Source organism: Tamandua tetradactyla, chromosome 26, assembly GCF_023851605.1.
Source record: "Tamandua tetradactyla isolate mTamTet1 chromosome 26, mTamTet1.pri, whole genome shotgun sequence".
Taxonomy (NCBI): Eukaryota; Metazoa; Chordata; class Mammalia; order Pilosa; family Myrmecophagidae; genus Tamandua; species Tamandua tetradactyla.
In genome coordinates, this window is record NC_135352.1 from 36,859,407 (window position 1) to 36,986,490 (window position 127,084).

Genomic DNA, 127,084 nt, shown 5'->3' on the forward strand with positions numbered 1-127,084 from the left:
GTTGGGGTTGAAAGAAAAAAAAAAAAAAACCCAGAGGCTTTTTGAGTTGGACAGCACAAAATATTGGAAAAGGGATGGACCCCAAGAAAAGGGAACACATAGAGCCTGGAGATACATGGTGCCACATACTAACTCAAACTCTTGATCAACAAACTCAAGGAGTGGGGGTCTGGCTCTGAAAAAAGTTTTTTTTCTTTTTTGTACTTCTTAACAGCTTAATAGATAGAACTGTAAGCACTCTCAGGCTCCAGCACTGACCCAGGCAAGAATGAAACTAAGGCATGTTTGAGAGACAAAGTAACTAGTCAGATGAAAGGGGTTAATTTCCAAAAGGGTGTATCATCCCCAAGAAAAGGGGGACAAGGGGTCAAGTGGAATCCTACCTTTTAGGAATTCAGACTACAGGGACTGGAAAACAGAAGCAGTCAAAGCCCACCTACTACCTCACTTCCGTCTCAACCAAATCCCTGGCAGGAAGAGTCTGCTGAAATTAAAGGCACTGCATCACTTTAAACTGGTGGGGAGCTGTGGCAGACAAATGTCACATACTGGACACAATTTAAAAAGCACAGAATCTAAAATCTTCATGGGAAAGTCTGACATGCTGCTGGGTCTCACCTTCAAGGAAAACTGATTCTGGCTACTCTCTCCTCCTGAGACCTGGGACTGTCTGGCATGGGAAAATCAGACTGGCATCTATAATATCTAAGGAGACACCCCTCAAAAGAAAAAAAGACCCTATATAGTCATGGAAAGAAATAGAAAACATAACTAAAAAATTCTGATCAGTTAAAACAAAACATACGCTAGAGGTCTAGAATAAGTTGAACAGACTGTCAAAGAACAGATAGAGAACAAAGGCTTTCAGCAAGAAAACCCTAGCTAAAAGACAGAAAACAATCTCCAGAACATACTAATTAAGGAAATTAAATGCCTAGATGATGGCAAAATATTAACAAGTCATACTAGGAAAACAGAAGATATGGCCCAGTCAATGGAACAAACCAACACTTCAAATGAGATACAGGAGATGAAAGAACTAATTCAGGATGTCTCATCAAAAATCAAATCAATGAGCTGAGGGAGGGCATAAAGAAGACACTGGACAGATGAAAAGAAGAAATCAAAAGTTTGAAAAAAATCACAGAACTTATAGGAATGAAAGACATAATAGAAGAGCTGGAAAAAAAGACAATGAAAACCTAAAACAATAGATTTGAAGAGGCAGAAGAAATGATTAGTGAACTAGATGACTGGACATCTGAAATCTAACACACAGAAGAAAATGGAGGGAAAATAATGGAAAAATAGGAGCAGGGTCTCAGGGAATTGAATTACAACATGAAGTGCATGAATATACATGTTGTTGATGTCCCAGGAGGAGAAAAGAAGGGAAAAGGAGGAGAAAGACTAATGGAGAAAATAATCACTGAAAATTTCCCATCTCTTATCAAAGACATAAAATTACAGATACAGGAAGTACAGTGTAGCCAAAGCAGAATAGAACCAAATAGAGATACTCCAAGACAATTACTTATCAAATTGTCAAATGTCAAAGAAGAATTTTACAAGCAGCAAGAGAAAAGCAATACATCACATAGAAGAGAAGCCTGGTAAGACTATGTGTGGATTTCTCAGCAAAAACCATGGAGGCAAGAAGGCAATGGTATGATATATTTAGGATACTAAAAGAGAAAACTGCCAAGCAAGAATTCTATATGCAGCAAAGTTGTCCTTCAAACATGAATGGGAGATTAAACTATTTTCAGGCTAACAATAACTTAGAGAATTTGTGACCAAGAGACTGGCTCTGCAAAAAAAATACTAAAAGGTGCACTAGAGGCAGATAAGAGAAAGAGGTCTGGAGAAGAGTGTAGAATTGAAGCTCAGCAGTAAAGGAAAAAGAGAAAAATTAGATATGACATATAAAATTCAGAAGACAAAATGGCAGAGGAAAGTACTGCCTTTACAGTAATAACATTAAATGTTAATGGATTACACTCCCCAATCAAAAGACATAGACTGGCAGAATAGATTTAAAAACAGGAACCATCTATATACTGTCTATAGGAGACTCATTTTTGACCCCAGGGCAAAAATAGGTTGAAAGTGAAAGGTTGGGAAAAGATATTTCATGCAAACAACAATCAAAAAAGAGTAAGAGTAGCTATACTAATATATGACAAATTAGACTTCAAATATAAAACAATTAAAAGAGATAAAGAAGGACACTATTTATTAATAACAGGAACAATTCAACAAGAAGACATAACAATCATAAATACTTATGCACTAAGCCAGAGTGCTCCAAAGTACAAGAGGCAAACACTGAAAACATTGAAAGATGAAAAAAGAACTTCTTCCATAATAGTTGGAGACTTCAATTTCCTGCTCTCATCAATGGATAGAATAGCCATACAAAGGATCAATACAGAAACAGAGAATTTGAATAATACAATAAATGAAGTAGACAACAGACATTTACAGAACATTACACCACACAACAGTAACATACACCTTTTTCTCAAGCACACATGGATTATACTCATTGATAGACCATATGCTGGGTCACAAACCAAGTCTAATAAATTTTAAAAGATTGAAATCATACAAAACACTTTCTCAGATCATAACGGAATGTAGTTGGAAATCAACAACAGGCAGAAAGACAGAAAACTCACAAACACACTCTAAAACAACCAGTGGGGCAAGGAAGAAATTACAAGAGAAATCAGTAAATATATCTGGAGTCAAATAAAATGAAAACACAACTTATCAAAATTTATGGGATGCAGCAAAGGCAGTGCTAAGAGGGAATTTTTTTGTCCAAAATGCCTGCATTAAAAAAGGAGAAAGAGCAAAAACTGAGGAATTAACTGTTCACTTGGAAGAACCAGAGAAAGAACAGCAAACTATTCCCAAAGCAAACAAAAAGAAAGAAATATTACAGATTAGAGCAGAAATAAATGAAATTGAGAACATGAAAACAAATAAGAAAATCAAAACCAGAAGATGGTTCTTTGGGAAAATCAATAAAATCGATGACCCCCTAGCTAGGTTGACCAAAAAAAAAATAGAGTGAGAGAGAAGATGCAAATAAATAGGAGATATAACCACTGATCTTGCAGAAATAAAGGAGTTAATGGCAGGATACTATGAGCAACTATATGCTAATAAACTAGAAAACACAGATGAAATGGACAACTTCCTAGTAAGGCATGAACAACAATACTGATTTGAGAAGAAACAGATGACCTCAATAAACCAATCACAATAAGGAGATTGAACCAGTCATCAGGAAGCTCCCAACAAAGTAAAGTCCAGGATCAGATGGCTTCATATGTGAAATCTACCAAGCATTCAAGAAAGAATTAGAACCAATCCTGCTCAAACTCTTCAAAAAAATTGGAAAGGAGGGAAGGCTACCTAACTCATTCAAAAAGCCAACATCACCCTAATACCAAAGCCAGATAAAGATACTAGAAAAATAGAAAATTACAGACCAATCTCTCTAGTGAATATACAGGCAAAAATCTTCAACAAAATGCTTACAAATCGAATCCAGTAGCACATTAAAATAATTATATCCCACGACCAACTAGAATTAATTCCAGGTATCATGGATGGTTCAATATAAGAAAATCAATTAATGTAATAAACCATTGCAATAACAAATCGAAGCAGAAAAAACACGTGATCAACTTGATTGGTGCAGAAAAGGCATCTGAAAAATTCAACATCATTTCTTGATGAAGACACTTCAGATGATAGGAATAGAAGGGAACTAATATGATAATGGAAATACATGAAAAACCTACAGCTAACATCATTCTCAATGGGGAAAGATTGAAAGCTTTTCCTTTAAGATCAGGAACAAGACAAGGATGCCCACTGTCACCATTGTTATTCAACATTGTGCTGGAAGTTCTAGCCAGAGCAACTAGACAAGAAAAACAAATGAAAGACATCCAAACTGGAAAGGAAGAAGTAAAACTATCACTGTTTGCAGATTATATACCACATGTCAAAAATCCCAAAAAATCTACAGCAAAGCTACTAGAGCTAAAAATGAGTATAGCAAAATGGCCAGGCACTAGATCAATACTCCCAAATCAGTCATGTTTCTATACAATAGTAATGAGCAAACTAAGGAGGAAATCAAGAAAAAAATCCATTTACAACAGCAACCAAAAAAAGCAAAAATATTTAGGAATAAATTTAACTAACAATACAGAAGACCTATACATAGAAAACTACAAGAAACTGCTAAAAGAAATCATGGAAGACCTAAATAAATGGAAAGGCATGCCATGTTCATGGACTGGAAGACTAAATATAGTTAAGATGCCAATTTTACACAAATTTATTTTAAATTCAATTCAATACCAATTAAAATCCAAAAAAATTACTTTGTAGAAATAGAAAAGCCAATTACTAAATTTGTTTGGAAAGGAAGGGTGTCCCAAATGGCTAAAAATATCTTGAGAAATAAAAATGATGTGGGAGAGCTCACGCTACCTGACATTAAAACATTATGAAGCTACAATGGTCAAAACAGCATGGTACTAGCATGCTATTCCATTCACCGATGGAATCGAATAGAGTATTCAGCTATAGACCCTCTCATTTCTGGATAACTGATCTTTGATAAGGCAGTCAAGCCAACTCACCTGGGACAGAGTTAGTCTCTTTAGTAAATGGTGCTGGGAGAACTGAATATCCATATGCAAAAGAACGAAAGAAGATCCATATCTCACACCTTATACAAAAATTAACTCAAAATGGGTCAAAGACCTACATGTTAGAGCTAAGGCCATAAAAACTTTAGAAGAAAATGTAGGGAAATGTCTTATAAAACTTTTAATAGGAAGCATTTCCCAGACCTTACACCCAAAGCACAAACATTTAAGAAAGATAAAGATAAATGGGAATTCCTCAAAATTAAACATTTTCATGCATCAAAGAACTTTGCAAAGAAAGTAAAAAGGCAGCCGATGCAATGGGAGACAATATTTGGAAACCATTTATCAGATAAGCATTTAGTATACAGAATATACAGAGATTCTTCAACTCAACAACAAGAAAAATAACTCAATTTAAAAAATAGGCAAAACAGATGAATAGACCCTTCTTAGAAGAGGAAATACAAATGGCTAAGAGGCACACAAAAAGATGCTCAACTTCACTGGCTATTAGGGAAATGCAAATCAAAACCACAATGAGATATCATCTGACACCCACTAGAACGGCCATTATCAAAAAAACAGAAAACAACTGCTGGAGAGAATGTGTAGAAAGAGACACATTTATCCACTGTTGGTGGGAATGTAAATGGTACAACCACTCTGGAAGGCAGTTTAGTGGTTCCTCAGGAAGCTAAGTATAATATTGCCATATGATCTGGCAATACCATTGTTAGGTATCTACTCAGAGGACATAAGGGGAAGGACACAAACGGACATTTGCACACCAATGTTTATAGCAGAATTATGTATGATTATAAAGATATAGAGACTAAATGTCCATCAATGAACAAGTGGCTAAACAAGCTGTGGTTTATATATACAATGGAATATTACATAGCTCTAAGACAATCAAGTCATGAAGCATGTAATGTGGATGAACCTTAAGGACATTATGTTGAGTGAAATTAGCCAGAAAGAATAGGACAGAAAAAACGTCTCACTAATATGAACATTCATGAGTGAACTTGGAGAACTGAAGTGAAAAACACATGTTCTCAGGAGATAGAAATAGGGTAAAAATTGGGCAATTTGTGCTGAAGGAATACAGATTGTGCAACAGGGCTGATTGTAAAAATTCAGCAAAGGATAGGACAATTTACTACATGACTGCAGCACAATAATATAAGTACACAAAACGAAGTTGAATGTATGATATAGGGAGAAAGGCTGGGAGCACTTATGAACCCAGAAGGAAAGATAGAAGATGAAGACAGAGACTATATAATTTAAGAATGCCTAGAGTGACAATAATGATCTAATGTATAAATTAAAAAATGTTCTTGCAAGAGAGAGAATAATGAATTTCAATACTGCAGGATGTTGAAAATAGATGGTATATAGGAAGAACTACAATCAATGCAAGCTAGGGTCTATACTCAACAGTAACATTGTAATGTGCTTCTGTTACACCAAATGAAGGCCTTACACCAAAACTAAATATCAACAGGTGGCAGGCATGGGAAGAGGTACGGATTCTTTGTGGACGAAAAGGAAATGTCTTCACATACAGTATGGTGGTGATGGCATGTCTATACACTTAGGTTGGATTGTATGATAGGTGAATAAAACTGTTAAAAACTAACAAGAGAAACAAGTGCTAGAGAAAATACAGATAGAGATGTACCTATTCACTGTTGGTAGGGAAACTGAGAGATGCAGCCCCTTGGAGGGTAGTGTGGTGGTTCCACAGGAGGCTCAGGTTTGCCATATGAACCTGAAATTCCATTACTCAGTATAAACCTGGAGGAACGGAGTGTGGGGACAGGAATGGACATTCGCACACTAGTGCTTATGGTGGCAGAGTTCCCGATCCACAATGAATGGAGGTGGCTAAGGGCACAACTGAGGAATGGAAGGGGGAAATGTGGTATACACATGCAACAGACTGAGTGGCTGCAAGAGGGAATGAAGACGTGAGGCATACAACTAGGTGAATGAACCTTATGGACTGTATATTGAATGACATATCAAGAACAAAAAAGACAAATATTATCATGCCTCACTCATATGGATTAACTATAAAAACTTGGTGAACTACAGTCAAGAGTATGGGTTATTAGGTTGGGGCCTATTGTAAGGAGTCCTAGATTGTAAACTCTTAGAGCAGTCACATATATTCAGGTGTAACTGTTATTTCTAAATTCTGAGACACTGAGCTGTTTGCATATAACATGGTCATTCCCAGAAACTTTGGGTATTTATGCAACACCTGACACTCAAGAGTTAGACCTTTGAAGCATTCCCCTATACAGGAACTATTTAAAAAGTTGAAAATGAGATCTGAGTTCGACTAGAGATATAAATGAAACTGATCTGGATAGGACCCAGAATACAGGATAAAGTATGATATAGTCCATATTTTAAAACTTCAACTTTTATGTGAGACCAAAGGGAGAGACGTTTATTTGGTGCAAAATTTATATTTTGGGTAGTATATTACCTAATTTAACTTGTATGGTCAGTTTAGCTGAACATGGAACATGGAAATGGACTCTTGAATAGGACGTAAAATCTTTTTGGTTTGTACAGGTTAGTGTGATACCCCGATATATCACAGAGTAATTTGGGTAGTGAATAAAAAAAGTACTTGCAAGTCCCCTTAGGTGAATGGGGAGAGGAGGAAACATTCAACTTCTCCATTTGGGGAGTCCCTGATATTCTAGCAAGCAGTGGGGACAACCAAATCAATAGGCTGAACCCTCGATCTCAGGGTTCGCCCCGATGAAACTTCTTCCTGCAAAGGAGAAGCTAAGCCTACTTATTAATTATGCCTGAGTCACCACCAGAGAACCTCTTTTGTTGCTCAGAAATGGCCTCACTCTATAAGCAAAATCAGCAGTTGAACTCACTGCCCTCCTCCAGCCATGGGGACATGACTCCTAGGGGTGTAACTCTCTCTGGCAATGTGGGACAGAATTCCCTGAATCAGCTGGGACCCAGCATCATGGGATTGAAAAAGCCTTTTTGACCAAGATAGGAAAGAGAGAAATGAGACAAAATAAAGTTTCAGTGGGTAAGAGATTTTAACGAGTTGAGAGATTATTCTGGAGGTTATTCATATGCATTATATAGGTATCCCTTTTTAGATTATGGTGTATTGGAGTAGCTGGAGGGAAATACTAAAACTGTTGAGCTGTGTGTTTCAGTAGCCTTGATTCTTGAAGATGACTGTATCACAATATAATTTTCACAATGCTAACTGTGATTGTGAAAACCTTGAGTCTGATGCTCTTTTGTCCAGTGTATGGACAGACGAGTTAAAAAAATAAGGATAAGGGATGAACAAGTAATGGGATGGGGGGAGATGGATAAAGGATAAAAGACCGGATAGATTAAACTTTGGTAGTCAATGGTAGGGGTAAGGTGTACGAAATGTTTTGAGTTTTTTCTTTTTTATATCTTTTTCTTGAGTGATGCAAATGTTCTAGGAATGATCATGGTGATGAATACACAGCTATGTGATACTGTGAGCCACTGATTGTACACCATGTGTGCCAGCTTGAATCTTTTGTGTACCCCAGAAAAGTCAAGTTCTTTAAATCTCATTTAATATTGCTGGGTAGTTTTTTTTTATTATTTCCATGGAGATGTGACCCACCCAACTGTAGTGGCAACTTTTGATTAGATGGTTTCCATGAAGATGTCTCCACTCATTCAAGGTGAAGTCGCTTACTGGAGCTCTTTAAGAGGGAACCATTTTGGAAAAAGCTTTAGAGTCACCAGAACCAACAGAATGGACAGAACCCTGGGGAAGGCATTGAAGATTCCTAGAGAGAAAGCTAGCGGACATCACCATGTGCCTTTGCAGCTGAGAAACCCTGAACATCATCAGCTTTCTTCGATGAATGTATCTTTCCTTGTATGCCTTAACTTGGACATTTTCACAGCTTTAGAACTGTAAACTTGCAACTTAATAAATTCCTTTTTAAAAGTTGTTCCATTTCTGGTATACTGCATTCCAGCAGCTTTCAAACTAGAACACCATGTATGTACAGGATTGTATGAGAAGATTTCTCAACAAAAATTAAAAAATAAAAAATAAAATAAAAAAGATTCCAGTGGTAAGCATTCCTTCTGAGAACTTACATCTTTTTTATATAAGTAAGAGGAAAAAGTAGAATTTCCACAACTCAGTATAGGTTCAGTACTGTCCTACAAGTCAGATGTATAGCACCAGTAAGCCAAACCAGTTAATGTGCCCACGAGGCTGGGTAGGGGCTAGGAACACACTGGACTTTCAAGAGGAGTCACCTGTATATTTTGACTCATTTCCAAAGGAACAGATTAACATATACCTTGAGATCTGTAAAGTCAGGTCTATCTTATAATCCTGTAGTATTATTTTAGGGCGAAGCAATTACATATCAATCCTGCCGAGTAGGCACCTATCATTTGGAACTCTTACTATCAAAAACCTATGAAATATAGATCATAGACAATTGGAATAAAAGCTGTATTTGCCATGATGGGGCAGTTCAATTCAGCTACAAAGAAAAAAGGAAAAACATTCACCTAATGTTACCAGGAGCTCAAGAGAGACAACACTTACTTACAAAGGAGTGTGTTCATTTCAACAGTCCACATGTTTTGGTCACATCAGAAACATGACTTCATTCTTCAGTATTTACTGGGCCTTTGTATGTGCAAAGCACTATGCTAGGCACTGAGGAATATGCAAAGAAAAATCCAACACAGTGTCCTCAAAGACCCTACTCTAACACAGGGGCATACAGTATCTGGAGAAGCCATTTTAGGTGTAACTAACCTCCTCTCACCTGCCCAATGCCTCCCCCCACCACACACACATACTCAGAAAAAAAGGGAAAACATTTCTGAAGTTTACTAGACTTGGTTTCTTCAATGCATTTTTTTTTAGTTTAACAGCTTCCCACAAGAAGCACAAATCTGAAAGTCTTTTAAAATGCAAATTTTCACTTATAAACAAAATTCTGTTCCGTTAGAAAAAAATGCCGAGTATTTATTGCAATTAAGAACATCAAACATATCTTCTCATGAAATTTTCTTTAGGAATCTGTTATTTGTAAAGTAAACAATTTCCCAAATTGCATTAAAAACATGCAACAAGTTTGTGAAACAGATCTCTTTAAACCACTGGCAGTCACATATAATGTACATATAGGCTCTCTGCTAAAAGTAAGAAAAGCTTTTGAAATAGATGGATGTTCATTTACTACCAAAGCTCACAGCTTATGGTTTTTCCCCCATAAACCCAAATAAAATAATACCTCTGTTAAACCATATGCCAAAGTTCTAAAACTTTAGATCTCTATACTTCAATAGAAGACAACAGTGAAAAATGTTCATTATAACCTTTTAGCCCATCTCAGTACTGCTAATAGGCTGGTCATACTCAGACTATTCTGTAATTATGGGAAAGCAAATCCAAAACCATTCACTTTCCTATCATTTTCTAGGAAATTTCTGAAGATGTCTGTTTTTTTCCTTAAGCATAAAGAAACCTAATTTTCTCAACAGGGGAATAAAAAACACTGATACAGCTTCTTATCTAGGTTAAACTGCTTGAGAAAAGGGTTATTTTAAAAGGTATTTTAAAATTCATTCATTTTGAAGTGCAACACTTTATTGTCCTGCAATCCTTACTCTCTTTTTCCAGAATCATCTGTAATAAGCTCAGACAATTCTAATCATACTTAGATGTTTACAAATCCGAAGCCTTTCCTGGTGGAGACTTTATAAGATTTAAGACATTGGCATTAAGACAGATTATATGGTTATCAAACTAAACACAAGTCAATTTTTTAAAATGTATAGTTATGGTAAACGAATAAAGCTATGCACACCCAATATGAGTTCCTGAGAGGGAGATTTCTTATTCCCATGTTGGAGCATTCTTATCCTGAGCAGTTTCTCTTAGTTAAGCAAAAACTAAACAAAAGGAAAAATGATTTCTCCGTTGTGTTAGCTGGGCCTCTCTACTCTTCTTCACCAGACTCCAAAAAAGAGGGTTTTTAAATAAACAAGATAAATTGTAACTTAAGTAAATTTCCACACTCATATCTACCAAACTAACAGATCCGCTCAGCATAGAGGTATAATGAACTATTAAGCTGCTGTCTAGGTCTGACTGAGACGGCAGGCTTATTATACATGCTTTCTTACTGAGAACATAACCAATTTTTAAGCTGTGATATCCTCAGATTTTAAGTTTCCATGTCTAATATTTGCATTAACTAACTAAGGCTAAACTTCCTTGATGTAATAGCTAACTGAAAGTCAGATCAATATAAGTTATGGGTTAGTCTTTCAATCATCTTCCTGTCTTCACATTAATAAGGTACTATCCTGTTCAGTGTCTTTGCTGAACAGATAGAACAAATTTTATAGAACTGTGTGATAACCACTTAAGTTATCTAATCCAACTATGCCATTTTAAAGATAAAGAAACTGAGACCTTGAAAGGTTTAATAAAAAAGCTGGGAGGCAAACTCAGACTAATATTTATAACACACCACTGACCTTCCTACTCATACACACAATCTTTTACATGAACTGTACGACTACATACAATTGTTTTTAAAATTAATATTGTAATTAAATGCTGATGTATTTAATATGAGGTAAATATAACAAAATGTTAGCTATTAAACTGCTCTAACATAGTAGCCCTTTTTGGTTACTGCTGATTGTGTAACTACAGTGTTTGGTCTTACATTTAAGATTAACTGATTTGCAGTTCTACCCTTGAGGATACTTATTTGCCCACTGCTGAAAAAAATTATGCTAACCAGGACCATACATTCAATCATGTATTATTATGTATTTAATCTCTAAATTATTTTTAGATACATGTAGATTTTCTTACAGTTTCAATGTAAATAAAATGGACTTATGCAGAGAATAAAATGAGGTATTATCTCTACGTAAGTTGTTGGCAGCTTGACAATTAGTCACTTCCATACAGGATGAGAAATCTCCTCAAGGAGTGGTAGAAAAGGGTGTCCAGGGTAATGAAAAAATAATGAAAATTATAAGTGAAATCTGATTAGATTGTAATCTGAGGTACAGGATAGATAGAGAATAAACTTGGAGAGTCAGAAATCTGAGTTCAAGTTTTAGCTCCATTCCTGGCTAGCTATTTGACGTTGAGCAATTCACTAAACTTCTGAGTTTCAGTTTCTTCATCTGCAAATAGTGATAATAACACTTGCAGTATTTACCTCATTAGATTATTGAGGATCACATACAATAAAATACATGAGAGTTCTGTGTAAATGGAAAAGTAGAACACAAATATTGGTTATTGTTATTACCCCAATAATTATTAAATTGTGAACCTACAAAAAGTTTTAAATAATTACCACTCTGTAGCAATAGGCATGCTCACTAGAATAAACTTGACTCAGGGTAAATCATGCGAACATTTTCAACTTTCAATGGCAATGATAAAAGTTACACAAACATATACAAAGGAACATTTTAAGAGAAAGAACTGAAAGACAAACAATTGACTTGAGAGACTTAAAAATGAGTTAAAATGACTTACAGCATATAAAGAGGTATTTAGTCTTTAAGTGAAGAATGTTACTAAGTTATCATTAAGAAAAAGAATTGTAGGCATTCCTAAGATTAATAGAAAAAAATTCTGTCACTTTTGGCTATTATGTAAACCGAACTTCTAACAAATAACCTTATTAATTTTTCCAGTGGTCAGATACACCCCAAAAGAGACAGAAGAGAATGTCTGCTTCTAAATCACATCCAATCTGAACTTGCATGAATGGAAGGCATAAAATGCTGAGTTCCTGTAACTTTACAGGCACCTGAAAGTTTGAACCACTCTTCCTGCTCACTTTATATTCTATAAAGAATAATGGAAATATAGGGAATAATCAAATATGTATTTATTACAAATCCTTATTATTATGAAGTTGTCTTATTCTATAATACTCCACTTTGGTGGCCTTTCGTTTTTGCTTCGTTTGTAAATTTAAGTTTAAATAGCCCATTAACCTTTCCCTTTAAATATGCCTTTTGATGTTAATTCTTATAACACCAAAACTTAAAAAGCATAATAAAATAACAATAAAAGCAAATGGAAATGCAAGGGAAGAGACAGATGAAATACAATTCATTAAGTATAAAAATATTTTGCTTCAAATTCAGAATAATTTAATAACTCTTCGTTATTTCATATGTATCTGGAAATGGGACAGATACATGTCCTGATCCTGTCACAAGAGGTAGAATTCCAGCATTTGGTACAACGTTCCAAGATAGAGTTAAGGTGACATTCCTGTTTCCTCTGTAGAAAGACAGAATAAACAGAATTCAGCAGAAACATTTGTAATTCAATGAAAACATTTTAATCCGAGCACTGAGACAGCAAATACTTTATAACCAGCTATTCCTAATAGGAATCTTCTTCTGCAAACATAATTATTTTCTCCTATCATTCAAAATCTAAGAACAAGCAGGTATCTCATAAAGACCTAACTAAACTCACAACGATCAGCAAAAAGTTTAAATAAGTAAAACACAGAGAATGTAAAAAAAAAGGAATCAGAAGACAATCTGAAACCTTATCCTACCATTATCTAGATGGGCAAATACGAACAAATCAAAATCTCTCATGGTCTCAAGTTTTTCATCTGCAAAAACAGGTTTGGTCATGATGGCTTTCTCGTGGTATATAAGAGCCAAAAATGACCTGAGAGATAAATTATTCTAATTCCCTCAGAGGAAACTGAGGTTCCGAGAAGCTGAGTTAAGAAAACCAATACTACAACCTCAGTATCAACCCCATGGCCAATGAGCTACTTTCTTGTTATGGTTTTCCTGGAAAGCTCCTCCTGAGTTCAGAAAGGAGCCCTTTATTTTGACAATCACAGCCCTATTCCCATATGGGCATTCCTATGCTCCCATGCACTTGAGAATAGAAGCTAACGTCTGTTAGTTTGACTACTACATTTCACGTACTGCAAGAGACCCAAGCATTTATCTTAGATCCCAGTTTGTGTGGCAATCTTTCTATCCAATCTTCCAGTTCAGACCTGTAAAAATCTTTTTTCTCTCACAATCTTCTTTTTTACCCTCTAGTATTTTTACTTTAAGGTAGAAATACACTGCATCTTTCCCTCCCTCTTCACATCTCATTAACTGTAAAAAACAAAAGATGTAGAAGAATTGCTTACTTGAGACCATTTCCATCATCAAAGAAAAAATATTTTGTTTTCATATCTTTCAACAGTAGCTTCGGATTATCACCTCTCAGAACAATCTTGTCCCAAAGGACAACTTGGTTCAGAGCCTACAAAATGAAAATTAATTAGTTAACTCATCAGAAATAGCATCTTATCACTTCAAATTAAAAGTCCTGACAAGCATATAGTTGACTTCTTAGGACTTCATAGCTTAACAAAGGTTCTAAACTTGTATGTTCTCCAAGAAGTGAAGCCTTGGGGAAACATAAGGATTAAAATCCCTGAGAGGTAGGTATTCTTTTAATATACTTTTCTCTGTAAAATTCCTGAGCCCCTCCAGCTCAGCGTGCACCTTAGTAGCACCAGGGAAAAAGAGAGAACTAATGAATCACTGTTCCATCACACTGTTAATGTATGTCACTGCTGCCAGACTAGTTCATGAAAATTCATGAATCCCTAAGGATTTAACCTTATAAAGGAAAAACAAAACAAAAAATTATAAAGGAATCACTAAAGACATGAAATCTTGTTAAGACCTTTCTCCCCCTTAAGTGTTAGATATATAGGAACATCATTGCTTTATTGTGGCACAATTCTAGATGCTTTACTGTGCAATTTTTTTAAACCACGACGCTGAACTATTATAGACATGTTCTATTTATATTAAAAGAATGTCTATTTATGCAAAATTATGAGAAAGCTAGGGGCATGAAATGGAGAGAAAACACATTTTTAATCTCTACTAAATTCCAAGGAATTTGTTCTTATTAGTTGGTGAGATCAATCACCTCAGAGTATGGTTGACTACATTAACTAAAAAGAAATGTGGAGCAGTTACTTCTAATGAAGGGTTCAAGCCTATTCCTTAAAGCTTCTTTCTAACATTAAACAGAAACATCAAGATGGGAGAACATCAAGATGGGAGTCAAAGATACACCAAAATGAAATGATTTTTTATGTAGATATATTCATTCAGCAAAGGAATAATCTGTGAAATTCCAAATTGCATTACCTTACTAGCCATGCTTGAATAAGCTAGAATTATGAATATAATTTAGGTATACCTGACAAAGAAGGTGACAAATTTATCTGGATAATTTTTCAGACTTATACAATATGTGTGTTACAATTGTTACTCCTATTTCAGCTTCTATGTTAAACATTTTATTGAGTCTCAAGAGCAAAGATCAAAACTTATTATTCATTCCAGAGGTGCATGGGTAGTTCAGTGGTAGAATTCACACCTGCTGTGCAGAAGACCCAGTTCGATTCCAGACCCATGGACTCCAAAAAAAAAAAAAAAATCAACAAATGGTGCTGTAAGAACAGGATATTCACATGGAAAAGAATGAAATGTGATACCTACCACACAGTATACAAAAAAAAAATAGAAAACCTTATTCTTTCCAGTATTATTAGTGCCTAACAAATACCAAACATAAAATACATGTTCAAATCAAATGTATAATAATTTTAAGTGCTAAAAATTCGAGCTAATGAATTAAACCATTAAATAGATAAAAGAAATTAATTTATCTCTTGAAAATGAATACAGTTCAAATAAAAGGCAGAACAAAGACCCAACTTTAACCACAAACTACCTCCTGACTACACTGATGACAAGCATAAGCGTAACACAGAGAAAATCAACATGTAAGTACACTTTATTATCACATATTTCACATTCACATTTTGATTCACCTATCAGAAGTATTCACTTTATACTCTTAGCAACAATTATGTATTTAGAATTTTAGTACACAGACTGTGACATCACATAAAGAGTAAAATACTATGTTTATGCTTTTTAAATATATTTTAAATGGCACATTTATATCTGCCTCCAAGCCTTCCTAAGTTAGGCAAATAAGGTCAGTTCATTTGTGTTATCTGTTCTAAAGTATCTACATTCTAGAAAGTTATCTCCAATGAGATTACGATGTTTAATATTTCCTATCTCAGTTCAAAAAAAGCAACTAGTAACTCAACAGTAGAAAGCATCAAAAACAAAGACAATTAAATAACAGATACTAAAGTAGGACCTAAGATTTCCATTTTAGCAATATTTATAAAAATAGCTCAACTAGCACCCTACCTACAAAAAAGATATAAATCAGACTGGACTAATAGTTTTAATCATAAACTAGTAAGTTTTAATAGGTTTTCATCTAATAGTTTAATAGCTTTTAATCATAAAACTTATAGTTCTAATCATAAATATAATTTATTATTAAAAAGACTATTTTCAGTACTTAAAATGGTGAATCCCATACAACCTCATCACAAAGGAAAGCATTTTCTCAGTAGACATTGATTACTGGTAGATATATGGCTTACAAAGACTACCAAAACCAGCTAATTCCATGTATTAAAACATACACATCTATTTTTGAGGATATTAAAATAATCTGAGATGACTCAAAAAACAGTAATCTTCACAGCTTTTGATTAAATCTCTGGATAATGAGTTTTAAACACAAGTCAGACACTGTATGGATTCAAATACTTGCCATCTATCTCTCTAATCCTAGCTGTGCAGAAAGGCTATTTTAGCTTAAAATGTCCTAAAGCTGAAGTTGCTATTTCCTAGGCAACTATGTTCAGCAATATCCTTTCTGATCTTTCCACTGGAAGTGGTCTCTGAGGGTTTTGTGATTATTATTATCTAAGTTTTTATTTTCCTCTTTTAATTACATTCACATATATAATTCAGTGCTGTTAATTACACTCCCAAGAATGTTTCATCTAAACTTTACAATCAACTTCTATAGAAATTCTGTACAAATTAATCATCGCTCCCCATTCTCTACCCCATTCTATCCCCTGGTAACCTATTATTCTAGATTTTAACTCTATGAGTTTGCTTACAATAATTAGTTCATATTAGTGAGATCATAGTATTTGTCCTTTGGTGTCTGGCTTATTTCACTCAGCATGCCTTCAAGCTTCATTCATGTTGTTGTATATCTCGGAACTTCATTCCTTTTTACAGTTCAATAATAAATACTCCATCATCCATATATACATTTCGTTTAACCATTCATTGGCTGATAGACAACTTGGGTTGCTTCTATCTTTTGGCAATTGTGAATGATGCCACCATGAATATTTGGTGGCAAATATCTTTTCAAGTCCCCGCTTTCAATTCTTCTAGGTGTGTGGTCTACACACACACACACTTAGTAGAGGGACTGTGAAGTCATATAATAATTCTATATTTAGCCTCCTGAGGAACTGTTCAAACTGTCTCCCACAGCTGCTTCACCATTTTACATTGCCAAAAGCAATGAATAAGAGTTCCTATTTCTCCACATCCTCTCCGACACCTGTGGTTTTCTATTTTTTTTTAATAACAGCCATTCTAGTAGGTGTGAAATGTATCTCAATGTGGTTTAAATTTGTATTTCCCTAATAGCTAGTGATCTTATCATCTTTTCATGAGTATTTTAGCCAGGTGTATATATCCTCTTTGGAGAACTGTCTATTCAAGTCTTTTGCTCATTTTTTAATTCAGTTGTCTTTTTATTGTTGAGGTCTCTGAGGATTTTTGATGAGAAAATATTTTAAGCATAAACCAAAATACTTATCTTTATTTATAAATTATGTATATAGTATAAGGTATTTACTTATATACCTATTATCATTAATTAATATCATCATTAATGCAATGAATGCAAGTTTGTATTTCAAATAGTCTTCTTGACTAATGTTGAATTTTCTCAGCCAACTTCTTATCAGATCTTCTGGGTTGTCTTTTTGTTTTTATAATCTTTTCATATGACTGAGCAACTCAAAAGCGGAACAGAAGCGTCAATTCTGCAGTTTTCCTGTTGTTTGCATGTGCTTGAACTATTAGCATTACCTTCAATCAGCAATTTCTTTGCAGGAATCTTCTGCTGCCATCTGTCTATTTAGTGATCAAGAGTTTATTTAAAACTTGATCAAATAATTTACTTAATATTGCAATTCTTTGCAAAATGTTGAAAGTGAATGAATGAATGAAGGTAGATCAACCTCTTATCTACAGAATTCCCTTTCTTCTCCAGAATATTTACATGTAGTAGGAGGCATGTACCCGTGTCATAGGGAATAAGCCAAGCATTAATGTAAGTCTATACAGCAAGTAACGGTAAGGTTTAACTTTTTTCCCTTTTGTTTTTAAATTAAAAAACCTATATATAGAAAGTCTGAAGGTTTTTTCCTTATATGCCTATGGATTACCCTGCATACACCCTATTCTGGAGACCACAATACGAGCAAACTATATAACAGACAGAAAAACAGATAAACTTTTTTTATTAGAGCAATCTCTCCAAGGGCTCATGATTTTTACCAGGCTTCTCAGGCCTGATAAAAATTTTGAGTATACAAAATTTACATTCTTTCATACAGAATGAGATTTTGAATAGCTATTAAAACAGTTCTAAACAGGGCGGGTCACAGTGGCTCAGCAAGCAGAGTTCTCGCCTGCCATGGCACAGACCCAGGTTCGATTCCTGGTGCCTACCCATGCAAAAAAAAAAAAAGAAACACTTCTTCTAAACATATATACTTACATTAGTTTTTGTTGAATATTCTGCTGATAAATAAAGAAACAACTGCTTAACATTCCAATCAAATATATTCTCGAGATGTAAACAAATTAAGGAACATATAAATCATAAAGCAGGGAACAACTTTGAACAGAACTTGGATTAATTATCCATAGCAATACTAATACTAAACAGAAAAAGGAGAGGTGGCCCCCAAACATACTAAGTCGCTTATTGTATGTTAATTAAAGGGAATAAACTAATTTAATAAAAGTCTCTAGAAGAAAATATAAGATACAAACCATTCCAAATCCAAACAAATATCAGCTTGATATTATTAATATTCTCTTCTGTTCCTTCAAGCATTACTACCTGAAATACTGCACATAAGAAAATGACAAAGAAAGACAACATTTCATTTCCTATAATATCAGGAGAATAAAAGAAGCTGTAAGACCAACGCATTGAGTCTAAAGGAAAGAGAACTTAATATTTAAAACATATGGGATTTCTCCTGGAGATCTAAAGTATACCCAATCTTACAATTTAAATTTACCAATATGCAAACCTAATCAAGGCTCAAATAATTAAACCACATATAATAAAAAAATTCTACATGCTGATTTCGGTCATAAAAACTTATGTCAAAATGTTTCAATACATGAAGCCCTTTGGTAAGGACATGCAACTGAATACAAACTTGGCCACGTTTCGCTTCCCCAGGAGAAAAAATCCCACCAGAATTAACCAGAAGAATGGTGCCACTATTGAGAAGTGAACTGAGTTAATATTTGGCTTTTTAGCTTACAAGCGAATTGTTGTAATTTTATTATATGCATTTACTTACTGACAGCAACACATTACAACCAATTTTTAGATAGCTGTAGCCAGTAAGAATCACTGGCCTGGAATTTAGAGGTTTAGACAGTTCTCTACAAGCACAGGTACAATTTGTTTTAGCAGCGGCATTAAGATCTAAATAAACTATAAATGATGAGACAGAATATATATAGATGAGATATCAGGAAATTTGACTTACATTCACCAGGTACAAAAAGTTACTATTTTCACATAGACCCAAATTCCCCGTTACCTAGAGTACATTAAAAAAAAAAAAATTATAAAGACTCAAAAGCAGACATACAAAGTTTAGTATATGAGTTTTCTGATAGCACACTTTATTTCCTGAAAAACTGCCTATGGAACCAATTTCTGATCTACTTATAATTCATTTCTAAAAAATCAAGTTAAAAATATCTCTATGGTAGCAAAGAGGTACATAAACTGCTTCAACCATTCAGACCTGATCCAGTCTCCTTAACCTCCAGGGTCTTAAAAAGGTAGGTGAGATCAGGCTACCACCGGCAAAATATTAATCTAAGACCCTAAAAGAAAATTATATTGGCCAAAATGATCAGTTGTCAAAAGGGAGAAATTCAAGATAAAGAAAAAATATTTAAATCATCTGTTTTGAAGTAACTATTTTACCTGCTCACATTTACCTGACCCATATTATACAAGTCTTTATAAAAAGAACTATAATGGCAAACTGCTGATACGGTTTGCCAATAATCATTCTGTTAATGGCCTTCCAAAGCACAACAGATGCAATTCACCTTTTCAGCATGTTTCTCTGTGCTACCATAAAATACGGATATGTTCTTTAGGAGTGTACATGAAATATTCTTTCTAGATAGACTGAGCCCTGGTAACATTTTTACATCTTCAATCCAAATAATCTATTTTTTCTTTCCAAAACCCACTTTCAAACTCTTTTTTGTAATTCTGGATCAATTTAATGATTCCTTCAAAAATGTAAATACTAACTCATGAATCTACAAAGAAGTTTTCCTAAGGTGTGATCAAAGAGGCATTAAATGACTTGAGTAATAAAATAGGCACAGAAATATTCAAGGCGTGGTAGGTTCAGTAGAATAGTCATAATATCCTCAAAATCACTAAACATTGGTCTCATTAAATAACTATAGAAATGGCAATGAAATATTTTCTTAAAGGATATCAGCAGTTATATCAAACGTAATGAAACCCAGATCACTTCGTTCTCTAGGTCCAGTGAAGTCTTCTACGTTTTTTCTAGGAGTAAAGATAAACATTTTACCACCTTTCAAGCATAACAATATTAAAAATTCACAAGCCCATAAATCCTTAAAGTGAAAGACAGTATTTAGTCATGTGCACATGTATAGCAGCAATCCTATGAAGAAACATATAAAAAAAAAATCAAGGAAACCTACAAGCTTCGTGAAAATAAGGTAAACACTGTAACCCAATATAAAAATAGGTCTCTTCCATACACTTCAAGAGAATGCTTTTCAAGACCCAGGGGAGATAAAAACTGCTTTAAAAGAAAAATAAACCGTAAATACTTGATGTAAAGCAATCTGGTAGGATGGGTAGAATAAAGCTCCATATATATACAATGTGGTGTGGAAAATGAAAAGAAAATGTTTAACAACCCTATTTATCGGCTGCTTACTGCGCAGCAGCCGGCCCACTAAGGATTTTTCACAATTATCTCAATGTTCGTAACTAGCCCGTGAGTTAGGTAGTACATCCACTTTAAACAAGATGAAATTAAGGTTCCAAATAGCAAGAACCCTGCCCAAAACACGAGCAGCTGGCATTCGCTGGGAGCTCGCAGTGCGCGACGAGGGGCAGCGCTGCCACGGCTCTGGGAACCGTGTTTAACCAACTGCAATACAGGGGGGGAAAGAGGGGGTGGGGGAACGGGGTAGTTGCAAGAAAACGGGCTTCTCGTTAAGAAATAAAAGCGAGAGAAGGCTGAAGAACCTGCTAGAAGATGGGCTCGAATAGAAGGAAGTGAACAGCAGGGGGAAAAAAAGGGGGGACTGAAGAAGAAAGAAAAGTATCAAAAGTAAAAAAAAAAGAACAGGAGCGAAATGACACTGACATTACGAAATTCTATATTCGTGTGTGCGGCCTTTTCCCAGATTTATTCAAACTTAAAAAAAAAAACAACGAAAACCACCCACCCACCCAGCCCTCTCCCGCTAGGACGCGGAACTGAGCGCAGCCGAACGGCACGTCTCGCCCACTTCCGAGCTGCCGGGGCGCCTTCGCAGCCCGCCGAGAGCGGAGAGGCAGAGCCTGAGGGAAACCTCGAACCCGGCCACGCCCGGGCATTCGCAGCGCTGAGGCGTGGAGCCGTCGGCCGGGCTCCTCCGCGCCCGGCAGCCCCCAGCGCGCCTCCCCGGCCCCGGGCGCCCAGCGGCCTCGCGCGCCTCCCCGGCCGGCTCTGCGGTCGTGGTGCTCCCTCATTGGCCGGGGCCGGCGGGGGCGAGAGCGCACCGCGGAGGAAGCGGCGGCGCCGGCCTGAGGGACGCGCTCCGGTCCGACCCGGGAGCCAGTCCGGGACGGGGCGGCGGAGGGCGAGCGCCCCGGCTGAGGGGGGAAGGACGGCGCCCACCCCCGCGCGGCCAGGGGCCCCCTCCCGGCCGGCCGGGCCTCGGCGGCACTCACAGCATGATCCGCGAGACGTGCAGCCGCACCGGGACGCTCCGGTCCTTGAAGGCGGTGGTGATGAAGCAGCCGAAGGTGAGCGCCGCCATCACGCTCAGCGAGAAGGCGAACAGCGAGTTCGCCCGCGAGAGCACCGTGTTCATCGCGCCCGTCTCCCGCGAGCCCCGGCCCTCCTCGCACACCCGGGTTCCCTCCCGTTCCGGCCCCGGCCGCGCTCCGGGAGATCCGTGCCCGCCGGCGCCGCGCGTGGTCCGAGAGCGCGCGCCGCCGCGGCCCCGCCTCCTGCCCGCTCCGCCGTCGGGAGCGCGCGCGCACCCGCCTCGCGGGACTCACCCACCGGGCGGGCGGGACCGCGCCTAAACGGGCAAACCCGGCTGCCGATCCGCCCCTTCTCGCGCGCCTCTCGCCTCCACCAATCAGCGCTGAGCAGGGGAGGGGCGGGGCTTGGTCACGGAAGGCCCGCCCTCCCGTTGGTTCTCACCCTCGCCCATCCCCGGGCTTGGAGAAAAGGGGTACTGGTCGACCGCTCTGTTTTAGTTCTGCTGCCAGGTGCTTCGGAATTGCGGCTTCTTGGTTATGTTCCGTTAATTTCCAATTAAAGCCGGAAGCAAAGGAAGATGGTTCAGAGTCTGTCGTGTGTTGTATTTGGAAGCAACACTTTACAAAAACGCCTCTTTCCCTTTGTCAAACATGGTTAAATTGGGGGTTTATGCTTTCCTGTGGGGGGGGGGAGGGGTGAGAAGAGAGGGAGGGAAAGGGGACACCCGGGTCCCGAAAAGCAGGCCTGTGCATCAGCCTTCAGCCTTTACTTTCCACCTCCAACGTTAGTTCCAGCCCTAGAAATACTTTGCCCTGTACTGACAGCTAAAGCTGCTTTCAAAGAAAAAGGTTGATATTGTCAGTTCTAAATATTTGCATTTTAACGGGGATTTCCGATTAACAAAAGAATAAATAACCTCACTGGGTTCTTAATGGCTATAGAATTGCTATATAGCAGAGTGTATAATAATTTAAACTAAACAAGCTAGCAATAAATAGTGGAATTAATTAGTAAATTCCCAGTACCCTGAAGGGCTTGTAGTATTCAGAAGGCGCCAATCCCTGACTTAGATATACACGCTGTCAACACCTTTGTTCTTTTCACAGCTGGGAATTTTTGTAATTATAAAAATGGGATTCAGAGAGTCTAGTAATCTGCTAAAATTATTTTTGTTAAATTGTGCATCCAGAAATCAAAAGAGGTTGAGAACACCTGGCCTAGAATATCATAATTGCAAACCACAACATGATGATCTAACACTGACATTGGCTCCTGTTGTCTCTGGTTGAGCCCCTGCTTCTTTTCAACATCTGTTATCATTTGATTAATTTTCATATGGCAATGCAGTTAAGATTATAACGAAGTGCGTACAGTGTGCCAGGTATAGTTCTAGACCTTGAGGATGCAGCATTCAAGTGACCAAGTCCCTGCCCGAATAGAGCCAACTATGAAAAATGGGAAAATTATAAACCTAGGGGGGGGATCTTTAGTTGAGTTTAAAACATCTTTCTATCTTCTAGGCAGCACTTATGGTGCTGTAAGAGATACAGAGATGTGTACGAATTACTTGCAAGCCTTATGAAGTTTATAATCTAGTCAAATTAATAAGATAAAAACAGAAATGTGAAATGATAAATACCAAGGAAAGATAGAGAACGCCTTGGGTTTCAAAGTTGATGTGGGACAAAGGCAGTCCATGTAGAAGATTTAACACAGTGCCTCTGTAATTCATATCAGCTGTTATTCTTACCGACTGACTTAGAGGAAGGGTGCTTATTGCTACAGGTACTGATATCCAGGAAGAATTTTGCAAAAGATATTGAACTTCCAAGTATAGTTATGTCTAAGCAATACCCTGTTAGTCTGGTCCAGCTAAAGAGTGTGTGCATAGGATTAGGCAAATAAGGCTAGAAAGTTTTCAGGGGCTTATTGTGGAAAACTAGGCTAAGAAGTTGAAGCTTTATATCACAGGATTTGATGTATTAGACAAGAGTAGATTCACTAAACTGGCAGCCAATTATAAGTTCTATGTGGAAGGTAAGTGACTGAGGATGGTGATAGTGACATTGGAAAAAGAAAGACTGATGAGAAGGACATTTTTGAGACAGAATCTATGATTTGGCAATTCCTTAGGTAGGAGTGGAATCTGCAAAATATAGAGTGAAAGTGGATTGTTAAGGCACAAATGAAACTAATATTATTGTTATGACACCATGGTTTAGAACTTGAGTAACTGGGAGTGACAAAAAAAAAAGGTAGACCTACAAATGAGGCAGGTTAGAGATGGGATAGGGGATTCTCTTTGTCTATTGTATTTTCTTTTCCTAATTTTTCTTTGGATTTTCCAGATATTTAATTATATCGTCTCCATTAGTGAAGACTTTACCTTTTCCTTCCCAATTATTATACTTCTAATTGTTTTCTCTTGTTTATACTATTAAACCAGTCCTTAGACAAAGTTTAAACACAACATATCAGAAACTTCAGAATACAGCTAAAACAGTTAACAATAAAATTAAAATTAAAATATGTCATATACTCAATCCCCAAATCTAGTAAACCAAACTAGTGGAGTTTAAAAAAATTGATACTGTTATAGTGATGATGGCACCTGGTATCCTTGTCTTCTTCCTGACCTTTGCAGAAACATACCTTTCATTTCTCCATCGAGTGAGATGCTGGCTTTGGGATGGAGAGCTGTGTGTGTGTGTATGTGTGTGTAAATGTGCATATGTGTATATCATTAGGCGATATATATTTCATATTGATATTTAGGAAATATCCTATTTTATTAAGCTTTTAAAAAAACCATGAATGAGTGTTGAATTATTTTCAAGTGCATTTTCTTTACCTTTGGAGGCGATCATATGATTTTTCTCCCTAGCTGTATTAATATGATGGGTTATAGAAATGGGTTCCCTAAAATTGAATTATTATGCATTCCTGGAATAAACTCCACTGGGTAGTGATGAATTATTTTTTAATACACTCTTGAGTTCTCTTTGCTAATACATTATTTAGGTTTTTGTCATCAGTATTCATATCGAAATTGATCTGTGGTTTTCATTTTTGGTTGCAAAATTATACAAATGACTAATTAATAAGTTTTCCTTATTTTTCTATGTGCTGGAATAGTTTAAGTAGCATTGGGATTATTTGATCTTTAAAAAGTTCGTAGTATTACCCTGTTCTTCTGAGTTTTTTGTTTGTTTGTTTGTTTGTTTGTTTTACATGGGCAGACCACAGGAATCAAACCCAGGTCTCTGGCATGACAGGCAATAATTCTGCCTGCCACTATTGCACGGCCCTGTTCTTCTGTTTTAATAGTTATTAATTAATTCTAATTATGTATATTTGTGCTTTCTCCCTTTTTCCTTCATTATCTTAGTTAAATTTGTTTCCATTATTAAATCTTTTCAAAGAGCTAGCTTTTACATTTACTAATTTATTTTACTGTTCTTTGTTTTCTAATTCATTATTTTTTCCGATAACATTATCAATTTTTTTAAACTCCACTAGTTTGGTTTACTAGATTTGGGAATTGAGTATTTGACATATTTCAATTTTAATTCTATTGTTAACTGTTTTAGCTGTATTATGAAGTTTCTGATATGTTGTGTTTAAATTTTGTATTTCTCCCTTGTCTAAGGAGTGGTTTAATAGTATACCTGTATAAGTGTAGTGAGGGTATCAGGTTTTTTTTTATTGTTTAATATGTTTTTATTTCATGTAGGCAGAACATACCGTTTATATTATTTCTATTCTTTGGATTATTGAAATTTTCTTTGGGGCCTAAGATATCACTTTTCAGGAATATTCAGTGTGATACTTGGATATACAGGATAAACAGGGAGTGGTCTATTGGGGAAGGCATGCATAGATATGTTTCTAAAGGGTAGGAAGGGCTCTAGAAAAGGGCAAAGTTTCAATCTTCTTATCTGAAAATAATTATTCTCCTATGACATGCAAGCCATAAAAAGAGAATTGTGAAACATTTTATGAGGCGATACCTCAAATAATCCTGTGTGCATAGACAGCTGAGCTGTGTAAAAAGATGATAAACTAAAGAGGCCTTCCCATCAAATATGTTGTTGCTAGGGATATCTAAAGTGTTTTAAGTATGAAGCCACCTGAGGAAGTTGCTGCAATGGAGCATGTTATGGATGTAGCACCTTGAGGACTTCAATTTGAAAATATTTTTCAAAAAGCAGCTATAAATGACACTTTACATCACGAGGGGTCAAGATCATGTTTGAACATTTTTCTTTCTCCTTTAGTTCCCAGAACAAAGCCTTGCACATAATAGATGCTCAAAAAAATTCATAGACAATGATATTTTTGAATAAATTTCCATGGAAAGAATACATGTCATGTACAGATTTAACAAACGTTTAAGTGTAATAGAAGCTGTGGTGGTCTAGAACTGTATATACCTTAGGAAATCGTATTCTTAAAGCTAATCCATTCCTGTGGGTGTAAACCTGTTGTAAGTAGGACCATCTGAGGAGGTTTCTTCAGTTAAGGTATGGCCCAGTGAGGACCTTAATCCTCTTATTGTGGTCCTTTATAAATGGGATGAGGAGTGAGAGAGAGAGCGAGAGTGAGAGAGAAAGAGACGTGGAAGGAAGAGGCTGGAAGCAACAAAACCTAGAAGAGAAGGAAGAAATCAGCAGATGATGCCATGTGTCTTGCTATATGGAAGAGGAGTCAAGGATCACTGGCTGCCAGGAAGAAAGCATCACCTTGATTATGCCTTGATTTGGACATTTTTCTCAGCCTCAAAACTGTAAGCTTAAAATTCCCATTGTTAAAAGCCAACCCATTTCATGGTTTCTGCTTTGAGCAGCCTAGTAAACTAAACAGAAACTAAATTGGATATATAGACCAAGGACAGATTGTAGAAGACTTGAATGCCAGACTGACAAATTTGAACATTAATTCAAAACACAACAAGAAACCTTTGAGGGTTGTGGATCAGTTGAGTGTTATGACCATGTAGGTGCTAGGTAGATACGTAATTTCTTAGCAAGGGATAAGACTGCCAACTGGGACCAGATAAGAGATCATTGTAGTAGTTTAGTTTAGTAGTGGGTTGAGTAGGTGAATTAATGTCATAACAGTACAAATGAAAGTGAAGGGTCAGATGTATTTACAGGTCCACCATGATTGCATCCGTATCCTCCTGGGGGAGGTCGAACTAACATGACTTGACTCAAAGCCTTCAACCCTTTAATCATGTGGTTGATCTTTCTGATATGGCCAGCCCTCCACCCTAAAACTGTAAATGTAGCTGGCCGGACCCTATCATCTCACTAGCATGACCAACCAGGGGCCACCATGAATAACAAAAGTATTTCTATTATGGGAAATGCTAAAGATGTAGAGATTACCTTCACAGAAACTGGGGACAAGGCCAGCCAAGTTCTTATTATGCTTTATTCACCCTCCAATAAAATTCCTGGCCACTGGGTCTCTAATGAGTTTCTTTGGTAGACAACACTTCACATGTTTTTTTCATGATCCATTGTTAAAGGGAATAACACCTTCCAGTGACTCCACTGGGAAAGGAATCTTGGAAGCTTGGTTTCTTCCAGACACAGCCCATGTACCTTTCCTTGTACTGATTTTCCTTTGTATTCTTTCATTGGAATAAATCTAGCTATGAGCATGACTATATGCCGAGTCTAGCGAATAACTGAACCTGAAGGTGCTCTTGGGGACCCCCAACACAAGGACAGCCTTCTATGTGAGGAATTTCATATTCAGAATGTCTTAAAGATTTCTTCCAGAACCTTGGGAAACTTAGCCCCGTTCTAATTCTGTAAGGGGCAGTGAATGTGTGTGTGTGTGTGTGTGTGTGTGCGCGCGTGTGCACACGTGTGTTTAATCCATATTCTGTGTGAACTCAATCTCCTGCTCAGGGTGCTGTTCTGTTCACACATTTGATCTGTTATATCTTGCTTCTGTTCTACCTGATCCTTAGATTCCTTGCCGCCTTCCCTCTAGTTCCCCTTGCCTGTGCCAGATCTTGCTTGTCATATTAGTCCATTTGGCTGCATTTCTCTAGATTCTTGTCCTGGAGTTACCCATTCAGCCTTAATTCGGTGTCTTCTGCTTCTACACATGTCCACAGCACTGGATAAGCAACGCTTTCACTGCTGGTTCTTAACCACTGAGCCATGCAGTGGCTTCATCAGCACCTGACCTCCCTGTGAGGGGAATGAATCAGGCAAAATCCATTATGATAATCAAGTCTATTCTTTGTATGAACCTATTTTCGTGTCTGTGCTCCTTATTTATGTGTGTAAAGCTGGAAAGAATCTAAAATCAATATGTAACAGAACATTAGGAAATCCTATATGTACTTTTTCATAACTAAGAATACCTAAAAAGTAAAAAATCTATATGCAACCCTTATTTTGCCTTGGTAACATAAAAATTTAATAAGGATGTATATGAATTCTGCATATCTTTTTTTGCAAGATCTATTCTGAAAAAATTTGTTGCAAAAGAGTTTATTAGATTTTAGCTTCTAGATACTGGAAAATGTTCCTTTTTTTTCACTATTACATTTCTGTGAATTCTTATACTGGAATGAAATAAAAAGTACCATTCAACAGTTGTGAATACTACTAAAACTGAAATTGTTGCAGCACAAATTTTGCTGCTGCAGTTCAATCATATGTCATATTGTATGAGTCAGTCCATAAAGCCTTTGATATTCAAGGAGCAGATGGGGAAGAAAAGGATTGCAGCCTGGCATAAGGTTGTTAATAGATGCTGAGAAACTGACTGTGTCATGCACGTTGATTTTACCGTATAGATAGGTAACACCCAATGCCCCAAGAGTAATGCAAGGATACTTGTGATTCAGGCAACAATCAGCCTTAAAGGTCTGAGTTATACATGAGCTCTTCAGGTGTCTTTCTACATATACATTGCTCATTTGTATAAGATACATCTCACGTCTATCAGATGGTAGTTTTTATAATCACCAAGTGATTACACAAAGATGCATAGAAGAGAACAATCAGTAGAATATTTCTTCCTTATTTTCTCATAAAAAGAAAAAGTAGAGACGAACCTTTAGTCAATCCACCAACTGTGTTTCCTCACTTTCTAGTGTCATTGAGCCTTTGGATACAGATGTAGAATTGGCAGAGAGAGACATACATGACTTACGCTTCCCTTTGGTTCAACAGCTTAAGATGAACTTTTTAAATCATACCTTGAAGAGCTTTACATTCAATATTTCTGGGTATCCTATATATTCTATATTTATATATATTTTAGGATATATAGTATATATAGTTTATATTATAATGCTCAATAAATATTACCTGTTCCTATTATGGTCATTATTTATGCTTTTCCCCCAAGGCTTACCTTTTGCTTTTCATCCCTGCCCTCCACTCCAATTCACTCTATATATCCAGCCTGTCAGCCCATGGGACCAACATGTACCAAAAAGGGCATTAATCATCCAAATCAATGATTCTTGTATCTAAAATCTGAAATCGCCATTTATACTGTCTACCAGAAAACAAAAATTTGTGATATGGGTTAGCTGCTTTGTTGTGAGCAGGGTGAGGAGGGCAGTATTCGATAAAAAATGAATTGGGAATAAAATAGTAGTTTTGAAACAGATCATACTAAACATTCATCCAATACAAATGATATTACACATGATTAATGTCATGATCTGCCAATTCAGAAAAGTAAAAAGGCTATGCTTTTCGTGACTTCAATACAATTACGATATATACAATCTTGCTAATTTGTTATAAATTATATTCATCTTATTCATCTGTAGGTTTTAAATAGTAATTGCACTTGCAATGTAGTTAAATATTATTTTTAATTAACCATCAGGTAGATTGCAAATCCATTCCAAATGCCAGACCAGATATTCCTGTGCTCACCAATGTAAAGTGTCAGAACCAAAATTTTCTAAAACAGTGGTTCCCAAATGTTAGCCTATGAATTGCCTACAAAAGAATCACCCAAAGATATATTAAAATATAGTTTTCTGGACCCCATTGTATCACAGTTTCTGAGAGCAGGGTCCTACAGAACAGTCTACCTCCCCAAATTATTCTGTCTGCCAGGGTACTAGCTTTATAAGAGCTGAGATTAGGCTTAAACTCATGGGCACCAACATTTGGAGTTAGGTGACTCCTCACCGTATTTAGTCATGCCTCCTGGTTTTCGTGAAACCTAGGATTTCATAGGAAAGAGCTTGAATCCAGCCCTGATTGTGGTTTAGACAGAGTATGAAGAATAGTGTGCAGTGGTACAGAACATGCTGATGAAAGTCATGGTGTAATGAGAGAACACGTGGAAACTGAGAGGGAGGAAATCACTCTAAGTGATGTAGGACAGCTTAATTCACTGCCACCGCTCCGCGTCCCAGCTTCAGAGGTAGGCAGAAGCTATGAGGACAGCCAGGCGTATTCAGAAAATCACAGGAACAAAATAAACCACCACCACCAAAAAACCTCTGTTGCTAGGGGTTCAAGCCACTCTTGACACCATGATAGAGACCCCCTACAGTGAAGTAAAATTTCCCTGGATTTCTCATGCTCCTGGAGAAAAAGCCCGTGTCTCCTGCGACATGGAAGCGTATTGATATACAAATGAGTAATGCGTACTTTAACTTTCACCGGAGGTTTTATTCTGCACATACCGTGAAAATTAGACCTCTACCCATCTGCAGTTAATTGCTCTGATTGAAAGGATATTAAAACTTCTCTTATACTCCAGAAGACCAGATGGTTACAGGGAGACAAGGGCCCTAGGTTAAAACCCCAATTGACCAGGAAGACTGGAGGGCTTTCTCCTAAGTACTTCCATTTCAAAAGCAGTGGAGCCCAGATCTTAGGAACATGATAGGTTGTAAAAGTGTAAGACACCATAGGGGTTTATCTAGTCCTTGGAAAGTTGGATCTACATTCCAGAAATGTCAGGGCAAAACACAGGATACTTTCTATCCTGCCTCAAAGGAGCAAAGGTGATGTTTTTTTCTTTTATTTTTCTCCTTTCAGAAAAGGAGAGAGCCAGCTGTCTTTCTCATGTATACAGGAGGAGAAAATCCATTGTACCTCATCTACAGAGTATCCATAGGAGACTTTTCCATCTGGCTTTCATTGCTTTGCCCCAGGGGTAATGTCTGGGAAAAGAGGTCCAACATGCTTATTATTTACTGTATAGTAGTAATAAGGAAGCTGTCTCTGATCCAGGACACCTCATGAGTTCATTCAGAATAAATTAATGAAGATGAATATTAAAAAAGAACACCGTCCCACTCCTACCTTGCTTTTCCAAAAATGGTCCATGAGAAAGATAAAAGTGTTCTCCTACCTGATAATGATAGTACAGTACTGAATACAGGTGACCCAGGTCTGGAATTAGATGGGCTGAACCTCAGGCGGCGGGTGCAGATGGAGAGAGAGAAGATGCAAAGGGTGTCGGGAGCAATGGGGCAGCAGTGCTGTTCTGTGGGTGCTGTGACTGCAGCAGAGAGCAGCTCTAACCCTGTGCCCCCGCCCAGTCCTGGCACATTCAAAGGGCAAACAGAGCTTCAGCATAGAGAATTCCAGGCAGTGTTTGAATTCCACACCGGACTTCAATTCTGGGATTTGAATTCAGTGTTGGAATTCTTTGGGATTTCTAGAAAGATGCCAGAAATGGGATAGACTGAGGACCTTTGTTATACTGATGAGAGCTATCTTTAGGATCAAGCTCTTAAAGGTAATAAATGCATACGAGCCACGTGCTAGTGAAATCCAGAGGATCTTCTTGCTATTTGCTGCTAGCAGGAAAATCTATTACATTTTATACCAGGATAGGAAGAAAGAAAAGGAATGGACTGGTGGAAAGCTCAGAAGCAACTGTAATCTTAAAAGAAAGGAGCAGAAGAGGAAGCAGGCTGGATGCTGCAAATGTTAGAATAGCTGATCTTTCATGGATAGCCAGGCAAATGTGCTCTACTAGAGTTCTACATAAATTCAATACTCAGCGTCTTTGTGGGACACGGAAAATAATAGGTGTGATCAAAGTGTGCTCATCAATGTAAAATTATAGAATATGTGTACAAAACATTCCCCAAACATTCAAAATACACTGGCATGAACAAGGATAGGTGTACTTTCTAACTTATATGCTATTTATAGTCTTTTGAGGTGAAGTTTTTAGCTGCTTCATATTGTGAGTCATTTCACTGCTCCCTTATAATGTATTTTCAGATGTTGACTTGATAAACCACTACTATTTTTAGTAGTGCTATTTGTAGTAGAAATATCTGTCCATGTCTGTCATGCTGCCTAAGTAAAACCAAAATATTTGATGATTTCAAATGATTGAAAGCAACCTTTTAGATCATTTACAAGAATGGTTAAATTGGCACTTTGATTTGTAATCTGCATTCAGCCCACACAATGCTTTTGTTCAGATGATTTGTTTGGAGAATTAAATAAGATAATACATTTGAAAATGATTTAGAAACTATAACGTATTTATAAAAGTAAGCTAATAGAAATATTATTCTTAAATAGAGTAGTTTATTATTAGACTGGTCAAAATAAAACAACGATTTTTCACTTAAGCCAGTTAAAGAGGAAGAGTCTGTTTTATGGACGATGAAACGCTGGTTTGATGTTTCTATTGTTTCTTTTCTTTTTCTGTCTGATTTAGGATGGTTTTGCCAGAGGGCTTTTGTCTCTATAGAAGACTGATTTAATGCAGACTTGTTCATTATCAGTTTTATTGCAGCCTAACACAGTAATTTTTGATGGCAGGAGGAGAACCTGTTATAAGGCAAGTTGAAAGCAACCAAATTTTCTGTGCGTATTGGAAGGAATCAAATAGATTCCAACTAGAAACTCTATTAGCTATTCAGAAGGCTGCTGTGGAACCTACTGAAACAACTAATGCCAGTCAGCCTACTTCTGAGAATTTATATGCTGATAGATTAACTCCAGAAGCAAAGAAATCAGGAAACCGTGTAACCCTACTGAGCTCGCTGACTGTGTGTGGTGCCCAAACTCGTGCAATGAAAAGATTCTTCAGTGTCTGATTTATCTGGGTAGGGGAAGTTATTTGAAGACTTCGTGGAATTGTAAAAGCACCGTTCCATCAGTACCATCAGTCATTTTTAAATCTAACACACTATAAATACATCTCTTAAGCAGCAATGCTAAGCATGATCAATGCTCAAATGATCCATTTTGTTTTGTTGAAAGTCTTTTTAATATCTGACTTTACCAAGATGTGGGTTAACAGCTGATCCATTACCAGGAATATTAGCACAGATGCTCAAATAATCATTATTCATGATGAACATTCTAAATAAGCATCTGCAATTCTTTGGTTCCTAGATTTTTCTATTACTCAGGGTCAATACATATTTACTCAGTGAAGGATAGAATACATTGAACATGGCGTTAGTAAAGTTTAACTTTGAATGACGTGTTTTAAATTTCCATTATGATGGACATCTGTCATTCACACCTACCTAAAACCTTTGCAAGGACTCGACCTCCCCAAACATCCACAAACTGTATTTCCCAGGCTTCTATGCTGCTGCAGTACCATTGTGTGACTTAGGTTTCACCAATCGGATGTGCTTCATCTGATTTGGGAAATCTGATTTGATTTGGAAAAAGCTACTTGAGGAAACAAGGAAGTGACATCCCTTTTGGAACCATGTTTCTGAGTTTAAGGGTGAGTTTGATTCTAGAACCATAGCAGAGGGGAAATGGTTTGGGTGGTCACTGGTGGCAGCAGCACCCTCTGGATGGTGATAGAAGCAGCTCTGGGGTGAGAGGAAGCAGCCACTGTCACCGAGCAGTCTCTGATCTCACTCTGGGAGCCAGTCCTAGAACAGCCTAGCCTCACTTAACCTCTATTTCTAGGGATTCTGCGGACTTTCTAATATCCCTGAATAATCCCTTATGCTTAAAACCAGACTGGATAGTCTCTGCAATCAGGCACATTATTAACTTATATGTTCATTATAGTACATCAGGTGGCTAAGTGAAAAAGTTGCAAACACTTTTTTTTTTTTTTTTTAGGTTACTAGAAACCTACTCCGAAAAATAATCTTTCTGGAGCTATTTACTATTTATTCTCTTTAATCCCCCAGTCATTCACAAATCCTAACTTTGTGTCACACCTATTTGAAAACATTTTGTGGCATTAGAATTATCAGTATAAGTCCATTTTCTGGACTGTCGAGCCACTATTGATTTCTAAGCCTGTGCTGATACATTATAATGAGAGTGAATCATGTTTTCTTACATTTGGTAATTCAGTTTACAAAATTTAAGGGCAGGCCACAAGGTACCAGATGGCAATGAATTGCAATTATTTTTGAGGAAAACATCAGGATATGTAGAACTGGACTAAGGAATCATAACTGTCTGACTGTGCTTTTTCAGGTGTACTGATTGCACCTTTTTTTGAGGACAATTCCCTGAAATGAAGCCCAAGCATTATACCAGTATATACCAGTCCACATGACCCTCGTTTGCTTTGATTAAAGCCTTTCAGTAGCCTCCCTTTTAACTTATGTGTGACACATCCGGGCAGGTCACAGTACGTACTTTGCACGGACTAGTCCATGGACTAGTGTGAGGTGCAAGTGAAATTACTTGGAATTAACCACCAACACCAAAATATACTTGGGAACTTAAGAAAACCTATTGCTCTTTGAGACCCACTCCAGCAGGAATGGTTGAAATGCATTTACATAATTTTACTTCACACTGTATTGTCACAAATGGTTGTTTTTAGCATTTGGATTGCTGGAAGGTATAATTGGTAGCATTATTTCTTTAGGTTCTTTTGGTGAATTTTGGTAATTTATGGACAAGAATCATTGTGTGTGTGTGTGTGTGTGTGAGATATGTGTGTTTGCATGTATATTTCAGGGACATTGAAACAATGACTAACACTAATAATATATCACAACAATTTAAAGTGATTATTAAAGGTGAAATAATTACTACAGTAAAAGCACAATATATTTACCATTAATTATAACAATAAATAAATAAAGATATCTCTATGAATCAGTTATTCAGGAGCAATCTTAAAAAAACTAAAGAAATGGATTAAAGAGGTCCTGATATATAGGTGCATGGTTACTGAAAAGCATATGGGTTGAAGAAAATTTAAATGATAATCACCCTACAAGGCCATCTCACACAATTGTACATGACCAATAACATTTATCTGATTAGCAAACTTCATCAGGCATTTGTTGATGCAAAAAGAGTTTAGCACTCCACTCAGACTAAATACATCTTGACCCAACTGGGCAGTAATTGATAAAGTGGTTATCATGAGATAAAGCTGTGTAAGCAAAAAAAAAAAAACCCACAAGACTTTATATATAAAAATTTTTCTAAAATGGAAGGTTGTGGAATATTTATTCCAGTTAAGCTGCCATTGAATAAAGCTGCCTCCTATTGAACTCTGGCCTAATTATGGTAATTCTGTCAGTTTATGAGGATGCATTTTTACATCTACATACAGATTTAAAAGGAAGAAATGGGCTGGCAATTAATAATGATATTTATGACTTGTAAATGATCAGTAAGTATCATTTTTACTAGTCAATCGTAGTCCCAAGAGTTTAAAAGCTATTCTTGATCATCTCTACTTTCTATAAATAATATTAATTTTTCTTTGTCATTAGGAGAACTGTGCTTCAAGTTTTGAAATAAGTTACTGTTAATGTTTGAGCCTTTTGTACCCTGTTTATTTTAAGATAAAAGATATAAGAATGTAAGTTTTATTAAGACAAAATAGTCTTATTGCTTTCCCAGTTAATGCATAGAAGGCCTTCAATAAATGATTTATAATTGAATAATGAACATAATAGAGATTGAAAGAAGGAATTAGGCCAGAATCCTTCCCTAATAATAAATGGCAATTTTATTAAAGACTTTTCTTTTCCTTGCCGTGTGCATTTGTTTTTAGTGCTGCTCAATCTAGCAACAGAAACTCAAGTCTAAGGAATCATCGCACTTTTTGCGTCTACTGTAATTAATAGACTCCACCATGAACTAAGACTTATTTTAGTGCATGTACTGGGAAAAAAAGAAAAACCAGACATGTCATTAATACTAGCTTTTTTTTTTTCTTAAGAATTTAGGCAAAACCATTTTAATGAGTTTTGTGGGTTTATTGAATGTTATGTTAGACTTTAACTTCATCCCTTCATTCTTCTGCTTGCAGAATATACTGTTAAAAATTCAAATTAGTATTGATTGTAATTCCTCTTCTATTATTCTGCCAATTTTTTGAGAGCTCCTAGATACTCATCATCTCACATGGACTTGAGAAAAATACTTCTAAAGTACTGGTCCTTTTTCCGAGATACGAGGACACAGTTGGTACTCTCTTCAAATCTTAATCTATATCCTCTTTCTCCCCTCTGCCCCAATTTAGTAGCGAATCTGGTTGATGACCGTGGGTTGAAAACACGCTCAGCGCTGCTTCTCTCTCTCCGTTCCGCGTCTCAGGAGCTGGCTTCTTGCCACCAGGCGGCGCTGTCCGCCGTTCCTCGGGGGCTCCGCTTCCCTGTCCTAAGGAGCAGCCCGCCCCAGGAGCCCTTGCTGCAGCTGGGGACAGACTGCTTCCTAATTCTGATGAAGCTCATGTGATTTCGGTGAGTGTGTGTGTGTGTGTGTGTGTGTGTGTGTGTGTGTGTGTGTGTGTGTGTGTGTGTGTGTGTTGGCGGTGGCGGCGGTGCATGGTCTGGGAATAGCACCCAAGTCACCACATGGAAGGCGTGGGTTCTACCACGGAACCACTGTGCACCCTCATTTGATTCTAATGGTAAATGTCACCTCGCCTCTACTGGTGATAAAGGTAATGCTTTAACCCCATCTTCCCTGCTATTTGTCTTCTGTCTATAGGAGGTATAAAAGGTGTATTTATTGGACCCCTCAAAACGCCGTCATTTTATTACACTGGCAAGGATCACTGAGAAATAAGTTCTTATAAGTAGCAGAGCCCAGCCTTGGGTCACCGTCTGTGGGCGGTGCACGCTGACCTCAGTCCCAGGGTCAGCTTATCCTGAGGGCATAGTAGACCCAGTGCTCAAGGCCCTCAGTTCTTTTAGGAACCCATGAAAATGTTTTGATTTCTTATAAACACTGAAGGAAAGAAATGGATACAACCATTGAATTATATTTGCCTTTATACCAATGCGGGCGCAGTTGTAAAATTTTTGATATTTTTGATTTTAAAGTTTTTCATTTTGTATAGAAGTGGCCCATAAAGGCAAAAGTGGCACCCAGAAATCCATAAGGCACCCCTGCTTGGCAGTTTATAGAAGCTTTTATTAGTCTGTTGAGTTGTTTACAGTGATGCAGTTGGCTTTTAGCTGCTGTGACCTAATTTGGCATGTGGATTTGACCTTGATGGGGTGCATGCAGTTTATGGCCTCTGCTCTGTCCACAGGTAAGTGGCTGCTCCTCACAAAGGTGGGCTTGCCAGTGTGGGAGGCTCGAAGCAGACAGATCTTGGGCTCCATCTTTCTGAAGCAAAGACTTGAGCACGGGTGCGGTTGCTGTGGCTCCCCATTGAGGTATAGCTGCTGCACGTTTTCTGGGTGTGCGATCTTGTGGGGTAAGATTTGGAACACATATTCATCATAGGGAGAGAGAGTTTTTAATATATAGATATTAGGAGGTAGGATGTGTCTGTTGCTTTTAGAACACAAGGTAGGTCATTCCTTTGCTCCCATAGGATACTGGTAAGGGTCTAGATTTAAAATCGAGACGCTCCAAACTCGACATGCAGGTTCAAGCGAGTCTGTGGGAAAATAACCCTGAACTTCCGTGGTTTATCTCTGGAGACAAATATAAAAAGTACTCAAAGGACCCATGGATAAACTTCCAGGCAACATATTGGACTTGAAGTCTAGAACCAGGCTGCTGGCCAAATCTGCACAACCCAGATCAAGGAACTATTCTAAGAAGATTTTAGAATTCGAAGTGGAAGAAAGATGGAGTTTGGAAGAACTCCTATAGGCATCCCCAGGTCTCTCCGGGAACAAGCATTAATAATCCCCAAAGAGCTTCAGTTACAAGAATATATGGAGGGTGAGTTTCCAGTTGGAAAAAAAAATGTGTGGAACTGGGTGGACACCTTCTCTAAGAGCGTTTATTATAATCAATGATAACAAGTTTCTTATGTCTAAACAAGTCCATAGGAAACACAGGGCCAACAGCCTTGGAGGCACAAGGCTGAAAATGTCTGCTTCCACAATACTGTGGAGGCCTTAGTACCATACAGAGTGAACCTGTAAAGCTGTGGAGTGCCAAAAATACTAAGTTCAAAAGGGAACTGGAAAGTAATATGTTTTACTGCATGGAAAAGAAAGTACCTCATTACCTGGTGACTGGAACTATCTTCATTGTGCATTTCATATCTTTCAAAAATGTTACCCTCTGAAGTGGGCTTTTCTCTCCAAATATGGACAGGTTCATAGGAATAAAACTAAGCTTACACTGAAAAATTTCTTCAAGTTCACTGTTGCAGGTTTTTTATAATTGGCATCTTTTTGATGAACAATCTGGTAAATGTAAAACCTAGATGTTTTTCTATCCACCCTTCTCTGATCAGATACCACTGAGTCTCAGCCATGGCTGCTGGCAACACTAATATTAGGTTCTAAGAATGTAATTGTTTCTGGGACAATTGCCAGAAACCGAGTATTGGCCTGTTTTCTACATTTGTTGGGTATGGGGCCAGAGATATAATAATCTTGTATGTCCTACTATCATTTTGAACTATTTAGTAAGTGAGAGCCTCGGAGACCTGGCACTGAGCGAATACGAGTGCTCATGCCCTGAAGTGGTTATGGTCAGTCAAGTGTGACCTCTGCTGGCACTGCCGGCAGGAACCCAGTGTTACCGAGTTACCCGTGATCCATCATAATCCATCTGACCAAGGCTGAGCAGAAGAAATGAGGAAACTTGTGTTTGGGTCTAATTTAACTTAAAATACATATTCATATTCATATATATATTTTAGAGAACCCGTGAGTTTACAGAACAATAATACATAAAATACAGGATTCTCATACACCACCCCACCACCACCGAGCATTGCTGTGGAACATTTGTTACAGTTGATGAAAGCACATTTTCATAGTTGGACGACTAACTATAGCCCAGCCCATGGTGTCACTGTTTGTGTAGTGCAGTTCCATGGATTTTTTTTAAAAAATTTAATCCTGTTACCTTAAATACAATCTAATCATATATGTGATTATTATATATATATATATATATCATTTAATTGTGTTCATATATATGGTAACTCCATTCACAACGTTGTGCTGCTGTCACTACCATTCACGCTTGAACATTTCCACCATTCCAGATAGGAAACTTGTATATTTTAAGCCTGAACTGCCCGCTCCCTATTTCCACCCCATCCCGTGGCAACCTATATTCTAAATTCTGACTTTATGAGTTTACTTACTCGAATTGCTTCAAATTGGTGAGATCAAATAATATTTGTACTGTATCTGGTTTGTTTCAGTCAACATGATATCTTCAAGGTTCATCCATGCTGTTGTGTGAGTCAGGGTTTCCTTCCTCTTTATGGCTGAATAATATTCCGTTGTAGGAACAAACCACCTTCTACTCATCCATTCATAGGATAATGGACCCTTGCATTGCTTTTGTCTTTTGGAAATTGTGAATAATGCCGCTGTGAACACTGGTGTGCCTCTTAATGTTATTTTGACTCTGGACTCACAAGAGCAAGTAAATTTGACTTTGTTAAATTTGGCCTTTAGACTTTGAAATTTCAGGGATTAAATTAGTTTTTTTTTAAATTGTGAAGTTTGACAATGCATTGATAAATGCATAAAACAAATGTCTAGTTTAACAAGTTATAAAGTGACCATCCACGTTCAAAAAATAGAACCTTGCCCCTTCCTTTCTTGATTATACTTTTTTTTATAAATTAAAAAAAAATTAACTAACACAACATTTAGAAATCATTCCATTCTACATATGCAATCAGTAATTCTTAATATCATCACATAGATGTGTGATCATCATTTCTTAGTACATTTGCATCGATTTAGGAAAAGAACTAGCAAAACAACAGAAAAAGATATAGCATGATAATATAGAGAAAAAAATAAAAATAATAAAAATAAAAAATAAAAAATATATAAAAAAGGAAAAAAAAACACAAACAAACAAACAAAAAACTATAGCTCAGCTGCAGCTTCATTCAGTGATTTAACATAATTACATTACAATTAGATAGTATTGTGCTGTCCATTTTTGAGTTTTTGTATCTAGTTCTGTTGCACAGTCTGTAACCCTTCAGCTCCAATTACCCATTGTCTTACCCTGTTTCTAACTCCTGATAGTCTCTGTTACCAATGACAAATTCCAAGTTTATTCTCTAATGTCGGTTCACATCAGTGGGACCACACAGTATTTGTCCTTTAGTTTTTGGCTAGTCTCACTCAGCATAATGTTCTCTAGGTCCTCCATGTTATTACATGCTTCATAAGTTTATTCTGTCTTAAAGCTGCATAATATTCCATCATATGTATATACCACAGTTTTTTTAGCCACTCGTCTGTTGATGGACATTTTGGCTGTTTCCATCTCTTTGCAATTGTAAATAATGCTGCTATAAACATTGGCGTGCAAATGTCCATTTGTGTCTTTGCCCTTAAGTCCTTTGAGTAGATACCTAGCAATGGTATTGCTGGGTCGTATGGCAATTCTATACTCAGTTTTTTGAGGAACCGCCAAACTGCCTTCCACAGTGGTTGCACCATTTGACATTCCCACCAACAGTGGATAAGTGTGCCTCTTTCTCCGCATCCTCTCCAGCACTTGTCATTTTCTGTTTTGTTGATAATGGCCATTCTGGTGGGTGTGAGATGATATCTCATTGTGGTTTTGATTTGCATTTCTCTAATGGCCAGGGACATTGAGCATCTCTTCATGTGTCTTTTGGCCATTTGTATTTCCTCTTCTGAGAGGCATCTGTTCAAGTCTTTTTCCCATTTTGTAATTGGGTTGGCTGTCTTTTTGTTGTTGAGTTGAACAATCTCTTTATAAATTCTGGATACTAGACCTCTATCTGATATGTCGTTTCGAAATATTGTCTCCCATTGTGTAGGCTGTCTTTCTACTTTCTTTTTTTTTTTTTTTTTTTTTTTTTTTTTTTTTTTTTAAGGAAAGACAGAGAGAAGGAAGGAAGGATAGAAGGAAGGAAGGAAGGAAGAAAGGGAAACATCTTTAAACATTTTCTTGTTTTATTGTATTTTGTTTTTCCGTTTTTTGTTACATGGGCTGGGGCCGGGAATCGAACCGAGGTCCTCCGGCATAGCAGGCAAGCACTTTGCCCGCTGAGCCACCGCGGCCCGCCACTTTCTACTTTCTTGATGAAGTTCTTTGATGCACAAAAGTGTTTAATTTTAAGGAGCTCCCATTTATTTATTTCTTTCTTCAGTGCTCTTGCTTTAGGTTTAAGGTCCATAAAACCGCCTCCAATTGTAAGATTCATAAGATATCTTCCTACATTTTCCTCTAACTGTTTTATGGTCTTAGACCTAATGTTTAGATCTTTGATACATTTTGAGTTAAATTTTGTGTAAGGTTGAGATACGGGTGCTCTTTCATTATTTTGCATATGGATATCCAGTTCTCTAGGCACCATTTATTGAAGAGACTGTTCTGTCCCAGGTGAGTTGGCTTGACTGCCTTATCAAAGATCAAATGTCCATAGATGAGAGGGTCTATATCTGAGCACTCTATTCGATTCCATTGGTCGATATATCTATCTTTATGCCAATACCATGCTGTTTTGACCACTGTGGCTTCATAATATGCCTTAAAGTCAGGCAGTGCAAGACCTCCAGCTTCGTTTTTTTTCCTCAAGATACTTTTAGCAATTCGGGGCACCCTGCCCTTCCAGATAAATTTGCTTATTGGTTTTTCTATTTCCGAAAAATAAGTTGTTGGGATTTTGATTGGTATTGCATTGAATCTGTAAATCAATTTAGGTAGGATTGACATCTTAACTATATTTAGTCTTCCAATCCATGAACACGGTATGCCCTTCCATCTATTTAGGTCTTCCGTGATTTCTTTTAGCAGTTTTTTGTAGTTTTCTTTATATAGGTTTTTTGTCTCTTTAGTTAAATTTATTCCTAGGTATTTTATTCTTTTAGTTGCAATTATAAATGGGATTCATTTCTTGATTTTCCCCTCCGCTTGTTCATTACTAGTGTATAGAAATGCTACAGATTTTTGAATGTTGATCTTGTAACCTGCTACTTTGCTGTACTCATTTATTAGCTCTAGTAGTTTTGTTGTGGTTTTTTCCGGGTTTTCGATGTATAGTATCATATCATCTGCAAACAGTGATAGTTTTACTTCTTCCTTTCCAATTTTGATGCCTTGTATTTCTTTTTCTTGTCTAATTGCTCTGGCTAGAACCTCCAACACGATGTTGAATAATAGTGGTGATAAATGGACATCCTTGTCTTGTTCCTGATCTTAGAGGGAAAGTTTTCAATTTTTCCCCATTGAGGATGATATTAGCTGTGGGTTTTTCATATATTCCCTCTATCATTTTAAGGAAGTTCCCTTGTATTCCTATCTTTTGAAGTGTTTTCAACAGGAAAGGATGTTGAATCTTGTCAGATGCCTTCTCTGCATCAATTGAGATGATCATGTGATTTTTCTGCTTTGATTTGTTGATATGGTGTATTACATTAATTGATTTTCTTATGTTGAACCATCCTTGCATACCTGGGATGAATCCTACTTGGTTAGGATGTATAATTCTTTTAATGTGTTGCTGGATTCGATTTGCTAGAATTTTGTTGAGGACTTTTGCATCTATATTCATTAGAGAGATTGGTTTGTAGTTTTCTTTTTTTGTAATATCTTTGCCTGGTTTTGGTATGAGGGTGATGTTGGCTTCATAGAATGAATTAGGTAGCTTTCCCTCCACTTTGTTTTTTTTTGAGGAGTTTGAGCAGAGTTGGTACTAATTCTTTCTGGAATGTTTGGTAGAATTCACATGTGAAGCCGTCTGGTCCTGGACTTTTCTTTTTGGGAAGCTTTTGAATGACTGATTCAATTTCTTTACTTGTGACTGGTTTGTTGAGGTCGTCTATTTCTTCTTGAGTCAAAGTTGGTTGTTCATGCCTTTCCAGGAACCCGTCCATTTCATCTAAATTGTTATATTTATTAGCATAAAGTTGTTCATAGTATCCTGTTATTACCTCCTTTATTTCTGTGAGGTCAGTGGTTATGTCTCCTCTTCCATTTCTGATCTTATTTATTTGCATCCTCTCTCTTCTTCTTTTTGTCAATCTTGCTAAGGGCCCATCAATCTTATTGATTTTCTCATAGAACCAACTTCTGGTCTTATTGATTTTCTCTATTGTTTTCATGTTCTCAATTTCATTTATTTCTGCTTTAATCTTTGTTATTTCTTTCCTTTTGCTTGCTTTGGGATTAGTTTGCTGTTCTTTCTCCAGTTCTTCCAAGTGGACAGTTAATTCCTGAATTTTTGCCTTTTCTTCTTTTCTGATATAGGCATTTAGGGCAATAAATTTCCCTCTTAGCACTGCCTTTGCTGTGTCCCATAGGTTTTGATTTGTTGTGTTTTCGTTTTCATTCACCTTGAGATATTTACTAATTTCTCTTGCAATTTCTTCCTTGACCCACTCGTTGTTTAAGAGTGTGTTGTTGAGCCTCCACGTATTTGTGAATTTTCTGGCACTCTGCCTATTATTGATTTCCAACTTCATTCCTTTATGATCCGAGAAATTGTTGTGTATGATTTCAATCTTTTTAAATTTGTTCAGACTTGCTTTGTGACCCAGCATATGGTCTATCTTTGAGAATGATCCATGAGTACTTGAGAAAAAGGTGTATCCTGCTGTTGTGGGATGTAATGTCCTATAAATATCTGTTAAGTCTAGCTCATTTATTGTAATAGTCAAATTCTCTATTTCTTTACTGATCCTCTGTCTAGATGTTCTGTCCATTGATGAGAGTGGCAAATTGAAGTCTCCAACTATTATGGTAGATGTGCCTATTTCCCTTTTCAGTGATTGCAGTGTATTCCTCATGTATTTGGGGGCATTCTGGTTCGGTGCATAAATATTTATGATTGTTATGTCTTCTTGTTTAATTGTTGCTTTTATTAGTAGATAGTATCCTTCTTTGTCTCTTTTAACTGTTTTACATTTGAAGTCTAATTTGTTGGATATTAGTATAGCTACTCCTGCTCTTTTCTGGTTGTTATTTGCATGAAATATCTTTTCCCGACCTTTCACTTTCAACCTATGTTTATCTTTGGGTCTGAGATGTGTTTCCTGTAGACAGCATATAGAAGGATCCTGTTTTTTAATCCATTCTGCCAGTCTATGTCTTTTGATTGGGGGATTCAGTCCATTAATATTTAGTGTTATTACTGTTTGGATAATATTTTCCTCTACCATTTTGCCTTTTGTATTATATATATCATATCTGATTTTCCTTCTTTTCTACACTCTTCTCCATACCTCTCTCTTCTGTCTTTTTGTATCTGACTCTAGTGCTCCCTTTAGTATTTCTTGCAGAGCTGGTCTCTTGGTCACAAATTCTCTCAGTGAGTTTTTGTCTGAAAATGTTTTGATTTCTCCCTCATTTTTGAAGGACAATTTTGCTGGATATAGAAGTCTTGGTTGGCAGTTTTTCTCTTTTAGTAATTTAAATATATCATCCCACTGTCTTCTAGCTTCCATGGTTTCTGCTGAGAAATCTACACATAGTCTTATTGGGCTTCCCTTGTATGTGATGGATTGTTTTTCTCTTGCTGCTTTCAAGATCCTCTCTTTCTCTTTGACCTCTGACATTCTAACTAGTAAGTGTCTTGGAGAATGCCTATTTGGGTCTATTCTCTTTGGGGTGCGCTGCACTTCTTGGATCTGTAATTTTAGGTCTTTTATAAGAGTTGGGAAATTTTCAGTGATAATTTCTTACATTAGTTTTTCTCCTCCTTTTCCCTTCTCTTCTCCTTCTGGGACACCCACAACACGTATATTTGTGCGCTTCATATTATCATTCAGTTCCCTGATCCCCTGCTCAAATTTTTCCATTCTTTTCCCTATAGTTTCTGTTTCTTTTTGGAATTCAGATGTTCCATCCTCCAGTTCACTAATTCTAGCCTCTGTCTCTTTAAATCTACCATTGTAGGTTTCCATTGTTTTTTCCATCTTTTCTACTTTGTCCTTCAATCCCATAAGTTCTATGATTTGTTTTTTCAGACTTTCCATTTCTTCTTTTTGTTCAGCCCATGCTTTCTTCATGTCCTCCCTCAATTTATTGATTTGGTTTTTGAAGAGGTTTTCCATTTCTGTTCGTATATTCAGCATTAGTTGTCTCAACTCCTGTATCTCATTTGAGCTATTGGTTTGTTCCTTTGACTGGGCCTGTCTTCAGTTTTCCTGGTGTAATCTGTTATTTTTTGCTGGTGTCTGGACATTTAATCAGATTTTCCTGGGTGTGGGACCCAGCAGGTTGAAAGGCTTTCCTGTGAAGTCTCTGGGCTCTGTTTTTCTTATCCTGCCCAGTATGTGGTGCTCGTCTGTCTGCGGGTCCCACCAGTAAAAGATGCTGTGGCTCCTTTAACTTTGGAAGACTCTCACTGTGGGGGAGGGTCTCCAGCCGAAGCGGCTTGGGGGAGTGCCGATCCAAATCTCCCAGCCGGCCCGGGAAGCCGCGCATGGAGGGGGGGCGCTGGCCGCCGTGGCTTGGGGGAGTGCCGATCCAAATATCCCAGCCGGCCCGGGAAACCTCGCATGGTGGGGGGTGCTGGCTGCCGCGGCTTGGGGGAGTGCCGATCCAAATCTCCTAGCCAGCCTGGGAAGCCGCGAGTGGGGGGGGGGGGCGCCGGCTGCCGTGGCTTGGGGGTGTGCCGATCCAAAGTTCCCAGCCGGCCCGGGAAGCCGCGTGGGTGGGGGCGCCGGCCTCCGTGGCTTGAGGGACCGCCAATCCAAATCTCCCAACCGGCCCAGGAAGGAGGGAGGGAGGGGCTCCGGCTGCCAGCCGCCACGGCCCGGGGAAGCGCACGCCTCTCGGGGACCTCACCGCAGCGAATTCTCTTAGCCAGTTCAGCCATTCCAGAATGGGGTACACTGTGTTTCTGTTCTCTGTCGTGGCTCCGGGAGCTGTTCTGTACTGTTTCTATTTCTTTAGTAGCTGTTCTGGAGGAGGAACTAAGACCCGTGCATCTTACTAAGCTGCCATATCTCCTGATTATACTTTTATCACACATGTATGCATCTTGAAACACAATGGTTTGGTTTTGCCTTTATATGAAGTTTGCGTAAGTGAAATTATAGGCTACTTCTTTGGGCAGGAATCACTTCCTCCACATCACGTGTGTGAGATTCATAAATGTTGTGGGTAGCTGTAGTTTGTTTTCATAACCAACTAAGTACCTAGGCCTGGCTCGCTGCTGATTTGGCTGAGCTGAGAGCAGATGGCGCTCAGCGGCTCACTGTGTGGCTGTGCAGCCTTCGCGTCAGCAGTGCAAACTGAAAATGGATGTGGTTGCTCCACTCTGTGGGCAGATAATAGTCCCACTCTCATAATTCTGACCAGTACTTTCCTTGATGAGCCTTGTCATATTTTCATTGATTCTTGAGCTGTGGCCTAAATGGCTTAGTTGTTGTTTCTGCACTTGGAAAACTGCAGACTAGCATATTAAATATACTCCTCTTTGGGATCCCAAACTTGGAAACAACTCATAGCTGCCAAAAGACCCATCTGGGTCAATCGTACACAAGCCCATTCTTCTGATGAGACCATCCAGAACCAACTGCCAACTGACTCTGTACCTTCCAGCTAGCAAACATTTCTATCTGGATCTATCATCATACCGAACATGACAATATATCCACTATAATAGAGGCTACCATTGCATCATACTCTTAACTCCCATCAGAAGTTGACTGTATTGTCTCCCAGTGAGAGAGGCTGCACTGAGCCCCCACTCACTCCTGACAAATTGACTACAATTTGTAGAGGGAACTTTGACCCTCTCCTGGGACTGTTGGTGGCTCCACTACTAACTTGCTTTTCCAGTTCAATCAGCTAACCATTTTGACCCTTGAAACTAATATGTGCCATGTGTTCAACTTTCAGGACAACTTCCAGTTTGACAATTGTGTCCTTTTTTATCAACTGTGGGAGGATAGTCAAGGTATTCGAAGAACCTTGCACATTCCCTACCATTTATAGACATCTAGTGTTATTGAGCATTGGAAGACTGTTTTGGTTTGCTGAAGCTGCTGGAAGCAATGTACCAGAAATGGGTTGGCGTTTTCAATGGGGGTTTCTTAGGGTACAAATATACAGTTCTTACGCCATGAAAATGTCCAAATTAAACCATCAATAGTAAGAAACCTGAGGAAAGCCTGCTGGCATCTGGGCTTCCTTTGTGACATGGGAAGAGCATGGTGATGTTTGCTGGCCCTTCTCTCCTGGTTCCTGTTTCAGTGGCTGTCTCCGCATGACTCTGGGTCTTCCTTTTTCACATAGCCTCTCTCAGGGCATTTTCTTTTTCTCTAAGCTCTCTCCAAAATGTCTCGGCTTGTTGTCCTCTCATAAAGGACCCCAATAAGGTGTCCTGGTTCACATCTGGGTCACCTCCATGGAAACAGCCTAAGCGTAAGGTCCTACCCACAATAGATCTGCACCCACAGGGATGAATTAGAAGAATAGAGGCTTTTCTAGGGTACATAACAGATTCAGACCAGCACACCATACAAATGGCTCACAATTTGATCACCATTCCCCTTAACCTTGTGGAGCGGTTTATTGGAACCAACAAGGAATGGCCTCAACTCCTGCACCTCCTCCCTATCAATACCTCCAGATACATTCTCCACTCAGTCCCATAGCCATCACTTAGTTTTTCCATGACATGGACAAATGCCACCTGGCTGCAATTTGAACAAACCAGACAGACAGGTTGGATTGACTGCCCCTAGGCAGTCTCTCCAATAACAAGGACTAGGCTCAATTCTATAAATTGAATAGGGAACTCAAAAATGTATCAGCTGGTCCAGAGACCATGTTGTTTGCCTGCCATTGGCCAGTGTAGGTATTCACTTAGAGTGGCCTGACACTTGTAAACAGTGCTTTCTTTCCAGGGGCACCATGTGCATCCTTGGAATTGCACATCGTGTGTGGAAGGCAGGCATTAACTCGCCTACTTTCCTAAAACAAGGTGGCTTGCATCTTACAGGTGATTTAGAAAATACTACCAATAGATCACCTAGCCCTAAGATGACAGTGAAATCTCTCCAAACAGGGCTACCCTCGATTACTTGGAGGACCTCCCCAGAAGGATAACAGACTCATTCTTTATATATACTCTGAGCACAGCTCTTCCCACAGTAAGTGTCCTCCAATTAGAAAAGATGGCACAAAATCTGTCCTTAACTTTAACTGAAATAATCAATGAAGCCACTTCTGCCCTGGATGGCAGACCCTGATGGTTTGTGAGGGTTGTTCAGTTGGTTGGGTCCAGGACCCTGGCTGCCGTTTATCCTCATCCTTGAAGTTTTGTTAATAGTAGTCTTAATTAAATGCTATTAGAGAAAATGTATTTGGCCCCATCCTCTGTCAATCCTGTTGATCACAGTGGCTGACAGAGTGGCACACTTATGGGAAAATCTGCCAGAAGCCAAATTGGTGTAGAAATGGCGGGCGGATATTGTTGGGAGAGCATTCTCCATGGGTCCCTCGTGTTTGTGACTCTTCTTAGGAGCAGAAACATGTGCTGCCTTTTTTCCCCTAGATTGTCTCTTCATGCTGTTTGTACAGCAGATAGCTTTGGGGAGAGAGAGTGAATATCTCCCTCTGAGCCAAAGATCAGGCAGACAGACTGCCTCTAAAAAATGATCTCATTTCCTAAAGTTTGGAGTTCCTCAGTGGTACCAGAAACCCATTACAAGTGCACCATACACCTGGGGCTCACTACACTGCCCCTGTGGGGCTTGGAAGGCACAAAGAACCGATACAAACATGGTGCTTGTGCTGTCTGCTGTCCCATGAATAATAAAGCCACTTACCTCTGACCCAGAAAGCTGTCTGTTCTGTTAGCAGCCATGAAACCATGGCAGGTTAGCTTATTAGCCTGCAAGGAGGGTAAAAATCTCAGATGCCCCACAGTTCTTCGCACAGAGGATGTTTTTAGAATTCATATGTTTGGGAGTCATTGGAATTCTTTAATTTGTGGATTGGTATCTTTTATTGATTTTTTAAAAATTCTCAACCATTGTCTTTCCAAATTGTGCTTCTGTCCCATTCCTTCTTTCCAGTCTTTCTAAGAGCCCAATTAAATGTGTTAGATTTTCTAATGTACCTTTTATTTCTTCTTTCCCATCCTGGATAGTTTCCTCTGCCTTATCTTTGGATAAGTGACACCCTTTCTTTTTATTTTTAATTTTTAAACTTTTTTATTGTATAGTATAACATATATACAAAGCAAAGAAATAAAAAAGCAATAGTTTTCAAAGCACTGTGCAAAAAGTGGTTGCAGGACAGATCCCAGAGTTTGTTATGGGCTACCATATGATCCTCTCAGATTTTTCCTTCTAGCTGCTCCATAATATAGGAGACTAGAGGGCTTAAATATTTACACCCTTTCTTTTATATCTAATCTGTTAGGGAACCTATCTATTGAGCTATTAATTTAACATATTAAGTTTCTTATTTCTAGGATTTCTATTTATTTTTCACTTTAAAATCTGTGATATCCTGTTTCTAAAAATTGCTGAGATGTTACTATTTACCTTCATTTCCATGAGCTTAGTAAAATATTTTATATGTATCCCATTTTGGGAAATGCCACTATCTGGAATACCTATAGGTATGTTTCTGTTGTTTATTATTTGTGCTGGTCCTCATTTGTGTTGATATATCTTTTTTTCATATCTCATTATTTTCGAATGAGTGCTAGACATGTTTAGACAAATTTGTATAGAAGTATTTTAAGCTCTAGAATATTGTCTCTGGAGAGCTTTTGTTTTCTTTGAGGCTCTTGGACTTAGAAACCTTAAATCACGTTAATCTGATTTCAGGAACTGAACATTTCTAGACCATGTATAGTGTATGTATTTCTGGTTCCTTCTTACTCCTAGAGTCCAGCCTTTTGGTATGAACTCTAAGTTTCCAACACTTTACCATAACCTGTATTCTTGGTAAGTCTTGGACTTCCATTTTTACCCTCATTGCCACAAGAAACTATTAGAAGTATTTTGTTTTACTTTCCTAGACTGCTCAAACAAATACCATGAAATGGATCAGGTTAAACAATGGCAATTTATTTGCTGATGGTTTTGAGGCTAAAAGAATGCCTGAATCAAGATGTCATCAAGCCGTCTTCCTGAAGACAGTGGCATTCTGGGGTTGGCTGCTGGTGATCTTTGGTCCTTAGCTCTCCTGACACATGGCAGCCTCTCTTGGCCCCTCGGGCTCTTATGGGTTCTGTTGAGTTTTCGCTTCTGACTGAGCCATGTGGCTTTCTGTGTGTGTGTGTGTGTGTGCGAATTTCATCCTCTTGTAAAGGACTCCAGTAATCGGATTAAGATCCATCCTGGTTGAGGTGAGACACACCTTTCTAATTGAAGTAACCTCATCAAAACATCCTACTTACAAAAGGTTCACACCCACAGGAAAGGATTAAATGCAATGACATGTTTTTCTGGGGGTATATACAGCTCCAAATCACCACAGATTTCTTTACCTCTCTACCCTCTCTTAATGATAGGCTAATGTTCCTAGGACAAAAATGGCCCCTAATGCTCCTGTATCTGGAATTTTCCCTTATCCTGGATTCTTGGTCCAGACATTCTCACGTTCTTCATAGCTCTCATACTACTAGGGGCATAGTTTTAATATGTCATCCAGATTTATTTTATTTTCAATGATAGTTTTATATCTTAATTGACTACATTACCAGAAGCCTGGATTTATTTTGTCTGTATAATATTTATTTACTGATTAATTTACATAAAGTAAATACACAGGTCTTAAATATACAATTGATGAGGTATTATTTTCATATACACGCACACCCGCGTAGCCACCATCCAAATAAAAATAAATGACATTTCGATCTTCCTGTGCAGTTTTCTCTTTCCCATTTCCAGTCATCCTCCTCCCTCCAGAAATCAGGTTTTTTTAAAGTTTCTGTCACCATATATCTGTATTGTTGATCTTGAACTTCATCCAAAATAAATCACATGAAATATACTCTTTTGCTCAGTGTAAGCTTTTAAGATTCAGCCAGGTTTATTACTTTCTGTTGTTCAAGTGTATTATTTGTATAAATATAGCACAATTTGTTTATCCATTCTCTTATTAATGGACATTTGAGTTGTTTCCAGTTTGGATATATATGTCCATTGTGAACACCCTCCAGATTCATTATCTGCATTTTAATTTCTTCTGGGAAAGGGTAGACACTCTTGTAAATCTGAGGCATCTCTGTGTTATGGGAATTTCTTACACCGAGCTGTACCCTCCAACTTAGCATCAGTCAGGTCTAGTTGCCTTTTGGGGGGTGGGCTATTTATTTATTTAACACATTATTGTGATATACTTAGTATGTGCTAGCCACTGTTCCAAACACTTTTAAATATTAGCTTACTTAATAATCACAACCTATTAAGGTAGTTGTTACTAGCACTTTCATTTCACAAATGAATCAGCAGAGGCACAGGCAAAGTTAATTAGCTTGCCCAAGTTCACAGAACTAGCAGATAAGAAAGCAATATTCAAACCCAGACAGTCCAGCATCAGAGGCAGTGCTGCCTCTCCACAGTCTTTCATATGTGGTAGAGAATATAGCTAACATCCCCTCAGATAACCTTACAGTACTTAACTAGACCCATTAAATATGCTGAAGATATTTTTATAATAAATCATTGGTACAAAAAAATGGGTAAAATAAAATGAACCTGCTTGGATAGCAAGATGTTAAAAATAATAGATACTGGGTGAGCCACGGTGGCTCAGCAGACAGAGTTCTTGCCTGCCATGCCAGAGACCTGGGTTCAATTCCTGGTGCCTGCCTATGCAAAAAAAATAATAATAATAAAAAGAAAAAATAATAATAGATACTCACCCAAGGAAGGGAAAAAATACAGTTTAAATGCCTGTTATCCCCAAGTGATGCCTCAATAGTATTCACTTATTCTGATATGATCTTTCATTTTTTCCATGTAGGAGCTGCCCAGCCATTTGACAGACACATGAGAACATGAAAGGAGTTCTTATCCTACCTCTTAGGGAGCCCGCCTTCCCTGCCACTAAAAAACAAAACAAAGCAAAATAAAAACACTGGTTTCATGAACCTCAATGGAATGCATACTCATTGTTGATGATGCTACATCATCTACAAAATATTTACAAACCCACCAATGCATTTGGTGACATGACAGGCCAAGGCCAGAGCGGGGAGCTGTCCCAATGAGAGTTCTTGGAAAGTCTCACCAGGCCAAGCGTGAGGCAGTTATCATGAAAAAAAGATGCCAGGTGTAACTGGAAAGAGAAGTGAGGCTTGAGAATGTTTCATGTACCAAGTGAGAAAGACAAGGAGAGAATATACAGGTTAAACTAGCGCTGGGATTGGCGGTCAAATGCAGGCTGCTCTTGACTTTTTATTGATTTTACACTCTGGGCATTCGACAAAGAGGAAAACAAATCGCAAAGCTGAGAGAAAATCTACTGCTAAAAATTGGTGATGTATTTGTTCCAAGTGCAGACAGAGTCAGCTGATAATGAGTTTAACATAGGGAGAGAAGGACTTTATCTGCCTTGTGCATTTCACTGTTAGATCTGCGGCGCCCAGCAGTGCCTCTCCTGTGGTAAGTGCTCAAGAAATATGTGTTGAATGAAGACACTTTGACTTGGTGAGGCAGAGGGGGTGGGTTGCAATTATTAGCAAGTAATCATTACTGGGGGTGGGCTCATAAAGTCCACACATGATGGGGCTCAGAAGATTGAGGGGTTGCATTAAAAGGGAAATTAAACAAAATTCAGGGCAAACTGTCACAAACCCTTACAATAAGTCCATGATATAACTAGTATCCTGCTTTTAACATGAAAAAAACAAAGTTCAGGGGGATTAAGGAATTTGTACAAACTCACACAGCTCATAAATAGAACAATCGGGACTCCAGCATGAGTTGTCTCAACTTTCTGTTGCGTTGCCCTGTTTATCCTGGGACCGGATAATGACAGCTGCCAGATGCTCACGGAGCAAATGCCCAAGTTTTACAGTGGTTACACGGTATGCATTCTCCTCATTCTCCTGCACCTACAGCTTCAATCAGCTCCCGGGTCTGTGTAGAGTCACAGTAAAACATAACAAAAGGTATTTTGCATCACTATTCTTATCATCAGAATTATTAAATCTTAAGGTAAAGTTTTGCAGTTTCAGACCTTAATTTCTTAAATCTAATGCGGGATCAATTTTAATTCTAAGACCTGAACTGTCAGTTCTCTTCCTAGTGTATCCAGAACTGCATATCTTTGTCACGGGGCTTGGGAAAATATATAAAACTGTTCAAAATGTTTGTGATGAAGAAAACTGTTTGAAAGTTACAGTTATCCTTCATATCACAAAGCAAAAAAACCTCATTTATCTTAGATATAACATTAGTTTTTAACTCTGGTTGTAGAAATGGGCACATTTTTCTGACAGCAGAGGGAGTCTGATGGATTTCCTTTATATAAGTATGCGTCGATTACAGACATAGTGAAGATTTCACATTTAAACCTCACAATATTTGAGGTAGATACTTTTCTTTTGGAGCTGGCTTACGTATGAAATAACTGAGGCACAGGGAGGTTACTGACTTGTCCAAGATTACGTAACAATATTGGAGCCAGGATTTGAATTTATTTATTTTTTTCAATTATGCTGGATGAAATATTTAATATTTTGGAGGAAATTCACATTCTTGGCATCCTATTCACATACTATTTTATCTTATCAGGCTTGTCAAGGAAAAAAGGAGGTCTGCACATTTTCTCTCTTCCACAAATAGATGGAAGAATAAACTCTGTCTCCTTCTCACCTGGCTGTGGTTGGACAGAGCAGAGGTGAGTGAGCCAGGTAAGCCCATGCGTTCTAGGTAGATGAAACACTCTCATTCCCAGCTTCATGTTGTTGCTAGCAAGGATAATGTGTTTGCAGGGCATGTTATGGGCATTACCCGAAGTTATAAAGCTCTAGCAGGTGCTCACCAGAAGCTGAGTGGGAGGCCACTGAAAAGGGGGCCACCATGGCTCCACGGACATCATCTTTTCTCTCATTTTCCATGGGATTAGTCGGTCGTGGGAAATGGAGGCATGTAGAAGTGTTCAAAATTGGCCGTAATCATTGGGAAAAGATAAAATAAGAACTATTACTGTTCTTGTTTTATGAAAGGTAGATTTTCAAATCTACTAAGAAAAAAATTAAATATTGTTCCATATAATTCACAATTATATTTAAAAGTAAATTTGAAAAGAGATCACACAAGGGAGTAGCTATATTGTGAAAGAAACTATAATCCTAAAATCCTATATTAGTCAGTGTTCTCTAGAGAAACAGAACTAACAGGAAAGACCTGTAAGTATGACATTTATATAAATGTGTTTCATGCAACTGTGGGAATGAAAGAGTCCAAAATCCATAGGGCAGGCTATAAAAGCTGGTGGCTCGGATGAAGGGTCTGGACGAACTCCACAGGAGAGGCTCCCCCCTTATCTCACTGTTGAAGACACTCCTTAGTTGATCACAGATATGATCAGCCACAGATGCAATCAGTTGACTGATGATTTAATACATCAGCCTTCTGGTTTATCAAGCAGCCATGAAATATCCTTGCAGCAATGGTTGAGCCAGTGCTTGGCTGACCAGACAACTGGGCATCATCACTTGGCCAAGTTGACACGAGATCCTATCCGTCACAGATTCTAAACAGGGTCATTCACAGTTCCCACTTTTATTAGTCAGTCAGCCACGTTCCAGGGTAATGATACATTTTTTCTTCTTTGACAAAATGAAAATTATTAATTGCTAAAAGTGTGTATGCATCCTTAGCAAATTATCATATTGGAAATACTGGAAGAATTCTCTTGGGTCCTGACTGTCATAGTGAAAGGCTTATCCTTAAAGAGAATTTTTATTAGTTGGGTGACTAAGATGAGATGATTGAAACAAATTCTTAATCACCAAAGATTTAGGTTGGGCCAGTTAGCTTCAGCCCAGTGAAATACACAGGCATTTCACCAAAACCTACTTATAATCCAGTCCTCACACAAATGTACACAGTGAATCACGGATAGGGTGAGTGGGAAGGTGGCAGGTAAATCAGACATTGTTTGTTTCAGTGATGACTTATGAACAAGAACCTGAGAAGAACTGCAAGGAGAAACACCTCTTTTGGAGACCTAGCCCTTCCACCACTCCCAGCGATATAATCGTGGACAAATTAACTCCTGTAAGTTGTTTTATGGAAAGGGATAATAATGTCTACTTCATAAGTTCTTCATAAGAACCCTAGAAAATACAAGTAAATCAGGACTTTACTGTAAAAGCAAAAGAAACACTAATTCAAATTGGTTCAATTAATCATAACGGCAATGAATTTATTATTTCGTGTTATTGGTTTCAGGCACAGCTAGATCTGGGTTCTTAAATAAGGGTGCCTTGAAACTGCCTATCCGTTCTTGACTATGCTTTCCTTTGTGTTGGCTTAATTTCCAGGCAGGCTATTTCCTTCCTGACAACAACAGTTCCTAGCATCTCTTGGCTTATATCTTGCTATCTTAGCCTCCCGAGCAAAGTCAGAGCACCTTACCCAAAATGCTAGAAGTCTCAGAAATGTTTCTCATTGGCCTGATTGGGCAAAGTGTCCTTCTTTGAAACCAAGAGGACAACTGCTAAAACTAACAATGGAAGAGGGGTGATTCTCTAAAGAAATGCTAGGTTTGTAAAAAACAAACAAAAAGAATGTATTGTAACAGATAAGACATTAAGAACGGTGCTTTGCACACAGTTGGTATTTAATAAGTGTATATTAATAACTGGCTATTCTACCTTCAAATATGTAGAGAGGCCAGCCTTTAGCCAAGATTTCCTGGCCCACACATATGTGATTAGAGCCTATTTACTCTAAAGCAACCACTAGTTGAGACTGATAACAACATGTGATATTTGTTTTAATGATAGAGGCTATTCTGAGTTTTGGAGAAAGCCAAGTAAATTCCCCCAGAGAACCTGTATAAAATCTAAGTTAATGACAGCTCTGTGAATGAATTTTATGGTTTATGGTAATGCTGGCAGAGTTACTGTCCGCAGCCGTCTCGTTCGGCTTCTGATCCCCGGCCGGCGAAGGGAACAGGAGGGGAGAAAGAGACAGGCGCAGGCAAACCGACTCGAGTGATAAACACGGGTTCGAGGCACGCAACGGTTGTGAGCACAGACCTTTACTGGAGTTAAGCTTGCATTCTCTGTTACAGGTTCCACGCGGGACAAGATACCCCGCGGGGGAACAACCTCTATGCGGCCGTCAGGTACGGCTCCCTGCGGGTCGTCTCCACCCACCCTGTCCGGGTAACCTCTTATATACTGTGCCCAAACCCAATAGGTTAGTGCCACGTATACAGAGGTGATTGGAAGATAGGGTTGGTGGGCGCGTACGTCATACGCGGAAACAGGATGCGGGCGCCATCTTGACTCACTCGATGGGCGGGGGGAACTCTAGAGCAGGCTGCAGCGCGACCACTAGGCCTGACCCGGGAGGCGGCTCTCCACATCTCCCCCTTTTTTATTATTTTTGGTCCGTAGACCCTTTCTTAGACCCAGTGTCTCCATTGATGAGTGAGCTCCCGTGAGCTTGATTAGCCCACTACTTGTTTTGGTGCTTTGGGGAGTCTGGACTAGGCTTGCTAGGCACCAACCAGAATGCCTCCTCATATAGAGACCGGAGAGCCCGTGAACTGGAAACCACGTGACTCTCCCTGCAGTGCTTCGCCTCGCAACTGGGCTAAGCGGGGCTCAGGAGAGCGGCAACCAGAGTCGAGGGTGTCACTAGATGTCTCTGTGCAATGGCCGGAGTCTAGTCTGGCCAGGACCGTGACTCTGCCTTAGAGATCATCCTTTAGACAAAAATTATGACTTCTGGTGCCGCCTTTTACACCCGGGACACGGCCATGGGCTTTGCAGCAGATCCTGTTTTCGAGCGCCCCGCCCTGAGTGGCCGGGATGGACCGTCCGGTGAGGGGGAGGACCGGGCAGCGGGACGGTCGTTGTCAGGAGCACCAGGGGCGAGTGACATAGCCAACATGGTAGTAACACGCAATTGCTGCTGTGTCTGGAACAAGCGTTCTAACAAGCATTTAACAGTGACTAATCCCACTAATAGTCCCACCGCTACGAGAATCCAAGTAGTCAAATTGGGCCAAGAGAACCAAGAGGTGACTTGGTTCCACAGACTTTGTACAGTCTCGCCCAGTTCGGAAAGGTCGAAGGCAACGGGGGTTAACTTGATCTTCCCAAGCACTTTAAGGTCTGATTCCACCTGTTGGGAGAGCGGGGGGTATTAAAACTGGTCCCCCTTCTAAACAATCGAAGGGTGACCGGCGTTTTCGTTGCCATCTCGTCAGTCGCCGCCGTCATCAGCAGAGTTGGAGGCCTGATCTGATGGTTCAGGTTGAAGGCTTGTTGGTTTTTTGGGCAACAGCTCCGTGGCCTCCTCGGGCGATGTCACGGTTCTCACCAGTCTTTCCGGAACCCACACTGGTTGACGTCCTGGTTCCTAGGGAAAAACACAAACAGAGCCTCTGGCCCAGCTGAGCACTGGGTCAGGGCCTTGCCATTGTCCTGACAGGACATCCTTCCAACGGACTAGACCTCTATGTGGAGGACTCGGAGTAGTGTGTTGAAGGGCAGGTGTCATTCCCTGTGAATTTTCATTTAAAAAATTATATGTAAATAAGGCTACAGACAGTTGAGCCTTCGGGGACAGGCCGTGGCCTATTCCCCCTTTCTGTTTTTTGAGCAAGTCTTTAAGAGACCTGTGTGCTCTTTCAATGATCCCTTGCCCCTGAGGGTTATAAGGGATGCCATGCTTTAATTGGACTTCCATATTATCACAAAATTTTTGGAAGGTTCTACTGGTGTAAGCAGGTCCATTATCTGTCTTTAATATTTTTGGCTTACCCCACGCTGCCCAAGCGGCGAGGCAATGAGCAATAACCTGGTGGACTTTCTCTCCTGTTTCAGCAGAGGCAAATAATATCTGAGACCATGTGCCTACTGACACATGCAGGTATTTAATTTTACCATAGACTCCATGCAATTATTAATGGCTCTTAAATCATGTAACAATCTCCATCTGCCTGATTTTTTCTTTATGACAAAAATAGGGGTGTTCCAAGGTGATGTAGAGGGAATGATGTGGCCCTTTTTTAACTGATCTGACACTAGAGTGTGTAATGCTGAGAGTTTTTCCTGTGATAATGGCCACTGAGGCACCCACACCGGGGTACTGGTCTTCCATTTTAGTTTTATAGGTGTGGGTGGGAATCTCCCCTCAGTGGCCCCTAGGAAAAACCCAGGCCTCGTTTATCAGAATTGGAGACAGCTTGTATAGGCCTTGCGCGCCCGTGCAATGAGGCTCCTAAGCCTTTGCCGGGGACATATCCCATTCCTTTTAACAAGCGCTTAGAAGTTGGAGAGCAGCCACTGTAATTACCTGATTCGGCCACCAGAGGGAGCCCGTGGTGAGGGTTTTTGGCGAGATCACCAAAACCATTCACCGGAAGCCGCCGCGCCCCTGCAGCAGACGCTGGCGGGGCGGAAGGCTGCGTGGGTGAGACAGGGGGCCTCCCCCAATCGATCAGCGGAGGCGCGTCTGCACCCTCGGTCTCGTCACCATCTGACTCTGAGTCAGAGTCGTCTGAACTAGCGCCAGACTCTGGCGGCTTGCCTTTACGGGAGCCGTCCGCAGACGAAACTGACTGAGTTTCTTGGAGCGCGTGCCGTGCCTGCAGCAGGGCGGAAGACGGACTTAGGCCTGTAGCATTCTCCGCCTCAAGACAAGCACGAACGGTCTCCCATATAGGGACCAGGATCGGGTCCATACAAAGGCCCGTCCGGCGCGCCCGTTCTATGTCATTACCAAGTTTTAACCAAGAAGGCAGACTAAGGCTCCCGGAGTGGGCGAACCAAGGTGCAAAAGCAGCAACATCGTCTAAGAACCGCAGGAGGGAACTCTTCCTAACCGAGATACCCCACTGCTTCAAAAGGGTCTTTAAGGGAGCTAACAAAGGTGAACTTCCTGACTGCCCCATGCTTGCAGTCGGCACTGTACTTTAATCACTCGGAGAGCTCTTCCGAGTCCCCGGGGCTACCTGAAAGCCCGCGGGCCTTAACTCTCACGTAATAAGAAGTACTCACCTTCTCGCGGTGATCAAGCGCGGGAAGTCCGCTGCGAACTCAAGAAGCACGTCCTCACCAGCTCGGGGAAAGGCAGCAGAAGGGTTCCCCGTACGGGCCACCACTTGTCCGCAGCCGTCTCGTTCGGCTTCTGATCCCCGGCCGGCGAAGGGAACAGGAGGGGAGAAAGAGACAGGCGCAGGCAAACCGACTCGAGTGATAAACACGGGTTCGAGGCACGCAACGGTTGTGAGCACAGACCTTTACTGGAGTTAAGCTTGCATTCTCTGTTACAGGTTCCACGCGGGACAAGATACCCCGCGGGGGAACAACCTCTATGCGGCCGTCAGGTACGGCTCCCTGCGGGTCGTCTCCACCCACCCTGTCCGGGTAACCTCTTATATACTGTGCCCAAACCCAATAGGTTAGTGCCACGTATACAGAGGTGATTGGAAGATAGGGTTGGTGGGCGCGTACGTCATACGCGGAAACAGGATGCGGGCGCCATCTTGACTCACTCGATGGGCGGGGGGAACTCTAGAGCAGGCTGCAGCGCGACCACTAGGCCTGACCCGGGAGGCGGCTCTCCACAAGTTACCCTTTTGTTCCATAATTCTGGAAGTATGGCTGGTGGCCAAAAGCAAGACTTTGCTCCCAGATGGTACTATTAGGCAAAACAGAAGAGCTCTCATCCAAACCTCACCATCCCCCAAAATAATAATATTTACAATTATAAAATCTCTATGAGAGCTTATCCTTCATAAACAGGCAGTCTGCTAGGAACCTTAGGCATTGACACCCATAGTTCTGCTGTGAATATGTTGTTTATGACAGAAGCATTACCTCACAGTGTCCACACCTACACCAGGAGTTATGACAACACATTTTGATTCACCTTTGTGAAGTGTCTATTTCCATGAGCACAGCATTTCCATAAGTGAAGACAGATTAAACAGCATCTACCAAATGGAGATATAGCTAAATTCAGTTATTGATTCCTTCCAGTATTTTATCTTGAAGTGTAAATGTCTGCTTTTATTTCTAGTGTATACTAAACATCTAAAGCTCCAGTGTATTTTAAATATCTAAGGGTTGCATTTGCCTTTCATTTTTTCTTATGAGATTTCACAAAACAAAAAAAAAATTAGAATTATATTTTCAATGGTGTTGTAAGTACAATAGTAAGCTATTATGTTACCAGTAATAACTTGTGTAGCTTTTGACTTACATTTTACCAGCAACCATTGACCCTCCGATTTGTGGGCAAGTGACTTTTCTCAATTGGCATTCACTGTTTTCAGTTCATCCTCAGCAACCCTGTTCTGGGGCTGGGAAGATGCCTGACATGTACTGAACATTAGCAACCTTCCTGTTTGAAATATACTTTTGTTTTTTTTGAATATTAGGAATAAAAATTCAAAAGAAATCTTTGATTTCTACCAGGGAATAGGGTTCGTATTTCTTTTTTTAAAGAAAGTAGTCATTTCAGTGGGCTCACTATATTTCCTCTACCTAGAAAAAATAGGCAATTTTTATTTTGTCAATTTTTATTGATATTTTCAGTCTAGCAATGGGGTTCAATACTGTAGCTAAGTCAAACAATTAATTCCCATAATATCTGGTAGTGAGATTCTCTCTTCATGAAAATTTAAAGAGTAGTCTGGTCACATTTACAAGTCTAAGCTTTGTCCTATCATTTTCAACATCTGGGTGACATGAAACTAAGTCCCAGAAACACATTTATTTTATGTATACTTCATGCCATAAGACCACGCCTATCACAGTATGAAGAACCCTGTTCATCTAATACCCTGACAATTCTAAAGGAGAAGGTGAGCAAGAGACTTGAAAGGAGAAAAGCTGGGTCCCAGGGGTAGCTTGGCAGAGGACCTGTCTTCTCATACTCTTGGTGGTAAGGAGCACAGTCTGTATCTAGAAAGGTGACAATAAGAGGCAACCAAAAAGCTTGTTTCTTTGAAAGTTCACAGTATTTCCCTGCTTTCCATTCCATTGCCTTTTGAAAACACTGAAATGAAGGTCATCAATGAACTCCTTCTATCCAGACCCAGTATCTTTTCCTTCATCCTCATCCTATCTGTTCTTACTCAGCCATTTGACCATATTCTGCATTCTCAGCATTTTTAATACGCTGTTTCAGTTACTGCATTGGTCACGATTCTGCAGAGAAATGGCATCAAAAGGATATGTGTTTGTGCATGTGTACATGTATACATAGGATGAGATTTATCTTAAGGCACAGCTTCACACAATTATGGGGACTGAAAAGTCTGAATTCTGTAGGGCAGGTGGGCAGGCTGGAAATTCCAGTAAGAGTCATATTGAATTTTTGAGTCCCAAATCTGTAGAGGAAACCAACAAGCTGGACTGAGGTATAGTTGGTGTATTTCTTCTCTCAGAAACCACTGATCTTGCTCATCAAACCTTCAGTGATTGGATGAGACCCATTCACATCGTGAGAGCGATCTCCCTTAAAGTCAATGGATTGTAGATGCTCATCACATCTACGGTATACCTTCACAGCAAAATCTACACCAGCACTTGACCAAACCTAGTCAAGTTAACAGATAAAATTCACCATCCCAGCTCTATCCCAGTTCCGCGTTTGCCCCTTCCTCTTTGCTGTTTTTATGGGAACCTCTTACTGACCTTTAGCCTTGCATAGTCCAAAAATATCAGCTAAGTCATGAAATATTCCCCTTATTCTTTATTTCCATTTGTTCAACCCGTGCAAGTTTCCATCTAATTTAATCTCCATAGCACATCTAGCCTCCCCTACTATTTTAGGTACCTGATTAATTACGATCTTATATTCATGTCTTTGCTACAGTGTGTGTTTGAATTTGTGTGACTGTGTGTGTCAGTTTCGGGAAGCATGAGTCATATTCACTCAGTTTGTAAGCTCTTAAAAAAAGAAAATATGAGAACAATCTGAGCACATATTTGAGAGTCAGAACTGTGTTCAAATAGTGCTGTTACTCATCATTGACATTGACCTTGAACTCTCTGATCCCAAGTTTCCTCATGTTTAAAATGAAATAATCCCCTCCCCAGATTGGAATAAAATAGTGAGAAGATTTCTGTGATGCATACTGCATATTGTAGGCCCTCAGCAAATTATTTTGTTTGTTTTTTCTCCTCTCCCATCACCCATTCTGGTAACACAATGTTGCACACACAGATGGTGCTCTATGAATATTTTGGTGAGACTGATTGGAAACTAACAAGATTAGGAAAGGAAGCATGTTCTAGCCTAACACAATAGCCAATCGATTATTAATCAGATTATTAATCAATTTATCTGCTCAACATGGAAAATTATAAAGTGTTTATCTCAATATATTGCTTAAATTACTAATTGCTATTTTGATTCCTCAAAGAAAATGCTGATACCAGGAATATATATGCACAATACTTTTATGTGTCTTAAATATTATAATGGTTTTACTTGGATGTGTCTATAATGTGAACAAAGCAGCATTTAGTTTATATTTGATAAATATACTTACTATGGGTTATTTTATTCCTCTTTAATTTTTATTCAGTGATAAACAGAGTAAAATTTGCCAAGGGAGGCTGGCACAGATAACAGACGTGTAGGAATCAAGGAGCCGATTGAAATAAAACCTGACCTATCTTGACATAAAATCCTAACTATTTGACGGTAGTATTTTTCTACTAGTAAAAATATAAAAGGGTTGAAACTTGATGCCCCAATGATGGCAGCCTTCATGAAATAAAAGTGTTTCTCAACCCAAAAGAATCCAGGCTCCTGATAAGCCGTGGGGTTGACAGTTTAACGATGGGACTTACTGGTAAAGAGGAAGGAGTGAAACCTTAGAAGGACGCTTAGTTGTGACTAAAGCGGGTGGTTTCATTTCTGACTCTGAAGCACTGAGGTGGGAGCTGGTGCAGTGACTCAGAGCGCTGTGAAGGTCCAGCTGTCTCCAAGGCACGCCTGTCCAGTGGGTGGTCACACAGCATCATGCCAGAGGGGAGGACGGCAACGGTCATGGAATTACCTAAATGGTGCCACCTCACCCCTAGTGAAGAAGAGGAACATTCTGTCAGAGTGTTTACCTTTTGCACATTGACATGCATTTTCAGTATGTGTGAAATCACATACTGGGTCTGATTCATGGCTGCTTGGTCAGGTATTCTCCCTCTGATAAGAAAACAATGGCCGATTTCAGATAGAGTGTGGAAACTGCTTTCTACTATACTGATCTAGTTTATGTTTCTGGGAACCACTCAGCCAATGGTGAAAGAAGAAACCTGATTTGTTTGACACAGTGATTTTACAGCAATGTCTTGTCTTAGGAATGTTTTATAAATCAACGCAAACGATAAGATAGACCACAAAAAGTATGGACACCGAGGCAGATAAGTGCATTCTTAGAAAAATATGACCAGTTGCCGATAGAGTCCTCTTTTCCAAGAAGGGCCTCTTCCATTTGTTATGATATTTGTGTTCCTGGAAATATCTTTGTACTTATTTTGGAAACTTCTCAGAAGAATTGATAAGCACTACCACAGCTAAGAGACCCCAAATGTGGTTAGATAAACATATAAATAAGTTCCCTGTGTAATATATTGTATTATGGCATATTATTTTTGGCTTAATTGCCAAAATATTGCCATTCTACATTATTTTCCTTAATAATTTATTCTAGTTTTCTTTTATAATGTAGCTTGCCTAAGGATCTCAATATAGACAATTGCAGTTAAATCATGAAATAAATCAGAATGGGGTTGTTCTAGTTTGCTAGCTGCCAGAATGCAATATACCAGAAACAGAATCACTTTTAAAAAGGAGAATTTGATAAGTTGCTAGTTTGCAGTTCTAAGGCTGAGAAAATGTCACAATTAAAGCAAGTCTATAAAAATGTCCAAATTAAGACACCAAGAAGAGGTTATCTTCACTCAATAAAGACCGATAAAATTCAGGGTTTCTTTCTCAACTGGAAAGGCACATGGCAAATATGGCGACATCTGTTGGCTTTCAGGCTTCTTTCTTCATGAAGCTCCTCTGGTGGTGTATTCCTTCTTCATCTCAAAAGGTCTCTGGCAGCATGGGCTCTCTGCTCTGTGGCCCTGCTGTTTTGAAGCCTTCTCCAGAATGCCTCCTCTCTTAAAGGATTCCAATTCACTAGTCAAGACCCACCTGGAATGGTGGAGTCACATCCCCCTCTATTCAAAAGCTTGTACCCACAGTTGGCCGAGTTACAGCTTCATGGAGATAATCTAATCAAGCTTTCAACAGACAATGCTGAGTAAGTTTTTTTAGGATATGCAAATCCTTTCAAACCAGCACAGGGGTTAACCAAGATCATTGACCTAAAAAGTATATTTTTTTCCTATTTTAAACAGTCCGGATGAAACACTTATGTTTGCTTAATTCTTCTGGTGTGCCACTTGCTAGAGAAGCCTTTTCAGGCTTAGATTCTTCCTCTTTGTGCTCCCAGGCTTCTCAGTCCCTACCTAGAGTCTACTGATATGTCTATTTATATATCTGTTCATCTGGTTCTTGCTGGTTCCTGCCTCTGTGCTGTGAGATCCTATTGGCAGGGACCATTATATTCATCTTTACATCCACAGCATCTAGTAAAATGATTGACACAAAGTAGGTGCTTAAAAAGTGTTACTGGATGAATGAACAGCCTAAATTTATTACTCCAAGATTTTCTAATCTAACCATGGAAAACCTAAACTTTCACAGTTTCTAAACCAACAACCAAACCCTAAAGGATAACTTCTTTAGGAAGCATCACTCCTCATGTCACAGCACATCCAGGTGTAAAGCTTTGAATACTTAACATTAATAAAATTTTCTGAGATTTTCGCCTCTGTCAACAACCACAGAGAAAAACTTACTGTAGACAAATAAGTTATTTTGATAACAAGGAAAGCAACGTTACTGGCTGGTCTGATGAATAGTCATTAAGATCATCGAGTCACTCATGATTTATTTGCTGACATAGCCCATGGTCCACAAATAGTACCATTTTAAAGGCTTGAATAGGTTGGCTTAATTTTACCTTGATATTATGCGTATCATCTGCCTTAACAAGAAGGACCACATCCATGAAGTCGTCAAATTGTTCTTGATGAGTAGATACCAAAGAGGAAATCATTTTGCATAAATTTCAATATCTAGAAATGAAATCCAGAGCAGAGAGGCGGGGGGTCATTTTAAACCGAGAATGGAAAGTCAGGAGTTTTATAAATGGGATGCATGATGCAATTGCTTCCATGGAATATTGTCAGACCAATAGGAGTTTGTGAAGAACCTTTACGGACAGTATAAATATTTTGAGCTGTAGGCATCATTACCAGCTGATATTTTCTTTCCTCAGGACCAGCTGTTCAGAGTATCCCGGACTAGAGCCAGGCACATTGGAGACTTGGAACTAACTGAAAAACTGCCGCAGATTCTTGTGCAGCAATGTCAGTGTTAGAAGAAACCCGACCATTTGCCCAACAGTTATCCAATGTCTACTTTACAATACTTTCACTTTTCTGTTTTAAGCTTTTTGTGAAAATCAGCCTTGCCATCCTTAGTCACTTCTACATTGTGAAAGGCAACCGGAAAGAAGCAGCAAGGATAGCAGCTGAATTTTATGGAGTAACTCAAGGACAAGGTATGTTTATGATAATACTCTCTTATTTCACGTTGAGTTTAACTACCGTTTGATCCAGCATCCAGGGAAACATCACATGCTTTTCTTTATAGGTTGCTTCAAAGTAAATGTTTTGAAAACTTCTCATTACGGAAAATATTTGTCAATTCATTCCGTGACTTCATGAAAGAGAAACTTACTTTGCTGTGCAAATGTTTGGGTTAAAAAAATCAAGGTTCCACTGCAGAATAGATTTATAGCATCCTGTCAAATATATATTTTTCTTTTAATAATCATTTACAAACTTTAAACATTTCACTTGCAAAGTCAACTTTTTATTTTACTAAGATTAACCATTTGATTACAAAATAAGGTTGTGTCAGAAATGAACATTTTATGACATTTTCCTGAGATACTTATTACTGTTCAATTGGTGAAAAAATAATTATAAGAAGATAGGAACATGAATCAATAAATTTCACATGTGCAGCCACGTACATTTATGCTCCTTAGAAAAAATTGAAGTGTGAGACCAAGATGGGGAAACAATGATTTTAGCCATAGACTTAAAAGGCTGTAAAACCATTTAGTTCTAGTGAATCAGTAATGTGTACAATAAAAATCAGTCATATGTTAAACTTCAAAGTGACATTTTAATTCCTTATAGTCTTTTGATTAAATTTTTGGTTTGAAAAGTAGCAGACATGCATGCACATTTTAGTGCGCAAAATACTTATAAAAGTAACCTAAATTTTCAGAAGAAAATTCACTATCATACAAATAGAGGATTTAGATTTGAAAAATAAAAGAGCACAAAGTAGAAGCTTGTCTTCTTAAAATCTGTTTTCCTCCATTTTACAGTTTGTGGTAGAATTCATTTTAAAATCTAGGCTTCTTTTGTAGACGCATGGAAATTTGAGTGAAAGTTGAAAATCTCTTTTGGTATGTGAGTGGATAATCAGTACATTTTTTCTTGAGGAAGGTTATTCCCATGCAATGAGGGATTTACTCAAAGTAAGGAAAATCTAAAGGTCAATGTGCAACTTCCACAGAGAGGATGAGAGGTAGAGGTAGTAGGCAGGACTTAGTTCTTCACCCACTCCCTCTGCTTTAGAACAGGTATAATTGCATTTAAATGTGATGGATCACTAAGTGATGCTATTGAAAATGAAAAAAGTCCAGCTGGTAAATGAAATGTTTTGTTTAGAAAATAGCAAACATAAGGATACTAGATTTAAAAATAAAAGCCATATTTCTGGATATGTCTCAATAAATGATCATAAGGTGATAAATTTACTTTCATAGGCAGCTTATAACTCATTATTTCATAAGCAGATTTTGTCTATGTGTTATGAGAATTGTCTTACATAAAAATTGGCTAAAGAGAAAGAAATATTTTTTGGTGGGTTGAGAAGGGTTTTACATAAGCTATGGAAGCTCCTTTTGAGCACATTTAAATAAAAAGAAACGATTGCCTCCTCTTTAGACTGATCTCAGGGGGCTTTTTCAGGGAAGTCACAGAAATAAATGTTGATTCCCATTTACTCTTATGAGGTAGTCTTAAGATATATTAGAAGTCTAGGGTTAGATTCCAAAAAGGAAGGAAGAAAGAAATCAACACTCACTGATAGAAAACATTTTTTCCGATCATTTAAAATGAGAACCCATTTTAAAATTTATCTTGGGTTATTTTTACTTTTATTTTTGGCATGGGCAGGATCTGGGAATCGAACCCAGGTCTCCAACATGGCAGGTGAGAACTCTGCCACTGAGCCACCCTTGCCTGTCCTACCTTGGATTGTTTTTAATGTTAAATCTACTAAACAAAATTTTCCCTTCCAATATTTTGCGTTAATCCATATATAAAAAATAGAATATTTTAATCAGAATTTCTATTCAGTGTAAGGCTAATTAGTCTTCATGGTTATTTTATCATTAGGAGGAGAATCATGTACTTTACAAACTCTTTCGTAACCTCCTAACTAAAAGAGTTCATTCTTGTCCAGAAATTATTTTCTCCATTGTAACATCGTTCCTTTTTTTTTTTTACTATGAACTGTTTTAATTTTGTTTATATATTTATAATTAAGTAATCAGACTTAATTAGCTTTTCATAATCCAGTAATTTCCTCCTTCCTTGGGAAGATTATCACCTTCATTCCACTTTGAATTAGATTTCCCATTACTGCTTTCAAAACTTAGCCAGATTGTTCCCCCAACGTTTCTGACATGGAGTTGCCAAATTCCGTGAAATATGAGATGATGTGTGTATTTTCATGCCTTTCATAATCGCGGCATAATTGACACCTCCTCATGAGCAGTAGTACTTTGGTATGAAATAAAAGAAACTGTTAGTCTTGCTAGCTACTGCTGCAAATCAGCTCACTCAGTCAAATGGAGGGTTATTTTTTAAAGTACTTTGCAATCAGGCTTGAGACCATGGTACAATTATCCAACAAAAATGCTGAAAAGCTAAACAGTAGCTAAAATATCTGAAGGTTATTTCCTTCCCTATCCCTTTGCTAGTCCCATAAATTTTGCAAATCTACCTTTTCATCTTTTGAATTGGAGACTATTTTTTTTTTTATTAATTCCACCATTATATGCAAGGTACTTCTTTATGCTTTCTGTATGACTCCCTCCTATATCCTTCTTGCTGTTGGTTATCCTGATTACATTCTCCATTATCAGAAGTCTAGACCATTTTTAAGCTAGTACTATATTTTGAGATCGACAGTGAACTAATGGGAGTTTGTACGGTGTTTTCAACTACAATACTAAGCAGTACAGAGAGCAAATTAGGATGTGGGGAAGTTCATTACTTTGGTGACATGAATCCAAGTGCCAGAAGAAGCCATGAACTGCTGATATTCCAAGGACACTTCAAGAGGCAGTTCCTTTCTTCTGTTAAGAGCAATATATTTTAAGGTCTATCTTAGGTCTTGTGTTAGTTTGCTAGCTGTTGGAATGCAATATATCAGAACTGGAATGGTTTTTTAAAAGGGGGGATTTTATAAGTTTTAAGTTTACAGCTCTAAGATCATGAAAATGTCCAAATTAAGGCATCCAGGAAAAGATACCTTGGTTCAAGAAGGCTGATGACCTTCTGGGTTTCTCTCTCAGCTAGAAAGGCACAGTGCCACATTTGCTAGTTTTTTCTCCCAGGATTCTTTGGTGGTGGGGGTGTTTTCTTTCTGCATCTCCAAAGGTCTTTGACTGCATGGGCTCTAAAGCTTTTTCCAAAATGGTTCCCTCTTGAAGGGCTCCAGTAAGCAACTCCACTTTGAATAGGTGGAGACACATCTCCATGGAAACCATCTAATCAAGTTACCACCCACAGTTGGGTGGGTCACCTCTCCATGGAAACAATCAGAAAGATCTCCATGGAAACAATGAGAAAGAATAGTGTGATTTGATGGACAAGGAAGGAACAAAAAGAAAAAAAGAACAAAGGATGAACCTGCGGATGCCTTTAAATAGTGCTGGCAGAAATAGCGCATGTTACTTCAAGGTAACTGAGTGGCTCCCCGATTTAGACAGTAACATCTGTAAAGGAAAACATGTCAATCAGCAGATGGATTGATTAGCCACAGAGTACACCTCTGCTGTTCCCAGCAAGGCCACATTTGGGATGTTGACCTTCAGCTTGGCAAGCCTGTTGAGCCATGCATGTGTCTCCAGTGTGAACTCAGGACCTAAAATTTGAATTCCAATATTGCGTTTTATTTATTTAGCATATTCCCTTTGTACCAGTTTTTGATCACCAAGTAACCTTCTGATGGCCATTTGGCTCCACATCTAGACTTGCCCACAGAAAGAGGATGTGCTAGCTCATATGCAGGAGTGTTTTCATCCATCTGTTGCTTCCTGTTGAAACAGAGCTCGAAGGATATTAAGGAATGATGAGAAAAAAAGAAAGGAAGAAAGAAAGACACAGACGGGCTCAGGGGGTCTGAAGCTTGAGTTTACTTCAGACAGACTTCAGACAATTTTATTCTTATCCAGATCCTGGTTATATACCACAGGATGACAATAGGCATGCATGCGTTTCCTGAGGGAACAAAGTTCTTATCTTTCAGTGTTCTTCCTTCATACTTAAAATAACCATTTGGGGTAAACAAACATTCTCTTCCTCCTAAACTGTCTTACATAAATCAGATAACATAAAGCAGCTTACTGCCGCCACCACCCTAATGCCATCTACTCCCAAGTAGTTCCGCAGGTCTTATGTTAATCCTATCTCCTACATCCATCTGACATTTATGGCTCTCGTTGAAAATTAATATATCTGTCTCTTGATATCAGTCTTAAGTGTTTTGTGATCTGTGAGCTGTAAGTCCACCTCAGGAAAGAGATGAGTTTGCTCCAGCTTTGCTGATAGGTCAGGTTTCTATGCAGAATTCATCAATGTAATCCTTCCATGTTTGAGACTTTATGTAGAATAATCTTTCATCTGATAGAATAGTTGTGCTTGTGATGTCATAAATTTGGTGTCAGCCCTGTCATTAGGTGAGCAGTTATTTTTGTCAAGTTTATTTGTTGATGCTGGAAATAGGATACGGTGTAAACGTGCTACCACAGGTCACATGGCAAAAGTACTTGTCGTTTTGAGAGTAGTGTAACCTGGGTGGGAAAAAATCTGGAATTCGATATGATGGGAGAAAGGATCTGACATCGTGCTCTCTCCATGAGTAAAGTCCTTCCCAGTTTCAAAAGCAAGTTGAGAACTTAACTTATAGCAGATGCCAGTAAAGCAGCAATAACATCATTGTGCAGGTTTCTGAGGAGCCAGCTTTTCATGTGTGTCACTTTTCTTCCTGCTGCTGTGTCAACTGTGCATCAACTTAGTGAGGCTGGGACCATTCTCATAGTCTCAGCAATGAAAATTACAGGGAGCAAATCTGTAGGATGACTTCTTTGATGCTGTTCATTATATAAAGGTATAAAACAACCCTGGAAGCATGAGGGTTTGGGACACACTGTGTTTAGGTGTAACAACGCTACATAAGAATAATTTTGATTTAATAGAACTGCTTTTCTATGACAAAAGATGAGACATTATAATCAAAAGTACTACCAACATCTTTTTTAAAAGAGGATTTACTTTCATCCAAGCCCTACTATTTTTTAGAAGGGCTAGCATACTTTTCGGGAAGAGTCTATTATAGTACTTTGAATTAAACATGGAATCTAGGAACAAAGTTCCTAGTTTATAAATGACTTTGTTAAATTCGAATGTCAACACAACATCTTTCCTCTTCCTCTATATTTAAAGAAATACATGGATTTTAGACATCAAAGAACTTGAAGCAGATAGCTGGTGATGGCTTAGAGGAAAACAGTTATCCTAGGAATTTTCTTATACATTTTTGTTCCTCTATTCCCTTTTAGCCATTCATTTATTTGCTTACTTATTACTTAACGTTCATTATGTATCTTCTGTGTGAAAGGCTCTGTGCCAGGCATAAGGATAAACTAGGCAAACAAACCATAGAGCCTCATTCCTAAAGGTGTGTATCGTCTGAGAGACAGACAAGCAACCAAGTAATTAAAAAAAAACACGATAAATACTGTTTTACAGGGCTGAACAAGGTGTTATGGGAGTGCAGAGGAGGGAGCATAGAGAAAAGTATATTCTGCCTTCGATACATCAGTTAAATAAAAGCTGTACTCACAACATACGTACACTCTACCACAATTATGCATGTATCCTTTTTCATAATGCTCAAAATTCCCCATTTTTTTTTACCCCTTATCTAATGTTTTTACTTTTCCACCTATTTTTGTTACAGTTATGTATTTAAGGCTCAGAGTCTGGTTTAAAAATTATTTTTATAAAAGGAACATGTATGCTCATCGCCTATCTACTAAGCCTCTTCAAAAATTTTAACTATTCTGGTGACGAAATTTCAAAATGAATTTAATAAGTGACATGGGTATGGGCAACTCTTTAAAATTTTTATATAATAAGGACAGTTCAAGAATGAAACCAGATTTTGACTTTCTGTTTTCCAGTTTACTATCTCTTTTAGCAAATGATTATTAAATAAGCTATTTTTCTTATTCATTGATATAACTGATAGTTTTAAGTTTAATTTAGCTCAGTAGATGCTTGGATACCTACTCTATTCCTGGCATAGTGTTCAGTGATAAAGTATACATACTATATACATTTATAAGAGATAGTACATGACTTGATTTCTGGGTAAAAGGAGTCGGGTGAGGGGAGAAAAACCGTGCACATGTGAAACAACAGAACAGCAAGAAATCAGAAAATTATTTTAAAGGTGCTGAACTGAAAACTCTCACATTCCACAATTAAAGTTCTATGTGGAAGTCAAGAAGGAAGAGATTGAAGGTAACTGAAAGTATCAGGCATTTCATAGAAAAAGAGAAGACTCCAAAGTCTTCTCTTAAGTTAGATACAAATGGAAATCAGACATATCTAGTTAGATACAAATGGAAACCAGACCAAGACAAATATAAAGAAAAAAACCAAACAAGATTTTAGAATGTGGTACTCAAATTCTTAAGTAGTGATAACAGTGACAAGCCTGGTTCATCTGGAGCAAAAGCTGAAATATACATGTAAAAGGGGGTGCATAGTTGGGTGTTTGATGCCAATGGGAGAAACAGACACATCTCAAACTGTACATCTAAAAGTACCTACTCCTGTTAAGAGCTTTTTAGCGACTGCACTGGATTCAGTATGTTAAAAAGAGTCATTGGTCAAGAATAGAAATAATTATCCCGTTTTTAAAAAAAATCTTTGCTGCAGTGATTTAATATGTGAACGTTGCGTATTTCATGAACTACATCTCAAAGAAGATAGAATACCTTCCGAACACCAATTCAGCAGTGCCCATCCTCAGAGAGGCTGTATGGCAGTTTTGTGTATCCCCTTAACAATTGCAGCACACTAAGCCCATTTTTGGTACTGGAATGAAGAGGGGAAGATTATCTCCAGTGACAGTCAATCCATCTCAATGACTGAAAAGCAGGAGTATATGAAATGCCTCTTACTCATGAGCCACCCTCAAATCGTTTAAAGGTTATTATTATTTTGTTAAGTTTGCTTACCGTTGATGTAGAACTTTAGGCATTTTTTTCTTTACTAGCTGCACAGTACACAAGTCATCCATTTTTTCCAGCCTTCCCGCAATGCCACAAAACAGACCATTTTTTTTTTTTTTGGTCTGGAAATGCAGAAGGAATATCAAGCCAAGAAGAGAGGGGGACTCAAAGAAAGTATTGAATTGTTAGTGCTGAAAGAAACTTCCAGGTGGTCTGGGATTAAAAAATCCATTCTGTGAAATGTAGGTTGATGGCGGACATGGATTTCACTTTTTTCCTTGATCTTATAATTCCCCAATGGAAACCAGTGGACAGCATTTAAAAATTCTGTCCTCTAAATAAATTTAAGAGTTTTCTGGATGCAATTCAGGGCTGATCTACTAGCATGGTGTGAGGGGACAAGCTTTTCATGGGCTCCATCCTCTCTAAACAACAAAGCTGCCTTCAGGAAGCTTCATGAGCTGAGCTGTAAGAGAAGTGTTTCTTTAAAGAAAGGCTTAAACAGTGATTAAAAACTAGTGTCCCAGGCTGGGCTGCAGTGGCCCAGCAGGCAGAGTTCTCGCCTGCCATGCCAGAGACCCGCATTTGATTCCCAGTGCTGTCCGTGCAAAAAAGAAAAAGCAGTTAATTTAAAATATTAGTTGTTACATGCATTTTACAGAAACCAGCCACCATATAGTATGGGTTGTATCTGGATATCCTTTCAACATTCTTTCCTAGGGACTAGAAGAACAGTAAACATTTTAGGCACGCCAGGAATGAGAATAACTTTTTGAAATGGCACAAAGGTATCCTCTCGCCATCAGGGCAGCTAAAATTTCCATGTCATCATTGCCTACCAAGTAAAATAGAAACATTTGAACTACATAAACTCTTTCCAGAAGGATTATACTCTTAAACTGTAGGTAGAGTCCAAACAAACAGAAATTTAATACAGAAATGCCATTCATGTTATTAAATGGATGCACTGGCTCACCTCACCTTCCAAGTGCACAGCTAGGATTTAAATGAAGAATGAAAGTGAGGAAATTAAGGCCCATCCATTGAAAACCTGCTCTTTACCATCCTAATGCTGCAAGATCTCATTAGCTGATTGAGTCAGGCGAAGCTGCCAAACACCTAAAGGAAGCCATCCTTCTAGAGATCTCAACATACTACAATAGCAGTTATATAATGACCGTTTAAGAAATGGTAACTTTGTGAGTGAATCAGCTCCTCAGTAACAAATAAATATATATTCGGTTAACCATTGATTTATGAACCATTTCTATTTTCCAAATTCTACCTCATTCCCTGGTGAATTGGGAACAAGAAAAATTAGATTTTAGATGCACTGAATGACAGCTCTATTGAGTCTGGGAAAGAATGAGTATTTCTTTACAGTAACTTTCCAAGAACTGCAAGTAAAGGAACTAAATGAAAATTTGAACCTTCCTTTTTCATCCTACGTCCTGTAGTTTTGATGAAATTACTCATCTAGTAAAATCTAGTATGGTAGCTAAATGCTATGGCTAATTACAATTACTCAAAGAAAAGAACAAAATAAGACTGGTTTGTGTCAGAGAGAATATCTCCTATGTAGTAAATATTAGGTCCTAAAACAATAACTGCATATCCACTCTGTGTAACTTTCCAAGGTGTAAAGAAAGTTTAAATAAGTTCAATGTTTAGGGCCTACTGAAACTAATGATAATATCTAAAAAAAAAATTATTTATGAAAGTTATTTGGATTCAGTGATTGAGATTTTTAAACTCATTTAAAGCTCAAGTTTTAAAGAAGCACACATAATTTACCAGAAACCTGGTTCTAGAGCACTATCATGAATGTTTTGATTATTGAAAAAAGTAGGATTTTTTAAAGACAAGCATTTAACAGCAATGAAGAAAAAAGAGGTTTGAAATGAACCTGAGTCTCATGAGCCAAACATGATCCTTACTGAATCCTTGAATAGAGACTGACTTGTACCAACACTGTGGGGAAAGTAGATGCGTCATAACTGCTGTTATTCTGGAGAAGGAAATTATTATTTACTGGGCGAAAAATCAATTAATCCTTGAAATAACTTTCAGCGGCATGAAGCAAAACTAATGCCTTGAATATTGAAGAAACTCAGCAAATATTTGTTGAATGAATAAGTAGGAGAAAATGGAGGTTAAAATCACACTGCATTTAGCATAGTGATTTAGCCAGGCATCAGTTGTTCTACCCTGGCTCTAACACTGTCTAGCTGGGTGATTTTAGGAAAATTGCTTAGAGACTGCAGACCTCGGTGTCTTCATCATAACATGGAGATAATGATAACTACTTCAGAGGATTATTGTAAACCTTACATGAGCATCTCCTCATGTGCTTTTGAGCCATCTGCATTTGTTCTTCAGAAAAATGCCTATTCACAATTTTAGCCCATTTTCTCATTGGGTTGTTTGTTCTTTTGTTGTTGGGTTGTATGATTTCTTTAGGTACACAGGATCAAACCTTTGTCCGATGTGTGATTTCCAAATATTTTCTCCCATTGAGTTGGCTGCCTCTTCACCTTTTTCACGAAGTCTTTTGAGGTGCAGAAGCATTTAATTTTGAGGAGTTCCCATTTATCTACTTTTTCTTTTGTTGCTTGTGAGGAAGTATCTGAGAGAGTCATATGGGAGCCCATGACAAACTCTGGGATCTGTCCTGTAGATACTTGTTGAAGAGTGCTTTGAAAACTATTGGTTTTTTTCTTTCTTTGCTTTGTATATATATTATATTATACAATTAAAAACGTCAAAAAATAAAAAAAAACCTTACATGAGTTATAATGTATTACCTGCACCACTTAACATAGCGTCTGGCATATAGTCTATAAATGTTAGCTTTTTATATTGTATTTTTTAAACTTTCAAAACAGTAAAGAACTACCCACCATTTAATAACACAGAGAAGCATCAGCCAGAAAAGATGGTAAAATTATAATAAATTCATTATGTTCGCCAAACAGTGGCTACAAGCACCTAATTATACTGAGACCTGTCTTCTAAGCATGTATTCTACTCAGGCATCGTGCTGGCTCTTTAGATACCCTGTTTCACAACTCAAAATGGTTGGTTTTATTCACATCTTAAATTATCAATATAAACAAAAACTAAGAAAGGTTAGGTAAGTTGTCAAGCTTTTTCAGTCAGTAAAAGAACTAGAATTTCAACCCAGATCCCATTGGGACCTAAGCTTGTATTCATAACCCGTGATTTGTTCACACTGATTGAAGGGTCCATAACGTCTCTGTGCCATCCAATAATTTGCCTATTGGCCCTCTCCATAGAGAATATAAATTATTAGAGAATTTTAGCTATTTAATTTTTGCTTAATTTAGCTTTTTATGGTATATTTTAAAGTTTGCCCAAATAGCAAGTAAAAATAAGCAATTTATCATATACAGTATCTCAAGATATCCTTGCCATTCAGATGCTCTCATTTATAGGCTCCACAAAAGGAGGCAATACATCCTGAGATATTACATAGGATGGAGCAAAGAGAGCAGTACAGAGAGCTCGGGCCTGGGTAGAAGGTTATGGTGAGGATGCTTCTGAAGCTGGGAGCTTTAAACTTGCAGGAATTTCTTCTGAGCTCTTAACTCTGTCAAAAACATTTTTCTTGACAGAAATTCTCCCGACAGAAATGTTTTCCTGGACAAACATGGTAATACATGGTCATGACTACACTTACAAAAACCTGGCTTCCTCTGCAAGAATGCCATGATAAATTTGAATTTGCAAGGCTTTCAGGTGCCATTTCAGGAATCCTCTGCTACTGTGTGTACACAGTAAATTTCTGGCTATTCTTTTAAAATCTGTGCCATAGAAAGAATTGCAGCTGCTTAACCTCCTAAATATCAAAGCACCAGATATGAAACTTCCTCTGCCAATCCATCTTTCTTAAAAACCTCTTGCCTTTTGACTTTCTTTCCTCTTAATCCCCAGCAGCCGGAAGGAGAAAACAAAATGACGATGGCAATGGCATCCATAAAGGGCTGAGTCAGCTAGTTCGGGGATTTGACTCTTTTCCTTTATGCCTCTTTCTTGCCAGCTGGTCTCTCCAGGAAGTAGCCATAACATAGTTTTTCACTAGAGTACATCGTACAAAATGTTTTTTTGTTGTAGTGTTTTTTTTTTTTTCATGTTGAAGAAGAGAAAAGTGAACCACTTTGTTTTTTAATAAGAAGATTATATATGGAAATAAGGATGCAGAATTATTGAAAACCCTGGACGTGGAAAGATCTAAACACTGAAAAACCAAGACATCTGAACCATTTTTTAAATTATCTGGGACTCTAGGCACAGGTTTGCGAAAGTGTCCCTCCAAGAGCAACTGCTTCCACAAACACTTGCTCTTTTATCAAGCCATGGCAAGAGCTATCTAAAGGTGACTATACCTCTTTTAGAAAATAATAGTCACAAATAATGATGTTTGTCTTTCCTTTTCAGTATACCATTAAACTGTAAATATTGTAATTGGCTATCAAAGAGATGAATAAAGCAATAGGATAATTAATGATGTTAGTGGCAAGAACTGAAGGGTCTTTACCTTCCTGCTTAGACTAGTTGCAAGTCTAACCTCAAGTTAAATTTAAGTTTGACTGAAAGCTCAGCTGGAACCTTATGAAGGACTATGAGCTTTCACCAAACAGAATTAAACTGTGAAAGAAGCCGTGGCTTACAGTGACTTCACAAACTAAGAGTAGCATTTCTGAGTCGCCCAGCAGTGTAGGCTCACCCAGAAATTCTCAGTAGGTAGCTCAGTCTAGTCTAGTCTTTAATAGACTTTTAAGGAATAGTGTCGATGATGCAACATTGGCCATTTTTCTTCTGAGTTGATAGAAATCCAGTTCCACGGGTAATGGCAGAATTGTAATATTCTAAGCGAAATGTTATTTTTCAAAATAGCTAAATCTTAGATGCTTTTAAATTCATATATTTGATATACTCAAGCTATTTTTACAACTTGAAAAAATATGAAATACATATCCCAGAATATATACATTCTTGTGCTTTGTAAGGTGAGTATAAATAGTTTTTAATAAATAACCTAATTTTTGTAATCTTGTTACTTAAAGGAATACCTTTGTAAATAAGCAGTCTATTCATTTTATACAGACTTTTCCTATCCTGCATTTCTCTAAATTAAGCATATCTATGTGTTGCTTTTCCAATAAATATTATGTGGCTAATATTGTAGGAGGAAGAGAAGATGAGAAATGGAAAAGGGAGAATTTCCTCTTAAAAATAAAACGAATCCCTTATTTCTCAAAGTCCCTGTACATGATTTAAAGGGAGCTGTTACTGAGCTCTTTTGGCTTTTCTATTGCCATGCTTTGACTTAACTTGACCTACCCCACATATTCTAATAATAGTACTTTTAATTTTTCTTGTATTTTCACAAATGCTTTCCATACATGCTATCCCTTTGCATCTTCATAACTGCTCTATACATAAATAGATGATGGTGTTTTATTTTTTAATAGTGAAGGCTGTGGAGGCTTTAACATGTAGGGGCTTGCTCAAGATTATTGGTATAGTTATAGGAAAGACAACTTGAGCCCCAGTCTTCTGATGTTACTTCTGACATCACCATTCTGACCATTTGCAGGATTTTGTTTCTTTGCTCTATATTATAAATTGAGCAGTGTCCTTTCTCCAGAGCTATCTTTCAGGATCTCTGTGGCAGATTTACTTAATTCTTTTTGTGCTGCTTTCTCCTCTTTCACATACTATCCTAAGCATATTCAACCTTGACTCAACCACCAATGTGGGACTATAACTAGCTCATAAGCATCATGAAGAAAGCAACTCATTCATCCTCAGAACTCTTAGCAAAAATGCCTAGCACATAGCAGGTAATAAATATTCAAGGAAGGAGGGAAAAGTGGGAGGGAGAAAGCAATGGAATTCAAATTAAGGTAAGTCCATGGATTTTGGACTGTGCTTGCCCCCAAATCCGCGACCCATGTACACTGAACAAATTTATAGTGACTCTGGGAGTTAATTCTCAAAGACAAAATGAAGACAGAAAATCAGTGCTGTCTAGAGATTAATCTATAAGTAATGCCCTCTATGCCCTCCTCTTCATCTGTCTGTTGTCCCTCTTCCACGGTTCCCTTTACCTCATAAAATTGAGTTCTGTGCCCTTCAAGCCTCTCTCTGTGTGTTAATTTTGTGCCCTGAATTCTTCAGTATCTGCATTAGTTAGCAAAATCTTGGTTCTGCCTATGTACAAAACTGGTTTGTCCGTGTGTAGGAGCCTAAAGGATTACGATGGGAGGAAGGTTCTGCTCCAGCGTTAGGAATTCTCTTCTCCTTTAGGAGAGAGAGCAGCAGCCCCCAGCGTGGGCTGTGCCTCCTCTTCGGATAGGGCTGGACAAGGGCAGATGCCTGCAGGACACCCAGAGCCCATCAGCCGGAGCAGATGGGTTGCTGCCTTGGCATATGAAGTTAGAGTTGAGGCCAGCACACCTGGGGCTTTGGGCTTTCAGCTTTCTGCTCCCGGTCCTTTTTTCCTGCACATTTGTTCGATGTGACAGAAACAAATGTCAGTCAGCCCCTCTTCTTCACTGTTCGTGAAAAATATCAACATAAAATGCCCTGCTTCCAACCACCTCTGTGAGCACATGCCTAACAGTGATGAAACTATTTGTGGCTAGAACTGCAGGGAGGTGGGGGATTATGTGTAAAATTGTTCTTCCATTAAGTCTTTGTCCATGGTGCATATCAGATTTTCTTCCCAGCAGCTGTTGTCCTCAGACGAGGTTGCTGATTTCATTCCTTGTATGGATTTGTGTAGCCATTTAACAATTTCAGGCTGGCAGTTGGTAGGGATAGAACAGTAGGTGAAAAAGTGGGTAAAGAGAAGGAGAAAAGCATCACAGTAAAAACAGTCTTTATATTTGCCAGGTATTCCAAACATGTACCATAGAAACTCACTAAATGACCATCTAATGATATAGGTACTCTTGACTATTAGATCTGTTTCTGTGCTTCTTACTTTATGATCACTAGTTAAGATTTGTTTGCATACGATATTAGTTAGCAGTAAATAGTGTATTAGAAAAAGCACAAGTTGAAAGTAGACAATCTGCTGGGTGGATTTGGGATAGAATTTGCCCTCCGTGTTGTTTCTTTGTCTGCGAAATGAGTTGGACAAGATCAGTGATTTTTGAAGCACTCTCTCTCTTTTTTAAGCCATTGACCCCTTCTTTTGTGGCTATCAAGAAAGACAAGTTGTAAAGCTGATAGAGTAGAAGCTGCACTTCTGAAGGCAAAGTGCCATGCTTTGCAGGTCCACTCTGAGGTAGCTCTTTTGCATTCATATGACTTTTTGAAGTCATTTGTAAGTCACTAAGTAGGTGATATCTAAGGTCCACTTTAGTTCTGAAATGCTGTAGTTCTTTAATGTTATGTGGGCTATTGGTGGGTCGTTTTTGTGCCAGAGAAGCTTTTAGCACAGAGAACCCAAATCACTTTCTGTGAATTCATCACCCCCGTGACCTCAGTTGTCCTGTTCCAGAACTCAGAGAATGTACTCTACTGAACTGCCTATCACAGTGGTCTTGAACCACCAAATGATGGGTAATGACAAGTGCCTTAGAACACTCCCTGTGATCTTGCAGACATTAATCCACTTGTTCACCTCCTTTCAAAGATCTCCTAAGGTCACTTGAAGTGCATGGTTGGCAGTTTTACCCCCCAGCTGGTCTGGAATACTGTCCCATTGCTGGGACCACATGTTTTCTCATCTTCTCCCCTGTGTTCTCATCAGTATTAAGAGACAGTTCCAGGTCATTTGCATGCTCTGCTTGCTCCATAGAGGTGAAAGCATCTCTTCAGCCAAAATGGGGGAACTAAGGGCTCTTGTTGCCCTCGGTCATAAAGCAGATATTCAGCAAATTTAGGCAGTGGAGCAAGCAGGAAGCCCAATCATATTGTGGTTGGGAATAAAGACCACCAGGTAAGAAGAGCCACGTGCTTCCTCTTTAGTTGGGCTGTTGCATTTTCTTCTAACTTCCTCCTCCACAAAGTCTTTTGGCTGGACTGTTTTTTTGTTGTTGTTGTAAATTAGTTTTATTCATCATAAAGTGTACCACAGTCAGGAAGAATCAATAGAACCTATTCGTAGAGTTTAATAAAAGGCTGTAAAGCAGAAACCTGTATTAACAATTATCCACATCAGGAAATAGAACATTCTTGGAACCCCGGAAACCTTCAGGTATCTCTGTTTAACCACAATACCCCTCCCTTCCTCCAAAAGAGATGGTGACAGGCTTTTTTTTCCACATGGGCAGGCACCAGGAAACGAACCCGGGTCTCCGGTGTGGCAGGCGAGAACTCTGCCTGCCAAGCCACCATAGCCCAAATAATTTTGTCTAGGTGAAAGCAGTAGGCAGGAGAACCAAGTTCTATTTCTTTTTTACATGGGGAGACACCGGGAATCGAACCCGGGTCTCCGGCATGACAGGTGAGAACTCTGCCTGCTGAGACACTGTTGCCTGCCCGTGACAGGCTTTTATGGTCATCATTTTCTGGCCTTACTTTAGACTTTTAATGCCTGCAATGCATCCCTAATTGATATAGTTTAGTTTGGTCTGATTTTGAACTTTTTATAATTTGAAACATTCTCTAAATATTCTAAATGACTTTTTTCACTGAATAATATGTTAGAATGATTTATCAATATATATCTGAAATGCGATCATTTTCAGTACTATAAGTCCCATTCCAATTTGGGTCAATTATTAACAATATTTCTATAAACGTTTAGTTTAAATAAGGCTGTATATTTCTAGTGATGACATATGCTATCTGCTGTTTTTTAGTCAGTGTCTCAGTGTCACCTGTTTTCCAAACTAGGTCATAGCAATCTATAGTATAGCTTTTTTTTTCCATTGATTTTTGAAATTTCTGTATTGTAACAATTAGAAAATGAAAATTTTTAAAAGAACTATTTCCAAATATCTTCTATAGCGTGGCTTTTCATTTTTTTTTATGGTTTTTTTTTTAATGAACCCAAGCTTGATTTGAAAAACTCAAATTTGTAAATTTTTTCCATTTTGGCTAATACTTTTATGTAATTTATCTTAAAAATCCTCTATTCCTCAAGGTAATGAAAATCGTTTTCTGAAAGCTTTCCTTTCCCATTAATCCTCTTGGAGTAGTTTTTTTAACGGTGTAAGTACTTTGTTTTTCAGATTGAGGGCCATTATCTTTCCACACACACATTGGAGAGCCAGGCATGGAAGCTGTCATCTGTAGTCCCCGCAGAGCCTTCTCTGTGTCTGCTTGCCCATGGGTCAGTTTCTGGGCTCGCTTAGCAGTTACACTTACCTGAACCTTGACCACACTGTGTGAGTGTCTCTAGCTTTAGAATTCATCTCGCTATGTGGTTGAGCAAGCCCCCCCCCCCCAAACATACACCTTGCTCTGTTTTGTGTTTTAAGGAGTCTTGGCTAACCTTTGCCATACAAAAATCCCACAAATCAAATTTAGAAGCAACTTGTGAACTTCTACAAACATCTGTAGGGTCTTTTGTTGGAATTCATTGAATCTATAACCCTTATTTGAGGGAGAATTTACACTTAGCCACACTTGATCTTCCAGTCAATAAGCATAGTTTTTATTTTTCCATTTGTATAGGTTTTCTTTAATGTCTCAGTAAAGTTTTAATATTGCCCCCTGAAAAGTCTTTACAATTTTTTTGTTAAATTTATTCTTGAGTACTGTTTTGTTTTGTTCTGTTTTTGCTATCATAAATAAAATCTTTTTGTTCCTAATGAGCTTATAAGAGAAATACAGTTATATTTTGAATATTGATTTTAACCCCAGAACCCTTGTTAAACTATCTCATGAATTCTAGTAAGAATTTGTAGATTTTGTGGTGTTTTTTTTTTAATGTAGAAAGTCATATTATTTGTGAGTAATGACAGTTTTGTTTGTTCCTTTCTGATTGCTACAGTTTAATTTTTTTTTCTTCATTTATTCCACTGGTTAAAACCTTCAGTATCATGTTGAATAGAGTAGTAGCAGCAAGTGTCTGTTTTGTTTTCACCTCAGAGGGAAAGCTTTCAACATTGACTATAATGTTTTCTCGAGGTTTTTTGTTTTTGTAGATGCTCTTTACCACTTTTAAGGAAGTTCTTTGCTATTTCTACAGCATCAACTGGATTTTTTCTTTTTTATAACTCCCGCACTTTTAGTCACGCATATATCCAGGTGCCTGATTTACTGAACGCATGTGCTTTTTAAGCATTCCTCCTATCATTAAGGATATAGTTCCCGGCTTTACCTTATTCTTTGGACACAGTCCCTAGTGCCTGACCTCACTATAAGCAGCTGCCCTTTGGCATGGCCTCTGGGCACCTTTTTCTGAGCAGAACTTCCCCACTGACCTGGGCTTTGTCAGGCTGAGAGAGGACGTCATGCTCGGTGGGCGCGTCTAGAGCTGCAAGGCTGGTTTGAACTGCAAGACCTTTCAGGAGTCCATTCTTACATCCCTGCAATACGACTGCACTAAAATATTCCTCACAGGTGGCCCAGAAGGCTCTACTTTAAAAAATAATAATAATTTCCTTTTGGCTTTTTAAACAGCTTATTATTGAATAGAATTGTTCTTTCTTTTTTGGTTCATCCGTTGTATCCATGATATCCTTCTCCGTATAGTGGAAATGAAATTAATAGTTTTCCTCACTTGGCCCAATACTGCTACTTTAATAACAGCAATACCAGAAATTTTAATTAACTTAAGTTAAGTAAGCATTACTAATTTTACACCAAAATCAATTTGGTGTAATATATATATTACAAAACAAATATATATATTTGTTTTATTACGTTGGTATAGTTTTCATACTGCATCTCATTGCTTCCTAAGAATGAACTAAGAAATAGTTAAGGTGATCTTAACTATTGAAGATCTAGGCTGCAGTTTTCCAGGGATAGATTACAAAGAAGGTAAGGCTGAGGAAAGGCATTGGTCCTCTTAGTTGAGGTGACTTCATAGTTCGATTGGAAACTTGAAGATCTAGGCTGCAGTTTTCCAGGGATAGATTACAAAGAAGGTAAGGCTGAGGAAAGGCATTGGTCCTCTTAGTTGAGGTGACTTCATAGTTCGATTGTTCTCACTGGGCAGTAGGACAAACTCAAGCTTCAGCAAAGGGAGGCCACTCATAGAAAAAGACTTCCCTTCTACATAGCTATGCAGTCTTGTTCCTAAAGAGCTGTTCCAGATTAATCATGGCCAAAATCACAAGTAGTATTCTGGAGTGATAATTGGCAGATAAGAATTGCCATTTGGGTGTCATGGGCTCTACATATATGCAGCTGAGAATGAAAATGTGGTTTACATGGGATGCTTCATGCACCGTTGAATTTTTACTTTGGCATCTGAGGCATGTGCCACCCAAACATAAGCTCAGAAGATGCCACTTGTGCAGACATGATTTTGGCTACAATCTTCTTCTAGTCCTCTTTAATGTTGAGTCTGAATAAAATTTCAGACACAGATAGTGTAAAAAATAACAAATATAATATACACCTTTCAAAGTAGAAGAGGGGAAAATGGAATGATAAACAATAACCACTTCCCCCCCCAAAAAAAAAAACTGTAAGAATTCAAAAAAGAAACCAAAAGGTGGGACAAGTACAAAACACGTAATTGATGTGATGAAGTAATGAATTGGGTTATGCACCCTTCAAATAATGCATCAATATTTGAAAGCTCCTTGACAATGACAATTGAATGTATCAAGAAATTTTCAGTATATGACATTATAGCACATTATTGCACATTTAAGTGTTTTGCCATAATTAATTGATCTGTTGACCTGGCATTTATCTAAGCACAAACTTAAGCAATAGTTTCAGTTCAACCCAGCAAACCTCCTCTCTGGAACCCCCAAATCGCTTAGCTCCATCACCACTGGCAAGAACTTCCAGATACTAAATAATCATATTGATAAGCAGGAGCCCTCCAGCTGCCTGAGTGTTGGTGTTTCCAATCACTTCAAATTCATAGCTCCTTCCTTTATATATTTTTAAAATTTCCTCATTTTTAATTTTACATAAAATGGATGATCTGCTATATAGTATATCAAAGAGTTTTTCTTTCCTTCCTACCAGTAGACTCCCCCATAACTTAGAATTGATGTATATTGTTTGTGGCTCTTCTGGGCTGTGTTTGTTTTGCTTTGTTTTGTGTATGAAGGGGTAAAGTTACATCCAATATGCCAAAAACTATTTCATGTACACCATAGTCATCAAACAACAAACCATGAATAGATGTGGGATTTACCAATAACTTTAGCACTTGAGAGTTGAGTTTTTTAAATAAAAAAATTTTTTTTTTATTTTAACCCTAAATAGAAAGACAAAATTCTATGAAGAATGCATGAATGGCGCAATTGTATCTACATTACTCACTATTAGGAATAATGCCATAAAAACTGACATTAATCGAGGACCAACTCCAGGCGCTGTTCTGGCTTCTGTAAAATTTCATTTAACCATCAAAGAAATACTGTGAAGTTGGCGCTATTTTATCCACATTTTCTAGAAAAGAAAACTGAGGCATAAATAACTTATTTTATTTTCCCAAGGTCATAAATTGAGTATTTGCCTGAGCCGGGATATGGTCCTAGCTCTGGCGGCTGGATTGCAGAGTTAGGGCTCTTACCCACTGCACTGTAGTAGAATAAGTAGTTCTGTTAGGAATGTGGCTATGCTAAGATCTGCTATATCAACTGTAGATAAATTACTGATGCAAGTGAAATTTATAAAAAAAAAAAATGTCACATTACTGAGATTTTAAAATCTTTTACCTGTATGTATTGTGATAAAAAAATAAAGTCAGGGTTTTTAAAAGTAGTTAATACTTTCTTGTCTTCCAAACTTTATATGTTAAGTAGAAGTCTAGAGACATGACAAGTCCTGTTTAAAAAATAGGATCACTCTTTATTTTTTCTTTTGCATTGGCAGCTTTCAATTTGATGTCATGCCATTGTTAATTTACACTTTACACACTAAACAAATGCTTTCAAGGACACATGGTAAGAACAACAGCAAAGATAGGCAGTAATATTTGCTTTGTTTTTCAAAATTTGGGGGAGCTTCAAAAAATCTCAGTGATGGAAATGTACTGCCTATCCTGACATCATATCTTGTGTATTGAGATTACAAATGTAGTTTTATGGTACCGCTTATAACTTTTTCAACTTCAGTGAAATCATATGTAAATTAGATGTTTATGAATATTTTCTAGCAGTTAAGGAGCTATGGATGCAACCCAGCTATGGAAATTTCTGAGTGTTTCATGATGCTGAGTCTTTGATTCCCAATCTTACAAAGGTTGCTTGGGCAGTGAGAGAAGTTCATACAATTCTAAATTGTCCCTCTACCCTCTGTCATTCCTGTGGGCAGCGACAGTCTTTTCACCCTGTTCATTACACAAGTGAAAATTAATAGGAGTTATTAGCTGGGTTTATGACAGTCCTAATTGTTTCAAGCAATTAGGCATTTTGAATTAAATTTTTATTTTATTATTTTCTTTCTGCATATAGAGATTGTGTCTTTTAAAAATTCATCATTTATATTATTTTGTGTGGTTTAAAATGTTCCAAATTCAGGGACAACTTTTATAACATTCTATAAGATAGTTTTTAAAATTTGAAAATTTTATAGCTTTCAATACAACAAACAAACATTTGGGTATTACAGGAACAATCTTTGAGAAACAACTAGAGAAAATTACCCTTTTGGTTGTTGATTAAGTTTGTGTGGACACAAGAATATGTACATTTTCCTCTACAGAAGCCCCTTAATATTTTGTTATAGGATCTATAATAAAAATATATTGTGTGCAACCATATAATGTTATTATTTCAAATGATATTTAGCTGGATTCTATATTATGCGTGCACTTTATTAATCATAGCAAAGTTGGTGAAATTGAAAAGACCTTGTTATATAACATTATCAAAGCCTTACACACACATACCAATAAAATACCCTGCACCTCAGTGTTTAGGCACTGCTGTTTTATGTTTGGTTTTGTAATGATCCCAACCATATTTGCTCTAATTGTGATTTATCAGACCCCTTGTGGCCTTTTCCTGAACCTCTCAATTCCAACCAAAAGAGGAAATGATCGAGACCACAAGATGTCACCATAGGTTTCCCAGCAACCTTTATATAAGTGAATGACCCTTGAAGCAAGGGTTAACTGTTGGATAACAATTGCTCTACTTTTTTCAAGATGTTTGTGCTTTCTAGTCAGGCTGGCTCTCAGACCTCATCTGCCCTCATTCACCATCACTAAGCCCATAGATGTAGATAGTCATGTTTGAGTAAAATGGAATTGAAAATACAATGAAACAAGACTGGGACTCAGAGATGACTCTTAAGAGTAATATGTATGCATGGCCATGTAAAGAAATCAAAAGCTATGCAAGCTCCAAGAACTGACTAATGGCCTATTTCAGATGTGACTTTGCAAGGGTGGAAATTTGGAACTAAGAGGTAAATGGTGAAGCTAATATATCTTTTTAATGTTTCAAGGTTTTATCTTATACTATGGGATTCCTTAGTAATTTTGAGAAAATAAACATTTTTTTAAAATGTGAGTATCTTAAATTTTTAAAAAGACATTGAGGGAATGGAGAGATCTTTTTTCCACAAGGTAAAGAATTTAAAAGATATATAATTTATAGAAGGAATTTATAAACTGAGATGCTCTTTAGAAAATGAGAATTCACAGCCTGGATTTCATGATATGGTGTTATTATTTTTGTGTGTGTAATCATTATAGTTATGTTTACAAAGATTTCTTATCTTTTTGGTGTTACACAATGAAATATTTGTGTATGAAATGATATTAGACCTGAGATTTACTTCAAAATAATCCTAGGAGTGTATAGGGGGAGAGTGAGTGGGTTACGGATGGAACAAGACTAGCCCTGAGCTGGAGATCATTGATGTTGGGTGATAGACGTGTGACTGTGTTTGAAATATTACATAGTAGAAAGTGGGGGAAAGTCCCAACATAGACAAGACAAGGGTCTATTTATCTTGATCTTCTTTTACTGATAGTGAAGGGCTTCAGACCCAAAACTAAGGGATATGCAGTAAAAAGTCTTTAACTCTGGATCGCTCTTTCATTAACTTATATAAATCCCTCTAAAATGAGTGAGTTGTATTTTTCAGATTGTAGCACTTCTTGGAAACAATAAGCTCTCTAAATTTGTGTCTGACTGTGTAAACTTAAAAACTGAGTTTACTTATGTGTCTGAAATTTAGCTTTTAAGTTTGTCAGAATGGGGTCTAAATTTCTAGTTTTCCTGAGAAAAATCTGTTGTGTCCAGTGCAATTATAAGGTTTCTGCCATACTTACTTACAGATTTCCACTTTCAGTTCTGAAGTATCTACAAGTATTAAGATTTCTCTCCTGTGGAAGTGTCTGCACCTCTTTGAAACTTTTCCAGCTTCACCATCACTTTCTCACTGAGAATCGGTGACAGAACAAACACAGGGCTCCAGGTTTGTAGACATGTTAGCATGAGTCAAAACTCATGCTTTCCTTACAAAGTTGAGAATTTGATTAGCATTGGGGGTAAACTATCTCCAGTCTTTAGTGTTCAGTTGTTTTTTCTGAGACACAATATTTCAAAGTTCATTATCTCCTATATAATATAATTTCTATTATTTTCTTTGGCATTTTACTTAATGCTGACTTGCTTTCAAACTCTCCTCTCTCAGAAACCAAATTACATCCTGCAGTTTATCCAATTTACTTTTGCATTAACACATGGAAAGAACTTAGACTCTTTTGTTTATCTAGAGCTTTCAAAATATCCTAATTTATAAAGTTTATAATTTATAAAGTTATAGATCACCAAATGAGTCAGTTCTGAACACATTAGCTTCACTGTGCATTCTTCTTTATGAAATCATATAGGCATTTACATTTTTCTACATTGAATATACCTGATTTTTTCTATCTTTTCTTGTATATTTCTTGTTTAGGAAATTTGTTACAACAATATTTTCCTTCAATTCCATGGAGTCGCTTTTAAAAATCACCTTTGCTTTTAGTGCATGTTATAATTTTTTAAAGGAAAAAAAGGCAATTGCTCAATTTCTCCTTAGTACACCTGAATATTTATGTGAATTGTGATATGTATTCTGCAGACCAGCACACATCTCAGTTAACTATATAGTTGAGTTCAAGTTTGCTGGTTTCTTTTTCACCCTCCACACTGGAATTCATTATCATCAAAGACTACAGAAATCCTTCCTGAAGTATTGTTAAGGATTGCATATTCAAATTATTTTTCAAAGGAACATTTATTGAGTGTACCCTTTTTTCTTTTTTTATTGTATATCAATTAAATCTTTTCTTTAAATTTTTTATTATGAAATAACTTCACACAGGGAGTTGCAAAAAGAATACAAAAACAATATATAGGACTGAAACATAGCCCTCTACCCTGTACCCAGATTTACCAACTTTTAGCATTTTGCCACAGTTGTTATATCACTCTGTCTAGCCATCCATCTATCTATTGCTCGATCCATCCATCTATCGGTGTGCCCACAGGTTAAGAGACACAATGGTAGAGCTTTGAAAGAACAATGTACTAAACTCAGTCCTGCTATCAGAACACCCAAGGTATTTGGGGAGAAAGACATGAAAATAAGTAATTATGATACAAGGTGTCCAAGATTGATTTGAGAACATGAGTTGCCCCAATATCTACAATAAAGCATCCTAGGTCTGTTTTACAATAACAAAAGAAAAGTGTGAAGGCAAAAAGTCATAAGTGTAAAATTGAGATTTCTTTTTAAAAGCAGAATATTTACTTTTTGTGGCTTTTGTAGCTTATGACAGTCCCCTGATGTGTACAAGTTGTGTCAAATATTAATGGGTAAGATGAATTCACTCATAAAATGCTGTTTCTCTTGTTACATGGAGGCACACAGCCCAGTGATATTTTTTTTTCTGTTTAAGCCAACAAACAATAAATCCTAAAAAATAATGACCAAAAAATAAAGATAGCAGAACCCAACACCGGTTTTCAAGACAGATGTCACTACGTTAATACCGTGTAAGGTGATCAGCAGCTCAGTTAATCCGTGGAGTCAGGTCTTGGCTCCGTCGCTGCTCTTGACTCGGTCGTGGACTGTGTACCTTATTCAACTTTACATGCCAGAGAAAAGTACCAGGCGCATGTTTGGTTTTTCCTCTCATCTCTCCAACTCCCTTTTCCTCTGCCTTTTAGGGTGAAAATTCTCGGCTGTACTTAAAACTGGCTGCTGACGTTTTTGTGGTCTAGAAATAACCTCCAGAAAGACTGCAATGGCGAGCTGCGCCTATATAAATAAGAGGTCTGTGATTTTGTACCGTAGCCAGTTCTAAACTTAGATCCTTGCAAGATGAAAGGAAACTGACCCGAATGCGCATATAATATCTATCCCTGAGGCTAAGGCGAACAGCTACATTGCCACCGCTGTCCACTGTGGAGCTTTCTAAGTGCACCCTTCCGTCTGTAGCCATTACCGAGGGATAATTTTACATTTGGTTGATTTGTAGATAATTCAAATAGGCATTCACGTTTTAACGGCAGAGCTCATTTCTGTTTCGTTTTGACCAGGGAAAAGCAGTTTTACACATTTTTACCTTCTGTAGCACGCAAATAGTTAAACTCTTCCTGCTGCAGAGAAGTCTCTGCTTTAAAAATAGAAAATGCTTCTGCATTTTGACCCATCCCCCACTCCGCACCTACCAGCCCGGCTCCAAGTGATTCTAAATAGCTGTCAATGTGAAGGCCACTCCCCAGCTAGCACACAGGAACCTTTGTGAACGTCTAAAAGGAAGGAAGACAGAGTGAGAAATCCAGTGGCTGATCCTTCTTCTGGCTAGAGTGCTTGCATTTATGACACCTGGTCATCGCAGACAGAAACATCAACCAAACCAATGATTCTGTCCAATGCTAGTGTTGAAGGGAACTGCGTTAAGCAGAGCCTCCCGAAAAGAAAGCTAGAGAGTATAGAGGAAAGTTCTTCTAAACGAAAAGCTAGCTGGGGTATTCTGACCAGTCAAGGTTAGTATAGCAGCCATTTCAAATCTGTCGGTGTCCTGAAATAAACGATATTGAACTGTTTTTGCAAATACTAACGTTAAATCATGGGCGCTTTCCAGATTGTGGGTTCTGAAATGTAAATGCACGGCATGGCAAAGGACTGTGGTTGCATTTTTACCTATTAATGTACGGGAAATGCATCTGCTGAAGCACATTAATTTTACTGTATATTAAATATAATGGTCAACTCTTAGTCTCACCTTTCTGTTTCAGCATATGTTTCTAAATTCATATGGAAACAAGGAAAGATGCTATTGGTTAAGAAAGAAAAGACTGTTTACAAGTGATTAAATATGGAACCCATCTAGTAGAAGGGTGATTTAAGCAACAAAGTGGACGGAGCACTGTCTCTAAAGTGCTTTGGTACAAAGTTATTAATTTTTGATAATAGAAAAAAATCCGAAAGGATTAAAGGAGAATGAGCACAGTACCTGAGAGAAGCTAAGTGAGGAAAACTTTTTAAAGAATAATCTATATGTTAGTATAAATTTTCGTAGGACGCCAATATGAATATGGTGGACTTAAATGATGGAAATGCAGACTCATTTTTTATTTTAGAGATAAAAATGACCCACCAAAAAATCTTGAGTTATATCTACTATGTAATAGTTGGAATCTGAAGAATACTATCTATAAATGGATATAATTTTTAAAAACATACAATGCATGTTTTAAATAGGATAAAATACCAGCATTTCCTTAAAGAACTGAGAAAGCAACTGGACTGCCACACCCACCCCCAAGCATGCATTTCCTTATTATTATTATTATTATTATTATTATTATTATTATTATTATTATTATTATTTTGCGGGCCAGGCTCTGGGAATCGAACCCGGGTCTTTGGCATGGCAGGTAAGAATTCTGCCACTGAGCCACCATTGCACCACCCCTTTTTTATTACTTTTAAACACTACAATTAAAAATAAATACTGAGGACAAACAGCATGGCTAAAAAGTTGACTACAAAGAAGTCAGTTTAACAATTCAACAAATGTTTATTAAAGATCTACTACAAGCCAGGCGCTGTGCTAGGTGCTGGTTTTTGGGGACTGAATTATGCTCTCCACAAAGGGTATACGGAGTCCCAACCTCTGTTCCTGTGCTGTGAACCCACTGTAAAGAGGACCTTCGAAGATATTATGACTTACGGTGTGCCCAGACGGAACCAGGGTGGGCCTTAATACAGAATGGTTGCAGCCTTTATAAGTGAAGGAAATTGAGCAAGGAGGAAAAGCCATAGGGAGCAGCCAAACCTGGGAGCCGATGGAACCTGGAAGAGAAAGGAGAAAACACTGCCATGTGCATTGCCATGTAATGGAAAGGCCAAGGGACCCCACACATGGCCAACAAGCCAGAAGCCTTCTAGACTCTGAAACCCTGAAACCGTGAGCCAATAAGTTGCTGTTGTTAAACCAATTCATTGCATGTTATTTGTTTCAGCAGGTAGGAAACTAAAACAGTGGAAAACAGTAATAAATAAATAGTCACATCATCCTCATGGTGCTTAAAGTCAAGGAGGACCACAGAAAATTATTGTAGAAATAAAGAGCATCTCAACATTTAAAAAATGAAGAATGAATTACATAAATATGAACTTTACCACAGGTGTTTAACATCATAATAAGGTTGGAGGAATGGCAAAATTTTAAAAAATAGTAAATTTCCCAGGATGAGTTCACACCTCTTCAGTGTAGATAGATGCCAGAGGAAGTTGAAAATAAGCTATAATATTATTTAAATTTTAACTTCGTGTAAAGAAAGTAATTTTTTAGAAATCTTTTTGACATAACTAAATATACTGATACCATAATAAAGGAGAAGTGCCCCATGACTTGATTTTAAAAAAACAAGTCCAAGGAAGCTTTGATTAGATTTATCATCACGATTTTCCTGTACTGTTAAATCAGGTCCTGTCTTACTGTATGTAATTTGATCATTTGTATTGAAATTGGAGGAATTTATCCTAAGCATTTAACTGGACACATTCATAAAGATAATGTTGTTGAGCCCCCCAAACAAAAATAATCTAAACATTGTTTCATGGGGGATTACATAAATAAACAATGGTATGGCTATATAGTACAATATATATTATAATTTGTCATTTAAAATAGTGTAGAGCTATACTTTTTAACAGGGAATGATGACATGAGATATCATTAAATGAAAATCAGTGGCAGAGATAAAGAAACAAGGTAAAACAATATGACTAGATGGTTGCATCTTAATTTAAAAGTACAGCTATATTTACAAAAATGTTTTAAAGGCTATATATCAAAATGTCTGTAATGGTATATTTGGATAATGGCACTATAAGTAGATTTATATATTTTACATTTCTTCATTGTCCTATTTTAAGTACCGCTTTTATAATCAGGTAAGACAATACAGCTATTTTTGTTGTATTGCTCTATAGTTGCTACTGTTTCAAATACGCATATCATTATGTGAAAAAGCAGAAAACAGAATACTGCGGTTCGTCTTTAGGAGGTAACTCTTCACTTGCTTAGTTAGTTAATTAGCTAGTTAGTTGATTAGTTAGTTACATACAATTTATTATGGACCCGTTGTGGATTAACAAAACGCTATCACACTATGAGTTTCAGAGTTGAAGAGAGAATATTGTATCAGAAAGTTCACTGGATATTCCAAAGAACTGAGTTTGTTTCCTGGCCCTACCGGTTACTGTTTGTAACTTGAAGCAAGTCATTTAAGGTTTCCAAATCTTAATGCAATGGAGATCATAATAATGTCCTTATTAAGGCCATCGTATGTGCCAAATGCTCCTCAAATAGGGGCTCACTTAACCTTGAGAACAAATACAAAATGAGGGTATATTGCCCCCATTTTAGAGTGAAGGAGACTGAGACGTAGCAATTTAAGAGAAATATCACAGCACAGTAACGATGTCTGTCCAGATAGGTCTTCCTCCACAGCCCCCACTTTCACCGCCACTGCACAGGTCCTCATGCCTCTTAAGAGGATTCCTGTAATCCTGTAGGAGAAAGCAAAAAAGGCCCATGGTGAGACAGTGGTGATTTTAAAAAGGGCCAGAGTATGTGCACACTTGCAGCAGGGAAGGTCACATGCGTACGTGCCCACACATAAAGGCATCGGGGATTACAGGTCTCACTTTGGCTGGAGCTGTCAGAGAGTTTCTTAGAGCAGGTGGCTGTTGAACTGGGCTTTCCAAGATGGGCAGGTTGGAGGTCAGGGAGAAACCATTGTTAATCTGGTTGGAAAAGAATCTTACTCTACAAATTGATATGGTCAAATGACACATTTCTTTAGTTTCCAAATTAAATCTGTTTCTAGCTCCCATCTCACGAGGGTGCCTAGGAATTTAATCTTTTCTATGATGTCGCTTCCAATCTGCTCCCTCAGTTTCTGCAAAGGTTGGGCTAAATGTGGCTGCATTGGAAAAAACCTTCAGTCCACAGCTTTCCTGCTGATCAAGTCACCAACTAGGCCCATTTTTCCTTTGAAAAAAATCTGGCAAGTCTTTTGCCTCTACGTCAAGCCTGGGACATGTGATTCTGTGCTCAAGTTGGGGACACCAGAGCCTATGGCCTATCTCGTTTCTCAGGGTCTGTCACGTCTCAAGGCCATGGTCAGGGCATGGGTCTGGGCTCCTGCTATCACCTAGGATCAGGAGACCTTTCCCTTCCCTGGAGAAATCAATGCCACTCCTCCCTGCCTCTCCTTCTCTCCATTCCTTTTGCTCTCTCTCCTTCCTCCTTCTTTATGCTCATTCCTCTTTCTTTTCTCCTCACCTCACTAATGTGCCTTCCCCACCCCCTGCCAGGAATTCACCTCTTGACTTGAGAGAAATCATTTTCAAGCGATTTCTGCTGTTTGGACTTCACAGGACTCTGCAAGCGAGCAATTGCAAAGGAGAGAAAGCAGGGAATACAAGGAGAGCGCAGATGCATCTCAGTTACTCTGCAGCACTAGAAAGAGTCTTGGGCAGGGGGCAGATAATATGAAACAAGAAAACAAAAAGGTTGTTTTGGAGAATAGGTAAAATGGTCTCGTTTGGTTTAAGCAGAGGGTATATGAAGGTAGTCGTGGAAAATAAAAAAACAAAGATATGATCTATATTGAAGATAATCTTTAATTTTAGGGAAAGAATGTTGGACAGTATTCAGCAGGGAGCCATTAATGTTTTCAGTCTGAAAGTGACAAGATCCCAGAAGTGCTTTCAGGGTGGACAAAAACTGTTGTGTAGACTGGACATTTTGCAATTCTAAGATTATCTTAGGACTTATTGATCAATTAGATATGATGGGGAAGGGAAGAAGCTTGACACATTCCATAACCAATGAATTTAGTAATCAGAACAGCCAAGCCTAAAGGGTCTCTAAAACGAATGTGATTTTCAACATTTGTTCATCATTTAACAAACACTTATTGATGTGTTAGGTATTGGGGCTATAGCTATAAACAAAATTACATTAGTTCCACATTTTAAGATTTTACAGTCTAGTGGTAACAAGTGTTAGGAAGAAAAATAGAATAGGGTAAAGAAACAGAACGAATGCCAGGAAAGGACAGAGAGGATTTATTTTAATATAAGTTGGTCAAAGAAGGCTTCCCTGATAAGGTGATATTTGAGCAGAACACGTAGATATCTCAGGAAGGATCACAGCACAGAGTGGACGGAAGTGTAAGTGGTGTGTTTAAGCAAGGAGGCCAGAATGGCTGGAGTAGGATGAGCAAAGTAGGGGAGAGTGGCAGAACTCGAGATCCGAGAAGAGCAGAGAGCTGTGTGCATCATGACAAAGACCTTGGATTCCTCTGGGTGAGCTGGGAAGCCACTGGACTCTCTCTAACTTTAAAAGAACCATTTTGCTCCTACATTTAGGATAAACTGATGGAAGGGCAAGAATGGAAGCGAACAGACCCCTTAGGAAGCTATTACAACAAGTCAAGTGAGAATGGTGTTGGCTTGGACAATAGCAGTAGTTGAGGGTGGGACATATAATTAGGGTCTGGATTACATTTTCATGGTAGAAGCAAAAAACAGTACTGACATTTGCTTGTGGAATATGAGAGAGAGAGGAATAAAGAGTTGTTTCGTCTTGGAGCGCCTGGGTGCATGGAGTTGCCATTTACTGATAGGGAAGGAAATGGAGAAGGACACGTTTGAAGCTTGGAGAAGTCAAGGTTCAGTTTTGGACATGTTATGCTTGAATGTTCTATTAGATGTCCAAGTGAAGAAGCTGAATCACCAGTTGAAAATAAAAGCATGGAATGTGGAGGAGAAGACTGATCTGGAGATTTAAAAAATGTGATATTCAATGCATGGATGATGTTTGTAACTACGGGACTGAAAGAGAACTCAAGAAAGACTCTAGATAGAGAAAAGATACGAGCAGAGAGCCATTGGGAACACTCGAATATTTAGAGGTTGGGGTGATAAGAATAAAAAAAATAGAATCTGAAGAAGTAGCTAGCCAATAATAACTGCCTTTTTGCAAAGAAGTGCATGAAATAATTAGTATAAAGTTCCCTTGAAAATAACCTTTAAATTTAAGACTCTATTATTGTTGCCAGCTGGTGAAGGAAATGGTAACCACATTTAAAGTAATATGGAAGCAAATAGGAATAACTGGTTTTGAGAGAAAGATGATGACTTTCCTTTTAGAAATGTTTTGAGATGCCAGCAGAGTATCTAGGTGAATACCCAGAAGTAGATCAAGGAATGTAGCTATAGATTGGATAGTTATCCATATGGACATGCTAATTTTCCTTGTATGAACCACCCCCTAACTATTTACTGTTCTACAGATTCCATGCAAGAGGATTGAGGGAAGATAAATCTTCATAATCTTAAATGTTGTCCTTTCATCTGCTTAGAAAATGTGGTTAAAAACTCATGGGGACAGAGATATTGAAATAATTGTTGGTAATGATATTTAGGTTGTATTTTTGTGTGTTTCAAATATATCTAGTACTATACTGGGTACTTTACAACTGCTGCAACTCTATGGGGCAGGTTGTATTTTCCTTCCCTTTATGGCTGAGAAAACTGAGTGAGGTTCAGAGAGGTTAAATAACGATCACTGGTTGCATAACTGGGAAGTACTGATGGTGTTGGAATCCGGGCTCAGGTTCATCTAATGACCAAGTCCAGCACATGCTGCCCACAGCACCAATTACCAATGTCGGTTAGTGGGATGACCTTGTCATCTCTCCCAAGAGCAACACTATTTTCTGAAAACAGTCTTAAAACTTCTTCTCTCTTGATTTTGTATATCCATATAGGAATCCACTGTGTTCATTTGGTTTAAACCTCAGTTATTTTCTTGAGATAAATGACAACAGTTTGCTCTTTTATCTGTTGTTTCTTCTGCTGAGTCCCATCCACTATTTTCTTATGAGAAAATGAAGGGCTTATAGGCAGTGAGCAATAAAAATCAAAGTAAGTTGTGTGGCCATGGAATTCAGTGTTTATATCTGCAGCTCCCCACAACTGGTGGTTCTAGATCAGGATTAGTACTATTCCAAGGTCATTTTCAGGGAGATGATAGAATGGAAAGACAAGGATAGTCTCAACCCTTGAAGAGACTGCCCAGTGTGGTTTTGGCAACACATCATTTCCTTCTTCTCACCAGTGATGTCCTCAAGGAATTATGTGACTCTATTAATCTGGTGTCAGGAAATACCTGAGAAAAGGCAATGAAAGCCTAGTGATTTTTAAAATTAATTTGTAAACTTCTGAATAGGGATGAGCCAGCTATCGTTGGTCCTGAGACATATACAACTTGGGGGAGCTCTTTAAGAAAACTGGAATCTGAACTTTTCTTAGAAAGGGTCCACGGTAGCTAGAGGCCCTGAACTTAAACTTCACTGGCTTCACAGTAAAGCCACCTCTACTTGTGAACAGGATTGTTGATTTAATATTTTATAAAGGAGAGTATAAAATGTGCATACATTTTGTGCTGTGATTCATATATGTACACGTCACTGCTGCTCCCCTCTCTTGGGATTCCATTTAGGTGCTGTGCCTTTCCTATTTTGAGACCACTGAGGAAGAGGGGCGGAACCCAATCTCAGAACCGTGGACACTGCCACTAGGTTAGCTCTAGGATGAGCCTACATCCCATTTACATCGATGGAACTAAGATAAGAAGAAGGCAAATTCTTTGTAAAGCATAAATGGACAGAGGTGTAACTAGAAGCCTTTTATTTTATTGCAGGGTGCTTATTGTAGGGAGAAAAAAAGTGAGCATCAATCATTTCTCAAATAAAGAATGATCAATAAGAAAAGGCAATTTTGAAAATGAGTCAGATAATCAAAAGCTGCTTTTCTGTTGGGAGATGAAAGATCATATTACAGGTTGCTTAGAGCTCCTTAAAATGGCCGAACAGAACTAGCAAATGAAAAGTGCTTTTTTTTTTTCAAGCTAATGACAAAAGGTATGAGTCGGATTTACCTCGAAAGTGGCTGGCTTGAAGTGCCATGGGGCGATGGTGATTTAGGTATGGTACAGATCCTTACAAAGCCGTATATGTCTCGAAATGTGAATGTTTTTACTCTAGCAATGGGGTGTTTACAGGACAGGGCAGCCGTTCTCCCTGTAAATTACATACCAGATGTCTGGGAACTAGTGTTGTTTCTAAATATAGGCAGTTACCTCCTGTGTAGCCAGAGAGAGACCAGGCTGTAACATCATTTGACTAGCATGATGAAAGTTAGATATTTTGTAAAATAGTTTCACATTAAATGCTTTATCCTAAAGAGTTCAACTGAACATCTTTTTGGTAAGGGTTGTGCTGCCTCTATCTGAGATGGTCAATTGAAAGCTGAGATGATTTTAAAATTACTAAATTGTTGTACCTGAAGATATGCATAGGTTATATGGTCTTGAGAAAACATATTTATCTTTCTAATATAAAGCCTATCAGTATTGAAAAGTAAGATTTACTACTGAACACATTTGAAGAGACATTTGCAGTTGCTAAATTTCAGATTTTGAAGGGGGAAATACGGAGGGGTGAAGACTTAGTTCAGAATAGAAGCTGGAATTGACATAATATCTTTTGATTCTCATAGTTACAGATTCATTCTAGGCATCTTCTGTGGACTCACAAGAAAACAGATGAGATGGCGTTGCTTGGGAATGAAGTAAGCAGAATTCAAAACAAATAACAAATGTCAAGATTTCTTTGCTACTGGATACCATGCATATCCTATAATTTATTCCTTTAATAGACTGATACAGCTTTATTTCCTGTTTAGGAAAGGAAAAAAAATCTGTAGCTACAATTGTTGATTGTTGGCTCAAATGCATTTATAAATCATTCTCCTGTTTCATATCGTTTCATTAATCCGACAGCATTGAAAAACACTTCGGTTGTCAATAGATGCTATGATTTATGTCTTGGGTTTCCCTCCCGTCGAGGAAAGAGGATTGTCCTCTAAAATTCATGTTAACTCTACTTCATACCTAGCCAACCCTAGCATGATAGTTTATATAGCAGGCACTTAGCTGCTGGGTGCTTGCCCCGCCCCAGTCCTGCCCCGTGGGTAGTGCTTTTGCCACTTTATGAGACCCCAGGGGGGTCTGCTGACCTTCTAAAGGTCCCTGTTACATGCTGAGAAGCAAAGCCAGGATCCTCTCTGAACTTCAGGCCTTGGATCCATCTCGTTTATCACACCCTCCTCACCTCCGTGTCCTCCTCCTCCTCCTCCTCCTCCTCCTCCTCCTCCTCCTCCTCCCCTCCCCCTCCCCTCCCCCCTCCTCCTCCTTCTTCCCCTCCCCCTTCCCCTCCCCTCCCCCTCCCGCACACGCCAGCAGGGCCCAGGTCACCTGGTGGAACAGCAGGACAACCCACTCTTACCAGCTTTCCCCCTGCCTGACCCAAGGGGCGCTTCATTCAACATCTGCAGCTCCGAAACCAGAGTGGCTCAGGCACTCCTTCCTCTTCCTTGCCTTCCCAGATTATTCTGGCATTTTAATATTAATAGAAATACCAGCAAACCACATACATAAAATCCGACTTCAGGTTTTTCTCTGTCTGTCCTGGTGGACTTAAGTCTTAGTGACAAAGAAAGCAGGCACAGACAACTCCCGTGGGGGGAGGAAGTGAGGAATGGGATATGAAGTGGAAAATTCAAACCCTTTCTTTTTTTTCTTTTCTCTCTGTGTGGTCTGTCTTCTAAATGACCCTTTCCCTTTTTTTCTTTTTCTTCCCTTTTTTTTTAACACCAGCCAGCCATGCTGAGAGTGCTCAGAAGTGTAATATAATCATTTTGATGAACAAACACATTAGTATGCAGGGGAGGAAAGCTGGAAGGTGGGAATAGCAAGTGACCCGCAGCTGCAAACACCGTTAGCTCTGCTGTCCCTGGGGTTTTCATAATGCACTGGGAAAGAATGAGCCCAGCAGGCATCCAAAGGGTCCTTTCTTTAACCTTGTCCCAATCTCAACACCTGGATCATTGCCTGTTAGCTAGTGGCAATGAAAGAACTGGCAGAGATAATTAATCGGTATCTTATAATTCAACACACATCTTTCAGAGGTAAATTAAGGATGATGACATTTAGTAGATGTCAAGATACAGCAGGGAGAAATTGATCCACAGAAACATCATGATTACTTAAATTCAAACATATATTTAAGTATTAAATATTTAAATCATTATGAATCTATTGCTCTGTAAATTAAAGTGAACATAGTGATTTCACTAATTATATCTATTTGTAGTTAATATAATTTTATATGTTTTTATTGTTATTCACAGTGAAAACTGAGATAATTCTGAAGTCCTCCAAAGTTTCATTCTGCAGTCAGCTTGCTTATTTTAATCATAAAGCAAATGGCGATACATGATTTTTAGAGCATTGAATTTCTTCCTGGAAGCTAGAACTTGAAGCATGATTGTTCCCTAAATAATATTCTTTGTGATGGTGGCATTCATTATTTTATTTATTGAGACACAGTTTCAATTTCTTATGTTAGTTTGCCACCAAAATCTCTCTTACCAACAAATATTTATTGGTGTGCAATATTACAATTCTGCTTTTAATACAGGAGTTTTGCATACTGGAAACAAATAATGCACAAAAACTAATAACAGTAACTCTTGTTTCAACTGAAAGCTCAAAGAATTGGCTGTCTCACATGTACTCATTTTTCTAGATAAGCAAGAAATAATGCTAGATGGAAACTTTTAAATATATGTAATATCATGGAAAAGTAATTTAGTCTTTCTTTGAAACTTGTAATATTCATAATTTTAAACCTCAATTATCTTTCTTCTGGGATTAGTCAGTCATAAACACTAATGCAAGAAACTGGAAGAATGTTGTACTATTTCCAGGGCATACTCTGGAGTTGCTTTTTTTTTTTTTTTTTTTATAAATACTTGTTAAGATTTGGTTTTCATTACCTTTTTCTCCTGAAGTTGGATTGCAGGAAAATCTGCTGAAAGGAAATCTGGATCAGAGTGGTCTTATTTTTAAATTATAAGAGATAATTAATAAGCTCTTTGAATATCTAAGAAACAGAATTAAAATATGAAAAAAATCACTTATTTTTTTATCTCACTAAAGCAACTATAATTTTTCACCAAAAATTTAGTCCTCTGTAGTTTTTATTTCCTTTATTTGAATAATTTGCTTACATTCTTTATGGGTCAAAACTTTCCCATACTATTGCTATAAGCCAAGCCTTATTCTTTCATATTAATTGTCTACTACTTTTGCTAAGAATTAAATGAAATAAAATAACTCTTTATATGAGAGGGTTTTATTTTGTAGGAAAATTAGAAAGAAAAAATACAACAATGAAATAAGAAAAGAATCTCAGAGAAATTTACAATATTGCCATTTACTAAAATGCTTTGTGTGTGTGTGTATGTGCGTGTGTGTGTGTGTGTGTTGAGAGGCAGATTTACAGTTAAAAGTATTGGCTCTGGAACTAAGAGATTGGGGTTTGACTTTCACATCTACCCCTTTCTCGCTGTGTGACCTTGGTCAGGTTAGTTAAGCTCTCTGTGTCTCTGTTTCCTTAAGTGGAAAAGAACAGTAATAATAGAATAGTACCTGCCTCAAAGGATCATTGTAAGAATTAAAACAAGTAAACCCACACCCAGCCATTCAGACAGTGCCTGGCACGTGTGAGGACTCTGTAAGTGCTTCCTGTGTTTATTTAGGCATATCAGGTTATCCCTAAAGAAATTGGCTTGGCTCAACCCCAAGGCTGTTATTCCAAAGGCTGCCAATAGCACTCAGTACTTTGAGTACAGTTCTTGAACTTTTTCAAGTGCTGCAAATGATGACCTATTTTTAAATACGTTTGAAGGCCTCCAGCTGATAATAGCTGTGATTTCAGTATCTTTTGAAGAGAAATTAGGTCATGACCAGAAGACCTAACTCTGTTACAGGAATTTATGTTTCGTTAATCACATACATTTGAAAAAAAATCGCAATCCAAATAAATTGTGACATCCTTCTGTATTTAATGAAGGCTGTTCATTTGTGCCTTGTCTACAGGATGGTTCTCTGCAATCCTAGGTAACCAGGTGATAACCACACAAGTTCAGTGTTTGAAAAGGCTCTAATGGCTCAAGCTAATTTCTTCATACCCATTCCAGAATTTTCTGAATGATAGGAAAACTGAACTTATTTTTCAAATAAGTTTTAAGGTATTTGAAGTTAAAGAAAGTGCTGGATATGGCCTTATGGAAAGAGCACAGCTTGCAGATGTTGTGGATTAAAATTCTGCAGAGCTGGAAGCAGTCAGAAGTGGCTTCTCACAGCTCAAATACGTGGCAAGCTTTAAAATTACTCAGCTGAATCTTAACATACTTTAAACGGTGGATTTTTGAAGATGGTTTTCATTTCTATGGCACACTCTTTAAACGTTTTAACATAAAAATAATTCATACTAGTTTTCTAGCATTAGGAGAACCCAGAGAATTAACAGTACTGCTTCCAGCCCCAAACGGCCATGAAAGAAAAGCAGTCTCCCCAATGGAGGGAGATGATATTCCTAGTGAGAAAGATGCAAAGACATCAGAATAGAAGGATTTGGTGAGCAGTGGCAGGTAGAGGGTGGGGATGGATGTGACAGGTCAGCGCTTTCTCCACAAGGATGCAGAGTTGGAGGGGACTCCATGCCACCACCTGCTCACCCTTGGTTCATGGAGAATCAACGGCCCATGAGAGAGACCTCGGCGCTATCAGCCCCATTTGAAACCCAGGCGACAGCGTGCCTGCTCTGCTCCAAGACGCTCTTTCCAGGGCCCACCTGGCCTGTCCCACTCTTCAGGACTTAGGTTCAGCTACTCATCCTCCTTGGCAAAATGCTGCAGCTCCCTACATCTCAGGGTGGGGGAGAGCGCGTGGAAGAGCAGGGCGAGCTGTAGGGTGGGTGCTGTGTGTGGGAAGGGGATAGTCCAACCAATACCCATGTTAAAAGCACCAAAACATATTGTTTTTTTCTGGGTTATGCCTGAAAAACTATGAAACAGAGTTTTCACAGCCCATCTAGTGACCTTAGTCCTTCTCTTGCTTGGAGGGTAATTCAAAAGTGATACTACCTCTGGGGCAGGTCAATTCTAGAACACATATGTGGCCCTGTAGATTTGGATGTCACCTATCTGGATCCTTTGGTCAAGAATCAAATTTCTTGGTATAGGTTATAAGTATATTGGTCACTTTGTTGAACACAGGCTGACTAATTTCGGTTCCATAGGGACTGATGGTCTCTGTTAGGGTTACTTTGACTCACAGAATTTTGTTTCCTTTCTTTTCCCTTTGTGACAGGTTCCTGGGCAGATCGATCACCGCTGCATGAGGCAGCAAGCCAGGGTCGTCTTCTTGCTCTAAGAACACTATTATCACAGGTAACATACTGGGTATCACTTAGCATAGGCCCCTTTTCCGTAAACACAGGACGTTAATTGTCAAGAAATTAGCTCAAATATAATAAAGCTTTTAATAAATTTTACTACTGCCTTTTAACTCATATTGGTCAAGTTGATAGTTTCTGATTTATCTTTGAAGCTTCTTTATAAATATTTTGGTATAATCTCACCTATATCTTAGTATTTCGAATTTCTTATATAGTGTATTTGCTCATTGATAGGCATATTTAAGCAGTCGCAATTGCATTTATATATTATTTATTAAACGTTCTATAAATATACTGAACTCTACAATGTGTAAATTATTTAGCTAATTGCTGACTTAATTCAGTTGTAAAATTCCAAAAAGAGATCATCAAACTAGATACCGTAAGCATTTTTTTTCCATTTTAGTACTCTGTACTATATTATGGGGATTTGTCCGTGGAAGCTGTAGAACAATCATTTCTATACCTACCTGCCTACTCATCAGAACCACTGATGGTGAAAACACAGATTCCGTATTGTATCAGAAAGTCATCTAGCTTGAGCTTGTGCAGTTTCTTTTTAAACTTCCAGTGTGATTAAAATGTACACCCAGATCTGAAAGTCATTGCCCTATGGCTTCACAATATAAAGGAGAACGAGATTTTCTCAGTTGGCTGTGAGAACAAGAAGATTTTATGGCAGTGCTCTGGGTCTCAGGAAGACCTGGATTTTAGCCCGGCTTGTGAACCAGGTCACAGCCTATCTCAGCCTCGTTTTCCCATCTGTAAAATGGAATATCTGATAAAGTGCTCCCATAGGACCTTCCAGTTCCGTGACAGCCATGTAGCTATTTTGGTTTGCTTGTCACTTGATGGAAAACAAAAACAAAAACAAAACAGTAAACAGTGATTTCAAAAGGGTAATCAATCCCATAGAAAGGGCCAGGTCGTTTTTTGAAAGGAGAACAGTCGCATGATGTTTCTCAGTGTGGATCTGATATCCCCTGGTGAGCCAGCCAGGAAGAGTCAGAGACTGTCCCACCGCCTGAAGCAAAAGCGTCTCCGCCTGCACAGATGCTTCTGCCATTGAAGGTGGAATTAGCTCTCCAAGGTTGACTGCTGGCTAGCCAAGTTGAAATCATTGAACTTAAGGAAAATTAAAAATCGTCCCCTTGCTTGTGATAAGAACATGAGGTGATAATCTACTTCTAGCCTTCATTTTGAGGTTCTTCTTGGCCATTATGATATTACAGAGTATTGTAGTCTGTAGTATTATGGGAATTTAACCAAGAAATTCTTCCTATTACAGTGCTTAGTATATTGTCTGTAGACAATGAAAGACAAAGAAGCTCACATTCTAATAATGCTTGCATTAATTTAGCTTGGTGTCATTAGTTTAATTAGAATACATTTTTTGAAAATGTTTAGTTTTAATTGAATATAAATAAAAGAAAATTGAACATTTTCTAAATCCAGGTACTAAATGATTTACACACATCCTCTCATTTTATCTTCATGATAAACCTAAAATTTTGAGACTCAAGTATTTGTCCAAATAGAAACAGTTACTGCATGTATACTGAAGATTCAAACTCAAGTCTGACTCCACAGCCAGGGCTCTTAGTTACTTGCTTATAATCTAGTAACATCTATTTAGTGACAAAAATTCACAAAGCAACTTACTACAGTTAAGTCTTCTCCTCCAGCCTTAGTTGGCCTGTAATTTTACAGCCCCAGTCAAAGACACATGACCTAGCCTATAAATAGTCTTTAGTTCCACCAAAAAAAAAACCAAAACAACAACCACAAATGAGATAATATACAGAATGTGAACGTGCAGATGAGTAATTAGTAAAGTACTGAGATTTTCTATATAGTAAACTTAGAATGACTTATTTTTAAAAAATGGCTATTAGGAAGACTGATGCTTTTACAACTAGAATTCGGGTAGAAAAGATTACGAATTCTTAATTTTATATCATCTATGCCATATATGTACTGTTCTTTGTAAAAGAAGACATTTGTGAGATTTGATTGTAAGATGGAATATAATTTAACCTGTTAAAAAACATGCTCATGACAAATGTAAAAAAAAAAAAAAAACCCATAAAAACCAAAAACATTAAGAAAGCAAAATTTAAAGAAAACTTAGCAGAGTCTGTTAAAACAATATTCTTAGGGTTAAGTCTGATGGTGCTACAAAGAGTCTTGCTATTTGCTTGAGTCATTGGATTTGAACTGGGAATCTTTGCCAAGCTTTAAACCTCATTTCCCTGAGATCACTCTCTGAAGACACCTTAAGCAGATGGTTTTATGTAACTTTTTGCTCACCTTTCAAAATTCTTCATGTCCTATTTAGGGCTATAACGTAAATGCAGTAACCATAGACCATGTCACCCCACTGCACGAAGCCTGCCTTGGAGACCATGTGGCATGTGCTAGGATTCTGCTGGAAGCTGGCGCTAACGTAGGTACCTCCTAAAAACACGAGCAATTTCAATCCTACTGCCTAAGAGAATCAGACTTCTCATTTTGCCTTTTCCCCTTCTTTCTCGATAGTCTTCAAAAAAGCAGTGTCAAAATAAAGCTCCTCAATTGCCTTAGCTTTCGCTGTGCACAAAAAGAAGTTCTAATCATTGCAAAACTGGGTAGCATGCTGCGTTAGAATATTTGATATTCTTTAGGTTGTTTCCTGATGTCTCTACTCTAAATCCCAATAGATGAACATTTTTATGCCTATAGGCTCGTCCATATTTTTGGATGATTTTCTTTAAATAAATGATCAGAAGCAGAGTTACCAATTTTAACTGTTACAAGCAGTGGTCTCGTCACAACCTTCATGCCCATTGCATTTTTTTTCCTTCTTCGCTTTTTTCCCTAATTGAAAAGTTCCTAATTACTATATTACTTTTTGTTTGATTCTTGACTTCTTTTATGTTCATGATTTTTGCTACTTGTAGATTCACTTGTGTGAATTCCTACCCCATCATATTTCTATTATCTCTTAAGTTGTTAAAGTTTTCCTTCTTGATACGTCTGGACTTAAATATGATGTGTATATTTACTGCACATATTTTCCCAACTCCTCTAGTTAACAGATCGCATAACTTTGAAAAATGATGGTTCTCAGCTTTTTGGTCTGGTTTAGGTAAATGCGCTCACAATCGATGGTGTGACTCCATTATTCAATGCGTGCTCGCAAGGCAGTACAAGCTGTGCAGAACTGCTTTTGGAATATGGTGCCAAAGCCCAGCTGGAGTCATGTCTTCCTTCTCCCACTCATGAGGCCACCAGTAAAGGTACTTATGGGATTAGGTGACAAAGGGAAGAAAGTTCCGTTAGCAGTATGCGGTGCTCCGTTTATCATTCAATAAATAGCATTGCAGGGAAAAAGCATGGGGTGAGGTGTTTGGGGTGGGTGGGCATTAAATAAAAGTAAATTCATCTCTCCTTTGTATTGGCAGGTCACCATGAATGTTTAGAAATATTGATATCCTGGGGCATAGATGTGGACCAAGACATTCCTCATTTGGGAACCCCTCTCTATGTAGCTTGTACGTCACAGCAATTCCATTGCATCCGGAAACTTCTCTATGCTGGTATTTTTCTTTAAAATCTTTTCCATTCTCTCTGTACGCAAAAGCAATAACTTAGGCCCATATTTATTTCTTTAAATAAGCTTCTTTAAAAATTATAGCTCATTGGTTAAAATTTTTCGGATTGTGAGTATTCTCATATATACATAAATAGGCAATAAGAATGAACCTCACTCTTTGTAACTCCACTTCATCTCAAAGATCACACATATTCTCTTATTTTACTTGTATAACATGAACAGACATGTGGGTATATGATAGTCCCAAAGCTCTGTTTATAAAAGGTTAAGAAATTAAGATATTCAAGGTTGAATATAATGTTGCCAAATATGTGGATATCTATGAGTAAATCCATCAAAAGTAATGTTAGGGACAGTGATTGCTTAGATAAGTTTGTCTTCTACCAACCATAAAAACTTACAGACTCTCTGTCGTGCTTACCTGAAATGTCCATTTTCTACTATTTGAAACAAACCATTCCTCAAGGTCCTGCTTTAGCTCTCAAGAAGATTTTCTGACCTCTTGAGACCATAGTGACCTCTCCCATCACTGCACTGGGAGCTCCTTTAGACATAGATTATGGCTTTTTTTCCATCATCTTTTTTTTTCTAGCAGTCTCTTTTCTCTAACACAATGCTTCTCATGTGGTTGGTGCTAAAACTATTTATAAAATGAATGAATGAATTTCTGTTATACTTATTGCTTATGATAGTCATTTGGCCCTTAATAAATAATGACAGACTTTCAGTAATCCCTTATATGATACAGGTTATTCATATTATCTTGGTTTAATTTTAAACTTTTTGCAGGCAGGGTCTGTATCTAATATTTTATTCCCATTATACCTAGTAAAAGAGTCTTGCACATGAGTTCTGTTAGTAATAGTTGGTTGATTGTTATTTTCTAGCCATGTTCTCTCATAAATTTGGTATAACCAAATGCTTTATTGTTTTTCTTTATTTTTTTTTAGGAATATCATTTTTTCCATTGAACATTTTTTTGACTGGGTAGAAAATATTTGTGAACATGCTGTTGGTAATTGTTGATGCTGTTTTTTCAGACACTGTTCTCTCATAAAATTGATATAATCAACATAGTTGATGCTTTCTAGTCTTTATTTTGCTATGGAATGTCATTTTTCCACTAAACATTTTATAGTTGATAAAAAATATTGAAAAAAATTACATTTATTGAAATATGAAAGGAGCAGAAGGGCTAAAAAGGGACTCAATATGTTCAGCTTCTTAGAGACATCATTAGTTTTACAGATAGTATCAGAAAACAGAGTTGAAAAGCACTTATGCATTTTTATTGGTAGCCATTTCTAGGTATTGTGACCATTTATGTACTAAAAATATAGGATGACTCTTTACAATATTAAAGATAATTTTTTCAATGTGCACATGCTGAGTGGACTGTATGCTCCCGGCCTTGCATGAGGATAAAATAATGATGCAACAGGTAATTCAGAGTTTTTGTTTTGATATGAGCATTTTTAAAAAGTTACTTTGATTGCAGAAATATAAAGTCTTTTCTGCTTAAGATACTCAGTGCCTTTATAATTATTAACTTAAACTACATGAGTGAGAAGCGACGGGAAAATCCATGTACATTTAAGCAAAATAGCTGAAGTAGCTAGATTTATGAGTTTCCAAGAAATGAAGAGCTCTATTGACTTAAAATAAATGAAGAATAAAGCAATAAGCTCTTGATAATTTTAAGAGCCATCAACCTTGATGAAAATAGATGTGATTGAACTTAAATGGGCACTGTTTATACTACTTATTATGATTACTTACAGTACTGTTTAAACTTTTTAAACATCTTTTTTATTTTGATAACTTCCAAGATACATATAGACGACAATATAACAAATGTGTATACCCAACATACAGATGTCCTGCCTTACTATTTCGTCAAGTACGCATGTATATATGAAGAGATAATCAGTATTGATAGAGTTGAGGCCCCTTTTGTACCCTTATTCATTTACCTTCCCTTGACTCAGCTAACTTAACTCATCTACAAGTTTTCTATTTATTGTCATTCTCTGTCTGCATATAGGCGCTGATGTACAGAAAGGCAAATACTGGGATACCCCATTACACGCTGCTGCTCAACAATCCAGTACAGAAATTGTAAACTTACTGCTAGAATTTGGAGCAGATATCAATGCGAAAAATACAGACCTTCTGCGACCCATAGATGTAGCTACTTCTAACACTTCGGTGGAAAGAGTACTGCTTCAACATGAAGGTAAGATTGCATGTAGACATTTAAAGCACTAGAAGACATTTGCCTGAAATATATGGAAATTTAAAGATCTTTTGTTAGCCTGCAAAATAGCAATGGTATAAAACCTTGGAATATTTTTGCAGAAGTAGGTAATTTTCTAACCTACATTATATCTATCAAGAGGATACCGTGATGTTTTTAATTTTCTTTTGTCATCTTACATAAACTTTCGTATCCTTTAGGTTACATATATTCAGTTTTGATAATGCCAAATGTATAGTTCTGATTTAATATTTGCTACTTAATATTTGGAAACACATCATTTTTAAGAGCACGTGCCTTCTATAATGTTTTAGAAAAATAATCTGGAAATACTTTCATATGTAAGCTTCGCACAGTATGATAAAATTTGAGGTGGCTTACATGGCATACTAAAGTTAAGAAAAACAAATACAGATTTCAAAAATTCTTCTTTTGTCATTTCTGGGGGCTTTTGATATTTTATTCAAAAAGCAAAATTTGTTCCTGAGACTTTAAATGCAACAATAATTTCATGAAACTGAAGACTATAATGCTTTGAAGAATATATATAGAGAGAATATATCTCAATTATAAAATCTCATAAATAAAAGCAATGTAAGTGCTTATGTAAATTTGCTTAGTAGAGTGGTCATACTATCCTACTTTCATACAAAACACCCGTTTTGATTTTAATTAATAAATACTTTAACAAAAACTTTCATGTCTTCTTATAGCTACCCCAAGCTCTCTTTGCCAACTTTGCCGACTCTGTATTCGAAACTACATAGGAAGACCGAGATTGCACCTTATCCCACAGCTTGAGCTGCCCACATTACTGCAGAATTTTTTACAATATCGATAAATCAGTAAAATAATCCTAAATACTTTGAAGATCAAAAGTTTCTATTTCTTCCATGTAGTGTATATTTCATATTAAAATATGCCAGAGATAGGGTAAAATTGAGCATGAGAACACCAAGGGACAAGATGGAATATCAAATTTCATTTTAAAATATACTATTTAGTAGTATTGTTTTAGGCACTTTTATTACCTTTTGACTATAATATACTTTAAATATTGATATTTTCTTAGTTAGCTGTTCCATTATATTCTGTCCTTAATTTAGGAAAAGAAAAGAGACGTTCTCTACTTAACATTGTTTTTAGCATGCGAAAGAAAATATGTGAGCTCTTACTAAAGTTATTCAAATTATATTTTAAAGATCTATATTCTTCAAACGATGGGTTACAATCTCAATTTGTTTTTGCCTCTAAGTGATTATCTCTGTTTTAATATTACATTTATTAATTAATATAGTAAAAAATATGAATACAGTTTAGGAAAAATATCTTTTTTGAAATAACTAAGATCCTCATTCAGAAAATCCACTGTGCTGAATGTGCACTTACTACACAAGTAGTGATCAATTCATAAAGAAAAGACAAAATGACCCCGCCTCCAAAGAAACTCACAAATCACTTCACCATCTTCACAGCCTGCTACAGAAGTTGGTAGGACTAAAAGTCAATACCACCCCCCCACCTTGAACTATTTAGAACATTTTATACCTACCAAGGCTATTTTAAGACCTCCTCCTGAGAAGTAGCCTCTTCAGGTTTCTCTTCAGGGCTTTTATAGGTATCACTCCAGCCTTCTTCCATTTCAGAAGTTGTCAATAGCCAACAATCAATTTGAATGAAGATAATGAACTTCATATCTAATTTAAAAAGAGTTTAGGTCCTATTTCAGGGCTCAGGTTTGTACAAGGCTGAAGAAAGTAGAAGATAAAAGTTAAAACACACACACACAACTGTCATTAAATTGTGAGCTTTCAAAAATATATAAGGGGGGGGAGTCACTTAAACTTAGAGACCTTAAAATTTTTACCTTATATATCGACCTTAATAACGGTTTTTCTATTTATTTTATATAAAGTAAGTGTTCAGAATATACTGTATGGACAAGTGATAACAAATAATGTGTTGTATAAAAGAAGATAGTACTAAGCTAGTATCCTCTGCAAAGATCCATTATATATGCATTCTCTTCTGCTTTAATTGTACTTGATGCAACTCAAAATATAATAAAAATGTTTTTTGTGTGGTGCCTTTGTAATTTAGACTAGATTTGAGACTATTATGGATTTACAAATGAGATAATCAAGATACTTAGAACTCTGTAAAGTAAAAGAAAATGTTTTGATTGTTTTCATAAATGTATCAAGTTTTGGTAAAGTAAATATTTGACCAATAGCTTAATAACTTAGGGGCCTGTTTTCCTCTCTTCTTGGTTCTTACCTGCTTTCTGGCAATCCTGGGAAAATAAACTATTACTGTATGGAACCCGACTAAGATTGCATTTAAAAAATATCAGTGTGATTAAGAACATTTCATTCGATTTTTAAACCTAGAAATAAAGCTGTAACACACTTGTTAATCAGTGCCTTCTAAGTGGATGAAGACTTTTGCAAAATATCTCATTTAAATTTAATTTGCCTTACAATATATTTTTATTGTAGATTAACCTTATTGTATAGCACTAGATATTAAAGATGCGTTTTAATTTACTGGGGTTCTATTAATATTTTCCCTGAGCTTAAGGTGAAAATCTTAGACTGAATGTAAGAGTAATGTGATGCATATTTCTTCATCTGTCTTGTGCCTGTAAGAGAAATAAATATCAAACATCAAGATTGATACTTTAAAAGTTCACTATATCTGTACCTTATATCTTAGTTTGAATAAGATTGTCTTATCAGAGAAGTGTTCTAATTTAATTGTAACATTAAAAGGTTTGTCAATATATTAAAGTGTGATTATTATACTTTGTAATAAGCACTTTTTTCTGTTCTAATTAGTATTTTATTTTATAATGGAAGATAATGGAAATTATGGGTCAACTGCACACTTTTTTTTTCCCCCATCAGTTTTCAAAGCACTGTATCAGGAGCATTTAGTGTACAGCAGGGCAGAGTAAAAATAGGTATTTCCAAGATCTTCTAATCAAGACATGCTTCTCTATCCTTCTATCTATCATCTCCATATCACATATATAAGCTACGGTCCAAGAAGAAAATTCCACAAAGGGAACAAACACAAAATTTACCTATTTGAAATAAGATTAAAGAAATATAGTAAAATAATTACTGTCATAAGGCAGTGTTGAAATATTTTCTTTGGGAAAATGGAGTTTTAACTTCTGTTATTTTTATAACCACAGAGTACATTTGCTATTTCTGAGGAAGTAAATAGAAACACAGTGTAAGAAAAGGGCCTCTCCAGAACATCAGGTCTAAAATATACCCACTGATGTTTTCATTATTCTATAAAGGCATGACACTAAACTGATTGTGAACCATTTACAAAATAACTTTTAGAATTATTCTCTCCCTTGGTTCATTCTCACTTTTTACTCTCTTTTTCTCTACTTTCCTATTCTTATCCTTTGTAATTTAGTTTCTTTGAAGGGTTGTCCTCTCTCATAAAAATCTAAGTAGTCATTCTTAAACTTTTCAGGACAGATGGCAGAAAATTCATTCAGATATCTCAGGCCAGTTATTAGGTGCTATCAGCTCGATGAACTTTAATTATTCGATTCTCTAGGTCTCAATTTTGACATTTTTTAAACGATGTGTTTTCTACATTTTGAACTCTGTGTTCAAAGTTGCATTTTTAAATAAAGTAACTTTTTGGTTCAAAAAGTTTAACAAAAACATTTTGGGGTCTCTGAGAATGTCATGGGTATATATGTTATAAACCACATGCTAAGGTACGCAAAAACTCAACTTTTAAATTCTAAACAGTACTTAATTTCTATCCCTTTCATCGAGTGGCCACTTCTGGGAAAACTCAGTCAAATTTCAGAGATTTCTCAACTTCTTTTCAGGTAAACTAGTCATATAAACTCAGTTATTTCAAGCCTCTCGCCTTCTACCTCCATATCTCCCTGGGGTGACCTTGAAATTCCAGGGGACTTGTGTGGAACCCACTTCTTGGAGAATGCATGTCAGTGCCCATCCTGGGAGACTCGAGGGTATGAGGAGAGCAAATGTTGTTCAGATGATGATATATGGCAACAGTTAGGTAACAGATCATGAAAGGCTTTTACACTGATTTAAGAATGTTCGTAAGAGAAAAGTAAAAAACAAAAAACAGCCTTGAGTCTCTCAGAACTCATCTTGCCTCTCTACCTTTACAAACATTGTTCCCTCTGCCTGGAACACCTCCTAGCTCACCCCCTACCTGCGAATGGCTACATTCCCACCAATAACTGGCTAAAAAAGTCATTCTTCCAAGAAGCCTTCCTGACTCCCCAGTCTGGGTTTTGTGGCCCTCTGTTCCCTTTGGCACTCTGTGCAGACCTCTGGTAGCAGCCAGAGGTTGCGTGTTTTCACATGTGTGTCTTCTTCATTGACTCCAAGTTCTTCACAGGCATGATTGTGTCATAGGTACAGCTTCCTCCACCATTCCAAGATTCATTTAAATCTCCTTCTCCCTAAGGACCACCCATCCTACACCTCTTCAATTAGGGTGCAACACAAAAGCTCTTTCCTTCCCTGTTTAGGGAAGTGTGTGATTGTCTGTATAAAGATAGCATCCTTTCTACTAGAATGGAAACAAGTGAAAGGACATGTTAAACGAATTCAACTCCTTAATAATTCTGCAAATCACAATGATTGAAGTTAGTGACTTCATTGATAGGGTGACTGTCATTTGGAGTGTAGACATGTGAGGATTAGGAACCCCTGATCCCCACAGAGCTCTCCCGTACTTCCCTCCACTGCACATAGCCTTCAGATGGCAATCCTACCATGAGGGAACTCTCTGACTTAGGGTTGGAATGCAACCTGAACTCCGGTGAGAACTGCGATCAATTAGGATGGTCTTCCCAGGAATACTGTTTGAAAATGAGTGGGTCCACCCGATGCCAGCAGATGCCCTATGAATCACGTGCCCCTGCAGAGCTGATTGGGCAGTTTTCCCTGGAACAGACAATACTCAGGCAAGGCCAGTGGCTTGAGATATGGACTGGCATAAAAAGATGTGCTGTGTCAGTGAGATTCTCTCATATAGGATGTTGTAAAAATAATAGCCATGGGGTAGTTAACAGAAGGAATTAAATGAAGAGATAGAAATGCATGGGAATGAGATTGTGAGTGCATGAGAAAGAGAGATCTCCAGTGCCACAAGTGTATGCTGCTGGCAGCATCTGCACACAAAGCCGAAGCATCAGCTCAGAGATGTTCCCTGGACATCACCCCCTTGCCTGCCTGCTGTTCCACCTGCCTGAAGAGGCTCAACCTGAAGGCAGAGCCACAGAAGCTCTAAGCAGGAGGGCCACAGAACTTTCAGAGCCTGCAGGACACCAAACCAGCTGAGCATGAAAGATGACCTGTTTTGGCATTTCAGATAGCACCCTGTTTCCTCCAACTATTTGAAGCAATGTTATTAAGTCTCTGCTCCCTGAAACAAAAAAAAAGATGATTGAAGCAATTATCAAAATAAAAAGATAACATGAAAAACCTCCATATCTCTAAAAAAAGAGGGACATCTGAGTGAATACAGCTCTTCCAGTGGTCATAAGCCAGCACACAATTATCAACACTGATAGAAAACCTCTAAGTTTGCATCAATCATTGCCAACAATGCCAAAGAATAAGGTGATGTGTAAATGGTCACTTTTTATCATGCCCAAAATATCCACACTGAAGATGGGAGAAAATTTGGGTTAGAATAGGATATAATCTATGATGCAAGTCTCTCTGGTAGAAAGGTGATTAACTTTTTTTCCTCCTGTGTTAACCCGTTGTGCTCCCATTCAGTAATACAGACTCGTGTATCTGAGAACAGCCTAGAGGGAAGCCATTTCCCCTGCTCAGAGGCCCCAGTTACCCATACACCCTGTTTACCAGCTCTGGTGTTGAGATCTTTCCCATGGATTATATACAAGATTTTAAATTATTTAATTAAAATGCTCAAATATTCAATGCAAATTCATAAGTCCAAGAAGCCTAAATGTGCCTTGATGTGCCGAGAATGTAACCATTGAAATAAATTGCATCCTGTGCCAGGGGAGTGCCAGAAAAAAATAGAAAAAAAGTTCCCTCTATTTGAGCCCAGGAGTCAGCAGTAACACTCATGTGGTTTTTACAGGTAATGGTGAACTAGGAACTCTTATTGTCAATCATCTGTTATATCTCAGATATAAGGCAATTAAAATCTTGAATGTGGTCAGGGTGGAACCCTAAAATACCCATTTCCTGCAGGCCCATAATATTACCATTTATTTTCTAAAAAGACAACAGTTCAAGATCTTTACATTTGACATCCTCCAAAATAACTGTACAAGAGAGGATTTTCAATATTTAGGCACTCCTGAAAATATCAATGACCTAAATACGTAAAAAACAAACAAACAAGAAAAACAACCCTGGAATTGCTATTCTAAGTAGATACATTCACTGCATCACACAAGCAAAACTGATCAAGCCCTGTTTCTAGAAGTATGAGAGATTTTCGTGTTTCAAGAATGATACGCTAGTGAATCGGCTGTAATAAGGATGACCAGATTCGACCCAGAAAAGGCCAACGGCTTTGGAGAACTGGAAAGGCTATCAGTTCAGGGTAGGAGAATTAATCAGCCAGGGCATTCAGTATCAGACTGTTCCTGTGATGGGAAGAACATTTCTGCTCTGCAGAACCCTGCACAATTATCCACCGTGAGGAGTTTAGGCAAAGAATATGAAATGAAAGTTACGCAGATCAGGGTTGCTTTCCTGCAGGGGTAGCAGAGACTGGATAGTTTGGCCAGCTAGGTCTCCAACTTTCTATTTTCATGGTATTAGCATCCCTGAATTAGGCCAAAAGAATAAAGAGATGGGGAAAATATCTTTTCTCAATCTTCCTATAGCCATCCATAAAATGAAATTAATAGTCCACACCAGGCTCTTTGACAAATAAAAATTTGGAGGTTGTTTTTGGAGGGTGGGAATGGGTTGGGAGTAAGGTTTTGTGGGCCAAGGCAAGATTTTTAATTTATTCTTTTCCCAAAATGGATGAAACTAGCATTTTGGACATGACTTGGCATCTTTTGGGCCCTAATTTCATTTTCTTATTCAAAAGAAGAATCAGGGTTTTGAAAGCAAAGACTATGCATCTGTATTAGTCAAGGTTCTCTAGAGAAACAACCAACAGAAAATACCTGTAAATATGAGATTTATAAAAGTGTCTCACATGACCATGAGGATGCATGAGTCCACAGGGCAGGCTGCAATGAAGGGTGTATTAGTTAGGGTTCTCTAGAGAAACAGAATCAACAGGGAATACTTGCAAATATAAAATTTATGAAAGTGTCTCACGTGACCATAGGAAGGTAGAGTCCAAAATCCACAGGGCAGACTGCGAAGCCGATGACTCCAATGGATGGCCTGGATGAACTCCACAGGAGAGGCTCACCAGCCAAAGCAGGAATGCAGCTGTCTCCTCTGAGTCCTCCTTAAAAGGCTTCCCAAGATTGCATTTAGCATCACTAATTGCAGAAGACACTCCCCTTTGGCTGATTACAAATGGAATCAGCTGTGGATGTAGCTAACGTGATCATGACCTAATCCTATGAAATGTCCTCATTGTAACAGACAGGCCAGCGCTTGCCCAATCAGATGAACAGGTACCACAACTTGGCCAAGTTGACACCTGTCCCTAACCATGACAAAGGGTCTCCATGAACTCCACAGGAGAGTCTCACTGGCTGAAGAAATAGTGAAAATTCTCTCTTCTCCCTTAAAAGTCTTCAACTAATTGAATCAAATCCAACTGAACGGATCATCTCGTTGGCAGGAGACATACCTCACTTGATTACAGTTGTAATCAGCCACAGATGTAATCAACTGACTGATGATTTAATAAACAGCCTTCTGACTTATCAACCAGCCAGAAAATATCCTTGCAGTAACAGTTAGGCCAGTGCTTGACTGACCAGAAACTGGGCACCATCATCTGGAGAAGTTGACACCAGAACCCAACCATCACAGCACCTTAGCAATTCCATCTATGGCAAGGATTTCAACTTCTATCACCTTCCTCTATCCCATCTGCCATGATTCTCATAATAATAAGGGGCTTGATCGTTATTGGTCCCTTGCCCCAAGAGTGGTGAGTGATTGCATACGGGCAATGTTTGCAAGGTGGTGCAGCCAGGTGCCTTTCTCCCATTGCAGTTGTGTTCATTCATTTGGAGGGAGCTCCAGCAGTGTAGCATTACTGGTCTCTGTCCCTACTCCCTCAACACCGCCCTGATTCCCACTCCTCCCCACTCCTCCATCTCACAAGAGGAGGGCAACTGAATGTGATGAGTTAAGTTTCAGGGAGAAACTGACCATGCATTGCCCCTTTCTCTCCCTATCTATTTGAATTCAGCTACTCGCAGGGAGCTATTACAGCACTCCAGAAAAGATGAACAAATTTCTAGAAACACAAAAACTACCTACACTGACTCAAGAAGAAATAAAAGATCTAAAAATACAAATAACTAATAAAGAGTTTGAATATAAAATAATAAACCTCCCAACAAAGCAAAGTTCAGGATGAGATGACCCTATAGGTGAATTTTACAAAACATTCCAACTCTTACAAACAATTGAAGAGGAGGAAACAGCTTATTATAACATTTTCTAACTCATTCTCTAAGGCCAACATCACCCTGATGATAAAGCCTGAAAAAGATACCACAAGAAAAGAAGATTACAAAGTAGTGTATAAGTAGTGTATTCATAAGGGTATGAATATAGATGCAAAAATCCTCAACAAAATACCCTTAATAAAAATACTGAGAAGCCAAATCCAACAGTACATTAAAGTAATTTTACACCAAATCAAGTGGAATTTAACCCAGGTATGTAGTATAGTTCAACATAAGAAAATCAATTAATGTAAAACAGCAATAAACAGAATTAGGGGAAAAAACATGATCATCTCAACTGATGTAGAAAAGACATTTGACAACATCCAGACCTCAACTTGATAAAACCACTTTAAAAACCTAGGAATAGAAGGAAATTTCCTCAATATGAATATAGGCATAAATGAAAAACCTACCACTAACATCATACTCAACAGTGAAAGACTGAAAGATTTCCCTCTATGATCAAGACCAAGACAAGGAAGTCCTGTCACTACTATTATTCAACACTTTACTGGACATTCCAGTCAAAGTAATTATGCAAGAAAAATAAATAAAAGGCATCCAAATTGGAAAGGAAGAAGTAAAACTTTCCCTATTTGCCAATGGCTTGATCTTACCTATAGAAAATAGTGGGGGAGAAAACAAAACACAGTTACTAAAGCTAATAAGTGAATTCAGCAAAATGGCAGGGAAAGAAGAATAGCATGTAAAAATCAGAGTGTTTCCATATGCTAGCAATGAACAACCTGAAGAAGAAATCAAGAAAATTCCATTTATAACTAAAAGAATCAAATATCTAGAAGTAAGTTTAAGCAAGGATGTAAAGGAGTCATACATAGAAAACTACAAAACATTGCTAAAAGAGGCCAAAGAAGACCTATATAAATGGAAGAGCATCCCAAGTTCACGGATTTGAAAACTAAATATTGTTAGCATGTCAATTGTACCAAAAGTGATTTAAAGAGTCAATATAATCCAAATTAAATTTCCAGCAGCCTTCTTTATAGAAATGGTAAAGCAAATCATGAAATTTATATGGAAGGATAAAGGACCTGGAATAGCTAAAAATATCTTTGAAAAGAATAAATTTGGAGGGTTCACATATTCTGATGTTAAAACTTACTGCAACTCTACAGTAATCAAAGAAGCATGAAAGTAGAAAAATCACATGATCATCTCAATTGATGCAGAGAAGGCATTTGACAAGATTCAACATCCTTTCCTGTTGAAAACACTTCAAAGGATAGGAATACAAGGGAACTTCCTTAAAATGATAGAGGAAATATATGAAAAACCCACAGCTAATATCATTCTCAATGGGGAAAAATTGAAAACTTTCCCCCTAAGATCAGGAACAAGACAAGGATGTCCATTATCACCACTATTATTCAACATCATGTTGGAGGTTCTAGCCAGAGCAATTAGACAAGAAAAAGAAATACAAGGCATCAAAATTGGAAAGGAAGAAGTAAAACTATCACTGTTTGCAGACGATATGATATACGTCGAAAACCTGGAAAAATCCACAACAAAACTACTAGAGCTAATAAATGAGTACAGCAAAGTAGCAGGTTACAAGATCAACATTCAAAAATCTGTAGTGTTTCTATACACTAGCAATGAACAAGCTGAGGGGGAAATCAAGAAACGAATTCCATTTACAATTGCAACTAAAAGAATAAAATACTTAGGAATAAATTTAACTAAAGAGACAAAAGACCTATACAAAGAAAACTACAAAAAGCTGTTAAAAGAAATCACAGAAGACCTAAATAGATGGAAGGGCATACCGTGTTCATGGATTGGAAAACTAAATATAGTTAAGATGTCAATTCTACCTAAATTGATTTACAGATTCAATGCAATACCAATCAAAATCCCAACAACTTATTTTTCAGAAATAGAAAAACCAATAAGCAAATTTATCTGGAAGGGCAGGGTGCCCCGAATTGCTAAAAACATCTTGAGGAAAAAAAACGAAGCTGGAGGTCTTGCACTGCCTGACTTTAAGGCATATTATGAAGCCACAGTGGTCAAAACAGCATGGTATTGGCATAAAGATAGATATATCGACCAATGGAATTGAATAGAGTGCTCAGATATAGACCCTCTCATCTATGGACATTTGATCTTTGATAAAGCAGTCAAGCCAACTCACCTGGGACAGAACAGTCTCTTCAATAAATGGTGCCTAGAGAACTGGATATCCATATGCAAAAGAATGAAAGAGGACCCATATCTCACACCCTATACAAAAGTTAACTCAAAATGGATCAAAGATCTAAACATTAGGTCTAAGACCATAAAACAGTTAGAGGAAAATGTAGGGAGATATCTTATGAAACTTACAATTGGAGGCGGTTTTATGGACCTTAAACCTAAAGCAAGAGCACTGAAGAAAGAAAGAAAGAAATGGGCGCTCCTCAAAATTAAACACTTTTGTACATCAAAGAACTTCATCAAGAAAGTAGAAAGACAGCCTACACAATGGGAGACAATATTTGGAAACAACATATCAGATAAAGGTCTAGTATCCAGAATTTATAAAGAGATTGTTCAACTCAACAACAAAAAGACAGCCAACCCAATTACAAAATGGGAAAAAAGACTTGAACAGATACCTCTCAGAAGAGGAAATACAAATGACCAAAAGGCACATGAAGAGATGCTCAATGTCCCTGGCCATTAGAGAAATGCAAATCAAAACCACAATGAGATATCATCTCACACCCACCAGAATGGCCATTATCAACAAAACAGAAAATGACAAGTGCTGGAGAGGATGCGGAGAAAGAGGCACACTTATCCACTGTTGGTGGGAATGTCAAATGGTGCAACCACTGTGGAAGGCAGTTTGGCGGTTCCTCAAAAAGCTGAATATAGAATTGCCATACGACCCAGCAATACCATTGCTAGGTATCTACTCAAAGGACTTAAGGGCAAAGACACAAACGGACATTTGCACACCAATGTTTATAGCAGCATTATTTACAATTGCAAGTAGATGGAAACAACCAAAATGTCCATCAACAGACGAGTGGCTAAACAAACTGTGGTATATACATACGATGGAATAGTATGCAGCTTTAAGACAGAATAAACTTATGAAGCATGTAATAACATGGATGGACCTAGAGAACTGAGTGAGACTAGCCAAAAACTAAAGGACAAATACTGTATGGTCCCACTGATGTGTACTGACATTAGAGAATAAACTTGGAATATGTCATTGGTAACAGAGACCATCAGGAGTTAGAAATAGAGTAAGATAATGGGTAATTGGAGCTGAAGGGATACAGACTGTGCAACAGGACTGGATACAAAAACTCAAAAACAGACAGCACAATATTACCTAATTGTAATGTAATTATGTTAAAACACTGAATGAAGCTGCATCTGAGCTGTAATTTTTTTTGTTTTGTTTTGTTTTGTTTATATATTTTTTATTTTTATTTTTTCTCTATTATCATTTTATTTCTTTTTCTGTTGTCTTGCTATTTCTTTTTCTAAATCGATGCAAATGTACTAAGAAATGATGATCATACATCTATGTGATGATATTAAGAATTACTGATTGTATATGTAGAATGGAATGATTTCTAAATGTTGTGTTAATTTTTTTTTAAATTAATAAAAAAAAAAAATTAGGCCTAAGAGTCAACCCCAAGAGAGCCTCTTTTGTTGCTCAGATGTGGCCTCTCTCTCTCCAGCCAACATGATGAGCAGTCTCACCACCCTCCCCCTCTCTGCGTGGGACATGACTCCCAGGGGTGTGGACCTTCCTGGCAATGTGGGACAGAGATCCTGGAATGAGCTGAGACTCAGCATCAAGGGATTGAGAAAAACCCTAGAATGAGCTGAGAATTAACATCAAAGGATTGAGAGAACCTTCTTGACCAAAAGGGGCAAGAGTGAAATGAGACAAAGTGTCAATGGCTGAGAGATTCCAAACAGAGTCGAGAGGTTATCCTGGAGGTTATTCTTATGCATTAAGTAGATATCACCTTGTTGTTCAAGATGTAGTGGAGAGGCTGGAGGGAACTGCCTGAAAATGTAGAGCTGTGTTCCAGTAGCCATGTTTCTTGATGATGACTGAACAATGATATCGCTTTCACAATGTGACTCTGTGATTGTGAAAACCTTGCGTTTGATGCTCCTTTTATTTACCATATCAACAGATGAGTAGAACATATGGAATAAAAATAAATAATAGGGGGAACAAATGTTAAAATAAATTTAGTTTGAAATGCTAGTGATAAATGAAAGCGAGGGGTAAGGGGTATGGTATGTATAATCTTTTTTTTTCTGTTATGGTTTTTTTTTTCTGTTGTCTTTTAATTTCTTTTTCTAAATCGATGCAAATGTTCTAAGAAATGATAAATATGCAACTATGTGATGATACTGAGAATTGCTGATTGTATATGTAGAATGGAATGATATGTTAATATTTTTATTTGTTGTTAATATTTTTATTTGTTGTTAATTTTTTAAATTAATAAATAAAAAAATTAAAAAAAAAACTAGGAATGACAAAAGTTTAACCACTTGGAAATTTTTAAACACTCTACCTCTGGTGTCAAAGAGAAACTCAAAGCTGAAGTTACAGATTATTTAGAAACAATGAGAACATTTATAATTGACAACAAACTTGAGATAAAAAATTTTTATTTCTTTTCTGGAGTAATAAAAGTGTTCTAAAAACTGATCTTGGGGTTTTATGCACAACTATGTGATGACAATGTGAGCCAGTGATTGTACACTTCAGATGACTTGTATGCATGTGAATGTGTCTCAATAAAACTTTATTAAAAAAATAATAATAATAATAAAAAAGAAGCATGGTACTAGGACAAAAATAGGCATATAAACCAATGGAACTGAATTGAGAATTCAGAAATCAGCCCTCATATCTATGGCCAAATGATTTTTGACAAGGATACCAATGGGAAAATAATAGTTTATTCAACAAATGGTGCTAGAAAAATGGGATATCCACATGCAAAAGAATGTTGGTGGACACCTACTTCACATCATACATAAAAATTAACTCAAAAAGGATCAAAGACCTAATATAAGAACCAAAATTTTAAAACTCCTAGAAGAAAACATAGGGAAGCATTATCAGGCCCAGGTGTTAATGGTTTCTTAGGCTTTACACCAAAAGCACAAGCAATACAAGAAAAAATAAAGAAATGGGACCCCATGCTAATTTACATTTGTAAATCAAACAAGTAGAAGGACAACTTACATTATGGGAGAAAATATTTAGGAACACATATCCAATAAAGGTTTAATATTCAGAATATATAGAGAAATCTTACAACCCAACAACAACCAACCCATTTAAACATTGGACAAAAGATTTGAATAGACATTTCTTCAAAGAAAATATACAAATGTTCACAAATCACATGAAAGTTGCCCAATATATTAACTATTATGGAAATGTATCAAAACCATAAGCTAGCATTTCACCCCCATGAATGAGTGTGAAAATAACAAGGGTTGTAGAGGATATGGAGAAACAAAAACACTCATTCATCATTCATGTGAATATAAAATGGTGCAGCCATTGTTGAAAATAATTTGGTGGTTCCTTTGCAATTTCACTTGTAGGTATATATCCAACAGAATTGAAAGGAGGGGATCAGACATATATTTGCACACCAAAGTTCATAGCAGCCTTACAATTGTTATAAGATGGAAGTAACCCAAGTGTCCATCAAAGAAGATGGACAAACAAAATATGGTATATACACAATTGAGTATAGTTCAACCATAAAAAACATTCTAATACATGCTACAAATTAGATAAACTATGAAGACATTATGTTGAATGAAAATGAGCTTGACACAAAAGGACAATTATTACATGATCATACTGCTATGCAATAATTAGAACAAGCATGTTCATAGTATCTGAATCTAGAATACAAGGTACCAGGAACCAGGGTGACGTTGGTGAATGGGGACTTAAAGCTTAATTGGTACAGAATTTCTGTTTGGGGTGACGGAAAACTTTTGGTACTGGATGGTACCTACCAAAGAGAATGGTAGCACACATTGTGAACAAAATTAACATTACTAAATTACATATGTGAATGTTGTTAAACAGGAAATTTTAGGTTGCATATATGCTATTATGATAACTATTTAAAAACATATGACTGTGCAATGCAGTGAACCTTAATGTAAACTATGGCCTATATTTAAGAGTATAATTATAATATTAATATTTAAAAATTATAACAAATGTATCATACTAATGTAAGGGGTTGATCATGGGTGAATATATGGGAATTCTCTTTGTCTGCATAATTTTTCTGTAAACCTACAACTTCTTTAGTGAAAAATTAAATTAAAGAAATAAAATAATTTAAGCCACTTACTTCTGGAGTGGTTTCATACAACAATAGATTGCCAATAAGAAACATATACCTAATACAGTCTTAATGAGTATTTTTCTGTTTCCACTTTTCCTTATCTTATGACGAATTGGGAGAAACCCCTACAGTTTTATAGGGGATTTATAAGTGTGATGGTCAGTTTCTCATGTCAACTTGGCCAGATGGTGGTGCCCGGTTGCTGGTTGGGTAAGTGCTGGTCTGTCTGTTGCTATGAGGACATTTCATGGACTTAAATCATGATCACAGCTTCATCCACAGCTGATGCAATCAGCTAAGGGGAGTGTCTTCTGCAATGAGTGATGCTCGATTTAATCACTGGGAAGCTTTTAAGAAGGATTCAGAAGAGAGGATCCCTCTTTCTGCTTCAGCCAGCCAGCCAACCTCTCCTGAGAGTTCATTGAGGACCTTTATTGGAGCTGCCAGCTCATGGCCTGCCCAACAGATCTTGGACTCTTACATCCCAATGGTTGCATGAGACATTTTTATAAATTTCGTATTTACAGATACCTCCTGCTGATTCTGCTTCTCTAGAGAACCCTAGCTGATACAGTAAGTCAACTAATGGTGATATGGTACAAAAATAGGAGTGCTTTCTCCCCACTAGCAGGACATTTTTCCAGTTTAAAACTTTCATTTTTCCAGGTACACAGGATCAAAATTCTGAGTTAACAAACCAGGAGGAAAAAAGGGGGATATGTAAAGAAACAGTTTCTGGCAGTTACATCCTTTGAGAATATTTCCTACCTAAGATCCCCCAAGTTGATTCTATGGTTACATATTCAAGGATACACCATAGGCAGTCTTCCTTCTCTTGTCAGTGTTGCATATCACAGAAGATAAAACTCATTTCAGAAAGAGATTTCTAATCACAGTAGGGGTAGCTACTGCTCACTGCATATTCCATGTGCTCTACCTTGCTCAGATTCCCATGCACGCGTAGCAGCAGAAGTGAATGCAGTTGAGCCTGAGACTTGAGGGCCAGTGCGTGTCCTTCATCTCTCTCTGCCTTTGCAGCAGCAGTCTCAAAGGCCACAGGTTCTAAGTGGCACAATCTTTATAGGGTGGGTCCTCCACCAACCTATACAGCTGTGTGTGGAAACCCTACCTCTGCCCCCATTGACCTGTTGGAGACATGAAATGCCTGGAAGAGATAAGCTCGTGATTTGAGGTTTGTGTGCTGTTGTTGTGATTACTTGCTTTGACTAGCACATTAGTTTTCACATGCTTTAACTTCCAGCAGAGGATAAGATCCAATGACCTCACATATTGTCTGTCTCTTTAGAGCTCTTTAATTTATTCTTACTCAAACTCACAATGTAGATTGAAAGGTTTGATTTTAAGCCTTTGAGTAAGTGTATTTATGGAGGGAGAAAGATATCTATTTCTATTGTAATTATCATTTGCAAAGAGATAATTATAGCTCATTATACTTATTATCAATTGTAACTGACCATAAGCTGTAATTACAATTGCATTATGGGCATTATCCACAGTTTCATCGATGCAAATAGAGGCAGAAAATCATCAAATACATTTTTAATAACTCTTGAGGGAAGTGCTTCTAATGTGCATCTAGCCTGAGAATGGTAAAGTGACTTACACTAAGGGGAGATAAACAATCAAGACTCTCTACTAGTTAGCTTAAAAATTAGTCAAAATTAATTTTAGCATCTGAGATATTAGAATAGCTAGATAAATGATTACAAAAATATTTAAGTAAATGACTACATCTTATAGTCATTTTTTCCTTATTTATTTATTAATGTTTTTTGGCATGGGCAGGCACCAGGAATCAAACCCGGGTCTCCAGCATGGCAGGGAAGAACTCTGCCTGCTGAGCCACCGTGGCCCACCCTTTATATTCATTTTTAAGATACTAATATTGGAATATAATATCTTTAGAAAGTAATTTAGGTAGTAGAT

At 37.7% G+C, this 127,084-nt stretch overlaps 2 protein-coding genes and 1 long non-coding RNA gene across 7 annotated transcripts; 2 read left to right on the forward strand and 1 right to left on the reverse strand.

Moving 5' to 3' along the window:
- Nucleotides 1-12,873: 12,873 nt before the first annotated feature.
- On the reverse strand, nt 12,874-22,215 carry SPCS3 (signal peptidase complex subunit 3). The gene is made up of 5 exons (XM_077144460.1): nt 21,961-22,215; nt 20,478-20,553; nt 18,484-18,558; nt 13,919-14,034; nt 12,874-13,029 (listed from the first exon to the last, which is right to left on the reverse strand). Exons 1-5 carry the CDS (start codon nt 22,101-22,103, stop codon nt 12,897-12,899), a joined length of 543 nt encoding a protein of 180 aa, XP_077000575.1. The 5' UTR covers nt 22,104-22,215; the 3' UTR covers nt 12,874-12,896.
- A 14,369-nt stretch (nt 22,216-36,584) lies between these two features.
- ASB5 (ankyrin repeat and SOCS box containing 5) lies at nt 36,585-112,893 on the forward strand. Of its 5 annotated transcripts, XM_077144300.1 has the most exons (11): nt 36,594-36,674; nt 52,303-52,943; nt 54,078-54,196; nt 55,459-55,568; nt 66,057-66,168; nt 104,156-104,235; nt 106,582-106,689; nt 107,371-107,521; nt 107,687-107,821; nt 109,883-110,074; nt 110,809-112,893. In XM_077144300.1, the coding sequence occupies exons 4-11, from the start codon at nt 55,461-55,463 to the stop codon at nt 110,934-110,936; spliced, it is 1,014 nt and encodes a 337-aa protein (XP_077000415.1). In that variant the 5' UTR covers nt 36,594-36,674; nt 52,303-52,943; nt 54,078-54,196; nt 55,459-55,460; the 3' UTR covers nt 110,937-112,893. The 5 variants fall into 5 exon arrangements, with proteins under 5 accessions (XP_077000414.1, XP_077000415.1, XP_077000416.1 ...); XM_077144299.1 differs by lacking the exon at nt 52,303-52,943 and having other exon boundaries at nt 36,585-36,674; XM_077144301.1 differs by lacking the exons at nt 36,594-36,674; nt 52,303-52,943; nt 54,078-54,196 and having other exon boundaries at nt 55,458-55,568; nt 65,884-66,168; nt 110,809-112,892.
- On the forward strand, nt 86,953-91,704 carry LOC143669704 (uncharacterized). Its single transcript, XR_013168995.1, has 4 exons — nt 86,953-87,753; nt 88,631-88,770; nt 90,513-90,618; nt 91,587-91,704. It is a non-coding gene; the product is annotated as an uncharacterized LOC143669704 (long non-coding RNA).
- Nucleotides 112,894-127,084: the final 14,191 nt, after the last annotated feature.

Excerpts from the sequence above, each read along its gene's own strand:
- SPCS3 (XM_077144460.1), bottom strand. The coding sequence starts at position 22,103 with ATGAACACGGTGCTCTCGCGGGCGAACTCGCTGTTCGCCTTCTCGCTG. Across the intron at positions 20,554-21,960 it reads CACGTCTCGCGGATCATGCT|AAAAAACGTAGAAGACTTCA; the intron begins GTGAGTGCCGCC and ends CTTTACTCCTAG. Across the intron at positions 18,559-20,477 it reads CGTTTGATATAACTGCTGAT|CTCGAGAATATATTTGATTG; the intron begins ATCCTTTAAGAA and ends ATTTGTTTACAT.
- ASB5 (XM_077144298.1), top strand. The coding sequence starts at position 61,225 with ATGAAACTAAGTCCCAGAAACACATTTATTTTATGTATACTTCATGCC. Across the intron at positions 104,236-106,581 it reads TAAGAACACTATTATCACAG|GGCTATAACGTAAATGCAGT; the intron begins GTAACATACTGG and ends TGTCCTATTTAG. Across the intron at positions 107,522-107,686 it reads TCATGAGGCCACCAGTAAAG|GTCACCATGAATGTTTAGAA; the intron begins GTACTTATGGGA and ends TTGTATTGGCAG.